The sequence below is a fragment of the Myodes glareolus genome, chromosome 6 (genome assembly GCF_982192425.1).
Source record: "Myodes glareolus chromosome 6, mMyoGla1.1, whole genome shotgun sequence".
Classification (NCBI taxonomy): Eukaryota; Metazoa; Chordata; class Mammalia; order Rodentia; family Cricetidae; genus Myodes; species Myodes glareolus.
In genome coordinates this window covers 109,450,714-109,559,249 of record NC_142031.1, presented here as the reverse complement: position 1 = coordinate 109,559,249, position 108,536 = coordinate 109,450,714, and the positions used below count along the sequence as shown (strand labels likewise).

General features: G+C 45.2%; 1 protein-coding gene across 4 annotated transcripts; it reads left to right on the top strand.

The window, feature by feature from the left end:
• The first annotated feature begins 11,674 nt into the window (after positions 1-11,674).
• On the top strand, positions 11,675-76,095 carry Snx10 (sorting nexin 10). 4 transcript variants are annotated; one of them, XM_048440349.3, is made up of 7 exons: positions 11,675-11,768; positions 44,532-44,577; positions 60,685-60,771; positions 65,636-65,736; positions 66,094-66,192; positions 73,655-73,867; positions 74,318-76,095. In XM_048440349.3, exons 2-7 carry the CDS (start codon positions 44,554-44,556, stop codon positions 74,397-74,399), a joined length of 606 nt encoding a protein of 201 aa, XP_048296306.1. In that variant the 5' UTR covers positions 11,675-11,768; positions 44,532-44,553; the 3' UTR covers positions 74,400-76,095. The 4 variants fall into 4 exon arrangements, with proteins under 4 accessions (XP_048296306.1, XP_048296302.1, XP_048296305.1 ...); XM_048440345.3 differs by lacking the exon at positions 11,675-11,768 and adding an exon at positions 27,925-28,103; XM_048440348.3 differs by lacking the exon at positions 11,675-11,768 and adding an exon at positions 33,194-33,273.
• Positions 76,096-108,536: the final 32,441 nt, after the last annotated feature.

The following is a 108,536-nucleotide window of genomic DNA, read 5'->3' as shown; positions in this document are numbered from 1 at the left end:
GCAGTAGCCTAGAGTTTGTGTCCTAATCTGCAGATTGGAAGTGCGAGAGTGGAGGGTGGAGTGGGGATTGAGTGGAGGGCCAACTCCAAATGGCCTAGGTTTTGAAATTTCACAAACAATTCTACCAACTGGGGACCAGTTATTGCAACACATGAGCCTATGGGGATCATTCATATTCAAACCACTTCCTTCCACCCCCGCCTCTCTTCCTTCTCCTTATCCAAGTGTAACAGTCCAGAGAGAGAAATCTGTAGGAGGAAGGCCGCTTGTTTGTCCTGGTTGCCCAGATCCGAAATAATCACACAGAAACTGTATTAATTAAATCACTGCTTGGCCCATTAGTTCTAGCTTCTTATTGGCTAACTCTAACAAATTAACCCATTTCTGGTAATCTGTGTATTGCCACAATAATCTGTGGCTTACCAGATAAAGTTTAGGCATCTGTCTCTGGTTGGGCTACATGGCTTCTCTCTGACTCTGCCTCCTTTCTCCCATAATTCAGCTTACTTTTCCCTGTCTACCTAATTTCTGCCGTATCAACAGGCCAAGGCAGTTTCTTTATTCACCAATGGTATTCACAGCATACAGAGGGGAATCCCACATCACCTCCCCTTTTCTGTTTAAATAAAAAGGAAGGTTTTAACATAGTAAAACTACATATTACAAAATGGGTCTCAAGTAAGAATTATAGTTACAATATTTATATCTACTTTATCTTTTATCATAACTAAGGAAAACTATAACTATAATCATTTATTCTTCAACTCCATCAAAGACTCCAGAAGAATATAATATTAATACCTAAGTAAACAGAAAGTGCATTGTAAACAACTTCCAAAACTCTAGAATTGACAGAAACATCTCATTGCCTGGATAGTCACCCAAAGTTCTTCAGTTTCTTTGTGGCAGTTAATTTTCAGCCCACAGGCCCATAGCATCTAGCATACTTTTCCATGAAGCAGGAAATTTCAAAGACAGTTCCACCTATATTGGCATTTTGTCAGTCACTTTCTTCTATGTCCTGCAGAATGTCTGTCAGTCTCTTTCACGTATCAGGAACCCCGAAGGATCATCTCACCTTTAGGCAAGTTTAGCAGTCACTTCTCTGTGGGTCCTATATGTCCAGTTCGTCAAGCAGTCCAGGCAAGAGGAGTTTCTTGCCCAAATGGCCAACAAACTCCATAAGGAGCCTCTTCGAGGCCCATTATCCTTGCAAAGTAGTTGGTGCTGCCAGGAGCAGATGTGTCTCATTGTCATGAAAAGTCCTAAATTCTTAGACATTTTAAATGCCATATTCTATAGTCTTTGAAAGATTTGAAGAGCACCTATCTAGCTGAAATCTCTCTATATATAGCTTGAAAACCTAACTAACATGACGACAAGCTTGGCAAGTACAGATGATTATCTATTAACCTATAATCCTTAATTATACATTACACTTTTTTAAAGATTTGTTTATTATGCATACAGTATTCTGTCTGCATGTGTCCCTGCAGACCAGAAGTTGGCACCAGATTTTATTACAGGTGGTTGTGAGCCACCATGTGGTTGCTGGGAATTGAACTCAGGACCTCTGGAAGAAGAATCAGTGCTCTTAACCACTGAGCCATCTCTCCAGCCCCCTACATTACATTTTTAAATGAGCTGCACAAACACAATACTTTAATCAAGAGCAGAAATATATATATAAAACAAAATTGATCTTAAAGTTGTATCAATATACCAAGATCCATACTGATGGAAATCTCTATAGCATATCCCCTTTTAAATGTAAACAAACATTTGTAGACAATATTTGGGACTAGGGCCTAGATCTCTCTATCTAAGCTGCTTCCTGCTATTTATTGAGTGAAATAATTTTTTGAGGAGTGTTCAAGGCAACCTTTCAGAGGACTGTGGTTCATCAAATCATATTAGTCTGGAAGCAATCCACAGGTTCTCATCTTCTGTGGAAACAAAAGAAGAACCTCTTTTCCAAAGCAACATATCCTTAGACTCAAATTCTGAAGACAAGATATCTTTAAAGTATATATTTTGGTTACTTAGCTCCTTTACAGTCAAAAAATTCAGAGAAAACACAATAAAATACATAATACAGACTCTCTGTGAATTTTCCATCTTTACGTGGCTTGTTTCTACTCTATTACTTTTAAATATTTATTTTATTATCTTTGCTCCTTTAATCCATGACTGTCTGTACTCTCTCTTTAAAGACTTGACCTTCTTTTTCCTTTTTATAACTCTCTATACTCTTTTTCTTCTCTCTCCCAAGCCTACCATTCAACCATACATTTATTCAATGCTGTGACCTGTTTAGAAGTCTTTTATGTCTGAATCTGTCCTATTGTGTATCTGTAATTCTTTACTGTCTAAGGCACTTCTTAAAATGCTAAGCACGTCTTAAAAACTTAAGCTGTGGCATTACTGGGATATATACAGACCTGCCTGCCTACTCCACACAGTCCAACATGGTGGAAGTCTGCTAACTGCCTCTTCAAGCTCTGCACATTTCCCCAGTTTCAAGTATGCAGTGGGCGTATGTCCACTAAGCCATTAAGCAGTTTGTAACATGCTGCTTACAAAGTCCATTTAAGTGCTTGGCCTCAGGTGGTGGTGGTGCACACCTTTAATCCCAGCACTTGGGAGGCAGAGGCAGGCAGATCTCTGTGACTTTGAGGCCAACCTGGTCTACAAGAACTAGTTCCAGGACAGGCGTCAAAGGTACAGAGAAACCTTGTCTCGAAAAACAAAAACAAAAACAAAAACAAAAAATGCTTGGCCTCCTGAAAGAGCCAGAGGTCATGCTGGCAGCATGGCCCAGAAAGCCTGCATTTCAAAGCTGTGCAGCTTTTTTTTCTGCTACCACTGAGTCAGGGAAACCTTTCTTAAAGGAGCTGCAGCATGCCACCAGCAAACAGCAAAAAGCTGTGTTAAACTCTGTATTTTTGTTTTCTAGGATTGCTTTTTAAGCTTTTCAGATTTTGCATGGATTTAGTCTACCACGTTGGCATGCCAATTTGTTGCAGGGAGGCTGCTTGTTGGTTTCTGGTCACCCAGACCTGAAATAATCACACAGAAACTGTATTAATTAAATCATTGCTTGGCCCATTAGTTCTAGGTTCTTTTTTTTTAATATTTATTTATTTATCTATTTATTTATTATGTATACAGTGCAGGCCAGAAGAGGGTACCAAGACTCACTACAGATGGCTGTGAGCCACCATATGGTTGCTGGGAATTGAACTCAGGACCTTTGGAAGAGCAGGCAAAGCTCTTAACCACTGAGCCATCTCTCCAGCCCCTAGGTTCTTATTGGCTAACTCTTTTTTTTTTTTTTCAGTTTCTCAAGACAGGATTTCTCTGTAGCTTTGGAGCCTGTTCTGGAACTAGTTCTTGTAGACCAGGCTGGCCTCGAACTCACAGAGATCTGCCTGCCTCTGCCTCCTGAGTGCTGAGATTAAAGGCGTGCACCACCACCGCCCAGCTTTGGCTAACTCTTACATATTAATTTAACCCATTTCTAGTAATCTGTGTATCACCATGTGGCTGTGGTTTACTAGCTAAAGTTCTGGCATCCATCTCTGGTGGGGTTACACGGCTTCTCTCTTACTCCTCCTTCTTTCTCCCAGCATTCAGTTTAGTTTTCCCCACCTAGCTCTGTTATACCCTATCAGGCCAAGCCAGTTTCTTTATTCATTAATCAATAAAAGCAACACACAGACAGAAGGACCTCCCACAGCAGACATCTGGCACCTTCAAATGGCACCAGCGCAGCACTGGAACTATGTGAATGAATAAAGCATGCTCCCTTCTTCAAGATCTACCATGCTGTGTCATTCATATATTCTGCAACCGTTAATTCAGTACAGATGAGATGTGGGTGAAACACAATATTGTCTACGTACTACATAGGAAGCTCTTTCTTACTCTGTGTAAAACTGGGCTGTCATATCCATTGTCTCCCAAACAGTCTAGTTGAGTAGGTGTCATTTCTCACAAGGAACCTGTGCAGAGGGATGAAGGGCTTGGCTCTGGGTTATCTGGACATCACCAACTTAGTACCCTTGTACTCAATCAACTGAGAATTGCACTTATTTAAAAAAAAGTATTGGGCTGCTGAGAAGGCTCAGCATTTGAAGGTGCCTGCCACCAAATCTGAGGACTTGGGACAGAGTCCCAGGAGGAACTGCCTCCTGCAGTGGTCTTCTGAAGTCCCACCTACAGTGTGCTCAACACCTTCATGCACACACATGCACACAAAATACATGCATATATGCATAAATGTTATAAAAATATTTAAAAAAAAGAAGACAGGGGCTAGAGAGATGGCTCAGAGGTTAAGAGCACTGACTTCTCTTCCAAAGGTCCTGAGTTCAATTCCCAGCAACCACATGGTGGCTCACAGCCATCTATAATGAGATGGCGCCCTCTTCTGGCATGCAAGCATACATGGAAGGAATGTTGTATACATAATAAATAAATCTTTATTTTAAATAATTAAAAATAAAATAAAAAAAAGAAAAGAAAAAAAAAGAAGACAGTAAGTTGAATGGGTACGGGGTAGGGATCTGGGAAAAACTCAAAATCAAAAAAAAAAAACCCATAATAACTATGTCTGTATTGAGCACATGTAGACTTCTACGGTTATCCAACAAACAATATAAGCCTAATGTTTTTGTGGCAGTGATGCTGGTTAAAACAAATAAAGCCAAACAAAACAACAACAACAACAAAAAAAACCCAAAACCAAAGAAAAAAATCTGGAGATGATTTAGACTGTAGGCAGGGAGACGTGTGTAGGCTTTTGGCCTTGAACTGTGGAGTCTTGGAACCACTGCTTCTACTGCCTCCACATGGCCATGCACTGCAAAGCACCCCGGTCTAAAAAGCCAGGGCCAGGACTAGAGTATTTAGCCCAGTCACAGTAACTCTCGGCCTCAAAAACTAAAAGTATGAACGGGTGTGGTGATAGAGGCTCTCGTTCCCAGCCCCCTCAAAAGGATCAATAGATGAACCAGGCAGAGGTGGTGCATGGCTTTAATCCCAGCATTTGGGAGGCAGAGGCAGGTGGATCTCTGAGTTTGAGGCTGTCCTAGCCTACAGAGCCAGTTCCAGGGCAGCCAGGGCTACATGAGAAACCCTGTCTCAAGAAAACGAAACAAAACAAAACAAGAAGAATAAATAAATACAAATTTTAATTTTGATAATGCAAAGCTTTCTTTTTTTAATATTTATTTATTTATTATGTATACAATGTTCTCTCTGTGTGTGTGCCCACAGGCCAGAAGAGGACACCAGATCCCCTTACAGATGGTTGTGAGCCACCATGTGGTTGCTGGGAATTGAACTCAGGACCTTTGGAAGAGCAGGCAATGCTCTTAACCTCTGAGCCATCTCTCCAGCCCCCAATGCAAAGCTTTCTTGAAGAGGTGTTGTCTCTCCCACCAAACCCACCCTAATCTCGGAAGGGATGGGGCTTCTGTTAAGTTTGTTTTGAGATAGGGTCTCACTATGTAGCCTTGACTGGTCTAGAGCTCTCTGTGTAGACCAGGCTGGCCTCGAACTCACAGATATCTGCCTGCCTCTGCCTCCCCAGTGGTAGCATCAAAGACACACGCCAGCCAGTATCAGGTTAATTTTCATTTTTTGCTGTCTTGTGGATTTTGCAAATTTTTAGAGAGAATAAACACCCAGTGAAAGGCGGATTGGAGATGGCCTTTTGTCGTGTATCTCAGTACATTACTAGGAGATGTAAGAGATTAGAGGATAAAGTTTATACAAAAGATAAAACAATCTGAGTGTGGCGTACCACGCCTGTCTGCGCTCTCTGCGCCACCACACAGTTCGCGAGCCAGGCAAGGGGCTGGAGATTGAAACACACAAAGACTCACAGATAGAGACACAGGTCGTCCTTGAAACAGGAATGCCCCAAGAATGCCCCCTTTATTGTGTCCAGGGGCAGCTTATATAGGGATAGCCACACCCCAACCAAACACACCAGAAACCATCCCCCTGCCATCAGGAGCTCCTGAGGGTCTTGTGCTCAGAACAGCTGCAAGTATTACACGTTGTTTACTAGAGATTCAGGATCTGGGAGGTTCACAGATCTCAACACCTGAGCATTGTGACACGTTGCTGTAATTCCAGCATTTGGTAGCTGAGGCAGGGGGACCCCTTCTGGTGACATTGAAGGCCAGCCTGAAATACTTAGCTCAAGGTGAGCCTGGACTATGTGCTGAGACCTTGTCTTTAAAAAGCAGAACAATAGGGCCAGGGAAATAGCTCAGCTGATAATGTGCTTGCCTTGCAAGCGTGAGGACTGAGCTGACTCCCAGAGCCACACAGATCAAAGCTGTGCACTGTGGCTTACACTTGTAATCAATCCCAGTGCTGGGGAGACAGGTGGATGTATGAGGCCGTGACCAGACAGCCTAGCCTACTTGCGAAGTTCTAGAGGACTGAGGGACCCTGCTTCAAAAAAGTAACAAAGAAAACAGTGGATGGCTCTTGAGGAATGACACCTCTCTATGATGGCTATCTTGGAGGTCAACTTGACTACATCTGGAAACAACTAAAACCCAGCTGTGCGAACTTGTGAGGGTCTTCCTTCCTTCCTTCCTTCCTTCCTTCCTTTCTCCCTCCCTCCCTCCCTTCTTTCCTTCCTTTCTATTTTTTTTTTTCTGAGACATGGTGACACGGTTTCTCTGTGTAACAGCCCTAGCTGTTCTGGAACTAGTTCTGTAGACCAAGCTGGCCTCAAACTCACAGAGATCCATCTGCCTCTGCTTCCTGAGTACTGGGATTAAAGGTGTGCACCACCACCACCACCACCACTGGGTGAAGGATTTCCGTGATTGGAGGATTTGAGTTGATTAAAACCCACCTTAAATCTGGGCTACACCTTCTGGAGTCAGCCCACATAAAAGGACACAGAGGAATCTTTGGTTTTGCCTACTTGTCCTCTCTCTTGCTGGCAAATTCATCTATCCCACTACGGAGTCATTTTCTACCTGTATTAAAACTAACTTCTTTGAGATCCCAACATATACTGAAGGCCAGCAGCTATGGTGGTTTAAATGGGATGCTCTCCCCCGTCCCAGACTTGTGTATTTGAATATTTGCTTCCCAGCTGGCAGACTGTTTAGGAAGGGTTAGGAGGTGTGACCCTGCTGGAGGAGGTGTGTGACTGGGGCAGAGTTCTAAGGTTCCAGAAGTCCACACCAGGCAAGGTCTCTCTGCCTGCACATCAGGTGTGGGCTCTTGGCTATGCATCAACACCATGCCGGTCTTCTGCCACCTCCACGATCTCCGTCGCGGTGGTTATGAAATAGCCCTATGAAACTGTTTGCAAGCCCCCAGTTAAATGCTTTCTTTTATAAGCTGTTTTGGTCATGGTATTTCATCACAGTCATGGGATCTTAACTAACAGCAGCTCTCTGGGAATCCTCCAGGACTCCAACACCTGACAGGGACTGCCGAAACTCATACCTCTGGGGAATGAACAACTACTGGGTTCCTGGCTTTTCTGTTAGGAGGCAGCCATTGTTGGACTACTGGATGACATCCTGGAACTCCGTCTAAGAATTGCAGGGCTGTTCTGCTTCCTGGTTCCACTGCAGCAGCTTGAGGGTGTGGCATAGAACTGCCCTCTCCTGTTATGTTAATTTCACCTACGGCCCAAGGGTGTAGCTCAGAGAGAACTCTTCTATCATGGTAATTCCACCTGCAAGCAAGGTTCTCGCCGCAGGCAAGGTTCCCTGGTCAGAGAAGGAAAGCTTCCTCTTTTCTCTGTTCAGCTGCTGTCCGACCTTGGGTGCGGCCCCCTGACTTTTCTCTTTCCCTGTTCCTGATGGGGGGCTGGTGTCTTTTGCCCCACAGTATATATACCCGACTTATGCTTAATAAAGCTGCCATTTGCCACTTGCTCTTTGGCAGATGAGCCGGTCTCTTTGTGTGTGTGTGTCGTCTGTTCAAACCCCTAGGACATGTGTCCGTTCTCGTGGGCTCGGGTCAGGAAAGCGCGCGCCTGTTTCGAGGTTCAGGTGTCCACAGAAAAGTGCGGAAGCTTACAAGAATTCACATGTAAATTCTATCAATTCTATTCCTTTAGAGAACCCTGACTAGCACATCACCCGAGGTTGTCCTCTGGCCTCCACATGTTTATGTACACACATGTATCCCCCACCCCCACCCCAGCTACAGAAATCACCTAGAGAATAAAAAACACAACAGCGAGAATGTATGGATCAGTTATGCGCCCAGCACAGTTCTAAGGGCTGTACCTAGGTTCTTTCATTGAACCCCGCAACTGTGCCATGAAGTTGGCCACATCCCTTCCAAAATGAGAAAGGAACCTGGAAGGCTTAAGTTCATTTGCTGCGATCCTAAAGTCAGTAGTGGAAAGACAGGTTTGGAGTTCTCTAAGTTACTTTTATGATTTTTTTTTTAAAAATGCTGCAAGATCCCCGGTGGCAGTAGACAGCAGAAATGCTGCAGGTCCCAAATGGTGGTAGCAGACCATGTGGCGGCAGACAGCGGGCCCTGGGAACAGCCAGTCCCAGGCAGAGATGGCTGCCGGTCCCTGAGCAGTGGCTGGTCCCAGGCAGGGAGACATAGGGAGGTTGAATATTTATTCAGGGGGTTATGGAGGGGGAAGGGAGAAGGGAAGACAGAGAGAGAGAGAGAGAGAGAAGAGAAGAGAAGAGAAGAGAAGAGAAGAGAAGGAGAAAGAGACAGAGAAGGGGGGAAGCAGAGAAGTGGGGAGAGAGGCAGAAGGGGAAGCAGAGAAGTGGGGAGAGAGGCAGAAGCGAAGCTCAGGCTGGAAGCTGAAGATCAATCAGCCTGCCTCAGTGGATGGGGAGGGAGTGGGCGTGGCTTGTCTCTTAAAGAGACAGAACAACCATTACAGTTACCTTCTGGGTTGTTTGGATGGGTAAACAGCAGAGTGAAGGCTCACAGTGCTGTAGCCACACAGATACAAGAAGGAAACTAGTACAGAGTTGGGACAGTAGCTCATCACCACAGCTGAAAAGATACTATGTGACACCAGCTTGTGGCAATGCACACAGAGAAAATGTGGTAATGATGATTGTTTCTTGATGCCAGAGTACTTTTTGTGCACAGAAAACACTAATTTGTGTTATTAGATTTATTGAAGTTACAAGTTTTAAACTTTTATTTTTATATATGTATACGTTACTTGTGTGGATATCCGAAGAGACCAGAAGAAGGCGCTGGATCCCCGGAAGGTGGAGTTTTAGGCTTTTGTGGTCTTCCCACAGTGTGTGCTAGAAACCAAACTTGGGTCTTCAAGTCCCCTTAAGCCTTGAGCCATCTCTCTAACTCCATAAATTTTAGTGGTTTTTTTTTTTTTTTTTTTTGAGACAAGGTTTCTCTGTAGCTTTGGTGCCTGTCCTGTATTGTAGACCAGGCTGGCCTCAAACTCACAGAGATCTGCTTGCCTCTGCCTCCTGAGTGCTGGGATTAAAGGTGTGTGCAGCCACTGCCCAGACAAATTTTAGTTTTTAAGTCACAAGTTTAACAGCATGATTCTTTAGATTTAAATTTTATTTTACTTATCTTGGTGTATGTAACTTGACATCTGTGTTTGCAAATGAGAATGGCCTTCATAGGCTCACAAGTATTTGAATGTTTGGTTCCAGTGGGTGGAACTGTTTAGGAAAGATTAGAAGGTGTGGCCTTTTGGGAGGAGGTGTGTCAACTGGGAGTGGTTTTTGAGGTTTCAAAAGCTGACAACGTCCCAACTTAGCTCCCTCTGTCTCCTGGTTGTAGGTCAAAATGAGCTCTCAGCTCCTGCTCCAGCACCATGCCTGCCTGTGTCTGCTCCCCTTCTCCCCACCCTGATGTTCTGAACTGTAATTCCCAATAAACTTCTTCTTTAAGTTGCCTTGGTCAAGGTGTCTTATCACAGCAATAGAAAAGTCAACTAAGACAGAAGTTGGTACCTAAAACAACATTTAACCCAAATTGGTCTCAGATTCGTTGTGATCCCCTTGCCTCTGCCTCCTGAATGCTGTGATTACAAGAACGCTTCGGCACTCACCGCACCACGCTCTAAACTCAGGAATGCTCTAAATCTTCAGTTCTGTTGTCAAATAGACATAGGGATGCACACCTTTAACTACAGCCCTTCGGAGGCAGAGGCAGGTGGATCTCTGTAAGCATGAGGTCATCCTTGGTCTGCAAAGTGAGTTCTAGGACAACCAGAGCTGTAGAGTGAGACCCCTGTCTCAAAAAAATTTCTATTGTCCTCCAATATGGTTTATTAACATATTGTAACTTAAAATCAGCTATTTAGATGAAAACTTTTAGTACAAGGCAAATGACTATCCTATTAGGATGCATTATTGTGAACATTACTTGAACATAGATTTGAAATGCGCCCAAATTCCTTAAAACAGGACATTGACATCATGGGCTTGAACTGCATAAATACCACAGACTTAATTCTCAGTCTCCAGGACTAAAAGCACTCACAGTAAAGTTTTTGTGTTTTTTCCTTAACATTTTCATGGTGATTGTATCAGCAAACTTTATTTAAAGACATGTATTTGTGTGTGTGTGTGTGTGTGTGTGTGTGTGTGTGTGTGTTCAAGAAGGCCAGAGGGAAGCATCAGCTCTCTGGAGCTGGGGTCACCCATGTAGGTACTGCAAAAGGAACTTTTGCGTCCTCTGGAAGAAAAGCACGTGCCATCCGCGCCGCCTCTCCAGGCCCAGACAGGGCTTCTTTGTGCCTTTGTTTCTTTGAGTCCAGGTCTCTTTATCTAGCCCGGGCTGTCCAGGAACCCACATAGATAAGAATGACCTTGAACTCACAGAAATTTATCTGCCTCTGAGTGCTGGGATTAAATGTGTGTGCCACCACGCCCAGCCCAGCTCAGTGTTTCTAAACTACAAACTACAATAGAATACAGATTTTACCAGCTTTCAGTGACGGTATAACAAAAATGTCACAGCCTTTAAAAGGTGACTGTAACAGTTCCCTGGATTCGGATTGTAAATTATTATTCTTAACCCAGAAAAATGATACAGTTATCATAGTGCTGAATTAGACAAAAGCATACTTTGATTAATTTTAAGATTTGTTTATTTATGCCGGGCGGTGGTGGTGCAGGTCTTTAATCTTTGTGAGTTCAAGGTCAGCCCGGTCTACAAGAGCTAGTTCCAGGACAGGCCCCAAAGCTACAGAGAAATCCTGTCTTGAGAAACAAAACAACAAAAAAGGCCTCTTAAAACTGAGCCATCTTCTCTTCCAATTCCGGACGACTGAGGTAGTCCATGCACACAGGTGGGTGAAATCCAGTTCAAGATGGTATTTAGGAAATGTGCATACTTTTGGTAGATTTCATAGATTTCCCCTCATAATTCACGAAAAAATTTTTTTTTAAAAAAGAAATTACAGAGAAGTTAATATTTTTGTAGCAGTCACACGCCCTCCATCGAGATTCCGCTGTGAACACCGAGTCATGTGTGTCTGTTCCCAACCTTCCCCGTCCCTCACTGCTGGGTGGCTGGGTGGAAAGACCCACTAGCTAGATGGCTGTTCCCACGTTCCTGTGGGAGGCTGGCAGTGGCGCGGGGCGGGGGCAGCGGGCGCGCAGGGCGGGGCGGGCGCTGCGTGCGCTGGACGCGGGGCTGCGCTCCTCGTGTGCGCTCCTGGGCGCTCGCCGCCGCCGCCGCCGCCGCCGCGTCTTGAGTCAGCAAACTCCGCGGTTTTCCCGGCCCGGCGCCGCCGCCCAGGACCGCGTGTGAGTAAGCCGAGCCTCGGGGAGGGAGCCGGGTGGCGGGCACCTGCTCAGCCCGCCCGGGGACAGGGAAGATGCTGGCGCGGGCGGTTTTTTTATTCCCTGCCTGCATGCAAGGCCAGGCGCCTTTGACTTTAGAGCCTGGGAGGGGCGAGGATGTTTTTTACCCCCTCTTCTTTATGGGATTGTGGGATTGATGGGAAAGGCCGCGGATGAACCCACGTTGTTGATCGGGTTTGATGGCACGGGGAAGCAACAGCCTGTTTATCGGTTCTGGACACATCACACTTTCCTAAAATTACAAGGATTGTTAAGGGGATGGTCACGGGATGTCTGTTTCCGCAAGGCACAGGCGCGTGGAGAGAGGTGGATTAGAAATTGAGAGCAGAGGGGGGTTTGACGTGATCTCCATCAACCCTTTCAGTTTGCGACAGGTGAAACCAAGGTCCGAGAGGGGGGAGCAGAAGGCACTCGGGGGAGGGGTGTATGAAAACCCCTCTTCTTCTGGCAGCGGGCTTGTGGGAGTGGCTGGAGGGGGTTGGGGGCGTTAGGATACTTCCCCAACCATTGGCCCAGTTTTGAGGGGCTTTTCAGGAGGGGGAGGCTAAGTGTCCTGGCAACAGTATCTCACGTGAGGTTGAGGAGTCTGCATGACTTCGCGTGTTTCTTGTCCCTCAGGCACACATACAACCCGGATAGTCATTCCTGTTTCACTCAACCAACCTCTAGCTACCTTCCTTCCTTCTGGTCCTGGGGATGGAGCCCACGGTCTTGAACATATTAGCAAGCACCTTGTCACTGAGTTGCTTGCTCCTTAGTCCCTGTTTATTTATTTTTAAAGGGGTAGTAGAGTTGAGATTGACTGACAGACCGTCTTGAATACTGATATAAATGTAGATACATTTAGAAGTGACTGACCATGTGAAGATGTCAAAGACCTCATTAGCAGCCACTTCTAGTTAACTGACCATCCATCCGGGTTTCTTCTGTCAGTGCATTCTTCGTTCCAGAAACTGGGGGCCTGGCTGGCACTGCCCTCCAGGAGGCGTGCCCCTGGTGGTGGTGGGGTGGGGTTGCTGTCTTTTGGCAATCATGCTTCGATTTCCTCTGCTCTGGGCTGTGTTACCCACCTCCTTTTATTTCACTTATGGGAAGGCCTTCAGAGATCGGTGTCTTGAAAACACCGCTGCTGCTGTCTACAAAAGAGCTGCCTCTCTGCCCCGCTACAGTGATTCCCCCTCCACTTTAGAGCACTCCTGATCTGCTTTTTCAGCCCTGACATGGCAGCACGCCTTTCATTTTGAGTTAAGCCGTGGGGGGAACTGGTTTCTCTTTCCTCTTTTAGTTTAGGGCTGTGGTGTAACAACCACTTGTGAAAGGCTGAGAAGAGCCTGAGAACAGGGTCCCGCCTAGGTTGGCTTTCCTTGTGAAGAATAGCAGAGGAAGGGTTTGGCTAAGATGTTGGGAACTCCTGGAAAGCCCCCCAGATTTTAGGGCTGTAGTCACCAAAGGTCTTTTTCTTGGTTGTTTAACAGGTATGAGTTAACATGTAGGCTCTTGATCTTGTCCCAACTAGAGGCTATACAGAACTGTGGCTTGGCTACATCTTCTGGTTACAGACCCTTCTGAGCTGAAATCTCGGTCCGCGTGTTTGCTAGTTAAGTTGTTGTTGGCAGACTCAGGCATGGTGGTGCACATCTGTCACCCTAACACTTGGGGGGGTGCAAGCAAGAGGATCGGGAGTTTGAGGCTATCCTTAACCTTTGAGTCCTTGTCTCAAAAATAACAAAACAGCTGTCCTGGAACCCAGTAGGTAGGTCAGGCTGACCTTGAACTCAGAGATCGGCTTGCCTCAGCCTCCCAAGTGCTGAGATTAAAGTTGTCACTATGATTGACCCTATTTTTTAATTTTTAATTTTTTAGCCAGTGCCTCATGCAGCCCAGACTGGTGTCTGACTTGCAGCGAGGCAGAGGATGCCCTTGAGCAGGATCCGCGGTCACAGGCAGGGGCTACTATCACTGTACTCGAGGATGACCTTGAACTCTCAAGTGCTGGGGTTATGGGTGTGAGCCACTGTCACCTGTGGCTTAGGGCTGGCTTTAAACATGGCATGTAACTGAGGCTTTGAACACTTGGTCTTCCTGCACCTGCTTTCCAAGTGTTGGGGTCACAGGTGTGTGCCCGGCATCCTGCATCTTTGCTTTTCATATTTTGTATGTTTTAATTATGCATTTGTTTATTTATTTGTATATATATATTTATTTGTATATATATATATATGAATATATATATTCACGTGTGGGTTTACACGTGCCCCCGTACTTAAATGGAAATCAGAGGACAAGCTCAGGAGCTACTTCTCTTTCTATCATGAGGATTCTGGGGAATGAACTCAGGCCTCCAGGCTTGGCAGCAGACGCCTTTACCATGGGGCCATTTCAGTGGCCTCCCTAAATCCTTTTTTTTTTTTTAATTGATGTAGCTGAGACGGGCTTTGAACTCCTGATCCTCCTGTTGTTCCCCCCTCCCTAGTGCTGTGATTATAGTTGTGTGCCTCCATGCCCAATTCCTGAATCCATTAGGAAGATATGAAAGGTATTTTTTTTGTCTTGTTTAGTTGATAATTGTATGAGGTGCATTTTATTTTGATAGCATTGTTGAATACCGAGTTAACGATTCCTCAGTAACCAGAACACCTGCATGTATGAAGAATTCCGTTTCTTATCCATTTCTGCCCCCACTACCTTCAAGGGGCAGGCTCTCTCTGCTTAGGTGCTGCTTTTGGAACCAACTGGAATATTCATTCGTACTAGATTTGATTAGTATTGAGTGTCCTGTCCGTCATGTGATGTCCTTATTTCGTGCATGCTCCATGCACTTCGAGGCCTTCAGCAGGTCACATCTGCTGCTCACACCGTGTGTGCACCTGCAGCGCTGCACACTAAATACATCTCTTCAGATGGTGAAGGTCCCCAGTCCTAAGTCTTAAGTCACAAATGAAAGTGGATCCATTCACAATGGAAAGAAAGGACGTCTGGAGCCCGTTTTGATTAGGGGATGAAAAGATGAAGGAGCCAAAGGGGGGCACTAAAGGATAGAGATAGACCCCCTCAAGTTCATACTAGCAATGGGAGCCTATGTGAGGACAGCCCAGGCTGCTGAGAAACAGTATGGAGCCTGACATTCAAGCACATGGTCCCTGTCTCCCATGGGGTACAAGGCTCCTGGGTCCCCTTCTCGGTGCCCATCCTTGGGATTTCTCTATTTGCGTACGGCTCCCATGGTTGGCCTGGCCCCGACCACACTGGGGTTTTCACTCAGTGCTTGCGGTGATCTCATGCAGTCATCTTTCTGAGGCCCCTCACCCACCCTCTGCTTCTCGGGCTTCTTGTGCTCCGTTCTGGCCTGATCCCCAGCTTCCCTCAGACCCTTCCAATGCATCTTCTTGTCTACACTGTCTCCCCGGATCTGTGGTTTTCAAATGTTAAAAAAAATTAAAGAACACTTATTTATTTGTGTGTGTTGTGTGTTTATGTTACGTGTGTGTGTGTGTGTGTGTGTGTGTGTGTGTGATGGCATGCAGGTGTGGAGGTCAGAGGACAGCTTGTTGAGGTTGCTTCTTTTTCACTATGTGGGTCCCAGAGACTGATTTCAGGTCTTTGGGCTTGGTGGCAAGTGATGTTATCTGCTATACTACCTTGTTGGCCCTCTTGGACATTTTATCCATAAGAACCATGTGGGAAGAAGCAGATTTCTGGGTCTCAGGGCTTAGGAGGCCCATGGTGAGACCTGGGAGTTTCTCCTTCTTTGAATCTGGTACAGAGACTGTACAAGTGGGGTTTGTTTTTTTCTATGGCTTCACAAATCGTTGGTAAGCCAGAGACTTCCCTTCTGTGCTGGGACTGGCGCTCAGGGCCTCCCGGAGCCTGCTGGGCAAATTCTGTAGTACTTGCCGTCCTCAGCTCTGAACTCTTCTGTGAAGCAAACTTAACTCCTGCCTCACTGATGGAGACCCCTAACCCTACTATAGGGCTTATCAGTCAGTTGGCTACACTAGGTTAAAGGAGCCGCCACCTATGTAGCTCAGGTCCCCTGTGCTCCAGAGCCTTTGTTCTGTTACTGTTGACACTACCTAGTTGCTCTCTCATTTTTTAAAGCTTGCTTTATTATGTGTATGTAAAGGCATGTGGTGGTTTGAATGAGAATGGCCCCTCTCGGCATGTGTATTTGAATATTTGGTCTCCCATTGGTGGAACTGTTTGGAAAGGATTAGCAGGTATGGCTCTGTAGGAAGAGGTGGGCTTGGAGGTTTCTAAAGACTCCTATGATTCCCAGTGCTCTTTCTCGCTACCTGGTGGTTGCGGATCAAGATCTGAGCTCTCCAGTATTCTTTTGCTCTGAGATCGTGGACTGTAAACCTCTGAAGTTATAAGCCTGATTAAGTGCTTACTTTTTTTTAAAAGGATTTATTTATTTTTGTTTTCTGTGTGTATGGGTCTCTTGTCTGCATGTATATCTGTCCACTGCACTTGTGCCTGGTGTCTTTGGAGGCCATAAGAAGGGGTTGGATCTCCTGAAATTGGAGTTACAGAGAGTTAGTTGTGAGCCACCCTGTGGGTTCTGGTAGTTGAACCTGGGTCCCTTGGATGAACAAGTACTCTAAACCACTGAGCCATCTCTCCAGCCCCTAAACAGTTCTTTTATAAATTGCCTCAGTCAATAGGAATTTAACTAAGGCATGACATGTGTGCCACGCTGTGCGTGTGCTAATTTGTGTATGCATGTGTGCCATATAAGACAAGTGTTAGGGTCAGAAGGGGACAACTTATGGGAGTTCTCTCCTTCCACGCGTGCAGTTCAGAGATTGAATTCAGGCTGCAGGCACGATGTTTATCAATCAAGTTCAGTGAATACCTTTACCTGCCCCCTCGCTGTGCCCCTGGCTGAGTGTAGAGCTACCTTGCTTGCTCACAGGAATCGCCTTGCTCAATAAGCAACCCTTCCTCCTTGCTTGTCAGTTCATTTGGAGCAGTATCCTTTTGGCTGGTTTGTATTTGATTAAGTAGGTTACGTGTAATTCCTGATTGTTCTTGGTTCCACAGGCCGCTGAACCGACCCAGCACCAGTCCTGGCATCCGTGGCCAGAGTAAAAGGTGGTGATTGCCCACGTGTTGCAATCTCTCTAGTTTTTGTTTCCGTCTTGTGACTTTGAGGCAGTGAATCCGTCAGTAGCTCAGGATGTCCTGGAACTCACTGGATTTGAGGAACCCTTCCTTAGCTTTCTAAGAGCTGGCGTCACAGGTGCCAAGCCACCACACTCAACCCCACCTCTCCCTTTTCCAGGAGATGGTCTCCTACGAGGGCAGAACTTTGGGTGGAGCTTTCTCTAATCTTCATACCTGTACCGTTCCCAATCTTAGCCCCAATCAGGAATGGCCGATGTCCTACATTGAGCTAGCTTGTTCTCGGGGCTTAGCCTTCTTTCTGACCCCCTCTGCAGCTTCCTCATCCTGCCTGTGACACCGGCCTCCTTCCAGTCATTGGTCTGTGAGTCATCTGACTCCCCCTTTCCATCACGCCTTCTGTCCAGGTTCTTCCTGTTGCTAAGTGCCCTTTCTGTAAAAGTTTATTATTATTTTTAATTAATTCTTTGAGAATTCATTTGGTGTATTTGGAACCCATTTGTCCCCAACTCCTCCCCTTAACTCCTCCTAGGTGCAGCCCCACTTCCTTGCCCCCCAGTGGTCTTTATTTCTTAGGGTGGTTTCAGGCTTTCAGCAAAACTGAGCAGAAGACGTAGGGAAATCAGAGCTTGAATTTGCCACAAAGTATTACAGCATGCCTGTGTGAACTGAAGCTACGTGTTGATGTTGGACTCAGTATCCCACACCTGTGATCCTGGCACTTGATCAGGAGTTCAAGGACATCCTTGCCTGTGTAGTGAGTTTGCAGCCAACTCTAGTAGGCTTTTTTGGACCGCCAGCCTCCAAATCATGACAAAGACACTTGTTATTAATTATGAAAGCTCGGCCTGTAGTTTTTAGGCGTGATCCATTGGCTCTTATAACTTAAATTAACTCATTTATATTAATCTGTGTTTTGCCTCATGACTTCTAGCCTCTCTTACATCTTGCATCTTCTGTTTCCTCTGGCGTCTCTCCTGCTCCTATCTCCTCTTCCTCTCTGACCAGAAGTCCCACCCAACCTCTTCCCACTTAGTTATTGGCCACTCACAGTCAGAAGGCTTCTTGGCAAAGACACATCTTTGCAGTGTACAAAAAGATTATTCCACAACAGCCAACCAGGACCCAAACTCAAACCAGAAAACCAGTTGGGAGCCAGTTATAGAGGGATGTGTGTGCAAGTGTCTGCAGGTTATGTAAGGGCGTAAGCATTGAATTGGGCTATGGGAGTGTCAGTCCTGGGCCTCTGCCTTGTAACTGGATTAAACTTGGGTATCTTCCATTGCCATAGGCTGGAACAACTTTGTGGAGTCTCTTCTCTCCTTCCACCCTTATGTGGTTTCTGGATTAAACTCAGGTCACCAGGCTTGCATGACCGGTGCCTTTATTCTCTAAGCCATCTTGCCAGCTGCCTCGTGTTTTAAGAGCCTCAGGTTGGTCCTGTTTTTCCTGCTTGTCCTCTTCCAGCATCAAGACCATGTGTGTGCCACCCCTTCTAAAAACAACAAAACAAAACAAAACAAAAAACCAGTGTCTTTCTATTAACATTGTCCTGACTGTCCTTGAACGGGTGTGAAGACCAGGCTGGCCTTGAACTCACAGAGCTCCGCTGGCCTCTGTCTTCTGGGTGCCACCTGACTCCTGCCTTCTCTTGGAGTCCTCTCCCTCCACACTCCTCCTTCCTGGAGCCCTGTCACCAGCGCTCCATCTTTTGGCACAATGAGCTTTGCTTCACAAGTGACCTGTTTCAGTCTGTGCCTTAGCATCTGTAGGCCTTAGAACAGGCGATGTCATACGGGTGACAAATCTCAGTGATTACCCAGTGGGTTGACTTGTCCTCAAGTTATCCTGGGGGCCCATTCATAGCTAACGATCCTCAGCAGGTCGCATTCCGATGCTGGCTTTTCCACATTCATACGTGGACAGAACTTGGCCTACTTTGTATCCTGGAGCATGTGAATACTTAGTAATAACCCAGTGTTTGGGTTGGCTTTTTTTTTTTTTTTTTTTGAGACAGTTTCTCTGTAGCTTTGGAGCCTGTCCTGGAACTAGCTTTTGTAGATCAGGCTGGTCTCAAACTCATAGAGATCCCCTTTCCTCTTCCTTATTCCCTTTCCTCTCCTCTTTCCCCTCCCCTTATCTCGGTCTTTTATTCCTTTTCCTTTTTGGTAGAGTTGCTCTGGGTATCCTAGGCTGTCCCCCAAATGCTATGGTTCTTGGTGTGCTCAACTGTGCATTTGTTTGTGAAGATCAAGGGTAGGCACCCTGTTAGGGTTCCACTGTGCTAAGAGTGAGGGATTTTTCTGAATCCATCTGGCCATCCTGGCAGTTCCACTTAATCCAATGCCCAGTTCCTTAGTTTAAACATTAAGGTAATAATGATGTGTAACTTAGTAGCTGCTTGGGAATCCAAAAGGATAGTTTGTGTTATAGGCTTCAAACAGGGTCTGATAGTAAACAATTAGGTTTTGATTGTTTTAAAAATTGTATTATTTATTTATTTATTGTGCTGGGTGTTAAACCTAGGGCCTCACCATTCTAGGCAAGTATTCTACCACTGAGCCACACCTCTAGCCCGACCTTTTATTTTCTCCTTTTTTCCATCTACTTTTGAGACCAGGCTGGCCTTCAACTTGAACTGATCTCCTGCCTCTGCCTCCTCAGATTACAAACCTGCTCAGATTACAAGCATGGACCACCATGTCTAGCTCAGTTTTTCTTTCCCCTCTGTCCAATTCACCCTCTTTTTCTTTTTTTTTAAAGTAGAAAAGCATAATTTTTTCCTCTATATATATTTTTAAGATTTATTTATTTATTTTGTTTACAGTGTTCTGTCTGTATATATGCCTGCAGGCCAGAAGAGGGCACCAGATTTCATTACAGATGGTTGTGAGCCACCATGTGGTTGCTGGGAGTTGAACTCAGGACCTCTGGAAGAAGAATTCAGTGCTCTTAACCTCTGAGCCATCTCTCCAGCCCTAGAAAAGTATAATTTAAAAAATTATTTTATGTGATGTATATGGATGTTTTTTCCTGTCTGGGCACTACATGCACTACATGCCTGCAGTGTCTACCAAGGCCAGATCCTGTGGGACTGGAATTACAGGCCATTGTGAGTCACCATGTAGGTGCTGGGAACTGAATTGGGGTCCTCTAAAAGAGTAGCCACTGTTCTTAACTGCTGGGTCATCCCTTTACCCACCTTTTGTTTTGAAATAGAGTTTCTCCAAGTAGCCTTGACTGTCTTTGAACTTGTTATGTAGATCAGACTGGTCTCGAACTCCCAGAGATCTCCCCATCCCTGCCTCCCAAGTGCCAATATTAAGGGTGTGCATTGTGATGCTCAGCTGGCCACCAGCCTGTCTGCCTGCCTTTCTGCTTTTGATACCTGGTCCCTTGTAGCCCAGGCTGGCCGTGAACTCATTACATACATAGCTGAGGATGACCTCAACATTTCTGACCTTCCCGCTTCTGCCTCTACAGTGGGGATTATTGACACAGACTGCCCCCATTCCTATGGTTCTAGGGATCAAACTCAGGGCTTCTTACATGCTGGGAGGTTCCCTACAAACCGAGATACATCTTCAGCCACCCACTTTTGTCTTTTTAAAAAATGTCTTGTTAACTTACATGAACGATGAATGATGAAAGGGCTCAGTATATAATGTATTTAGATCATATTCTCCCCTACGACTGTCTCTTGTCCCTTCCTGGTGGTCTCCTTTCTCTTTCCAAACCAGTCCCTCTTCTGCTTGATGGGTTACATACAGGGCCCTGGGGGAGGGGCTGTTTAACAGGAATGTGAACACTTTTCAAATGGATTAGAGCGTTGAGAAAAATGTCTCTTCTTCCCCCATCGCCTTAGCTAGCATTCTATTCCTGTGAAGAGACACTATGACCTAGGAAACGCTTAGGAAAGAAAGCATTTAACTGGGGCCTGGCTTACAGTTTCAGGGGGTTGATCTGTTATCGTCATGGCAAGGAGCATGATGGAACACAGGCAGGCCTGGTGCTGGAGAAGTTCTTTATCCTGACCTGCAGATAGCAGGGAGACAGGGAGGGAAAGAGGAGGGGAGGGGAGACTGGGTCTGGTTTGGGCTTTTGAAACTTCAGAGCCCACCCCCAGTGACACACCTTCCCCCACAAAGCCATTCTTGCTCCAAGGCCACACCTCTTAATCCTTCCAAACAGTTCTTGGTTTAGGGACAAAGCCTGCAAATACAGGAGCCTGATAGGGGACCATTCTCATTCAAACCAGCACATCTCTCTACCAGTAGCTGCCTCTCAATCACCCCAGGAAAGGTAGGGGTTTGTGAGCCTTCCCTGTGGTAAAGGGGCGCAGGCTGCTTTTTGTCCTGCCCGGCTCCAAGCCGCCCAGCTAGTTTATACCTGAAATAATTACATGGAAATGGTATTCATTTAAACACTGCCTGGCCCATTATCTCCAGCCCCTGATTGGCTAACTCTCACATGTTAGTTTAACCCATCTCCATTAATGTGTATTGTTACTTGACTGTGGCTTACTGGCATGAGTTTAACCAGCGTCCGTCTTGGGCAGGAGAACCATGGCGTCTGCCACACTGCCTTCTTCCTCCCAGAATTCTGTTGTCTACTATACCCACTTCCCTTTTGAATTTTTAGTGGTGAAGGGTTACCATTAGTCTTATTCCCCAGCTCATCCTCCGCAGACCAGTGGAATCAAGGGCTCGAGGACAGTGAACGCAGTGTGTTCGAGAGCACATTAGCTATGGCCGGTGCTGGGGAAATGCTTTCTTTCCTCCGGCAATGAAGGGCTAAGCATGATGGAGCGAGGCAGGTGGGCATGAGAGGCTACTGTTCTTAGACCTACCTTTCCATCCCAAGCGATTGGGCTTATCAGAAACTTGATGATGCAGAAATGGCGAGAATTTTCTGGAACTCATTCAATCAAGTTTAATGTGCCCAATATTTATTGAGTACTGACTCTCTGCCAGGCACCGTGCTCAGTGAATGCTGGGTTTTAAAGCATAAACGATTTGGACAAGGCCCCTGGCCTTTGGGGACTTTTGAGATGACAGATGATAAACACAGAAACAAATTAATGGTTAAAACAATACCAACTGCTCTACAGATAAGGTTAAAGAAAGTGGTGCCTTGCCTCTCTGAGGAGGTGGAGGGGCCTAGCTGAAGGATCGGAAGCAGCCATTGTGGTGAATGGGGTAAGGGAGATGGGGGCGGGGATGTCAAAGGAATAGGAAGCAAAAGAGGCTATTGGTTGAGCAATGAGATGAGCAGTGGAAATGACCTGTTATGTATGCAGAGGCGTTAGGAGGTAGGCACAGTCGGGGAACTCTGAGGGGTGTGGCTTACAGGGCTCACACTGCTAAGAGCTATCTTCTGGATGTCATGCCCAGATCACAGAGTCGGCCCAAAACCAATGATTAGACCAAGTTCTGTATGTAAAACCAAAGAGCCTTTCTTCTTACATAGGTTTGCAAACTCAGTCTTGCTATGTGATGGAGTGATCAGAGAGCCCCGAGCTCAGTTAGAGTTGGATTTTTATGGTAGCAAAGGTTGAGGTAAGGGGTTTCTAAGGTTCAGGACACCTGATTGGCAGCCATTTGTCCAGGGGTGGCCTGGTGAAAAGCAATGGTTGCTTGCTGGCAGGTGATCCTATCTTCCGCTGTTGGAACGTTAGGAATTTCCTTTGGATGTTCTGTTACTGGCTGGTACTTGGGTAGTCTCAGTTTGTGGTCTTTCTTGGAGCCAGGGTAAATTACTGAGACTCAGGCCTCTGTTGAGCTTGCCATGGCTGGGTGCTATGCTGGAATGGGGTTTTCACAGGTTTCCCAGATCATAGCTAGACTTGAGAGGCATAGGTGCACAGGTGGGACTGTTGCAGTGTGGGGCACTGGGTATTTGTGATTTGATGCCTTTACCCTCCCTAGACTCTTGCTTGAGGATGCTGTGTGTTTGCCGAGAGAGGCCATGTACAGCCAGGAGTGAAGAACTGGCGCTTGGGGCTTGCCTGTACACCACACCTCTTTTACAACAGGATATGCAGCCTCGCACAGCCTGCTTGAGTAACCGCGTAGATGCTCTGTGAACAGCAGTGATTCGTCTCGATACCGTATGTCTGGGAGCACATTGGGGTGAGGCTACAGTTCATGACCATGGTGGAGCTCATTGTGTGTGGCTGGGTTCTCTCTAGGAAACTCAAAGGCAAACGGGTCTTGTAAATTTAGGCCAGAAATGGCCTTTCTGTGTATGGTGGGCACCATGAGGAATAGAATGATAAGTAAAACTTATTACTTTAAAAACAAAATCAGTTCAGCAAACCCCCAGAACTGACAAAACTCGACAAGCCAGAGCAAGCACTCTGCATTGGAGCAGCTGAGGCAGGAGGATCAAGAGTTCAAGGCTGTCCTGTCTCAAAAATATCCCAAACAAAAATGACTGAAGGATGCAAATAATTTATGCAAAAGAAATTTGTGGTTCATAAGTACATGGAAGGATCTTGGCTTTGCACATATTTTGAAGGGAAAAAAAGACCCCCCCCCCAAAGAAAACCTCACTCCAGTTAAATCTCACTTAAATAGAGCTGGCAGGCTGGCTCAGCAAGTAAAGGTGCTTGCCGCCAAGCTTGATGACCTGCGGTCAGTCTCTGGGAGTCACATGATGGAAGGAGAGAACTGACTTTTCTTAAGTTGTTCTCTGATAATGGTCTGTCCTATCCCTTTAAGAGACAAGCCACGCCCACTCCCTCCCCTGTCTGCTTAGCTAGCTGATCTTCTTTCCCACTCTCCCAAAGAGGTAGCTGCTGCTGTGGCTGCCCCCTTTCCCGCTTCTCTCTGCTCTTCTCCCTTCTCCCCTTCTACTCTTCCCTTTCATAACCCACTACATAAATAAATATCCAACCTCACTCTGCATGGAGTGCCTGTCCGGGTAGGTCTCTCAATCACCATGCGGCTCCATGCCTAGGACCCACGTCCTAGTGGCCCTCATGGCCCGCAGGCCACTTGGAAGCTCCCTGCCTGAGACCCAGCTGCCTTCATGGCCTGCCATGGTCTCGGAACCCACTGCCTGCAGCTGTTTGGGGACCTGCGGTGTGGTCTCATGGCTGGCTGCCCACTGACGCCACTTGGGGACACAGCATTCCTGCCTCTGCACCCTCAGGAGAACTGCAGCACTTTCTTTTTACCATTGCACGCTGACCTCCACAGACAAGCCTCGGTGCCTTGTGCGAACCCATGTACAAATAAATGTAATTAAATCAAGTCACTTAGGCGGACCTGCTTTACTTCCCTGGAAACATGTGGGAACTTATATTAGGAAAGATTTGGGGAAACAACTCGCTCAGCTGTGAATTCTCTGCCGACGGTACATATCTGTCATAGTTAATAGTTCACCTGACCTTATGCACTGGGAAATTCTGCTTGGAAACATTTATTTCTCAGTCGTACTCACGATAGTGTTCACTGAGCACTGTTGGTAACAGGAGGAGAGCGTGTGAGTGCGTGGCTGGTGAACTGAGCAATGGCACATCTTCATGGTGGACTGTGGACGGCTGTAAAAAAGGAGAGAGTTCTGTGGGTAGCTGGCTGCAGGCTACGAGGTTAAGTATAAAGAGTGAGGCATAGGAAGCCATGTGAGTTGGAAAATGTGTATCTACGTAGCCGTGTGGGTTGGAAAATGTGTATCTACGTAGCCGTGTGAGTTGGAAAATGTGTATCTACGAGCATATGCACAAAGTGCCTCGAGAATGCTAAAAGGCCTGGAAGGCTGGGGTGGGGGAAGTTTTCATTTTGTCCTCATTCTTAAATTAAAAATATTTTTATTATTTAAAAACGTGTGTGTGGGGGAGCTGGAGAGATGGCTCGCTGGCTGTTTTTGCAGAAGATGGTTTCAGTTCCAAATGCTCACGTGCTGGCACAGAGCTGTCCATGACTCCAGTTCCAGGGGGTCTGATGTCTTCTGGCCTCTGCAGGTCTTAGACATATGCATGTGGCGCACGGACATACATGGCCATGTATGTAGACAAAACACTCATACATTAAATAAGTAAATTTTTGCAGAATCTGTTTTGAAAAGTGCGTGTGGATATGTGCATACACATGCATCCATGTGCATGTATTGTGGGTGCCTGCAGAGAAAGGCATCGGGGCCCCTGTGAATCTGGCTTTAAAGGCAGTTGTGAGTTGCTCTACATGAATGCTGGGAATTGAACTCAGGTCCTCTGGAAGAGCAGCAGCGTGTGCATTGAATTGCTGAGCCATCTCGCCATCCCCTAAATGGGTTAGAATTAAAAAGCTGTGACCAAAGTGCTGGGCAGTGGTGGCGCACACCTTTAATTCCAGCACTCAGGAGGCAGAGGCAGATGGATCTCTGTGAGTTCGAGGCCAGCCTGGTCTACAACAGCTAGTTCCAGGACAGGCTCCACAGCTACAGAGAAACCCTGTCTCAAAAAAAAAAAGCTGTGACAAAGAAATCGAAGAGTGAAGAGTGGTTGGAATGGACAGACTGGTGCAGGACTAGCATTGCATCATCACCCAATGTGCAGCGTGTCTTCTGTGTTACAGTTCCAGCTGAGGCACCAAGATTCAGCCTGCAAAGGTTAGAAAAAAAAAAAACTGTGAATTGGCTTACTTACTTGGAAAAACGGTGGTTACAGGATGTGCCCATGTTAAGGAACCTAATTTCCCTTTCTTTTTCTTTTTTCTTTCTTTTTTTGAGGCAGGATCTCTCAGCTCTGGCTGGCCTGGAACTTGCTCAATAGACACAGGCTGCCCTAGAGAGATTCACCTGTTTCCGCTTTCCAAGTGCTGAGATTAAAGGCAGCCACTACCATGCCTGGCTGGAGAACTTGGTTTAAAACAAATAAGAACAAATACAAGTTCTTATTGTGTGAGTGTGAACATGCTTTGTGCACATGCCAGGATGGGGAAGAACCAGGGCATAAGAACAGTCATGGCAAAGTAAAACTAAAATCTGGCAGTGTGGATCCAAATCCCGGAGCTCAGTGCCTGGCACTGAGGTTTGTAATCCTTGGGCTCTAAAGGGCTTGGGCAGCCCTGCCTCTCCACCTCTGTCATCCACAGCCCCCAAAGCCTCTCGCTCAGGCCATCTCCATTCCACATCCGCAACTCTTCTAGGTCATAACATCTCCAGTATCCTGGGATCTCCACTGTAGCTAGAGGTTCACCCATAGCCCCTCAGGCCTTCTCTGCAGGACCCTGCCCCTGCCACAAGGTGCCAAGCCTCTACTACTCTCTCTGAACCCTTCATACCTTCAAAACCAGCAATCCCTGGAAGACTCTTACATTGTCAAGCTCAAGATGTAGTCCCTTGGACCACAGTTGTATCAGCTTCTGTGCACTGATCTCAGGAAGGACTTCTCTGTTGTCCCAGTGAAGCGTAGAAGACTTCAGTTCAGTGATGCTGAGCTCTTATTAACAGTCGTGGTTCTTCGGTCAATCCTAGCCCGATCAGCACCAGTTCTAGGTCACAGCTCATCATGTGGGCCACAGCAGCAAGAGCTCAAGAAACAAGTTGTGTGTGTGTGTGGGCACATGCGCGCACGTGCAGTGGTCAGAGGAAAGCTTTCCAAAGTTAATTTTTTTGGTCCTGTGGGTCCTGGGGATCAAACTCAGGTTGGCAGGACTTTACAGCAAGTGAGCCATCTTCATGGTCTTCCTGGGGGTTACCCAGAAGAGTCCTTCAAAGCTAACGAGCTTTCCTGACTATGAACAGAGGAGAAGTTACCTCTGTGCCCTGTGGGCATCTTGATTTTGGCCTGGAGAGACCCATGTCCAACCTTGACTGAGAAAAGTGGACTGAGGAATCTCTGCTCTTGGAAGTCACCAAATTGGGTGAGACTGGTTTGCAGCATTTTTGGGGTGCTTGTGTTTCTCGTTCTTAAGTCTTCCTTTGAGGGCCAATTGGAACACTGCTCAGCATATCAGCATATGGTACTTTTTTTTTTTTTAAAAAAGACGTATTTATTTTTATTTTGTGTGTGCGTTTTGCTTGCATGTATGTCTGTGTGCCACAGTGTGTACCTGGTGCTCTCAGAGGCCAGAAGAGGGTGTGAGTTCCCTGGAAATGGAGTTACAGCTGGTTGTGAGGTACCATGTGGGTGTTGAGAATTGAATCTACATCCCCTGGAAGAATAGCCAGTGCTCTATCCAGTGAACCGCATCTCCAGCCCCTTGTTTGTTCTTTGACACAGGCTCTTGTGGCCCAGGCTGGCCTTGAACTTTGAGGCGAAGTGTGTCCTTGAACTCCAGCTCTTTTTACCTCCACAGCCCAAGTTCTGGGATGGCAAGCACCCTACCCAAATCTTGACTATTCATTTTTGAAACAAGTCTTGACTATTCATTTTTGAAACATGTCTCAACTATGTAGACCAAACTGGCCTTGAGTTCACAGAGATCTGCTTGCTTCCTCTGGGGTTAAAGGTGTGTGCCCCCTGCTCAGCCCTGACTCTTTTTTTTTTTTTTTTTTTTTTTTTTTTACTGTGGAAGAACACTTAACACAAGATTATCCTTTTAAGGTTTTTGTGGATTATGGAGAAGGGTACCTGATGTCATCAGACTCTCTGACCTAGGTCTTTCCCCCAAGGCCATTGCCCACCTTTGCCTTTAACCCTTTCTGCGTCAGGTACTTGTTCCTTTCACCTTGCATGGTTGTCTAGCCAGTGGAGGAGGGCCTCTAATGAGCTGCCAGGTGTGAGAAGAGCATTCAGAGGAATAGGACGTTTGCCAACAAAGAGTTAAAGCTTTAGTCATCAGGCAAATGAAACTGGCATGCCCAGTGTTGTGTAAGAATGTTCAGAGGAACAGGACACTTGCCAACAAAGAGTTAAACCATTAGTCCGTCAGGCAAATGGAACCCGCGTGCCCAGTGTTGTTTTTGCCTAATCATTCGTGTAACAAGCCCCACCCCCTGCACGTCTCCGCCTTCTTCCTCTTAAGGCTCTGGCGGGTTCGCTTTGTAAGAACAAAATACCCGGGGATGTCCAGTCTGTCTTCAGACTGGCGAGCAAGCCCAGAGCCCTAAGAACTCCTGAGAGGGAGAACTGCAATCCCCCCCCCCCCCCCAGCGCTGTTCCTTTTTGCTTTATTAGGCAGAAGCGGCGTGTTTCCTAGGATGTGTTTTCAGAGTTCATCCTAACAGGTTGGTACCTTGGCTTGGTGATGGTTTTGGGCTGGAATTGATTGAGTGACTGTGTGGTTGATTCAGTGAGGCTTGTTTTAATCCATTGTTCTGAAAACCTTGGGCCGCTTCTTTGACATGTTCGCCTGTTGTGAGCAAGTGCTGAGATTTAATAATGATGAAAAGAAAAGGATTTATTTTACTTTTATTTGTGTTTACATGCACACAAGTGCAGGCACCCTCAGAGAGGATCCTTTGGAACTGGAATTAGAGGCAGTTGTGAGCTATTGGCGTGGGCACTGGGGACCAAACTCAGGTCTTATGGAAGAGCATCAAGTGCTCTTAACCATTGAGCCATCTTTCTTGCCCAATAGTATACATTTTTCTTTTTTTCTTTCTTCCCTCCCTCCCTCCCTCCCTTCCTCCCTCCCTCCCTCCCTTATTCCTCTCTCTCTCTCTCTCTCTCTCTCTCTCTCTCTCTCTCGTTCTCTCTCTCTCTCTTTCCTTCCTTCCTCCCTCCCCCTCTTTTTTTTTTTTTTTCTCTCCTGAGACAGGGTTTCAGGGTTTCTATGTGTAGTCCTGGCTGTTCTGAACTCTTGTAGACCAGGATGGCCTTGAACTCACAGAGATCCACCTGCCTCTGCTTTCCCAGTGCTGGAATTAAAGGCGCATGCCGCCGCCACCACCTGGCTAAAGATTTGTTTTTAATTTATTGATACGTATCTGTGTGTCTCTGTGTCAGTGTATGCCTTGTGTGTGGGCAGTGCCTGTGGAGGCCAGAAGGCAGCGTCCCCTCCCTTGAAGCTATAGTTACAGGTGGTAGTAGGCCTCTGGACACTGAATGTGAATGTCTGGATGTTGGGGAACTCACCTCAGATCCTGGAAGGGGAAGTGAGGGTTTTCCCCCCCCTGAAGTTGCCGCTAGTTGTAGCTGCTTTCACTTTCTCAGTCTACATCAGAGGCAAAGCCCATGCACTGCATTTGCCTCTGCTGGAAGCATTTTAAGAAGAAAGATACGGGGGGGGGGGGGTGGGGTGGGGAGTGGGGAGGGATATCAGACTGAACTAGCAGGGAAAATAGGCAAGCAGTAAGAAGCCATATATGATGAAAAGAGTTAGCTAGGACAGAGTAGGAGAGCCCTTCAGAGAAAAGTGTTAATTGTGTGGATGAAGAGTGAGTCATGGGTGTGTAAGAGCAGAAAGAACTGTGGTGTAGGTATGGGAGTATCTGCATTCAGGACTCTAGCCTAAAGCCAGACGTGGTGGCTCGCACGGGTAACCCCAGCACTTGGGAGTGCAGAGGTAGGAGGATCAGTACAAGTTTGAGGCCAGCCTGAGCTAGGGGTACATAGAATAACTATGTAGGTCTGTATGTGTGAGTTCCTGGGGAAGTCAGAGGCCAGACTCTGGGAGCTGGAGTTACAAGCCATTGTTGTAAGCCAGTCAGTGTGGGTGCTGTGAATGAATGGGGCCTCTGTAAATGCAGCAAGTGCTCTTAACCACTGAGCCATTTCTCCAACCCCTTTTCCTTCTTTCCTTCCTTCCTTCCTTCCTTCCTTCCTTCCTTCCTTCCTTCCTTCCTTCCTTCCTTCCTCCTTCCCTCCCTCCCTCCCTCTCTCCCTTCCTTTCTTCCTTCCTTCCTTCCCTTTCTTTCTTTTTTTGAGACAGGGTTTCTCTGCGTAGCTTTGGAACCTGTCCTGGAACTCACTCTATAGACCGGGTTGGCCTCGAACTCAAAGAGATGCACCCGCCTCTGCCTCCTGAGTGCTGGGATTAAAAGGCTTGTGCCACAACCACCTGGCTCCTTTTTTATAACTTTTTTAAGGCACAAAATACTTGATAGTATTTCAATTCCCAGTTAGCTAGCAGGGAAAACAAATCAAGTGAGTTTCTGTTTCTCTGTTAGGAAATCAACTGTAAAAGGGAAGTCTTCTGCTCTTGCATGTGTGGAACTGAAGCTTTCAAATTTGAGATTTTGATATTTATATAAATATGTTTAGCATTGTACCTTGGTAAACAAATTGAACCTGTTTTCTTGCTCAGGCAATATTTGCGGACTCTGGGCTAGGTTAAGTAAGTTGACCTAGAGTCACATGTCTTCAGAACCCAAAGTAACCCAGGGTTGTCCAGAATGGCAGGGTTACTTCTGGGAAACACCGTTCATTGGTGCAATTACGTCATCTTTAAACATATTAGTGTGTATGAAGTGGCCGGAGGAAAAGCAAACCCTGGCTCCTCGCCCTTACAGCCTGTGGTTCTGTGTTTTTAAAAGCCTAATAACAGACATTAGCAGTGGTAATTGTATGTGTGTCTTAATAGCAAGACTTTTGGTCTGAGGTGTTTGCTTATTGCTCACTAACTACAGCAGCTGGTTCTGCTGTCAGCTCTCACTTTATGTGTAAGGCTACCAGACAGGTCGAGGTGAAGCAGGTGACCCAAGGCAGTAAGTCTAGGGAACTGACCAGGCAGTGGTTGTGTAGGCCTCTGACTTTCCGATTCACAGAAGTGCTGTCCTGTCCACCACTGTGACGGTGTCTCCTCTGAGATCTGTCTTTGCAGGACCAACGTATGGGTCAACACTGAGCATCCTGTGCTTTGTTTGTGTGGTGTCCTCAGCTCTTGGGTGACGTCTGGGCATTGTTATTTCACTACCATTTGGCAGTGTAATGCGACCGGCAATCCAGGGTGTATTACAGAGACAAGAGAGCGAAATGATCAAGGATGGAGAGGAGCTGTGTTATTTGAACTTTATGCTTTCGTGGGAGGCAGATTATAATTCAGTGTTTACCAGATAAGGCTAAAAATCTTGTGGCCAGATCTTCCAAGAAAGGTTATGCAAAGGAAATGTTTCTCGGAATTTAAAGAATTACATTTTTTAGGCAGGGTATCTTTAATCCCAGCAATTGGGAGGCAGAGGCAGGTGGATCTTTGTGAGTTCAAGGATAGCCTTGTCTGTAAGGCAAGTTTCTGGACAGCCAGGGTTACACAGAGAGACCCTGTCTCAACAATAGCATTACATTTTTTCATTTGTGTGTTTGGAGGGGCGGTGTTCATACCGTGGTGTATGGTATGGAGAGGCCAGGGCACAGCTGGTGGGAGTTGGTTCTCCCTGGGAGGTTGAACCCAGGTCAACAGGGTTGGTAACAAGTCCCCTTACCTGCGGAGCCATCTTGTTGGCCCATACCTGGTACAAGGAAGTTAGGCTCAGCTCCCTGCCGCCCCCGCCCCCCCCACGTTAGCATAACCAGCATTCTAAGAATGCACAGTGGTTATCTGTGATAGAGGGGTGGACTTCTGTGGACAGATTGGTGACCTTAAGCGAGTCACCTCACCTGACTCAGCCTTCCTCTGGAGAGCAGGCAGTTGTGAGGGCTGAGAGAGACACACAGTGCCCACAGTACACACAGTACAGTGCTGGTCAGTGGCTCTACACGGCTGCTGCTTTTATTCTTGTGGGTAGTTTATGTTGCTTTTATTAGAACCTTAATTTTTTGGGGATAGTACTTATTTTTATTTTATTATTTGTTTTGTTTGTTTTTTGAGACAGGGTTTCTCTGTTGCTTTGGAGCCTGTGTAGACCAGGCTGGCCTCGAACTCACAGAGATCCGCCTGTCTCTGCTTCCTAAGTTTTGGGATTAAAGGCGTGCGCCACCACCCAGCTACTTATTTTCATCTTATGTATGTATTTTGCCTGTGTGTATGCATCAGTGCCCAGATGTCAGAATGTTTTGGACCACATTCGCGCACCATTCTGTAGCTGGAGGCCGCTTGTTCATTGCTGGCCGTCCTGACCCGAAATAATTATACAGAAACTGTATTATTACAACACTGGCCTATTAGTTTATACTTCTTATTGGATCTTATATCTTAACCCATTTCTATTAATCTGTGTATTGCCACATGGTTGTGGCCTACTGGTAAGGTTCTGTCTGGTGTCCGGTGGTGTCTATCTCCTGTAGTGGCTCCATGGCTTCTCCTCCAACTTCGCCTACTCTCTCTTCCTCTATCTGCTTGGAATTCCTGCCTTGCCCTATTACAGGGTTTCTCTGTAGCTTTGGAGCCTGTCCTGGAACTAGCTTGTTAACCCATAACCCTGCCTCAGCTGCAGTGGTCCTAGAAACCTCGGCTAGCTCTCTCTGCTCCTGTAATAAAGGCTTGGTTTTCCTCCTGCATTAGTTTGCCCAGGCATTTTGATAGTCCCTGCACATTGAATTGCTCGTGAGATCACCAGATCAGCTTCCTATGAAAAAGACTCACAGGCTGGATTTCCTCGGTCGATTCTGTGTTCCTTTCACTGTGCCCTTCCTTCCTTCCTTCCTTCCTTCCTTCCTTCCTTCCTTCCTTCCTTCCTTCCTTCCTTCCTTCCTTCCCTCCTTCCTTCCCTCTCCCCCTCCCTCCCTCCCTTCTTTCCTTCTTTTTTCTTTGAACCAGTGCTTCTCTGTGTAGCCCTGATTGTTCCGGAACTCTCTTTGCAGACCAGGCTGGCCTCGATCTATCCACTCTGCTCCTGAGTGTTGGACCTCACTATGTTTCTCCCATTGAGCTTTTCTCCCCCATTGCCATTATTATTTTGACACAGAATCACTGTGTAGCCCAGGCTGGCCTAAAACTGAAGGTAGTTTTCTGCCTCAGCCTCGAGAGTGCCAGGAGTCCAGGCAGTTTCTGAGAACACAGGTGTGAGAATTGGGGGAATCTTGTAAGAATTGGCTTACAGGTGTGAGCCACCATGTTGATTTCCTCAGAAGATTTATTAACATTTTATGTAGCCAAGAAAAACTCATCAGGGTTCACGCTTGGCAAAGGATTTGAGAATTCCTTCACCAAAATACTTCGAGGCAAGCCTGGTCTACAAAAGAACCTTAATTTTTTTCCCCTTTCCTTTGCGCAGCTGGGGGAATGGTAGAGAAGGCCTGTGCCACAGGCCTTGTGTGTTAGAGATAACTTTCAGGGTTGGTTTCTTTCCGTCCTGTGAGTCCTGGTGATCACACTCGGAGGTTAGGCTTGGCTGCAGGTGCTTTTTACTGCCTGAGCTATCTTTTTTAATTAATTAATTTATTTATTAAAATTTTCCACCTCCTCCCCTCTGCCTGAGCTATCTTGTTGGTCCCAAAGAATTCTGTGACGAGCAACATCCAGATTTGTGGGAAACGTGCATTGCTGAAATTTGAGAAAGCATGGAGGTCTTACACAAGGCAAGTGAACTTCGGCTTTTTATACAAAAGGCATAAAGACCTGCTCTCTTTTTACCAGACATACTTCTTGTGGTTTTATAAAAGAAAGAGTACCTTTGTATATTCTAGTTAGGAAAAATGAAATCTTAGAAGGAGAGTTGTGTGTGGTACTCGGTGTTGAACCTAGAGTCTCATGCCTACTAGGCCAGTGCCCCGCCTACCTCTGAGCTTTATTACCACCATTTAAAAAAAATGTTTTTGAGACAGGGTTTCTCAGTAGCTTTGGAGCCTGGCTTGACACTAGCTCTTGTTGACCAGGCTGATCTCGAACTCATAGAGATTCTCCTGCCTCTGCCCCCTGAATGCTGGGATTAAAGGTGTGTGCAACCATGACCTGGTTTATTTTTATTTTTTTTAACTTTTACTTTGTGTTTAGATGTTTTGCCTGCATGTATGTCTATGTACCACATTGTTTGTATTTTTTAAAGAAGTATTTTATTTTTCATTCGCGCTGTGTGGTGTCTGTGTGGGTTTGTATAAGTGAGTGCGGGTCTGAGGCATTGGATCTCTTTAGTTACAGGTGGTTGTGAGATGCTTGATGTTGGTGCTGGGAATTGAACTTGGATCCTCTGGAAAAGCAATACACGCTCTGAACAGCTGAGCCACCTCTCCTTCCCTGTTCCTCCTCACCTTTTTGCTAATTTTGAGACAGGATCTCACTAAATTGCCTAGGCTGACTCTGAGCTCACTCTGATATTGTGCTCTTCTGCCTGCTTCCCAGTGGCTGTGATTAAGAGCCTGGACTACCCGGCCTGGCTAAAGGAAAGTCCTTTTAATTATGAGTCCTTCAGCTTTATAACATAGTTTCATACAAAACCAAACCAAAACCCAACAAAAAACGTTTAATGTGTGCTTTCCCTTTCCCATCTTGCTGTGGTCTCTTACAAATTGAGTTGTTGGGTCAGAGAGATCCTAGTTCAAGGTCCCTGCAGCCAAGCCCATGGACCTGAGTTTGATACCGGGGATCTACGTGATGCAAGGAGAAAACCAACTCTTGCAAGTTGTGCTCTGACCTCCACACATGCTCTGTGTACATGCCCGTTCTCTCTCTCTCTCTCTCTCTCTCTCTCTCTCTCTCTCTCTCTCTCCAGCTTAAGCTATAGAGGTCCGTCTCAAAAAAGACAAGTTGGTTTCTGCCCTCCCCCTTTCATATCCTGAAAAATAGTGGAGACACTGGCCCCAGAAAATGAGTTTAATCCGGCCAGGGACAGGGAGACTTGAAGTTGAGGAACTCCTCCTCCTTGCCTCAGTAGTAAGGTACTTGCACTCCAGTGGTGGTGCTCCCAGGACTGATAAGATGACATCACAGCACATTCAGGATGCTCAGGGCCATTTAGATGACCTCACAGGCCTGTAGCCTTCCTCTTTTCCTAAAGTACTGTTAAAGGCTCACTTCTGGTTCTCTCTTTTGACTTACATTTCTTACTAAAATTTGTCAAATACAGGTTTATATCTGACTTGTCCATAGCTTGCTAATAGTGAGGCATCTAGAGGACACATTTAGGCTACATGTGAAATAGAGTCTGTGTGTGTGTGTGTGTGTGTGTGTGTGAATAAATCAGATTAAGGGCTCCTAAAGTTAGCATATTAAGGTGCTTACTGTCAAATATGACTGTCTGCATTAAATGTCTAGGTACCATGTGGTGGAAAGAAAGCTGACTTCCACATGTGCAGTGTGGTGCATCTGTGTGCATCTGGATAGCAGTTTTAGAGACAGCTTTTTTAAATATTTATTTATTATGTATACAATATTCTATCTGCAGGCCAGAAGAGGGCACCAGACCTCATTACAGGTGGTTGTGAGCCACCATGTGGTTGCTGGGAATTGAACTCAGGACCTTTGGAAGGGCAGGCAATGCTGTTAACCACTGAGCCATCTCTCCAGCCCCCTAGAGACAGCTTTATTGAGATAGGTTTCAGAAAGTTCACCAATCAAAGAATACAATTCAGCGGTCTTTAGTGTATTCACAGTTATGGGTGGCCATTGACATAGTCTAGAATAGTTTTGTTACCTAAAAAGATTAGTTCAGTATATATATATATATGCTTTGTTTGTTTGTTTTTGAGACAGGGTTTCTCTGTGTAACAGCCCTAGCTGTCCTGGAACTAGCTCTTGTAGCCTAGGCTGGCCTCCAACTCCCAGAGATCCACCTGCCTCTGCCTCCCGAGTGCTAGGATTAAATGTGTGCCCTGCTAGTGCTTTCTTTATAAATTGCCTTAGTCATGGTGCCTGCTCACAGCAGTAGAACATGACTCGGACAAAACTGTAGAGGTCTAGCTTAACTTGTGCCAGCCCATGTCAGACCCAGCACCTCACGCAGGCGGGCACACAGGAGGGCACACAGGCACAGTAATGCCTCAGCCTGTTGTGACAGGCTTTGTTCAGCTTTAATACCTTTTCTCCATATCTTTTTTTTTTAAGGCCACACAGTAAGAGCCACAGATTCTCTTTGATTTTTTAAAAAACTTTATTTAATTTTATGTATGAGTACTCTACATGTACACAGTCCTGCTGGAAAAAGGCACCAGACCCTGTTATAAATGGTTGTGAGCCACCATGTAGGTGCTGGGAATCAAACTCAGGACCTCTGAAAGAGCAGCTGGTGCTCTTAACCGCTGAGCCATCTCTCCAGCCCTTCCATGTCTGTTTACAGCTAACCTCCTGCCCTTTAGCCTTACCTCCAGCCTTACCTCTCCAGTTTTCTTTAACCACTTTCCAGCGGCAGTTCCCTAATGCGCCTGCGCATGGTGCTCCAGGGTTTCCTGGTTCAGTGGTGCTGTCGTTACCTAACCTATGGGGTGGTAACTGAAGCAAAGCAGCCTGTGGGTTGGCCTCTCTGGAATCCGACACTCGTCCTTGATGTCGCAACCCGTGCTTAGGCAGGGTCACAGAAGTGGTGTTAAGGTAGTGCAGCTCCGGACAGGCCCCACCCTCCGAGCACCACGGAGCCAGCAGGTGAGACAACTGGTCCTCAGAAAACTATGACGTATCTAGTGTCCTTGGAAGCAGGACTGTAAGTGGTCAGCTGAATTTTAAAACTAAGTTAGAAAAATAGCTGAGCATCTTATGGGGAAGTGGAGCACGGAAAAGTGAAGCTAACTTAGTTCCTCTGTGTGTGGGGAGGGGGCATACACAATTGGCCAAGCTCATTAGATATTTTTGGGGTGGTGCTTGATTCTGTAGTCCTGGATGGCCTAGAACTTTCTGTGTAAACTCTACTGGCCGTGAGAGATCCACTTCCTCTGCTTCCTGAGTCTTCCTTCCTTCCTTCCTTCCTTCCTTCCTTCCTTCCTTCCTTCCTTCCTCCCTTCCTCCCTTCCTCCCTTCCTCCCTCCCTCCCTCCCTCCCTCCCTCCCTCCCTCCCTCCCTCCCTCCCTCCCTCCCTCCCTTCCTCCCTTCTCTCTTCCTCCCTCCCTCCTTCTTCCCTCCCTTCCTCCCTCTTCCCTCCCTCCCCCTCCCCCCTCCCTTTCTTTCGAGACTGGGTTTCTCTGTGTAGCACTGGCTGTCCTGAAACTTGCTCTGTAACTCAATAGACCAGGTTGAACTCAGAGATCCACCTGCCTACCACTGCCCACCCTGAGCAGACCATTTGAAAGAAACAGATATGGAGCTGGGGATGTGCCTCAGTTGGTAGAGTGCAAGGCCCCCAAGTTGCATCCCCAGGACACTTGCAATCCGGGCACCCAGGAGACTGAGTCTATGGCTAGCATAGGTGATGGGGGAGACCTTGTCTTAACAAAACAAGAAGCCAGTCATTTCTCAACAAAAGCAGCAAATTCATTTTGATGTTCTGGGAAAAATGCAGAAAAGAAGGAAATTTAGAGTAGTCATAATTCCACTGCCCAGAAGTGACCATCACTTATTTGATCACTTAATATCCAGTTTTAAGTAAATGACTAAAGAAACAAACATATACCATGAAAAAGTCACTAATGGTGTTGCCTGGTGGGTCCAAACATTCTTTTTCTCTTCCTTTTTTTTTTTTTTGCAATAGTGCTTGAGCCTACAGCCTTTCATTCATGTTAGGCAAATGCTATACCACTGGGCTACATCTTCAGTGTGTGTGTGTGTGTGTGTGTGTGTGTGTGTGTGTGTGTGTGTGCGCGCATGCGCGCACCATAACATGCATGTGTTGGTAATGGAGATTACTTGAGGGAATTGGTTCTCTTTTACCATGTGGGTCCAGGGGATTGAATTTAGATTGTCATGCTTGACAGTGAACACCTTTACCTGTTTACTCATTTTTCTCGTTCCTGTATTTATTTTGAATTTTAAAAGATTTATCTATTTTATGTGTATGAATGTTTTGCGTGCGTGCATGTATGTGCCCTGTATGTCTTGAGCACATAGGCCAAAAGAAGGAATTGGATCCCTTGGAATAACAGTTATATAGGTAAATATATATAATAGATAGATAATATAGATAATATAATAGATAATAATTATATAATAAATCATGAACCACCAGATGGGGACTGGGAATGGAACCATCATTGAACCATTTCTCTAGTCCCAGTTTGTTTGTTTTTGAGGCAAAGTCTCCTTGTGTATCCTTTGTTGGCCTGGAACTTGCTATGTAGACCAGACTGGTCTCGAACTCAGAGACTGCCTGTCTCTGTCTTCTCAGTGCTGGCATGAAAGGTGTGTACCACCATGCCTGTGTTTGTTTTTTTGTTGAGATAGGGTCCACATTGTGTTTGCATCATCTTCCTGCTATAGTTTCTCCAGTGCTAGGATATCATTTAAGGCAAACCACTGGGAATGTCTCTTGGTCTGCACACATTGCACTGAGCTGTTTAGGTTGAATTTTCTGAGTGAAGGAATATAAACAATTTACAAATACTTTTGGAATATAAGGTTGAATTCTCTTTTTAGAATTTTCTAAGACGTGGCCTCATTCTGTAGCTCAGACTGCCTTGAACTCACGATCCTCTTGTCTCAGACTTCTGCGTGTTGGGATAATAGGTGCACATCACCATACCCAGCTTGGACCTCGTTGTTTTTCACAGTGTTGACATAGATCACATTCCTACCGATCGTGTTTGATTTCCATTTCTAAGGATCCTTGTCAGTAGTGGATATTATCATCAAATCTTTACTTTTATTCTCTTAAAATTTTTTTACATGTATGAATTTTTACCTGCATGTATGTCTGTGCACCATGTGTGTGCCTGGTGCCTGAGGAGGTCAGAAAAGGGTGTTAGATCTCACGGAACTGCTGTTACAGATGGTTGTGAGCCACCATGTGTGTGCTGGGAATCAAACCTGGGTCGTCCGGAAGAGCAGCAGTGCTCTTAATGGCTGATCTGTTTCTCCAGCCCCAAACCTTTAATTTTAAAGGAACAGCTATGGTATCTGGTGTCCCTGAGCTTCTGTTAAAGGAAGGTTAAATGTTTAAGTGTACTTTAGAGCTTTTAAAAATTGTAAGTCTTGATTGTGATGGCAAATGTAACATGAAACTCACCATCTTACCCATTTAATGCACAACTCAGTCATGTGCAGCACACATGTGTCATGTGCAGTACAGTACACACATGTCATGTGCCACACCTTCCTAGCTCTTTTGTGTCTGGCAGAACTGAAACTCTGTCTGTACATTGAACACAGAAAGTGTGCCATTTCCTCCTTGCTCCCTGGCCCCTGCCTACTTCCTGTACTGATTTGACTAGGTTAAAAGCCTCCAAGGAGAGTGTGGGCAATAGCTCAGCTGGCAGAGTCCTTGCTATGCAAACATGAGGACCCGAGTTTGGAGACCCCCCCATCCATGTAATATGCCCAATGTGGTGACATGTTTGTAACTCCACTGCAGGGTGGGGGCAGAGACAAGAGGCTCCTTGGCACTTCCTGTCTGACCAGACTAGACAAGTGGTGAGCACTGGGTTCAGGGAGGGGCGCTGCCTCTAAAAATATGATAGAGGAATTGAGAAAGACACTTGACATCAACCTCTGGCTTCCATTTGCACACATGTGCACCCACATGCACGTATGAACTTACACAAACATTACACACACATGCACACAAACCCTCATAAAAGTGGAATCATGAAGGATTTGTCTTTTGTGACCAAGTTTTTCACTAATATCTGTAAAGTCCATTTATGTCAGTGGTTCTCAACGCTGCAACCCTTTAATACATTCTTCATGTTGTGGTGCCCCACCCTAACCATAAAGATTATTTTCATTGCTACTTCATAGCTGTAATTTTGCGACTGTTATGAATCATAATATAAATGTCTGTCTTTTCTGATGGTCTTAGGTGACCCCTATGAGAGGAGAGTTCTTTGACCCCCAAAGGGGTGGTGATTCACAGGTTGAGAACCACTGATCTGATCTATGTAGTAGCATGTGCTGGTTACTTCCTTTTAAGGCTGAATGCTGTCATGTGCACACTCCACATTTTGTTTATTGTTCCATCCATCTATGAACACTTGAATTGCTTCTCCATCTTAGCCTTGAGAATAATTCTGCTATGAACATGTGTATGGATATCTCTTGAGATACTACTTGCATTTTTTTTAAATATATGCCCAGGGCCTGGAGAGATGGGTCAGTAGTTAAGAGCACTGGCTGAGCTTCTAAAGAACCCAGGTTCAATTGCCAACAACTACTTCATGGATCACAGTCATCTGTAACTCCAGTTCTTTATGATCTGACTCCTCTTTTGACCTCTGAGGGCAGCAGGCAGGCATGTGGTACACAGACATACATAAAGGCAGAATACCCATATGCATAAAATAAAATAACAAAAACTAAAATATATATCAGAAGTGGAATTGCTATGTATGAGAATTCTATTTTTAAAAATATTTTTTATTATTATTAATTTTAATTTTTTGAGACAGAATTTCTTTGTATAGACCAGGCTGTTCTCAAATTCACAGAGATCCGCCTGTCTCTGCCTCCTGAGGGCTGGGATTAAAGGTGTGCACCACCACTGCTAGGCTTTATAATGATGATGATGATGAAGAAGAACCAGGGATATTTTAAATAAAATATTATTTAAAGACTAGGTGAGCTCAGTTAATGGAACACCTGCCTAGCATGCGTAGGATCCTGGGTTCAGTTCTTTGTATTGCACACACAAATAGGACCAGATGATGGTAAACCTGACGGGCTGAGCAGAGAAGACTAGGCAGAAACTGGCAAACTCAGCTGAAGGCCTGAAGGAAGAAACACGTTACAAGAAATAGGAACAAGGAACAAGAAGTGGATCGATTGCTTTCTTGTTGGGTTAAAACAGAATGGCCTTGCTCATCCGTATATAGAGAGCCTTGCGACTCATTGGTGTAGATTTCAAGGTTTATTGATTGCTTGGCACCTGATTGGAGACTGCATTCTGGTTTGATCAGTCTGTTGAGCCTACTAGGGGACTCAGGCCAATCCAAAGGTTTTCTGTAAATTTCATTTAAATACCTTTTTGGTTTTAGTTTTATGGGTTGATTGTTGAAAACCTCTGCTCCCCTTTTTATAGAAATATTCTTTGGGAGATTCGCAAGAACATTTCATGAATTGATCTGTCCATCTTTTGTCTCGGAGGTTAGAAAGAATTTTTTATTATTTGACTTGGCTATTTTAAATTTTTGTGAATTTTCTTGTATTTATGTGTATGTGTGTGTGCCTGGTAGTCTGTGTGTGCATGAGTGTCTGCAGAAGCTGAAAGAGTGTATCCAACCCCTGGAATTGTAGTCACCGGTGGTTGTGAGCTGACTGGCACGGGTGCCGGGACCAAATCTGTATCCTCTACAAGAGCAGCAAGTGTTCCTAACTGCCGAGATGTCTTTCCAGTCGGTTTTCTCCTCCCCTGAGGCGAACCACAGATTTAAATTGACATGTGCTTTTATCAATTGCTGCTTTCCCATTTCTTTTTTTTTAAAATATTTTTAATGGTTTATTTAACTTTATTTTATGTGCATTGGTGTGAAGGTGTCAGACCCCCTGCAACTGGATCTTCAGATAGTTGTGAGCTGCCATGTGGGTACTGGGAATTGAACCCGGGTCCTCTGGAAGAGCAGTCAGTACTCTTAACCACTGAGCCATCTCTCTAGCCCCTGCTTTCCCAATTCTTGATTGATTTCTGTATTGTAGGCTGTCATACCCTGACTTTGGTACTGGGACCCGTCTGTGTGACGTAGCATTGCTTAGGGACCTCCTGGGCTAGAGGCATTTCCTAGTAAGGTGACTACATTGTCAACTCCCCAGCACGACCAGCCTTTCTCCCGCTGGGCAGAGCAATGGTGGGGTCCAGGATAGACACAACACAGCTTTCTTCCCGGAGGGGAGTATACTCCCTGGAGGAAATGCTTCTCAGGAGCTGGGTGTCGGGGTCAGGAGGTTGCATCTTGAGGGATAAGTGATAAGTTTCTGAGAACTGCAAACCAACAGAGTTCTCAGATGCCTTGGAAACGGCCACCTTTCTTCACTTTCTTAGGTTCTCCTGAGACTGACCCAGGATGGTTAGCCAACCCCTTAAATGGGTCCTGTCCCACAGGGACCTTCCTGCTTACTGCTCTTTTTTCCCTCTGGATACTAAGATTCATGTATATAACTTTAAAAAATAAAATAAAATAGCTGTGTTGGCCAGTTTTCTATCATTGCTAACAACCTTAAATGCAGGTGAGGTTTGTTTTGGCCCATGCTTTCAGAGGTGTGGGTTATCCTGTTTCTTTTAGGGCTTGTGACAACAGTTCGTAGCTGGAAGTGTAGGAAGAGAGGGGACTGGGGTCCCAGTGACTTAAGGGAAATCCTCCAGTGACTATTTCCTTGAACTAATCCCCGTCTCCTAAAGATCCGCTACTTCTAGGGAGCACGGAACTTGGAGCTGGGCCTTGAACACAGGGGCCCTCAGCAGATAGTTAAGACTATCTCCTCTTCTTTGCCTCTCTTCCCAGGGGATCTGCCTGCCCCTGCCTCGTCAGAGCTGGGAGTGTAAATGCATACCATCATATCTGGGTGCTAGACTCAAACTGAGGACTTCATGCTTGTATGGTCCTTTACTGACTGAGCCACCTCCCTTCTCTCTCTTAAATCAGCCAATGAAAGAGAGAGAAAACGTGTTTCCTTAACACAAAACCCACTAATTTCTCCCTGTGGCTTAGAAAGGCCTTTTCCACTCCAGGGTTAGGTCTGAATCCACCCATACTTAATGGGGGGAAGTCCTCACCTCTGACCCACTTGTCTATGTTACATCCCCACGGAGCCAGCTTTAGACACTGGAGTTGGGAAGCAGGTGGGTCGGAACTGAAGTCATACTTGTGCTCATTCCTTCACTTAGAGAGCTTGGGCCATCCTCGGCTACACAATGCAGTGAGCATGCTCAGTTCTCCCTCACAGGGTGGAGCCACACAAAAGCCCCACAGTTCTGCTTTGTTGGAGAAATGCAGTAGAACAGGATGGGGACACACACACAATATACATATATGAATATAAATTATGTATTATAAAATATATAATATATATAAGATTTACTATAACCATTTGCAATTATACAAATGGTTTGTTTGTTGAGATTCAGTTGCTCATAGACAACGTACAGCCAATCTCCAGAATTCTTTAACAATACCTCCCCTTGCCACCTCCCAGAAGCCACCATTTTGCTTCTGTCTGTGACAACTGTAGACATTTCCTGCATTTTTGTGTTTTTACGATGACATAATGGCCTCCAGGTTCATCTGTGGTGTATGCCCTCCCATTCCTGTCCCGGATTCCCTGCCCTGTCCTTTTCATGTTGTCCCCCTACTGTAATTATATCGTTATCTCCCAGGATGAGCCTGCTTTGCATTCTGCTTATGTCTAGGTCAGCACAGGGCATAAGGTAGGAACTCGGTCTGTTCAAATGCACGAGTCCCCTCGTTCCCAGTTGTATCTGTAGGTCGTCTTTCTGGATCACTCCGTATAGGTCTCTTTTGTACTAGCATCCTGTCCTTCAAGCCTCAGAAATGTTCTTTTGTTTGTTTGTTTGTTTTTGTTTTTGTTTTTGAGACAGGGTTTTTCTTGGAACCTGTCCTGGAACTAGCTCTTGTAGACCAGCTTGGCCTTGAACTCACAGAGATTTCACCTGGCTCTGCCTCCCAAGTGCTGGGATTAAAGACGTGCGCCACCACTGCCCGGCCAGAAATGTATTCTTACACAATTCTGGAGGCTAGGAGTTCAAAGCTGAGGTCTTAGCAGGATGTTCCTCCCTCTAGAAATTTAGGAAAGGATCCTTCCTTGTCCCCTCCCTTCAGGGCTCACTCTGTAGCTCAGGCTGACCTAGAACTCATGGCAATCCTAATGCTTCTGTTTCTTAAGTACCGGGACTACAGGCATGAGCCACACCTGGTCCTCCTCTTTCTCTTAGGAGGATGCTTGTCACTAGGTGTGGTGGACACGTTTAAACCCAGCACTTGGATAGTAGAAGCAGGAGGATCAGGATCAGCTACATAGGGAATTTGAGGCCTGCCTGGGGGTATGAGAGACCCTATCTCCCAACTCAAAAAGGAGTCTTGTCATTAGGCTTAGGATCCACTTAAGTAAGCTAGAAAGACTGTATCTGTGCATTTTAGACTGTATTTCCAAATAAAGCCACATTCACATATAGCATGAATAATAAAAATCTAGAGACAGAAATTGGGGTTCAGTCTGAAAACCAGAAAAGCAAAGCAGTTAAACTCTTACCTCAACCAAGGCTTGGGCGATCGCAAACTAAGGTTACTAAGCCTCTCTCTCCTCTCATTTTATATTTCCTCTAGTGCTGGGATTAAAGGCATGTGACTCCCTAGTACTGGGATTAAAGGTGAGGCACCACCACCTGGATCTGTTTCTGCAGTGATCTTATATAGCCCAGTGTGGCCTTGAACTCACAAGAGGTCCATCTGCCTGTGTCTCCCACATCCTGGGATTAAAGTGTGTGCCATCACTGCCTGACCTCTAGTGGATTATCTTTGCTCTTCTGATCTTTAGGAAGCTTTATTTATTAAAACACAAATAAAATATCACTATAGTCACAGATCCTGGCAGTGGTCTTTTTGGCAGTCACAATTCAATCCTACCCTCTGAGGACTCTATCTCTCTTAACCACATAGCACACATTTTAATCATCTGTTTTCATAGGTCTGGAGGGAGGGGGATGGGAAGTTGTGAATGAAAGTTTCATTTTCACAGGTTGCAGAGTCTGAGGAACATGGAGGACTCTAGAATGGAAGCTTGGTGTCACTAGTATTGATGATACCTTATTTTTCAGGTTGGTTGGGCCTGAGCTGAAGATGTTTCCCGAACAACAGAAAGAGGTAAGACACTACCTGTTCGTGTGTGGAAGTCTGGGCTGAAAACCTGCAAATAAATAACCCATGAATTTTGGCTTATCACAGATTGGTCCAAGTAGTAACTAGGAGCTGGTGATATCTTGGAAGGGGCTGAAGGAAGACAGAATCTCCCTGTCCCCACTGTAGACAGATCCACAACATTCCCTTTCTAGTCTGTGACGGAGCTATAGTGCACTCTGTCCGCCACTTGTCTGCCTAAACACTGGCTCCCAGGCCCAGAGTTCTCCCGGGTTCTGACCCCATCCTCCATCTGAGCACGTCTTTCTTGGTTTTCTGCCCTGCTATCCTTGGTACTGCCAGCTTTGAGTAGGGACCCAGGAACATGTCTGCCATTAGTTTCAGTCTGACCTGTTTGGTGTCTTCCAGAGCTCGGTGGTTGTTTTGCTTTTGTTTGTTTGTTTCCCACACAACTCAAGCAAGATTATCTTTTCTTGACTGAGTCCTGGACTTTTTTTTAAAAAATATTTATTTATTTATTATGTATACAATATTCTGTCTGCATGCATGCCTTCAGGTCAGAAGAGGGCACCAGACCTCATTACAGATGGTTGTGAGCCACCATGTGGTTGCCGGGAATTGAACTCAGGACCTTTGGAAGAGCAGGCAATGCCCTTAACTGCTGAGCCATCTCTCCAGTGCATGAGTCCTGGACTTAAGGCCTCCAAAGTCCAGTTTCCTGGGATAGTGTAATTCACTACCCAGAAGGATTGGTTCTATCTAGGAAAGTACTCACCAGTGTCTCAGGATGCTCAAACCTTTTATATAAAATGGTGCAGTATTTGCATACAACCTGCCCAATCCTTCCAAGTATTTATGTACTTTATTTATTTATCCAATCTTTTAAGGCAGGGTACCAGGCTGGCTTTGAATTCACTATACAGCCAAGACTGGGCTTGACTCTGATCCTTCTGCTTCTGCCTCCCCAGGAGTAGGGTTACAGGTGTGTGTCACCATGTCCAGTCATCTCTAGAAGACTTATAATGCCAAATGCAATGTAAATGCTGTGATAATAGTTATTTTATATCACTGAGGGGAGGATGACCGGGAAAAAAGCCTGTATATATCTAGTACAAATGTACTGTGTAGCCCAGGATAGCCCAGCCTTCTTCCAATTGTGTGTGCGCTGGTACATGTGTGTGGGTCCATGTACATGTGTGTGGAGGCCAGCCTTGGGTGTTATCCCTCAGATGACTGTCTGACTTGTGCGTTGAGACTCGTTTTTTCTCTGGGGCCTATCAATTAGGTTAAAGTGGCTGGCCATCGAGCCCCAGCAATTCTCCTCTACCTCCCCAGAACTGGGATTACAAATGTAAGCTACTGTGACCTTTTTTCAAATGCTTATTTATTTTATTATGTATACGATATTTTGTCTGTGTGTATGCCTGCAGGCCAGAAGAGGGCACCAGACCCCATTACAGATGGTTGTGAGCCCCCATGTGGATGCTGGGAATTGAACTCAGGACCTTTGGAAGAGCAGGCAATGAGCCTCTGAGCCATCTCTCCAGCCCCCACTGTGACCTGATTTTTAAGTGGATGCTAGGACTCAAACCCGGGTCTTTATGCTTGCCTGGAAAAACTTTCTAGACTGATCTATCTTCCCAGGCTCTGTTTTCAACTACTTTTGGCATGTTTTTGGTTGAATCCTTGGATGCAGAACCCATGGGTATGGGAGGCAGACACTATATGTAGTCTCCATTTCTTCTGAAAGCCAGAAGTACTACAACAGCCCATGATGGTCATGTAGTTAGATGTAGTTAGTTAGTCCAGGAGCCAAAACCATACTAAGGCAGGATACTACAGGTCTAGCGAGAACTTGCAGCTTCAGAGGGCAAAGTCTTGTCCCCTTTTTGGGCGGGGTGAATTCCTTACTACTACTGCCTTAGTCTGATATCACTGTCTGAGCAGCTGTGTCCACCAAGAGCACTGTTCCAAAGTCACAGTTAAAATTTTTCTTTCAGCCGGGCAGTGGTGGTGCACACCTTTAATCCCAGCACTCGGGAGGCAGAGGCAGGTGGATCTCTGTGAGTTTGAGGCCAGCCTGGTCTACAAGAGCTAGTTCCAGGTTTAAAAGCTACAGAGAAACCCTGTGTTGAAAAACTAAAAAAAAAAAAAAAAAGACAAAAAAACAAAAAATTCTTTCATTGTGTGTGTGTGTTCACCTATAAAAGCAACAAAAAACCTAATTTTGAACTTTATGTAGTCCAGGATGATCTTGACTTTGATATATATAGCTAATGTGTCCACCTCCTGAGTGTTGAGATTACAAGTATAGTTTATGCATTGCTAGGGATCAGACCAGGGTTTTATATATGGTTGACAAATACTCTCTCAACTGAGCTATGCCCTAGTTGTAAGAAGCTTGTGGTTGTTGGTTGATTCCGTTATTCTTATTTATCTAGCTTTCTTTTTATCTATCTATCTATCTATCTATCTATCTATCTATCTATCTATCTATCTATCTATCTATCTATCTGAGACAGGGTCTCACTATAGCTCTGGCTGTCATAGAATTCGCTATGTAAAGCAGACTGGCCTTGGACTCACAAAGATTCCGCTCTGCCTTCTAAGTACTGGGACTGAAGGTGTGTGCCACCACACTTGGCTTCATTCATTTGTTCTGTGTGTGTGTGTGTGTGTGTTTCTGAGTGTGTGTGCAGTTATGCATGTACATGTGGATGTGGAGGCCAGGAGTCAGCCTCAGGTGTTGTTTGTTCCTCATGTACTTTCTACCTAGTTTTATGGGACAAGGTCTCTCACTCGGCCTGGAACGTGCCAGTTATGATAGACTGTCTGGCTGGCGAACCGTGGAATTCTCTGTCTCTTCCTCCAGTGCTGGGATTACAGGTTTGTGCCACCATGTCCTTCTGCCACCAATCCAGGGAACAAACACATGTCTTTCCTATGTTTGCACGACGGACACATTGCCAATTGAGCTGTTACTCCTCACCCCAATTTGTTCAACTTTGTTCCTTCTATGCAGTCCAGACCCAAACTTCGGGAATGGTGACACACACATTTAGGGTGAGACCTCCTACCTCAGTTTACCTAGTCAGGATAATCCCTCATAGACCTGCCTGGAGGTCTGTCAGGGTAATTCCAGGTCCTGCCAAGCTAATAATCAATATTAGCTATTGAACCAACTGTATAAAGATAGCATATCAATGATCTTGAAGATGCCCTTTCTGATAAATGACTGTATAATAATATAATATCATTAATGAATTTAAAAATGGCAATTCCTTCAATGGAAAAGGGAAATAACATTCCGCATATAGATGGAGAGACGGTGTTCCAAAATCTAGTGTTTTGTCAGTAAGAAATAATTATAGAGAAGTGAGATCCAGGGTGTACTAGAGTATAAATCAGCTGTGTGTCCATTCTCCACAGGGCCCTGAGTGCTGAGCCGGCACCGCACAGCCAGACTCCCTGCACCTGGAGTCTAGGTACCTGCAGCCCCGAAGTCTTTCTCCAGTCCCACTTCTCCCCAGCTCCAGGGCTCGTCTTGCTCCCCTTTACCAGGTTTACTTTGGAGCCCTGACAGCTCGGCACAGTCTTGTCCCCGGGGCTATACCTAGTACCACCCTCCTGCTTTGCTGGCCTTCATACATTGTTGAAGGGGGCTGATGTTTTCTCTTCCTTCAGTCCTCAGTTGGGGGGCAGAAAGAGACTTCTGACAGCTTCATTTTCAAAAGGTGTTTTCATATCCTTGATTGCCCCAAGAGCACTCTACCCTCACAAGGCCAGCTTGAGGCTCCGAGTCTGTAGAGCGTAACTATTGGTTGTCGTTCAGTCAAGATCCCCCAATCACGTATGTAAGGGTCAGGTGTAGTATCACGGATTGTTCTAGAAGCTCGACCAGTGTTTGTATAAGCACTTTCCAGGTGGTGCCCATAGATAGCAGCCATTACTAATTAATCATGAGATTGGAATGGGGATTAGGACCTATTTGCCATCTTTGTTCAGGATGCAGATGGGCAGGAGTGGCATGCCAGCTCTACAGAACTGGTGGTGCCAGCCTCGAGGTTTGGTTATTATTATTTTTTTTTTTAAAGATTTGGGAAATGTAGTCTCTCTTGTCGAAACAGCTTTATTACCACAGTAAATCTAGCAAGAGGAGAGAAGGGAGTGGGAGTCCCCCTTGTTAGTTAAATATGTTCCATTTGCACATTGGTTTGAATTCCCAGGAGAGCAGTACCTCAGCTGATGGATTGTCCCTATAAAAAGGCCCTGGCATTGGGCCATTATAAAATTAAAATGAATTCAGACTCATTCATGCATGCAACTTTAATTTACAATTAAAATATTATGGTTACATATTTTAATAAGAATAATTAGACGGACCCAACTGAATCAACCCTTGTGTTTAATGAGACAGAACCCAGAATTTAAATGGAAAGGCAGGTGAGTGTGACAGGGGACACATTTCAGACAGCGTCTTCTGTGGAGTCAGGGGTTTTTGTCCTTTTTTATGTTCTAATGCCCAGGAAGAGCTGTTTGATTTCTCTGCTGCACTGAGGACCTTTGTCCCCTGCTTCAGGGAGCTTCTTTCCTGAAGGGGTAAAGGAGCTGCTCCCCTTTGTGGGACACTGTTTCCTGGAGACTCAGATCCTGTTCTTGACCATTGGATGCTGTTTCCCCCATGAGGGTGCTGGGCTTCTTCCTCAGCTGCTGGTGTAACTGGAACACCCCTCTTAGGGGGTAAGGCTTGTCTTCCTGCCTGTGTATTTGTCTACACCTGTGTATCTCCCTACTTCCTGAAGCATGATAACTGTAGGCTCCCTTTAGAGCCGTGGTTCTCAACCTGTGGGTCAAGACCCCATTGGGGTCAAATATCAGATATCTGGGGACTGGAGAGATGGCTCAGTGGTTAAGAGCACTGACTGTTCTTCCAGAGGTCCTGAGTTCAATTCCAGCAACCACATGGTGGCTCACAACCATCTGTAATGAGATCTGGCACCTTCTTCTGGCGTGCAGGAATACATGGAGGCAGAATGGTATATACATAATCATTCTTTTAAAAAATATCAGATATCCTGTATATCAGATATTTACATGATGATTCATAACAGTAGCAAAATTATAGCAAAATTAAGATGTAGCAATGAAATAATTTTATGGTGTGGGGTCACCATAACATGAGGAACTGTGTTAAAGGGTCACAGCATTAGGAAGGCTGAGAACCACTGATCTAGAGACTTACCTTAAAGATAAGGATTTTTCTTCTTCAAAGTGTCCATATTTCATGTTGGGGAATAGCAGCAGCTCATAGGTAATCACCCGTAACCACTTGAGTGAGTTCTATATTTTGATTATTTTGGTTTTTTGCTATGGGATCTTATTACATAGCCTTTGCTGTTCTGGAACTCACTATGTAGCCCATGTTAGCCTTGAACTATAGAGATCTGCCTGCCTCTGTCTCCTGAGTGCTGGGATTGAAGGCCTGTGCTACCAGACCTGGCTTGAGTGTTTTTGGCAGGGACCCAGAACAGGACAAGTCTAAGTGTCCCAAGGAGTTCCATGTGCCACCAGGACCCCATTGCTGGGTGTCTTAGTTAGGGTTTCTATTGCTGCTACAAAACACCATGACCAAAAAGCAAGCTGGAAAGGAAAGGTTTTATTTGGCTTACATGTTGCTCATGATCACTGAAATAAGTCAGGACAGGAACTCAAAACAGGGCAGGATTCTGGAGGAAGGAGCTGATATAGAGGCCATGGAGGAGAGCTGTCTGCTTGCCTGCTTCCCCTGACTTGCTCAACCTGCTTTCTTACAGAACCCAGGACCACCAGCCCAGGGATGGCACCCCTTACAATGGGCTAGGCCCTCCCACGTTGATCACTAATTGAGAAAATGCCTTATAACTGGATCTCGTGGAGTCATTTTCTCAACTGAGGCTCCTTCCTCTCTGATGACTCTAGCTTGTGTCAAGTTGACACCTAAAACCAGCCAGTTCAGGGAGGGAGGAAAGAGTGTTACAGAGAAGGGAAGGACCTGCAGCCATGTTGGATGAACAGTCTCAAGGAATGGATGGGTAGTGTGGATACGCTCAAGGCTTGCTTACCAACGGAGACATTTTGGACTTGCTTTAAGAAAGAGCAGCAAGTTTTTGTTTAAATTTGGAGGCAAGGTCTCACCATGTAGGCCAGACTGGCCTCATTCTCACTCTTTAGCTTAGGGAGGCCTCAAACGCACGGTGATCCTCTACATAGGCCTCCCAAGTGCTGGGAGTTAGTAGGTGCACACCACGGTACCCAGCTTGGCAGTCTTACTTTTGCTTGTGTCTTTGTAGTGCCAGGACTGGAGAACATGCAGCACTCTACCTCTGAGCTGCACCCCGCTGCCCCAAACCACGGGGGTGTAGCTTTTGATATTGGGCTACTGGCTGGAAACTGACCAAGGTTTAAATTAATGAATGCCACTAAAAAATGGAGAATAGTGCCTTGAGCTTTTTTATTTTTAATTTTAACTTTTTTTTTCTTAAACCTGCATGTATGCCTTCATGCCAGAAAAGGGCACCAGATCTCATTACTGATGGTTGTGAGCCACCATGTGGTTGCTGGGAATTGAACTCAGGACCTTTGGAAGAGCAGTCAGTGCTCTTAACCTCTGAGCCATCTCTCCAGCCCTGCCTTGAGCTCTTTATCCCTCCCTTAAACGTAAGTTCTACTCTTCTCTCTCTTCCTTTCGTATTCCCTCGCCCTTTGCTCTGATTCCCAGCCTCTGGCATTCTACCCAGTTACTTAGTTTTCCTACTGAAGAATAGGACACTTTCCAGGGCTGATGCCATGACACAGTGGGGAAGAGCACTGACTGCTCTCCCTAAGGACCTGGGTTCAATTTCCAGCATCTGTAACTGCAGTCGTAGGGATCTAATGCCTTCTTCTGGGCTCCTTCCTGCACCAGGCACACATGTGGTGCACAGACGTACATCCCACCAAAACACCCTTATGCATAAAAGTAAATAAAATTTAAAAGTGAAGTCCAGTTTCAGTATGAAAAGAAAGCAGCCTGGAATTTTAATCCTTCCCCACACGGCAGGTTCCCACGGTGTTAGCATTCTGAGCCCATTTGTGTAACAATCACTTGAGGGTCTGTTTTATTCTGTCCAAGTCCTGAAGAAAGACTTTATTTCCATTTCCCAGATTTTTAAAAGATTTGTTCCCTGTAGGACATAGGTTCTAAGGAAAAGACGGAAGCTTGGGCTATCGCTTTCCAGCCCTTTCCTGTACTTGTGGGTGTGCATTTTTAGAAAATGGAGACCATATAGAATTTGTCATTCAACCTCTCTCACTTCCAGGTCAGCATTCGAATACATTTTAAGAACTACTTTGCCAGCTACAACTAAACTAGAAGTGACTAGAAAAACAATCAACGCAAATTTATCTTCACATTTATTAACAGACAAGAAGCAGTACATCCATGATGGGAAGGCCCGTCAGTCACTGCTCAGCCACGTGATCACAGTACACAGCAGTGGGGAATCGCAGTGACTGCGGGTGCCTAGGATATGATGAGAGAGGGACCGTTAACTCTGTAATCTTCCTTCCAAACACCCAGAACTCCAGTCTAGTCCCGGGACAAGCACCAGGTACACCCCAGCTGAGGAACACCTACAAAAGACCCAACAAGTTCTCAGAAGTAGCAAGGTCATCAAAACCGTGCAAGTGCCACAGGCCAAAAGGAGTCTAAGGAGACGCAGTGACCACACATGGTGTCCTGGGTGGGAGCGACAGCCGCAAAAGAGCCAGTGTTTATCCAATAGCAGACAGCCTCACCTGAAGAGAGCACAGTGACACCCCACTGCTGCTAAAGGAACCACCAGGGTCCGGGTTGTGGACAAGAGGCAAATCTGAGTTATAAATGCAGCCCGGCCTTGCTGGCCATCTGACTTTTGGGCCAGTTGCTTAAGCTGCTCTTATCTGTAGAGCTGGGGTTAATATTACCCAGCTGTTAGGGAAGAAGAGACAAGGCGGACAGATAAGGCTGCACCTGGGGCAGGGGTCAGGGAGAAACAGGGGTCATGGAGATCAAAGAGTACCCAGTGACTGGATTTTCACGGACCTCATGGCCTGTTTTCTCATGGAGTGCAGAAGGGATCCGTTACTTTAAATTTTTAATTCTACTCCTCCTGGCGGTTCCTTTCATAGTAGATACAGTCATTAGGCCCAAGAAGTCATTAAAGTGTTTAATAAGGTCATTAAATTGACTAACAGCGGCTTTGGAAGCCGTTTCCATAGGAAATCCATGTGATTCCAGGTATGGGACATAGGGCTGTCCTTTGTGGCTGACAGCTTGCCAGCATCCGCGTGAGGGATGGTGGGCAGGTCGTGAGGGATGCCTCTAATTAAGAGATTATAGGTGAACCTCGGCTGTCTGGGCATGCTGTTCATAGCTGGAAGTGTGTTGAAACTTCACTAATTCCTACTAATTGCAGGGTGGGGGAGGGGAGGCCCATCTGAATTACGGAATATTTTAAAATAAATGCGCTTTTATGACGTTCTAGTACATATTTTAACTCCAACCAGGCTAACAAATTGCTGCCTGGCACGAGTCTTCGGGGATGAAGTTACTAAGGGCATCAGGATGATTTTCAATTATTTCTATGTAAATAGGCGTTTCTGAAGTTCTTCAGGTTGCTCGGAGACAGTTTACCCTCGTAGATCTTCGGCATTGCGCCAGTCACCTTCCGCTGTTAATTGGCAACACCCTTGGAGGATAGGATTGGTAAATTAAGATAAACCTGAGGCCATCTATGAAATTCCTTACCGAATGATAAGTGGTGTCCAAGAGGCCAGGTGGAAGAGGTTTTTATTTCAGCTGAAGTTGAATTTAGTGTTCCCCCCACCCCCCAGGCGATTCTCTCATCCCTGCAGGCACTTACGGATTGGCTGACTGTCAGTGGGTACGCTGGAGGGGCCAGACATTGATGTCTTGAGAGCCAGGCCAGGTTGCTTAAGGTTGGCTCCAGGAGAGGAGGCCCGTTTGTTAGCACAGGACAGCTCTGAGAGCCAGGGAGCACGTGGTGCTTCAAGGACAGTCCAATAAATCACACCAGGAGGTGCCGAAGAATGCAGACTCAGGTGTGTTTAAAAAAAATGATTGGATTAGGGAGCAGAAAGAGAGAAAGGAAAAGTTGGGGTGGGAAGCAGAAGAAAGAAGAAAACGGCCTGATGTTAGTGATGTAGGCAGGAAGACCAGCTTCTTCAAGGATACGAATGACGGCACACACACACAGGGCAGCCCTGGAGCTCCCTGCCTGACCTTAGGTCGCTGTGATGGAGTCTGCTCTCCTCAGCAATGATCACCACTTCTGTAGCAGCTGGAAGACTGAGCCTTGTATGTTTCTTTAGCTTTCTGTGCTAGGAGGCTCTGTCTTTGTCGGGGGGTGCGTTGTACTGGGAAGGGTATAGGTACACAAAAGAAAGTTCCTTGGGAGGTTTGTCATACAGAGTGGACCAGTGTGTGCTAGAGCAGTCAGCCAGAGAAGTCTGGGGTTGGAAACTGAGACTGGCTGGGGCTATGGTGGTATTGAGTTGAGGGACAGAATGGTGTGGGGAGCATGGGACTTCCGGTGGGTCGAGGCTGGAGACTTGGTACAGTGCAAAGATGTCTGGACTGGAATGAAGTGCTAGGAATTGCCAGCCCGTGTGTATGTGTGTGTGTGTGTGTGTGTGTGTGTGTGTGTGTGTGGCCACCCTAGACCAGAAATAAGTCTGTAAGGGAACAGCAGCCTGGTATGGCTCGCAGGGGCACAGGAACAGCAGCCTGGTATGGCTCGCAGGGGCACAGGAACAGCAGCCTGGTATGGCTCGCAGGGGCGTGGGAACAGCAGCCTGGTATGGCTCGCAGGGGCGCAGCAACAGCGGAGAGCAGAGAGAGAATGTGAGCTTACTCCCCACAAAAGGACAGTGCTGCTTAGCGCCCCAGTTGTTCTAGCTTGGGTTTCATTGCTGTGATAAAACAAACTAACAAACGAACATACCCAAACCTTAAAACCACTGACCAAAACCAGCTTAAGGAGAAAAGGTCTTATTTCGTCTCCAACTCCCAGATCCTTGTCCATCACTGCAGGAAGTTGAAGCAGGAGCTAAAGCTAAAGCCATGGAGGAACTGACTTCTCGCTACCTTGTTTTGTTCCCCTGTCCTCCTTCAGTTGCCTTTTCTCTTTTCTTTCTTTTTTTGAGACAGGGTTTCTCTGTGTCACAGCTCTGACTGTCCTGGAACTCGCTTTGCAGACCAGGCTGGCCTCAAACTCAAGAGAATCGCCTGTGTCTGCCTCCCAAGTCCTGGGATTAAAGATGTGTACAACCACACGTCTGCCTGGTTCAGCTACCTTTTCTAATCGGCCTAGGTCCCCCTGCCCAGGAGTGGCATCTCCCATAGTGGACTGAACCCTTCTATGTTAGTCAACCAATAATATGTCCCCAGACATGCCTACAGGCCAGTCATATGCGGGCAGTTCCATTATTAAAGTTCCTTCTCCCCGTTGGACTTAGTTAGTTCATGTCAAGTTGATAAAAACTAGCCAGCGAACACATCAGCCAGGCTAAAGACTGTCAGTGCTGGAAGAATAATATAGATAGATGTTTAGTGCTACGGTGCATTCTGGGTGTACATTTAAGATGCGTTTCTGATGGCCGGGGTGCTGGGGTGGTAGTGGTGCACGACTTTAGGACTTTAGTCCGAGCACTCAAAGAGACAGTCAGGCGGATCTCTGCGAGTTCAAGGCCAGTCTGGTCTACAGAGCAAGTTCCAGAACAACCAGGGCTATACAAAGAAACCCTGTCTCAAAACAAACAAACAAACAAACAAAAAACAAACAAAACAGCAACAAGAACAAATGCATTTCTGTGTCCTGGCATGGCTTTAGAATATTCTCCTGCTCGTCTCTAGGCAAAAATTAGGTTCCATCCTGCTGGGAGGAGAGTCCTTCCCATAGCTTGTCCCTGAGCTGTGTCTCCCAGTGCATACATTGTGAAGAGCCTGTTTGACAAATGCAGTTCAACCTTAAGGCCACGTTTTGCTAAAGAATTACACTATCAGGGTGTTTGTTACTAAGTTCCTAAATCAACAATTTTTACTAAAAAAATAAAATGTGGGTTGCGGGGAGCCTGAGTCAGGATTTAGAGTTCAAGCTGTCTGGGTTACATAGTGAGATCCTGATTTGGAGGGAAGAAGGGGCCCTTGATGATAATGATGGTGATGATGAGAGACAAATTTCACACTGTAGCCCTGGTTGGCTGGGTACTTACTGTGTAGACCAGGCTAGCTTTGCATTTAAGATGGTCCTGCTGCCTCTTCTCCCTGAGTGCTGGGATCATGGGTATGTATCACTAGACCGAGTTAGATTTCCTTGTCCCCCCTCCCTTTTCCAAAGTTGATTATTTTTTGGTGCAATATTTCCTGTTTATAGTTTCCCCTGCCTCACTCACAAGGCCTGCGGTAGATTTTCTTACTTCATAATGTCAGTGTGTGGAAGGCTCCATGATCTGCGCTCATCAGCCTTCTTTCTCCCTGTGTGCGATTTGCTTTATATTTGTTTGGCGTTAATGGAGCACTCCCGATGTTTTCAGTAGTGTTTTGTTATTTGATCTACCTAACAGCTAGACAGACATTCTTCCCATTTCCAGAGGCGGAAGGCGAGGCTTGGTGACTTCATAATTTTAGGAGCTGGGTGATCCAGAATTTACTTGTATTTTTTTGACGAGAACTTCTGTTCAACGTTGGTATGGCAGCAACGGGGCAAAAGCGGAGAAGCGGGGTGAGAAAAACATTCATGTATTGACTTTAGAACCACTTATATGGTCGCCATAGAGGATGAGTGATATGGTGTGTGGCTGGGCATATGTGGCATTGCCGTGACAGTGGCACTCACCGTCCAGACATACCTTGCTTTTATCCCAGATCACACATATGTGTTATGTTGACTCATGTGTCTGCCCTTCCTTCCCATTCTTTGACTGTGGGTTTGTTTTTGAGGCAGAGTCTCACCTTGTAGACTGGCTGCTTTGGAACTCAGTGTATGACCCGTGGGCTCTGGACTCACGGCAATCGTGCCTCTGCCTCCTGAGTGCTGGGATTATAGGTCTGAGCCCCCATGCCCAGCTTTCACCTGGTTTTCGCTGTGTGAAGACATGCCATTTCAGTAGCAGACCAGTGTTTTCCATCTGCTGTTAATGCGTGACGTTGAGTGGTTGGAAATGTTGGCTTCTGTTTGACTCATCTGGGCATGGCTTCCACGGGACGTGGTGACTCGGAGCCATCCCTCAAGTCCTCCATTGGGCACAGTGCCAAGGGCAATGCTACTTTTGAGGGCCAATGAAATTGTTTTAATTTCTTTTAAAATTAGAAGAGTCAAAAAAAGGCTCTGAAGTATTAGTATAGTCATTAGTATACCAGCATAGTTAAATATGATTATGTATATTGGCAACATATGCTTATATACAATGTATGTATATAATATATGCATGTACACACTGTATGCATGTAACATATGTGTAATGTGTGTATGTACACAATATATGAATGTAAGGTATAATGTATTTAATGCATGTGTGTATGTATGTATGTATGTAAGAAAGGCCCATGAAAACCAGAATGGAGCCTTGAGTATGTGCAGGGTTGGAAGCCTTGGATGATCTGCAGACTGTGGTCTTGTCTTCCCAACCTACTTATGTGATGAGATTGGATGTGTTCAGGGTGGTATGATTGAGAACCTTAACCTATCTGCCTTCCCTCCTTCCCTCCCTTCCTCCCCTTTCTTCCTGTGGCCAAGCAAACAGATTTCTTAAGGAAAAGTAGGAGTTAAAAGTGCATAAAGTTATTATTACTATTTTTTCCCTTTTTGGTTTTTCAAGACAGGATCTCTCTGTGTAGTCCTGGCTGTCTTAGAACTCACTCTGTAGACCAGGATGAACTCAGAGATCCACCTGTCTCTGCCTCCCAAATTCTGGGATTAAATGCATGCACCATTTAACAAGTGGTGCTGGCATAACTGGATAGCAACATGTAGAAAAATGAAAATAGACCTATCTATCTATCACCATGCACAAAACTCAAGTCCAAATGGGTCAAAGACCTCAACATAAAGCCAGCCACACTGAACCTTATAGAAGAGAAAGTGGGAAATAAACTTGAACGCATTGGCACAGGGAAGCACTTCCTAAATAGAACCCCAGCAGCACAGACACTGATAGAAACAATAAATGGGACCTCCTGAAACTGAAAAGCTTCTGTAAAGCAAAGGACACGGTCAACAAGACAAAATGACAGCCTACAGAATGGGAAAAGATCTTCACTAACCCCACATCAGACAGAGGTCTGATCTCCAAAATATACAAAGAACTCAAGAAATTGGACACCAAAGATCACATAATTCAATAAAAAAAAAATGAAGTACAGACCTAAACAGAGAACTCTCAACAGAGGAATCTAAAATGGCTGAAAGACACTTAAGGAAATGTTCAACATCCTTAGTCATCAGAGAAATGCAAATCAAAACAACTCTGAGATTCCATCTTACACCTGTAAGAATGGTCAAGGTCAAAAACACTGATGACAATTTATGCTGGAGAGGTTGTGGGGAAAAGGGAACACTCCTGCATTGTTGGTGGGAATGCAAGCTGGTACAACCCCTTTGGACGTCAGCGTGGCGATTTCTCAGAAAATTAGGAAATAACCTTCCTCAAGACCTCATAATGCCACTTTTGGGTATATATACAAAGGATGCTCAATCGTGCCACAAGGACATGTGCTCAACTATGTTCATAGCAGCTTTGTTTGTCATAGCCAGAACCTGGAAACAACCTAAATGCTCCTTGATTGAAGAATGGATAAGAAAAATGTGGTACATTTACACAATGGAGTACTACACAGCAGAAAAAAAAAATGACAGCTTAAATTTTGCAGGAAAATGGATGGAACTAGAAAACCTTATTTTGAGTGAGATAACCCAGACACAGAAAGAAAATTATCACATGTACTCACTCATAGGTGGCTTTTAAACATGAAGCAAAGATAATGTGCCTACAAACCACAATTACAGAGAACTTAGACAACAATGAGGACACTAAGAGAGACTTACATAAATCTAATCTACATGGGAAGTAGAAAGTAGAAAAAGACAAGATCTACTGAGTAAATTGGAAGCATGGGGACCTTGGAGGAGGGTTGAAGGGGGGAGGGGAGAAGCAGGGAGGGGAGCAGAGAAAAATGCAGAGCTCAATAAATATCATGGAAAAAAATAAAATAAATGACAGGGAAAAAAAAATAAAGGCATGCACCACCAGCGCCTGGTCGTGCATACCATTTTCGCCAGAGGACCTGCGTTCAGTTTCCAAGCAGCTCGAAACTACCTGTAGCTCCATCTTAGGGGAACTGATGCCTTCTGGCCTCCGAGGGCACTGCACAGTCCTTCACATTCCCACTCCCAACACATAATTAAAAATAAAATAAATCTAAAAAAAAACTCCTGCATATATGTGGAAAGTACCAAAGGAAAATTAAACACACAAAACACAGAATAAAAAAAAATAAGCAAATATCATGGCCAGAATGTATAGCGCTTTGTTATATTGTTAGCTAATTTTTATTCTGTCTCTGAATGATTTTTAAAATGCCTGATAGAGGCGGGAGAATCGTGAGTTCAAGGCCAGCCTGGATCATGTGACTAGACTGAGTGAGGACTACCAAAGGAGGCTAGGCATGGTGGCTCAGACCGAAATTTCAGCTCTAGAGAGGTTGAAGCAGGAAGATTTCTATGGGTTCAAGGCTAGCTTGGGTTACATAGTTCCAGGCCCAGCCTGGGTTGAAGCATGAGACTGTGTCCTAAGCCAAACCAAACATTAAAAGAGTGAGGTGGGGGGCGGATAAGTACAGCGGGAACATTTAAAGATAAGCCTGTTTGGGACGTGCCTTCATAGTCCCTAGGTGAGGACACCCGATGAGACAGGGTGTCAAATGCAGGGTCAGAGGCCGTGCTGCCTTCTAAGACAAGTTTTGCTGGGCACAATGTTACTACTTTAATGCTTTTGAAAAATATCTTATATATTAAGGAAAACCTCTTGTTTATTGTCTGTACAACAGCATGGAGGTCTGTCCAAACCCTGGCCTGCCTTCTTTTGTTTATTGTTTAAAAAAGTTAAAAATCTTTATGTTCTTTTTTTCCCCTGTATAACACTCTGGCTTTCTTAGAACTAGCTCTTGCAGACCAGCCTGGTCTCGAACTCACAGAGATATGCCTGCTTCTGCCTCCCAAGTGCTGGGATTAAAGGCATGTGCCACCACGCCTAGCTCATGGCAACTCTTACAACCGAAAACATTCAACTGAATGTCTGCACCACATGTATGTAGTACCCAGGAAGGCCAGAAGAGGACTGCAGAGCCCCAGGAACTGGAGTTCCCATATGGATTCTGGAGATTGAACCCCAGTCCTCTGGAAGAGGAACAAGTGCTCTTGACTGCAGAGCTGTCTCTCCAGCTCCTTCTTCCACTGTTACTATCTTAAAAACAGTGTGTGTATGTGTGTGTGTGTATTGCTAATTTATTTTGTTGTTTTGGACCCAGATTATAGATATTTGAGATGACATAAATACTGCATTGAAAAGCTGAGACAAACAAAAGCTTAGTTTTCACAACCGAGTATAACCGAGTATTAAGAATCGGTTTTGGCCAGGTGGTGGTGTTGGATGCCTTTAATCCCAGCACTTGGGAGGCAGAGGCAGGCGGATCTCTGTGAGTTTGAGGCCAGCCTGGTCTACAAGAGCTAGTTCCAGGACAGGCTTCAAAACTACAATGAAACCCTGTCTCAAAAAAAGAATCGGTTTTGGACTCTGTCTTGGTCATCTTCAGATACCAGCAACACTGGAAGCTCCCAGTCAGTTTCGCATTACTTAAAATTTCTGTGTGCGGATGTAGTGTTCTGTGGACTCTGGTGACACCTGATTCATGGTCTCTACTTCTTGTTTTCTGAGGGCCAGCGAGTGCCCTGGCTGCCACTTCCAGTTCTGTCCTCCCAGCTCCTCACAGCCTTTGCCAAATCCTTACCTTGTTCTTCGTTCACTATGCCCTCACAGGAGTTTGTCAGCGTCTGGGTCCGGGACCCCAGGATTCAGAAGGAGGACTTTTGGCACTCCTATATCGACTATGAGATATGCATTCACGTGAGTACACAGTCAGTAGGAAATGGGATTTTAGGTGGTGAATGTTTTATGTGATATAATGATGCTAAGAACTAAAACAAAAAGATTTAATTCAGCCGGGCAGTGGTGGTGCATGACTTTAATCCCAGCACTCGGGAGGCAGAGACAGGCAGATCTCTGTGAGTTCGAGGCCAGCCTGGTCTACAAGAGCTAGTTCTAGGATAGGCTCCAAAGCTACAGAGAAACCCTGTCTGGAAAATCTGAAATAAATAAATAAATAAATTTAATTCAAAGAACTGAATTGAGATGATTCCAGCTAAGCTTGTATTACAAATGAAGCAGTAAGATATTTCTTAATGTTGAAGAATTGCTTATTGGAAGCTCAAATTTTACTTGTTTTTTTTTCTTTAAAAAAAAACTTAAGATTTTAATGTTACCTTTACTTATGGAGATGTGAATACCTAAAAAATTAATGGTTAAAGAGTATAACTCATCACAATGACATCTCATTGTGATATTATATTTCAAGATAATATATTAAATAAATCTTAAGTTTTGAGGGGACATAGAATTTGGGGGGAAAGAGATATATATTAACCATTTTAGATTAATACAAGGTATTGGTTTTCATAATAACATTTTTTTCATATGTGCCTTTATATTTTGTTCAATTTTATATAGAGAGTCAGAAATTTTGGGAATGAATATGTACAATTAGTTTGCCTTAGTCTAGATTTGAAGTCATTAGCACAGAGAGTAAGTAGCTAGAAGTGACATTCCCCTGAGTGGAAATAATCCTGAGCCATCAGTTCCTGAAATGCCTGTCTGGTGTGGAGCCTGCTCTGCTCCTCTCAAACAAGGTCAGCACACCTGTCCTCCATGGGGCCACATGGGAGGACGTCCTGAGCCAGCCGTCCTGCAGCTGCTGCTGCGCCGTAAATGAAGAACAGCCTAGAAAGAACGCAAGTGAACCCCGGAGACTGTGTCCCTTGGAACTGCTGGAAAGACAGGAGGTGGTCAGACTGGCCCCCGACACCGCCCTTGAAGAGGCTCACTTTCTTGTCTGACCCTGGTTCAGGTCTGCCGTCTCTCCATGTGCATGTGAAGAAACATGCAGCCATCATTCAGTGTCGTTGGGAATGATGGAATCACACTAGAAGTCTCAACGCCACTCAAAGCATTTTCTTTCAAGAGTCCCCAGTTTAGTAAGCTAGGTGAAGCTGAGTGGTCTCTTTCCCGCCCCTTTCTCTCTTCTCAGTTATTTTTTAAGCCATTGCTGTATAAGTTGTTTGCTTTTGCTGTTTTTTGTTTTGTTTTGTTTTTTGTTTTTTTGGTTGTTTGTTTTGTTTTTTTTTTTTTGAGGCAGGGTTTCTCTGTAGCTTTGCAGACTGTCCTGGAACTAGCGCTTGTAGACCAGGCTGGCCTCGAACTCACAGAGCTCCGCCTGCCTCTGCCTCCCGAGTGCTGGGATTAAAGGCGTGCGCCACCACCACCACCACCACCACCGCTAGTTTGTTTGTTTGTTTGTTTGTTTTTAAAACAGGGTTTTCCTGTGTAGCCCAGGCTGTCCTGAAACTTGCCTGAAACCACTGCCAGGCGCTGTATAAATTGTTATTTTGCTTTTGTTTTTACTCAAAACAAGGATCCATTCTCTATGAAAATATAAGAGCTGGCGTTTGGGCTGGCGAGTAGGCTCAGCAGTTCCGAGCACGCACTGCTTTTGGGTGTTCAGGTCCTGGCAGCTCAGTGCAGCTCACAGCAGCTGTAGCTCCGGTTTTAGGGGATCAAACTTCTTTTCTGACATCCCCAAGCTCCTGCATGCACGTGATGCACAGACTTACCCTCAGGACACACACAGACACAGACACGAAATTAAATGCATGAGATTTTAAAAGGGAATAGGCATTTGACTCAGATGTGGCATTCCCTGCCTGTGATTCTAATTCTAGCACATTTGAGGCAGAGGTGCAGGATCAGCTCAAGGGGATCCTTGGCTATATAGTGAATACAAAGCTAGCCTTGTCCACTTGAGAACCTGTCTCAGTCCCTCACCACCTCTCCAGCCCCCGCCAAAAAAAAAATAAGCATTTTAAACAAAATGAAACTATTTAGTTGCTTTTGAAGATGTTTGTGAGCCTGATCACATACTTCAGGGCATCATGAAATTTGATTATTTTCAGGAGATAATGAAGTATAGATTATTCTGTACTGATATATTGCATGATATGAAGTCTCAGAAAACTACACTATTTTGGTGGCGTTCTGGTATGTCCTGAAGCGTTCACCAGGTGGCAATTAGTAAATCTTCTTGTTTTGGTGGAGGGCAGGGACAAGCATGTGGATTTAGAGGGACCGAGTCAGTTAGTGACCTCAGTGTAGACTTGCGCTTGTGATACGATTCCAAGCAGATGGGCGAGTGAGGCTTTGGGCTAGCCTCGGCTAACTCTGCGGGCATCCTCTGGGAACCCGTTCACTCAGATGAAGCTCCAGGTGACTCTGGAATGTCCACATTTACGTGGGGTTGTAAAGCAAGAGATGGCAGCTGCCTGCCCTGTGGAAGAAAGGCTCACAGATGGACCCTGTTCTGCTCTTGGTATCATGTGAATTTTTGTTCCTGGCACCCGTGGTGACTGTGAGCCATGCTGGCGATGTCAGAAGTTCCTGCTGTGGCCTGGAACTCTCCGAGGAGAGCACTGAGAGCATGTCTGCTTGGACCTCGTTAGGGCCCTAGTTCTGGTGTCACAAAGCCTTGGTCCCAAGGAGCGCGTTAGAGTCAGGCTGTGTTTTGAAGTTGTCCTGCAGAATGTCATGATGCTGTAGGCATCTCCTGTAGGTTTCATTTCTGTAGCAGCAGAAGTGGCTGGATGTAGTGTTCTGTGGCCTTTGCAGGTGAGTTCCTCTCCCCCTCCACACTCCCCCACACCCCTGACCCCAGACAGGGCTTCTCTGTAAAACATCTCTGGCTAAGCTGTGAACTCATTCTATAGATAAGGCTGGTCTTGAACTCACTGAGATCCACCTGCCTCTGGCTCCCAAGTGCTGGGATTAAAGGCCACCATTGCCCAGCTGTAGGTGAGTTCTTAACCTCCAATACATACAGTCATTTAGATTTCCAAGAACACAACTAGGCTTCATTGGTAGAATAGTTTTTGAAATGATACAGATCTTAGTAGTGAAAAGTTAGTTTCTCATTTAGCAATATAATGATTAGGAACTTAATTTAAAATAAATGTATAAGGCCAGGCCTGGTGGTACATGCCTTTAATCCTAGTACTTGGGAGGCAGAGGCAGGTAGATTTTTTTTTTTTAGTAGGTCAGCCTGTTCTACATAGGGAGTTTCAGGACAACCAGGGCTGTACAAGAAACCCTGTCTTGCCGGGTGGCGGTGGCACACGTCTTTAATCCCAGTACTTGGGAGGCAGAGGTAGGCAGATCTCTGTGAGTTTGAGGCCAGCCTGTCTACAAGAGCTAGTTCCAGGACAGACTCCAAAGCTACAGAGAAACCAGGTCCCGAAAAACAAAACAAACAAACAAACAAAAACAAAAAACAAAACCAACCAACCAAAAAAACCCAAAAAAACAAAATCAAAAAAACCCAAAAAAACCCTGTCTTGAAAAACAAACAAAGAAACCCCCCCAAAAAGCAAAAACACAAAACACATACACTATACACGGAGGTTTTATTGTATTTGTTTGTTTTGTTTTTTAGGGGTGGTGGTTGAGATTTTGTACAGGATCTTACTTGGTAGCCCAGACTGCTTGGAATTTGCTTTGCAGCCAAGCTGGCCCCAGCCAGGTGATAATCCTCCCGCAGCCTCTTGAGTCCCTGGGTTCCAAGTGTGAGTCAGCACTCTCAGCTGAGATGACCTTGTGTTTTGAAGACACAGATGTTTGTCAGCTTTGCATTTTACCCCAAGGAGACTATTTACTCCTCGTGCTTACCCAAAAGAGTGACCTCATGGTTTAGCTTAGGCTGAGGACTCTGGACCTGTTTTCCGAGTCTTGTCTCAGGGCTGCTCCAGGGAAGCAGACAGCTAGTCACTGAAAGTGTTAACTGTACTTCCCAGGTGCTTTTTGTCCATCTTCATATCCACCCTGATTTCCTACTCAGGAAACTCGAGCTGATGTCATTTTCCTGGAGTAGAACCCAGGCTGACATTTATGTCCGTCTGTCATGGAACTGTTGCTGAACTGGGGTTCTGCTGCTTTCCTGACTCATCATCCACCTCTCTCATTGTCTAGGAGGATGGGAAAATGTTGTCTGGTTGAGCTATGGCTTCAGGATCCCCAGTGACCGGTGGCATTCCTGTTGAGATGTAGAAGGCTGCAATGCCTTTTGAAGAGCTGTGGGAGGTCAATTCTTTTCTATACAGGCTTTGGGGCGCTGTTAAAAATGCAAGGAATGTCCCTGCACATGTTGCATTTTAGGGTGTGTGTGTGTGTGTGTGTGTGTGTGTGTGTGTGTGTGTGTATGTTTGTCAAGATAGTATCTCACTTTGTAGCCCAGGGTGGATTTGAACTCCTGGCCCTCCTGCCTCAGCCCCCTGAGTCTGAGATGACAGTGTGGGCTACGAAGCCCACCAGAATTTATTTCCTAATCTTTGGAAACAATGTTTGTAGTTAGGAGAGCACTGATTTCCTTCAGGATTCTGGTCAGGGTGTGGCCATGCCACCCAAAGGTAACACTGCTCACTTATGTCACTGTGGCTTCTTCAGGCCTGAGACTGGTGAGTTACGTGCAAGACTGCACGGTGCCCACATACATGGAACTAATGTGGCATGGTTTGCATCCTCTTTAGAGTGAGCATCGCATTGTGAGTTACATATGAAATGAGAAAGTGCTTTTTCCTGTAGGTGAGCCTCACGTTTTTCTGTTTCTGCACAGACGAATAGCATGTGTTTTACAATGAAAACATCTTGTGTACGAAGAAGGTACAGAGAATTCGTGTGGCTGCGGCAGAGACTCCAAAGCAATGCATTGCTGGTGTAAGTGACTTACGGGTTAAAGTATGGAGATCTGTCTGTGATAGTCTAGAACTGAACATTGAGAGCGTTAAAATGCGCGAGGTAAGGACAGGTCACAGATTCGTTTCCTCCGGTTACTTCTGTGCCTACTGCGTCTGAAATTAAAATCCATCATGTGACTTTACCAGCTTTTATGGATATTAATCACCAACGGCCCCAGAATTGCTTTGAGACAGATTTTCCTTTACGTTAATATTGTACAACAATAGTTATGTGATAACCGTGTGATAATTCTTACCGTGCACGATGTGCCTTCAGTTTGAGGGATTTCTGCAGCCGAGTCATCTTGATTTGCTGATTTTTTTTTTTTCTCATCAGAGAATTACCAGAACTTCCATCTAAAAACCTATTTTTCAATATGAACAATCGCCAGCACGTTGACCAGCGTCGTCAGGGCTTGGAAGATTTCCTCAGAAAGTAAGTGAGAGTCTGTAACCAGGCTGGGGTGCAGGCAGTGAGAATGTGGGTTCTCTGCTCTGAAATGCCGCTGGCCTGTGGGCCTCGTATGTTCATATCCTGTATTAGAGTGCCACCTTGTGGACCACCTTGAACGGTGCAGACGTGAATGGAGCCTTCGAGAAACAATGGGCAGGCGAATCAGAATAAACACATGGTCTCTTAAGAGTAGATACAGTGGCAGCTTACACTTCTAATGGAAGCACCCATGAGGTTGAGGCAGGAGGATTTCTGTGAATTTGAGGCCAACCCAGGCTTGCAGTGAGTTTCGGGCTAGTCCATGTCAAAGAAATACTCTCCTACCCTTAAACAACAATAACAATAACAAACCCAAAGGAAGCGGCAACAGAAATAAAGCAGCTTCAAGTTCCGCAGGAGGCTGGCTGACAAAAGTAACGTTTCCCAGGAAATAAGTGTGCCTTATTACTTAAAACAAGCACTTCCTTAAAGCCGGCCATATTTGCAGCGGTTAGCCCCGACAAGCCAGACTTGTCTGTTCCAGAGCCCTGAAGGCCCTTCCCTGACCGAATGGCCTTACTCTTCTTTGCAGAGGATGGTTTGTCCATGCATGTGTCATCCGAGTAGTCTCAGTGCGTTGATCCTGGATTTCTGGGATGAGCTGCTGAGTCCTTCCTGCTAGGATCTACCTTGTCTCATTCGCTCTCTAGAATGCCAGTACGGGAGACTTGTCCCTCAGTGGCTGGACCAGAGACTCTGAAGCTAGGCTACTTAGGTTCAAATCTTGGATCTGCCACTTTACTAGCAGGGAGTTAGGCAAGCCCTTTACTTTCTCTGTGCCTCTATTGTCCTACCTATACAATGGGGGCAATGGTAGTCCTTCCCCCATAAGGGCTGAGACAGCTGAGTAGGCGAAGGACTGTGGGGCACTGACACTGCCTGGCAACCCAATGTCCACGTGCTGACCTTTGACCTTTACTATTATTTTAGCACACTCACGGCTGAAATAGCTGTGAGCTTGAGCTTGTGTTTTGTTTTTTTTTTTTCATATTCTAGATAAGGAAGTAGGCAGAGTCAGGTGAGTACCAGTTGGAGGTAGGGGCCTTGAGTGTCCCTTCTTTTCTAGTGGTTTTGGGGTCTGAAATTATCTCCTTTTGAGTTCAATAAGTAGGACTCGGAGCTAGTCTGAAGCAATACACTGCTTTCCCCATATGACTCACTTATAAAGGGCCTGGGTATTAAGTATGCACATAAATATTAATACTTAGTTCAATTAGATTGACACATGCCCTTCCTTCCAAGAGGCCACGGGGACACACGGAAAGCTGGAAGCCTATGAACTGAGTGAGGGCAGGGGAAAAGACAGACACCAGAGCAATCCCTATGAGAAGAGTTCAGTCTTCTGAAAACATTACCGCAGTGTCCTTTGTGGGGTCATACTGTGGCAGAACAAAGGGCTGGGCAGGACTTTTCCAGTTACTTGTTAATTGTCACCTCTAAGGTGCCCAGGTGGCCAATGGCGTCTCCCTTAAGATGCATGTAGCTGGCGTTTACAGAGCAGCCTCGTTCCGGATGCTCCCCCAGGGAAGCCTGCAGCCTGGGCAGGAGTAGGCAAACAGCCGCTGCTAGCACTGGGGAGCTGTTGGGCTTTTGCAAGTTCAGGGACAGCAAGCATCTTTGTGTTGATGTCACTAGGTAAGTGCAGGGCACTGATCCTGACGCTGGTCCTTTGAAACAGGGTCTCATGTAGCTGGCCTCCAGTGCACTGTGTACTTGACTCTGGCCTTGAACTCCTGACTGCCTGCTCAGATTGCTGGGATCACAGGCGTGTGCCACTGTGCCCAGCTTCTGGGTTTTGCTCCATGCACTGTTTTAAAGCACTGTACTTTCACAGTTGGTCTCCCCACATCTGCCCCCGTGGGATTGTGACAGGGTAGAGGTGTTTTGTACTGTGTTTCATTTGGCTGTTCACTGACTTTGACACACGTCACAGTGGCGAGTATCCTGCTTCAAGAGCTCAAGAAACGTGGGTATAAGTCTCCCATCTGTCCTGGCTCTTGATATTTTCCAGGCTGTGGAACCCGGGTTGATTCTTTTGAGTCCCTGGGTTGCTTTGGTCGTGGAGTGCATTGCTGTTGATGCTGGTGGCTGTGTTGTCAGAGACCGCTTGGAAAGGACTCTGAACGACACATGCTGACCCTCCGTCCGCCAGCTGTTTGCCTGGCTGCAAGCACAGACAGAGTGCATACACGTTGTTTGTCCTGAGACGCTCCACTCCCATTGGGAGCTCTGAATTAATTCAAATTTGATCTGGGATCTGGAGGCATGGGTCAGTAGTTAAGAGCATGTGCTGATTTTCCAGAGGACCCAGGTTCAGTTCCCAGCACCGACGTGACAGCTCACAACCCTTTGAGACTCTAGTTCCATGGGATTCAAAGCACACTTCTGGACTCCTTAGGCACCAGGTGTGCACATGTGCACCTGTACGGTACACAGATACACAGATAGACCAAATACTCAAACATGTAAAGTGAAAATAAGTAAGTCTTAAATTTAAAGCAACAGATCTGAATAGCCACTGGAGGATCAAATCACAGAGCAGACAGCTTTCCTGGGATACTCTTTATTCCGTGGGAACATTTGTTTCTAATGAGTTAGTTTCACATTGAAAATGAAATGGGAGGGGGCTAGAGAGGCAGCTCAGTGGTTGAGAGCACTTGCTCTATTCCAGAGGACCCAGCATTTGTTTCCTAGCAACCACATGGTGGTTCACAACCATCCGTGACTGTAGTTCTAGGGCCTCTGTTATAGTCTTCTGATTTCCATGAGTACCAAGCACACACATGGTGCCCATACATACATGTAGGCAAAGCACACACAAAATGGAATGATTTTAATTTAAAAAAATGAAAGTGGCTAAAGGTGCTTGCAGCCAAGCCAGACAGCCTGAGTTTGATCCCCAGAACCCCGGGGGTGAAGGAGAGAACAGACGCAGCAAGTTGCCCTTGCAGGCTGTGTCCTGAACTACGTGCTGTGTGCTATGGCATGCACGCACCCCCCACCCCTGACAAGCACACGTTAATGACGGCCGGAGCCCTCCTTTCTGAGTCACATTTGTTTACAGAGCTCCTGCTGGGTCCAGTTCGGGCCCGAGTAGCAGCCATCCATGGCTTCACCCCTGGTGCCCCTCCTCCAGTCAGCCCTACACCACCTAGGGCAGCTGGGTGAGATGGGCACTTCAGGATGGTGCCTAATGGCACCTCGGTGTCCTCTGAGGCATCACTGGTCCCCATCCATCCATAGCCAACCCCTCGTTTGGTGGAAGGCCTCTAGAATCAATAGCATTAAAATGTGACATGTGCTGGTTACCGACTCTAAGCATAGATTTAAACATTTTGATATTTATATACATTTTGAAGTTGTTAAGATGGCCATGAAAGCAAAAATATTTCTGCATATGTACAGTGTATAATGTAAAACAACATTTTCACCTCTAAGTTATTTGTGTAATAATATGTACTCAGTATGAACAACATACATATTCTGTCTGACACTGAGCTCGTTTCTCTGGTGGCCGGAGAAGATCACGTGTTGGTCTTGTACATGCTGGATGCTGCAGGTGCTTTGTTTCAGAACTTACTAGCCTTGCACGGTTGGGATTGTCGCAGCTGTGCAAATTTGGTCCAGTGTGGGCATGAGTAGGAGTCATCCATCCATGCCACCCTCGGAACCCAGGCGTCCTGTGCTCTCGGAACTGCTGTGTTTATGATCGGCAGAGCAGCCACTGCAAGCTGAGCTGGTCAGTGTGACTGTGAGATTTTCAGACATTCATTTTCCCTTGTGTCTGTCATTTTCCTCCTGTATCCTCCTAATTCTTATTTGTAAGCGCTTACCATCGTAACGGAGACAGAGTTATAGAGGTACGAGGTCTGCGGGAGGCCCCGCCTGAGCCAACCCCTCCTTGCAGAAGGCGTCCCAGCAACAGCACACACAACCACAGTTTAGACTTTCTGTTGTGTTTTTTATATCATTTTAATTCATTTTTAAATTAATTAAATGATCTTGAGCTGATTATGTAAGGGAGGGTGGCTGTGGTGAGAAAGTTGTTTGTTTTGTTTTGTTTTTTAAAAACAAAAGACACATACACATAGGCATGCACACAGATACACAGAGAGAGACAAACGCATACACAGGTATACACAGTTTTTTTTTTTTATAAATCTCTATGTTCAATAGAGGGCACCACAGCATAGATTATGAATATCTTTCAATGAATATTTGTAGGTTTAAATTATTTCTCTCATGGTAACAAGTAAAGAGGCCGAGTTGGCTTTGCCTTTCCCCCAACACCTAACCTTCTGTATACTTTCCAGATGTGTGTAGAGAACATCCAACTGAGTTCAGAATATCCAGGGCATCTGTAGATTACATGGTTTTGTGTACCGTAATTGTTCTTCAGCTGAACCACTGTATAATATGTTTAGTAAAATCACATTAAGGAAATCCAGACTTTACTGTGTCTGATGAAGGGGAAAGCAGGCCTTGCTTTGTCTGGCATTGTTGGGAGGAGAGCGGGGGGGGGGGGGGGGGAGAAGTAACTTTGACTTGGATTGTAAATATGCTTTCAGAAATCCCTATGACATTCTATAGGCTGTTTTGTTAAAACTCCCACTATAAAGGCTTGAAAATAATATACATTTATTTTATTTTATTTTTTTTTGGGGGGGGGTGTCTCAATATGTAGGTAGGTCTGATTGTCCTAGAACTCAAGCTGTAGACCAGGCTGGCCTCGAACCCACAGAACTCTGCCTGCCTCTGCCCACTACTGCCCCCTAGTGCTGGAATTAAAAGTGTGCGCCACCACAACCACGTACACATTAATTTTTATGGAAGTTTCTCACTCACAGAGATTCACCTGTCTCTAACTCCCGAGTGATGGGATTACAGGTGTGCGCCACCATTGCCCAGCTAAAGGTTGCATCTTTTAAATTAAAAAAAAAATTAAAATTTATTATTATTTGAGATGGTCTCACAATGTTGTTCTGGCTAGCTTGGAACTCTTAATTCTCCTGCTTCAGCCTCCTAAGAGCTGGGTTTATAGGCGAGTACCACCACTTCAGACTCCTAAGATTTGCATTCTAAATTTTACAATGTAAGTTATCTGACCACAAAATGAAAACAAAATATATTAAAGTAGTTTTTTGTTTGTTTCAAATTTATACCTGTACAGTCCTGGTGGTCTAAATTTAGCTATCAAGACCGAAAAACTAAAAAATAAAACTAAACATAGTAGGCATACTGGTTTTGAACTCTCTCAGGGCCCTGTGGGTGTGAATATCCAGGGTGGTGTCTGTCTCCTGTCCCCCACTTTTACCCCTCTTTCTATTGAACGGGGTGACCTGTTCTCTCGCTTTTTACCCTTTGTCCTCCAGGTGGCAGTGTTCAGCAGAAAACAGGGAACCAAGGAGACTAATGCGCAGTCAAATTGGAAATTGAATTATAGCAGAAGGAAAGGGACAGTAGCCTTGAGGTCTCCATCAGCCTGCACTCTGGTCACTTTTGTTTGCGGTGCCCATGTGTTAGGTACCCAGCAAGTTAATAACAGCACGTGAGCAGTTCAAGGCTCAGTAGAATTGCTTTAGACATGAAATAAAGCTAAAATGAATTTGTGTCCAATATCGTTGCCATTAGTGCACATTACTCCTGTGCTGTAATGCCTCAAACCATCTGAAATCAATTTTAGAGATCACCCATTATTTTATAGAGAAAATAAAACACATTTCCAACAGAAACAAAGCCGTGTATACAATCCTATGAACAGCCTCTTGTCCTGTGGCGGGTGGGAAGCTTCCAGCAGGCGGCCACAGGAAACACGCGGCTCAGACCTCACAGCGAGTCCAAGTTCGTCTTGGGGGCTTGTTGCCATGAAGCTCTTTCCTAATTTGAATTATTTAGACATGGATGGGAAGCGTTTGTAAACAAGGAAGATAGATCTTAGTGCAGTCCAAGGTTCTTACTGCTTGGCAGATGAACCTTATCGTGCCGTGTGCCGTCCGGCCATCTTCCGGGAGGACCAGGCCCGAGGACACGGAGAGCTGAGCACTTAGAGTCTTTGCTGGAGATTTTCTCTTTGCAAAGCATAATTGTCTTGCTTTTGCTTTCAGTCAAGAGTCTCCCTCCCCTCGAATTACATCTGTAAGTCTGTTGAGGCAAAGGGGAGGAGTGGACTTTGTGTCTGTAGACATTTGCCTTCTTCAAGAAATAATTGTGTTATCTGGAAGAAAAGGATGTGGTATTGTGATGCCCTCGGTATTTAACAAAATTGCTATTAATGGCCAGAAAGGAATTGTTTTTTCTGATCGTTTGTTTAAACATACAAGATACGAAGCAAGGTTCATTTGGTCTGAAGTGTATGGTCTGGTTTTCATAGTCTGTGAATGAGAGAAATCCCATGTTGGGCAAAATGATGTGTGGGTTGTGGTATCTCCCCTTTTCCTATATCCTGGCCCTAGTTTCTCCTGTAATGTCACCACTGAACAATTAATAGAAACTCAATTATCATATGTCAGAGATATTAGCTCTAAAGATGAAAAGTCAGTTTTTGTTTTAGTGTGACGGGGGGGGGGCACTGCCTTGGTTTCTTATTCTGTGGCACCCCAGAAAAGCATATGCTTGGTTGAGGACATGCGTGTGACCACGCTAGATTCCTGCTGCCTGGCTGGTTTCTAACCCTCTGTCTGGTTCTGATGCTGTAGTTGAAACTTCTTTGTCATCAGCGCCAGTCTGTCCTGCTGAACCACCAGTGTGAACTCCTTGGAAAAAAGGTTTGGGATCGAAATTACTTGGTTGCTTGTTTTGACAGGAGATGCATTGCTCCCGAAGATCCTGCAGAAGTTTCTAGTTAACTTTAGGTTGTTAGAAGAGTCACCTGAAAGCAGCCCTTGTGAACACGTCCTAGGGTAAAGCATTCACTGCTGAAGTTTTAGTGTGGAATGTGCCGAGGAGTCAGCATATTGGCCTGTCCGTATAATTTTAACGGCAGTTGAAAGTTTTGATGTTTCATGACAGCTGATCCAGTAAAGACTGCGGCACCGACATGCTGCTGGCCATACATTTTTAAAAGTAGAATGAAATTCTCTAACTGTATCAGCAAAATATTTCCATAATTAATCCACATGGTCTTAACAGATGGTTAAATTGGAGAAATGTCCTTGCGGTTATTCTTTTAACAGATGTCCTCAGCCATCAGCTTCACATTCTTACTCACCTAAGATTCCAAATAATCGAGAAAAAGTTAGCATATGTTTTCATCCCGTTGGTGGGCAGAGGCCAGAGTCGGGGCAAAGTTCTCAGCGTGGAGAGATCAGTAGCACCGTTGTAAGGGTTTCCTGTCTTCTACCCGATCTCTGCCCATGCCTGCTCATCAATTATTTTCTTTCCTCTTTTTTTTTTTTTTAAATTACAGAGTCCTGCAGAACGCACTTTTGCTTTCCGATAGCAGCCTCCACCTTTTCCTGCAGAGCCATCTGAACTCCGAGGACATTGAAGCGTGTGTTTCTGGGCAGACCAAGTACTCGGTGGAAGAAGCAATTCACAAGTTCGCCTTGATGAATAGACGGTTCCCTGAAGAAGATGAAGAGGGAAAAAAAGACAATGATGTAGATTATGATTCAGAAAGGTATTCCTTTGCACTTGGGTCTAGCAGACATATTTATTTAACGCATAGTGTCCACGTGCATGCACAGAGATAGATACACGTTTTGCTTTTTGTTGATGTAATACTAAGATAATGAAAAAATTAATTGACTGAGATTTTATTGAGCTGTGACAGCTCATCATACTGGTCTTCACACACACCTCCACACTGAATTAATGAATGCAGCAGAAATTCAATTATCTGCATTCTGATTATGTGACTTTCATTTAGTCAGACTTGAATTATTCGCGTTTAAATTATCTAGCTAAAAAAATATCCAACTGCACTCCAAATGGCTAATTAAAAGTCCAAATTTCCTGTCTCTCTTTGTGACTGGAGATAATGAAAGTTCCCCTCTGTTACTCAGGCTTTGAGTGTGTTGTGAAAACCAATTTCCTCCTTTTATTATTTTCCCCCTCTCTTCTTTTCCAGTTCCTCCTCTGGGCTTGGCCACAGCAGTGATGACAGCAGCTCACATGGATGTAAAGCAAGCCCGGCGCTGCAGGAGTCCTGAGGGGGAATCCCAGGGCTGCCACCTTAGGCACAAGACCGTGCCCAGCCAGAGAGAACGCTTGCTCACAGTAGATCCTTACCTAATGCCACTGTCACCGTCCTAGGTAGTTAAATACTTCCAGTGGTGGGTTCTTAGTGCTAGGATTGTTATGTTGTCTAATTTGAGCCAGGCTTCTGTATACCGTAAGGTCTGTGAATGCCATACAACCCTTTATTGCCATATAATACTTGTAAATACGATCCTGCTTTCAAGTGAAGTGAGTTATATGCTGTATATATAAAAACACAATTCAATTGGTCTCGACTGAATTTTAAAGAGCTAGGTGTATCAGTAGCCTTTAAAACCGAGACAGAGCATCCTTGCAGTGGGAATGGGGAAGTGACGGTAAACAGTGTGTAACTGGAGCCAGGGTACAGCACACTGTTCTGTGGAGACTGACCCCTACTCTGGAAAATGCTTTGCTTTTGGGTGTTTGAGTGAAATATTTAAGAGTATTTAAACTTTCCCATATACTATTTCACATGTAAATGGAAAATATGTCTTACAAATAAAGACGTACTAAAATAATGTTTACATCTTAGGGGAAAACATAGAAGAAGTGTTCGTAATTTTGCTTAAATTTGCTGTCCGTAGATTTAGAAATACACTTTCACTGTCCAAAATCGGCTTAAACATGGCTTCTGGCAACAAGTCATTTTACCATTGGGTAGTCAGAATCATAACTTCTGATTTATTTTCTGACATTTTACAAATGTGCATTAAAAAATCATGTGGTAACTTTCGCCGGTGGGGGCTCCCCACTACACATTTTTAAGTTAGAAGAATTAATTTAGCTCTTAAGTTATAAGAGCTAAATTAATTTTACCCATAACTATTTCAGTAATTTTGGAGTGAAAATCAGGTTGCTAATGTCAGAGCTCATATCAGTGTTTTAGAAGCCCTTTCTGTTAAGGTATCTACCTGAAGATTGGCTTAATTTGAATAGACTAGTTCTCTCTCTCTCTCTTTCTCTCTGTCTCTCTCTTTCTTTTTGTGGCCTAAAGAGAAGATGTTTCAGAAAAGCAGCCTTTTCCTGGGATAATTAGCTAAGTCCTCCCTGCTAATGAAAAGAAGCTGAAAGAAGGTATTTTCACCTAAGTGGGACAGCTAACTTGTTGCTTCCAGTGAATGGCTCCCACTCCCACTAGGTGCAAAAGCTGCTACGAAAAGCAGCCATTTACATTGGGTGTTTGGTAGTTATTGTGTTAATCAAAAGTTACTGAACTGTCCTTGGAAATGCTTGTCTCAGAGAACTGGTAAAGAAGCAGAAACATTAAATTTGGCATAAGAATGATTTCTATATACTTTCTCCCTTTTAAAAATCCCATGTGAAACATTATTAAAATTCTGTAATGGTTTCGTTTTTGTTTAGTGTCTTTGATCTTGTCCTCTAATATTAATTTAACGCAGGAAGATTTAGCAGCTGTTTTTCTCGCTGCATGGAAAGTTCTAGAGCGATTCCCACTCCTCAGTAGTGTATGAATTTGCACCATTTATGGTTTACACCATTTTTGAAAAGCATATACTATGCCACCAGGTATCATACTATTTATTGATGAGCTGATGTAATCATTGAAGTTAATACTGAGTGATGCTTAATATTTGCTCTGTAAACTTCATGACGTCATTGTTTTCACATTAAACATGGAAAAAAATCGTTGTTGGATCTCTTATTTTACATAAGAGAATACATTTCTACAGACTCAGACCTAAATTCAGTGTTTTTAAAATTCCTGATAATTTTTGACTGAAGAACTTTGGTAAGATTTGACATTTGCGACAGTTGTTTCCTCTGCGTTAGCTGCTGCGACATCTAAGCACTTGCTTTTTCAAACTGGTTTTGGGGGGCCCAGATATTTGGATCCCCTTCAGTTTCCAGTGGGTCACTTGCTTTGTCTTTTCTTTTTAGGTCTGGTGGAGAACAAAGTAACTACACAGTAACTAAGTACACAGACATTTAATACACTTTTAATGTGAATTAAGCTTTCGGTGATGCTAATTCTGGATGCCTTATGATTTACATTTCAGCAAAACTCTGTTTTCCTGGATAATTATGTAAGCATAGACCTTACCTCTGGAAGGTCATAATCCTATGTATTTGTTTTAAAGCTCACTTTATAGGGAGCTAACGGTGTCAATGAAAGTCAACAACCTGTTACTTAAGACTTAAAGTCTCACTTGCTAAAAAGTGATTTTGATTCTAGTTAAAATTTTCAATTAAAAAAAAAACCCACCAGGGAAACCACAGATGTTTGTCTTTGATCTAACTTGTCATTCCCTAAGATACTAAATATATATCACCAGAACTGTTCACGTCTACTTCAAATCTTATTTAACAATTAAATACAAACAAGTTTTATGCAGCATAGAGGAGCAAAAGTATAGAATTTCTTGTATGACATTAAGGATTTTTATCAAATTTATTTAGCTTAGCGATGTTATACCTAATAGTGGTAGCTGGATGTTGTTTTGAACTCGGTTTCACTATTTTGGTGCCTTATCATCGAGTTAAATGTGTACAGTAAGGTTTTAAGTATTGAGCCTTTTGCATGAAAGGCCTCACTTGTTTTTTCAGTGCAAAAATTAGGAAGGCATATTCAGTTTCTAAATCGCCTTCCTCTTAATATTTAAATTAATTACCTTGTGCCCCAGAAATACAATGCTGCGTCTTTTCTCACAGAGGAAACATTTTATTTCAGTCCAGTTTTGTTTTGGAAGAAAACTGTTTCTTAATTTACATTGGACACACTTCCAAATATAAAATGTCTGAACTTAGTTGTGGCAATTTGACATTCATTAAAGGCAGTTTTCTTTGCAAGTCAACGCAAAAAATACAGACATTTTAATAGAATGGAGCTAAAAAAAATCGCATGTAAAGAAACAATAACTTTGGATTTTGATGTATTTACAAAGGGTTTGGGGCTTTGTTCTTACAGTCGCGTCACCGTTGTCCCTTCAAGTCAAATACAATTACCCTTCTGTCTTGTAGGAAACTTCTAGGTCCTTGTTAGGAACAGTATATTGGGCACAAATTTATTTTAGCTGCGCAAACTCTGGTAGTTCATGACTCTTTTTCTTCAAAATTCCAAAGACTTCTTTTCAAAAGATAGAGCGGAAAAGAGGGAGAGAAGAAAACTAAGCTACAAAATTTCTGCAGAATCCACTCGGTTTAAGCTAAAGAGAAGCGCAGATGCTGCCGATGTCGGCAGGCTCTGCGTGGCATAACGCGTGGATTTGCGGCGCTTACCTGGGCCTTCTTTATAGCTCAGCCCCCACCCCCGTGGGCCTGGGCTCAGCAGCCCGCACGCTCCCGCCATCCTACGCACGCTCCCGCTTCCTCGGTCCGGTAACCCATGGCAACCGCCTTGGTAACCCATAGCAACTGTTCTGCGAACCGGGTGGGGCGGGGGAGCCATTTGGAGTGGGCGGGTGGAGAGCGATTTACCACGGCCCACCTGCCTCGGGCACCGCCAGCGTCCCGCACCGGACAGAGAGGACCAAACAAAGCCTCTGCACACATGATGGCGCGGGTGGGGGAGGCACGTGGGCCTTTGTTCTTCAGACGCTGCTGCCCGCCGAGAGCGAGGGTGCACACGGTTCCATCGGCTTAGCTGGCTCCACTGTGTGCTGTGCATACCCCAGGAACCCGGAACCTCCCAGACCGGAGCCCAATACGCTAACATCCATCTCTCCTCTGGACCCGGTGCGGACAATTGTGCCGGATGGCAGAACTGGGCCACTGGGGAGGGAGCACGTGCTGCTGGGTCCTGGATGAGGCCGGTGTGTTCACGCGTGGGGACATATAGGTCCCCAAGCTGCCAATCCAGGTCACTTAGGGATGACCGGCGGTGCGAGGCCTCTGGTGGACGGACGGGGTCGCTGTCGGGCAGTGCGGCGCAGCTGGTATCCTGCGGGCTCTGCCCAGAGCATCATCTGCTCTCTGGTGCTCGCCAGAACCCAAGGCTGCTGTGAGATGGTTTAGGAAACGGTATCTCTGCATCCTGCATCCGGCCACAAAGCAATACGGTGGGGTGGCGGGGAGACGCGCTAGGGGTCCAGAGTCACGGTTTCAGATCACGGTCTACCTAGCTGTGACTCCAAGCTCATTTGGATGGTTTTTATTTATTTATTTATTTTCAAAAAGCAAAACGTTTGGCCTGAATGGCTTTGTGGCCCTCTGTGTCCTCAATTCTACCCTCTATATGTACATACCAGTTACAAATCCAAATAGCAAAGCTGTCAGGAGCATCCTTTTTTTGGCGACAAGAACTACACATGTATCTTATACACTTGCATAATGTGCCTTCCTTTTCAAGTTAACTAGGTCCACCATGGCATACACATTTAATTGCACCTTTACTGCCTGACAAGAGAAGCTGGAATCAGATCTTAATCTCTTCCCTTAAAAGAAGAGAAAGAGAGAGAGAGAGAGAGAGAGAGAGAGAGAGAGAGAGAGAGAGAGAGAGAGGGCGCATCTTCAACTGTCTGTATTTGCCACTACTGATCTTAGGGGAACTGGATATTTTTTTCACAAAATATCTTCTGGTTTTTCGAGCAAAGCATGGGTCCAGAAGAGTCTGAATTGTAGGAGACAGAGCACAGGTACTGACCGCGCTGACGCGCAGTACCATCCCAGCTCTCAGCACGGTGGGGTGTTAGGAGCCCCGTACTTTAATTTTTTTTTTTTTTAACAAAAGCAATTACAGAAAAGTGCACATTTAACGTGTGACATTTAACATTTTGCCGTGGCAGGCAGCTTCCACTTAAATAGGGCCTTTCTTCGGAACAACAGGAGCCAAAAGGCCTTGTGTCATGGAGTAATGTAAGACACAATCTGGGCTGCAAACGCACAATGAATCGGGAAGGATTTATGTAATTAATTGACCAGTCTTAACCTGTTATCGTGATGTAAGGAATTTGGAACTCATTAATTTGGGCTCTGACAGATTTCATATTAGAGCTGGCAAATATGGATTGAGCCTCTTATTCTTGTAGCGGCTGGAATTTCCATGACAGTGAGGGTTACCGAGGAAGACCTATTGCTAGAGCCAAGCTGCTTTTTTTGTAATCAGGAGCCCTGCTTTGCATTAAAAGAATAATGAAAAAAAAAATTACCTGGCATGGCAAGTAGAAGGGGCCGAGTTCACCCCGCTACAGTGTGTGGTGAGGGCAGCCTTTGCGTCTGGAAGGAAATACTAATTTCAGTCTTAAAGTTAGATGGTTTCTCAAGTATCCTGAGATAAAAGATGGAAGAGACTTGAGGTCAAGGTTCCTTTTGTTGTCAAAGTTAAGAAGGAATTAAAAGATGAGAGGCTTGGGATCCCCTCCATGTGAACAGACACTGCATGATAAAGAACTTCCCAGGGACAGTCGGGAGTTTGGGTGGTGCCTACCCACAGAGGAGCAATCCTGAAGGAGACTGGCTCTCTCAAGACCCACTTCCTATCTTCTGGGCAGAACAACTTAGCAGACCTCACAAGGCCCAGGCGTTAGTGGATAATTTTATCTGGGTTCCCTTCACCCTGGTGTTTAGTGAGTCACCCATTTGAAAACATCGAGCTTCTTTGTGATTTTACAAAAACCCAGTAAAAGCCCAACTTTCATTTTTTTACTCCGCTTGACAGTCAGAAAATTGCTAGGTTAGGGAAAGGTCCCTGAGATTAAACGGAATGTTTTTTCCCTTTCTTGCACATTAGGCCTCCCTTATTGCTATGCTGTGTGATAAGGTTAATACAACAACTGCCATAAGGATCATTAATACAGGAAGATAAGCAAAGTTGCACATTTAAAACGTTCTCTGGGATCATTTGCCTCCTTCTGCCGATAAGGAAGACTTTACTAACAAATCGAGGGCAGAGGCCCAGAATACTTAGATCAAAAGCCCGACTGACCTTTCCTAATGCATTATTATTCATAAATGCTCTTCAAAGTTGAGTATTGACTGCTCTTGATATCTGTAATTGTCACCTTAAAAACTTTCTGCCATTGTAACAACTTATGTTTTAATAGAACAAGTGTGGTTAATAAGTCTCAGGGGGGAAAATGAGCCGGTTTCCACTCATTTTGCTGCCTTGATTCCAACCAAGTGCCACAGGAAAGAATGTTAGTTAGGGCTAATAGGATTTGATCTATCAAAGTACTTGGTGAAAAAAATTTGTTTGGGATGGCCTCGTTAAGGAGTGATTTCTTCAGCTGTGGTTCCGTTGAAATGAATGTGCAGTGATAAACACTCGACATTTGCATCGATATATTAACGTTATCCTTCACACTGAGCAAGAAGAACTAGTAGTTGTGATTGGTATTATTATTTCAGCCGGATAGCAATGAAGACAAACAACCGAGAGCAAGGCGTGGGCAACCGACACAAACCCGACGGCTATTAATAGCGTAGGTGAACACATTGGCCGTGTGTGTACATGATCTCGGGTTTCATATAGGGATTTCTCTCTCTCTTTTTTTTCTTTTTTAACAAAGGGGTGTATGTGGAACTTGACAACTATACTACTGTCAGCTGTGTTTATGTAAAGCGGGGTACAGAGCAGACAGACCGAAGCCCAGCTAACTAGAGACAATGTTGATCTGGATGTCTGTTCAGTCAGATTCTGGCTCGGCTGCTGGATGGTACTCAAGGGCAGTTTCCAACTCTCTGGACCTTCATTTCCACATCAGCGCCACAAGAAATCTGGGCACAGAGTGTCCTACGGATGTTCCCTACAGCCTCGGGTCTGAGAGAACCAAATAAGCACTCCTAAAATGATAGGGATGGATTAGTGGCCGACAGTCATCCAAACCCACTGGTATAAGTAGTGAAGATTAGCATTAAACCTGTACAGGGCATCTCAGTGCCTTTGCATATTGTTATTTCCTGTGAATCTGTGTGTCAGAAACAGCAGGGCTATAGGTATCCTTAAACTGCTTTAAAGAAGAGAATTTAAATGTCTTTGAAACCATAGTGCTTTGGATTCCTTCTCAGAACAATCCAGAGGCCCTTGTTTTCCAACTTGGTGTTCTTGAGGCCATGGTACAAAGGACAAGGGGAGGGCTGGAGAGATGGCTCAGCGGTTACATTGGCTGCTATTCCAAAGGTCCTGAGTTCAATACCCAGCAACCACATGGTGGCTCCTAACCATCTGTAATGAGATCTGGTGCCCTCTTCTGGCCTGCAGGCATACTGTACACATACAGGATACTGTATACATAATAAATTAACCTTAAAGAAAAAAAAAAACAAGGGACAAGAGGAACTTTTAAAGAGACCTCTTCCAAACCTGTTACACAGCACTTGTGAACCCAGCACTCAGGAATTAGAGAGAGAAATCCAGTCATTCGTGCTACATAGTAGGTTCAAGGCCACAGCATGACATTCTATCTCAGAATAAATGAATAGTTCCCCTTCGAGACAAGGTTCTGTTGAAGAGGCAGGAAGTGTGTTGACAAGTTTAAAGTGAGCGCCTGGGCCAGTCACTTAAGTGTTATTCTGATTTTGCTTATTTGAGAATAATTCTGTGCATGAGAGCCAGCGTTCAGTGCAGGCGGGAGACCCTCTGAGGTGTATTGGTTCCTCTGCTTGCAAAGGACTCACCCAAGTTCTTCCCAAAGTCCCCAGACTTGGCCAGTTTCTAGAAGTCATTTATCACTCTGAGGAAATTGTCCCGGTGCTCTGACTACACCTGCTAAAGTCGGGTGCCCCTTCTGTGTATCTCCACAATCTCGCCTTCCCCGTCTCCAGGTGTTTTCCTGATAACACTCAGGACTCTTTTGTGCATGCTTTGCCACCTGGCCATCCCTGTCTTCAGGCAGAAGCTGCTGGAAGATGAGAACCCCATTTCACCTGAGATCCCTTCTCCCATGACACTAGCCGCAGGCGACTGAGGCAGAGCACACTGTGGAACGACTCCTATGGAAACAAGAGGCCCACAGGCCCTTCCTGAAGCCCCAGCAGATCCCAGAGCCTGGTTAGAGCCTCCTCGGACTTGGGAATCACCAGCTATCCTGAGGGCAAACAATGCCAGTTGAGTACCTACTTCCAAGTCACAGAGACTTCGTCCTGTTCTCCTCTAGAGAGGCTGTGGGGAAGTGGCAATGGCATTCCTTTCAGGAGGCTGACATTGTAGTCACAATCATGCTCTGCCTGGAGCTGTTTTTTCTTTGACTGAAGGAGAATTCTTTGGTCATTCTCTGGAATGTCTTGCTTGGTTACTTTGGTCAGTCTGTTTCTGATTAGGTGCTGTAACATGGCCACCTAGTAAGGAGGTGGTAAATTGGAATATTCAACTATGCAGACAGGTGAGCATTTTCTTAAGTGTCTGCTGTTAGGTCACAGAAGTCCACATAAGCCAGGAGCCAGGGTGACTTTGAGAAACTCACTGAAGGAGCTTAAAGCTTGACTAAGACCTAATACCATCAAGCAATGGAATCTTACTTAACTTCTTAAGCTTCTTAAAAGCCTGGCCTCTCTTTACACACACACACACACACACACACACAGGCACACACACACAGGCACACACACACAGACACTGAGACACACACACAGACACTGAGACACACACACTGAGACATACACACACACAGGCACACACACAGGTACACACACAGGCACACACAGACACTGAGACACACACACACTCACACACACACACACACACACACTCCATTCTGCTGCTGTTGCTTTTCAGGCCTTTTTCACACACTGCCAACCCCAGCTCCTTTGGCTCTGCTCCGTCCCCTTTTCTCTGCCACCCCCAGTTCTGTTTCCTCTCCCTGTCAGTCTCAGCACACACATGACCTGCAGTCTCCAACCCCCCTCAGTCCACTCCCACTAATTCCAGCCCCAACCAATCACAGCACTGGTCTGACTGGAAGAAGAAGGGAGGGTGAAGAGAGAGAGAGAGAGAGAGAGAGAGAGAGAGAGAGAGAGAGAGAGAGATTGAGAGAGAGGCCAGCACAGTGAACAGAGTTCAGCCTGAAGCCAAATCCCAAATCCCTCACTTTGTTAGGTTAATGAGCACGACTTGTGTTTGATTTCAGCTTTCTATTTGCAGATCTGTCTGTCAAATTGATTCAGGGACTTTAGAAAACTCACCTCTAAAATCATGGTGATCTCTGACAACCATGACATGGATGGGAGCTCCTCTCAGAATATATCTTCCGTCCACATAACCCATACCCCCAGTTGAAGCGCAGTCTACGGCAGATCCCTCAGGCCTCTGTGCAGGTGTGCACGGACTGTGAGGCCCCCAGGCTGGGTAGACTGCCCTCTAAGCACCCCGAAATGCACAAATCCTAAGAGCAGCATTGAGCTCTTCCCAATTTAGAATGAGGAGAACAAATGGCCCAGCTACAGGGTGGCTTCAATACAACTGTGTTTAAGGACTAAAATTTTTTTTTTCATTTTTATGTTTTTAAATTATGTTTGGGTCGGGAAGGGTTCAGGTTGGATAAGTTCAGTGCCTGCACAGGCCAGAAGAGGGCGCTGGCTCTCCTGGAACGGGAGTCACAGGTGGTTGTGGATGCCCAGTTTAGGAGCTGGGCACTGAACTTGGGTCTCTGCTAGAGCAGTATGCACCTTTTTAAATGGTTTAAATTTTTTCATATAATATATATCGATCATGCGTCCCCCCTAAACTCCTCTCAAACAATCCTCATCTCCCTACCCACCCAACTAACTTTATGTTTCCTCTCTCCTTAAGCGCGCGCACACACACACACACACACACACACACACACACACACACAATCAAGTCACCAATCAGAAAAAAAAGACAACCAAAATAAGACAAAATTAAACAAAAAGTCCAACAAAAACAAAAGCAGTCGTGGAGTTTTTTGTGTTGACCAACTACTCCTGGGCATGGGGTCCTTTAAAACAGGATTTCTTGTGTAACCCTGGCTGTCCTGAAACTCACTCTGTAGACAAGGTTGGCCTTGAACTCAGAAATATGCCTGCATATGCCTCCCAAGTACTGGGATTAAAGGTGTGCTTCATCACTGCCTGGCCAGTTCATACTCTTAATTGCTGGACTGTCTCTCAAATGAATGACTTTTTTTTTTTTTTTTTGAGACAGGGTCTCACTATGTAGCCCAAGCTGGCCTAGACTCATGTAGACCGCATACATATTGGTTTCAGATTCACAGAGATCTCCCTGTCTTTGCCTCCAAAATGCTAAGATGAAAGATATTTGCTGCCATGACCAGCTTAAATTTTTCTAAACCATTTTTAAAAATTTTAAAACTTCCTTTTTATTTATTCTTTGTGTCTTTCATACCATGCATCTCCATTCCATTCATTTTCCATCAATATCCACCTTCTGTCCTTGCAACACCCCCTCTAATAAAATAAAATAAAATTTAAGAGGAAAAAGAAAAAAAGAAAAACTCTCACCATGGAAGCTGTAGTGTGACGCAGGAGTGACGCAGCAAACCAGTTTGTTTTCTGGTTGAGATTTCCCCGACATTGCTATTTCATCCTAAGTTGTTTCTTCTTATTGGTGGTGTGTGTTTTATTTTACATGCTTGGTAAGTGTTCTACATTTCCAGCCCTCATTCTTAGTTTTAATATAATGATTTATGGTATTTTTCTGGATCAAAAGTTTGCCTACAGCTATGTTAAAGAATCAAGCTCCAAGCTCCAAAATGTGATATTTTGTATAAAGAGCTTTGGCAGCAAGTTCTATCAGGGGTGGTTTGCTTATTTATTTATTTGTTTTGTATTAAAGACAGGGTCATGCTCTGCAGCCCAGGCTTTCCTGGAACACACTGTGTAGCCCAGGCTTTCCTGGAACTCTCTGTGTAGCCCAGGCTGGCCTTGAACCCATAGTTGTTGATGTTCTTGACTTGATCTCTGTAGTGATAGTGTTACATACAGGTGAGAATCAGAACACCTAGCTAGGAACAATTTAATTCAAGGTTGCCACCTCAGCCACCTAGTAGATTCTAGGCAAGCTTGGGCTATAGAGTGAAGTCCTATCTCGAAAGACAAACACACAACAATGAGGGCCAGGGAACTGGTCACTGGGTAAAACACTAGTTGCCCAAGCCTTATGATCCAGACTTGATTCCAGGAGCCTGCACAGTGGTGGTGCACATCTGTAATCGCAGCTCCCCTACCCTGAGATGGGAACCAGAGGCAGGAGGATTGTCCTGGAGCTTGAGGACCAGGACACCCAGAGTACACAGCAGACAGCAGAAATAAGCAAAGCCCCACCTCAGCAAGGAGGAGGCAAGAACTCATTCCAGAAAGCTGCCCTCCAACCTCTACATTTTTGCAGCGTCACAAGTGTGCCTGTACTCACATACACATAGACACACACACTCATATACGCACACACACATAAAATAAAAACACAGTATGGCTGTTTTAGGAGAGTCTAGGTATGCATACAGCTCCATCTCCAGAGTAGGAGACAGGGACTGTGAACCATACATGACCACAGTGAACGTTTATGCTGTTCTAATAGGAACTGGCTTACAAAACAACCAAAAAAAAAAAAAAAAGTACAAGGTTGGTGAAAGCTGGTGAGAGTCTATGGGTTATGTTGTTGTTAGAGTGAAGGAGGCAGGTTTACCCTGAGGAGCTTGGCTAACCTGGAGCCCCCGAGAGTGTTAGGGACACATCAGGAGCAATGGCTCACACGGCTGGGAAATCAGTTTGTCTTTCAGGCAACTCTCCCAGAGCAGGAGGGCAAGCCTCGCTCCAGGAAGGCATCCCGGGACCAGGAGGAGCCTGTTGGCTGCAAAGTGTGGTTTCCACCATTAGTCCAGCCAGTGGGAAAGAAGAGCGAGCCCAACAGGGGCGAGTCCCTTTCCATGTCAGTTTCTTCCTTCCTTTGCTATTTATTTATTTTTGTTTGTTTGTTTGTTTGTGTGCCACAGCTCATGTGTGAAGGTCGGAAGACAACCACTGTGGGGGCTGGGCTTTCCCCCCATCATATGGATTCTGGGAATTGGAGTCAGGCCTTCCCACCGAGCCATCTTGCTGACCTCCTGGTTTCTGTTTTCAGTAGCAGTTTTGAATGATGGACTTCCATACCTCCCCACAGCCAGGCAGATGAACCACTGACTTTGAGAGGGTCCAACAGACACCACTTCTATTCCTCAAAGATGCCCCGTGCCCCGCCCCCTTTCTGAATTATTTAAAACCAAACCCTAGGAGTCTTTAGCGGATGATCTGGAAGCTGTACACATCACTGTCTTATGTAGAGAACTCTGCCGCATGACCACACATAGCCACAAGCAAGGCTGGGCAGATGTTTGCCCAGGAAGAAGGGAGGAATATTGTAGCCTTAGGATTACATATTTTTAGAACACGTGCATGAAGACCAGGTGTCAAGCTTGGCTGTTCTTTCTTGTCTACCTTGTTTTTATCTTCCTTTTCTGAGGTCTTATTTGTAGAGTGATGCGTGTATTGTTGTCTGTATGGACAAACGTGCCTGTCAGGTGTCCTCTTCTAACATTTGCCCAGTAGTTCCTTTGAGGTAGGGTCTCTCCCTGAACTTGAGGCATATAGTTTCTTGGCTGGCTGGAAGTTAGCAATCCTCAGTGATCCCTCTGTCTCTCCTTGCCTTCAAATTGGAATTATAGGATTTCATTGAACTATTGATTTCTTATGTAGGTGCTGGGATCTGAACTCAGGTTCTTCTGACTGGGGAGCAAGCAGAGACATCTCTTTAGCTCGTTGTAGTTTTTTTTTCTTCGAGATAGGGTTTCTCTGTAGCTTTGGAGCCTGTCCTGGAACTAGCTCTTGTAGACCAGGCTGGCCTCGAACCCACAGAGATCCACCTGCCTCTGCCTCCCGAGTGCTGGGATTAAAGGCGTACACCACCACTATCCGCCTTAGCTTGTTATATTTTGACATAGGGTCTGTCACAAGTTTCTCACCAGTAGGCAGGGCAGGCTGACCAGTGAACTCTAGAGATGTCCCTTCTCAGTGCTGGGATCATAAACATGCCACCATCTGCCCAGCTTTTTACACGGGTCCCAGAGACTTCAGGTCCTCCTGCTTGTGTGGTATTTCAGCCTCAGGCTGGGTCATATCTCAGCCCCAGGATTGCAAAATTTGAGGATGGTGGTGCTTGACAAGGACTTTAGATTGAAATTAAATTATTCAAGGCAAGGCCAAGGTCATTTCTACTCTAGTGGAATCCAAATGATGACACTGCACACGGAGGCCTCTGGAGAGGACACAGGGAGTCCTGTGCTTTGCATTTTTAGCAAATGCAACATTTGCTGATTGGAAACAACAGCAAAACCGCCTGGCTTAGGAAGGCAGAGCTGCACTCTTCTCTCGCCTGGGTGAAATCCAAGGCCCTCCATGAGCGTGTGAGAGGAGAGGCGCTCACTGGGAGTGTAAGTAACAAGAGAGCAGATCTGCTTTTGCCGTCAGGATCCTGTCACTCGGGTGTGACAGGGTGCGGGTTGGCTTGAGCCTGTGCCCTTTGGTGTGATAAAAAGATGTCCTCGAACTTGAAATGAGCGAAAGGATGTGTCCAGAGCGGCTTCATGAATCAATTCATGTGAAAGTCTGGGTACACATCAGGATTGGCCCTGGGCCTGGGGGTCGCAACGATAAGCATACACTCCTTATTCTGAGGGTTTCTGCTCTGAGGGTAGGCACATGTATGTGTCTGGGTATCCAGAATTGGGTTCTTTGTCTTGCTAGCATTGGGCTCTCAGAACCAAGGCTGCGTGAAGTCATGTATTGCGGCAAAGGTGAGCCTTGCCCAAAACATCTTGGATTCATCAAACATGTGATCTTGAACTAATGTTGGTCATTGAGTTACTGCTGGTCATTGTGCACTCAGGAATCTTTTACTATTGCCTTTTTTAAAAAATATAAAGTCTCCACATCCAGGTATTGCCACCCCATAACTGACCCACATTTTATGAAGCCATGTTTTAACTAATCCACTTCCTTGGGTTGACTAACTCACTTCCATGATAACAGCCTCAATCTGCTCATGGGGCTGGTGCTGTCATGACCTAATCTGCCTTTTAAGGTCCTATCCTTTAAAGTTATCAAAGGACAATTGAATCCCAAGATGATCTTGGAGAGACACTCATACCACATAGCAGTGTGGTGGCACTTGGCATTCAAAGTCCATTGTGAGAGTTTGAATTACAGTCCTGCTATTTATTGGTTATGCAGGTTTGAGTAAACCTCTGAGTTTTGGAGCCTTCGTTCTCTACCTGTAAGGAGACTATAACTGACCGTATCCTCCAGCATAATTTTAAGGATGAGCTGAACATGTGTGAGTTACTGCTCTCACTGATCTTCAGTGGATAGGAAAAAAATATGTAAGACCAAAGGAAGTTCTGCAAATGCCTGTAGCCATTATTATTTGAAATAATCGATCTCAAGGCAAACCAAATACATGCTGAGTCTTGCTGACTCTTGCATATTTATTTGAGATTGAACATTTGTATTTATGAGTTTGAATTTGAACATTTTCTTTATTGTGTGTGTTTCTGGTTTGTTATCTGCCTTTATTTTTTTGTGGGTTGTTTATGCACACGTTTGACCTCAGTGATGGGTTTTACTTCTCTGCCAACCAGGCTGCAAACCTCCACAAAGCATCCCCCAACCCCTCACAGGGCATGTTCTTTTCAAAAGAAGCTTCGTTATCTCCTGTCTTGAAAATCAAAACAAAAGAAAACACAAAAACCATGATTTTATTTTGGCATTAGCCTCTGATGTAGATTTTGAGTTAGATTTAGTTCCTGTGTCTGGAAGTTCAAGATCTTCTGATGTTTTCCTCCATAATCATAATCATGTTTGGCAGCAAAAGAGTGGGAGGAATGAATTCACTTCCCTGTTGCTTGGTTATACACAGGGATGTGCTGGCCGAAATTTGAAAGCATTTGCATACATACAATTGTCTGTCTGGTGTTTGCTTCTATGCTTGCTCTCCTCCGCAGGCCCTTGTTCTCTTTGTGCAGCGAATTACCAATACAAATACAGATAATGAAATTTCTGATCCGGCCTGCAAAGCAGATGTGGGTTTTGGAAGGCATCTGGGGAAAATGAATAGGTTCTCCGGCTCTTGTTGCTTTATCCAGGCAGGCCAGCGAAGAGGAGAAAGTAATCACAAGGGCTTGTCTTTGGAGGTAGCCTGAGTGGTACTGACAGGGTCTCTTTTCAGGGAATCTTGTAAAGACGCTATTTTCTGGTTAACAGCGATAGGTGTTATTGCTGGAGATGGAGCTTACGGATTAAACGTCTGTTCAGCAGATGGGACACTGTGGGCAGGAGGCAGAACGAGTTCTGTGCTCATGGCTTTCAGAATGGATTCTGTTTGGGGCATGTGAAAGATGTCCCCAGCCTGAGGCGTCACCCAGCATGAGGATATGTCTTCGAGAGGGGTAAACAGTTGCTTGTTCCTGTATATTTAGGGGAGACCAAGTCCCCAAGCAGAAGTACAGCTGGTCTGGGCCACTAGCTGGGCTGGCTCCATGGTCCTGATTAGGCAACAACAATGCCAGATCCTCTCATTTCAGAGCATGTTTCTATTAGCTGCTAGAAGGTTTCTCAGAGACCAGAGACCCGAAATAACTTTAATTGATTTTTTTTTCAAGGTAGCAAACATTTTCTTCTGCCTATATCCTCATAGTAGACCCGAAATCAATACTCTGGCAAGCATAAAATTAAAACGAAGCCCAGGCGTTCTGGCTTGTGGGGAGCGGGTTTAAGACAAGGTCTTGCTTTGTAGCCCTTGTGTTTGTCCTTCTCTGCTCTGTCTCCCCAAAGCTGGTATTAATAGGTCGGCATCAGTATGCCTAGCTTTAAACCCCTCTCTCTCTCTCTCTCTCTCTCTCTCTCTCTCTCTCTCTCTCTCGATTTATTTATTTATTTATTACGTATACAATGGTCTTCCGGAATGCATGCCTGCAGGCCTGAAGAGGGCACCAGATCTCATTTCAGGTGGTTGTGAACCACCATGTGGTTGCTGGGAATTGAACTCAGGACCTTTGGAAGAGCAGGCAATGCTCTTAACCACTAAGCCATCTCTCCAGCCCTCCCCACCCCCATTTTTTTTTTTTCGAGACAGGGTTTCTCTGTAGCTTTGGAACCTGTCCTGGAACTAGCTCTTGTAGACCAGGCTGGCCTCGAACTCACAAAGATCCGCCTGCCTCTGCCTCCCGAGTGCTGGGATTAAAGGTGTGCACCATCACCACCCCACTCCCTTTTTTTTTCTTAACAAAGAATTTAAATAAAAATTATTAATGTATGTGTGCATAATATGTTTGTATGATGCCCACATACACACACCATAGCATGTATGTTGTATGTGGAAGTCAGAGGACAACTTTGTGCCGTTGGTTCTTTCCTTCCATCTCTTCATGGATTCCAGGGACTCAACGCAGGCTGCTATGCTTGCACGGCAAAGGGTTTTTACCGGCTAAGCCCTCCCACCAGCCCGGCCCGTGCTGTCTTAAAGACGCAAGCAAAACTATTTCAGTCGTCAGTCCAGGCGACAACGTCCTGACGCGGTCACCTCGGATTCCATAAATGTGTGTTACATCTCCTTTTCTTTCAAATAAGCTTCGATGTCACCTGTCGTTGACCCTTTAGCATAGATCATGTGGTGGAAACCAATTCTGTTGATCTGAACAGGTTTCTAAACAGCCCTAGTTTCTGCTGACAGCTTGTATGGAAAGAACAAATATTTGCTTTTTATTTCACGTAAATATTGCATGCTGTCAAACAAGATGGGCTTAAAGAGGCTAAGATTTTAGCTTTCATAGCTCACTAAGGGACAGCTAATCTATAGCAGAAATAATTTTAAATGTAGCACTGCTGTGTGGAGAATACAGACCTCCCACTGGTCGAGATGACATTAGCAGGAAAAAAAAATTTTAGCTGAAAAATGTTATGAAATGTTTATTTTGTCATATGGCTTAAAATATGCTGAGGATAGAATAAAAAGAGAGAAATGGTTTAGAGATGGCTCTACCAGCGATACTCTGTTGGAAATTAGTTTAGAGACATTATAACATTTTAAGTAGACATATGAAATGATGTAACAACACTCAAGCCCGGCTGTGTAACAGAACAAACTGACAATAGTGTTCTTTTGGAATGTGTAAACGAGAGCTATAAAGATCTTTGGGCAGCCATTGGGTTCTGTTTCCTGTCTGGTCTATGTGCCCTGTTCTTTCCCAGCCCAATCATGCTGTTGGACCACACACTGTGAGGGCTTAAGCTGGTATCTGAATTTCATTTGCAGATAGAACGTCCATGGGTCTATGCAGGAAATATTCATCCCGTGCCTTACCGCTTCTGTTTGGACGCAGGCTGTCTGCCATCGCAGTGGTGGTGGCCCACCTTCCCCGGGGCTCATTTTCTCTTTCACAAAGTCTACTGTGCAAAGCTACTGGCTTGTCAGCCCCTGAGCTACCTGACGGGTGTGACTGGCGTCCCCCCCCCTTTCCATTGTGCCTTGAAGAATTAACTGTTGGGTACTGTCAACAGTCTTATGTGACATACTTTGTAACACAGAAAGAGAATTTTAATAAGGCCTCCAAGGGTTCCGCTGCCATCTTTCGAGGGACGGCTTCCTATGAGCAAGTGCATGGGGACTCCCAGGAGGCAGCTGCTGCAGCTTCCCCTGCTGAGAGGGAGCAATGCCATCCCATTTTAGCGTCGAGCTGTCTCCACAGCCCTAGCATGATTCTGACAGGCTGCTCTTCCCTCTTATAGCCACTGCTGCTTAATGTCACTTTCTTGGTTGAACATCTTTATTTCTGACTTGTTACAAACCATTAACTAGTTTTCAGGTTTCAGTGTCCTGGCTACTTTGGACTAGTCAGTCATTTGGCATAACAAGGTTTTTCCTTTATCTTCTTGCTAAAGCAAATCTCTACAAGAAATGATCAATGTTCCAATTTTTATGAGTCCTAGCAGATAGGAAGTGCCTGTCATCGGATGCAGGGCATCTTTTCTGAGAGCATATTCTACTTCCGATAATAGAACCTGACAGACACTCTGGGTACCGCTGCGGCGATGGCAGAAGGCTTCAAGCAATTTGAGCACAGAGAATTTTACAAATCCACTTGCTTGTGATAGTTTCAAATAAACAGAACAGCATTGTTATTAATTTGACTTCCCTGACGCAATGTTTCCACAGCGAGAATTCCTTGAGTCTGTTTTGAGGAGCATTAAACAGTTGTCAGTCTCTATAAACACATCTTTAAGGTGTTAGTTGTATATTACATGGCTAAAATGAAGACTGGCTGCTTGGATATTGACGTTAAGTACGATCTACACAGACTTGGAGTTTGAGGACATATTACTAAAGCATTAAATATGGAGGCTTTAGTTTGCTTTTGCCTGGAGCTCCTCACACACAAAACTAATGAAACTGAAGCTTATAACTTTTTCTTCATTATTCTGCATTACTAAGTTTTTTTAAAAATATGTTCCTTTAAACTGTGCTTAAGTATTAAAGGCACCTCTATTAATGAAATAGTGTATTATTTAAAGCTGTAGTAGGAATATTTTTATTATTGCCCAATTAATGGGTTAAACGGTTTCAAAAGGCAATTATTGACCTAGTGCTTTTCTCTGATAGGAATTTACCGGAAAGCAGGAGGTCAGCAAATTCATAAATGCACATTCAGTATATATGGCATTTTGGGGTTGGTTTTTGTTCTTTGGACAGTTTTGCTATGCAGCTCAGACTGGCCCTGAAATCCCAATCCCCCTGCCTCCACCTCCCAGGTACTGGGATTACAGTCTGGCATTGTTTTTCACTTAGAAATGCATCGGGAAGGGTATAGGTAAACACACCACTGTGCACCCAGCAAACGAAGCACTGGTTTCAAGAGGAGCAGCAGGCATCAGGCTGAGAAGCTGGGGTATTCGTGTTCCTCTGTTGAGTGGGAGGATCAAGTTGCAGCGCTTCAGGGAACCGAGGGGACCCTCGCTCCCCACCTCCTCTGTCTCTGAGTCAATAGGGAAGACAGTCTGGAGAGAGACAGCCCAGACAACCACTGGGTGTGAAGACCCGGGGCAAACAAGGAGAAAGCGCTGGCTTTCATTTCCTCTCTCATACTATTTGAATTGAGACTGTACTATAATGGATACAATGAGTTAACAATGCGGTTAAATAAATTTCAAAGGAAATCTCCGTGTTGTGGCAAGGATCAGATGGGAAGAGACACGTGCACTTGAAATCCCTTCCATTTGGCTAACCCTGACACTTGGAGTATCTGCCGCAAAGTGTGGGTGCACATATTGTCGACGGCCAGTCTGTGTCACCTGAGGCAGCAGCCATGGTCCTCCACCAGCTTCCTGGTGCTGTATTTCAAATCGGCTCATAAATTATTAATCATACATGTGTAGGTCAGAGGCACACCGACCCTGACAATCATTCCATAATATTCTCTCTTTAGCACTCAAAGAGAAGAGAAGGGAGTAATCAATATGCAACATCAGAGGTACATCTCACATAGATATGGTGCGTGCACCAAGGAGAAAAGAGGCAGGTCTTTACAAAAACTTGTCAGCCTGGCATTAATCTTGTATTATGAGTAATGTGGCTATCTATGAATCTTTAATATTCCTTAAATGATGAAATTGTATGGTGTGCTCTACCAAAGCAAATCAGATAAAGTGTGAGAATAGTTTGATCAAGGAAGATGTTGCTGTCCGTGACTAGAAGACCTCAAAGCAGCTCCAGGAAGCAGAAAAAGCAACAGCTGAGCAAACTCGGAGTCCAGCGTCATTGAGTTCTACCCTCATCCACTGCCTGGGTAGTTAGCTGTGCAGTAAAATTACTGGTTAAAACCATTGTTCCACAAGACACAGCACCTTTGGCTAAATGCTGCTAGCGGCCAGTACCCTACCAGTTTCCAGCGCATAATAAAGCTCCATCTGAAAATGAACAAACACATAGATTCATGTTTCATACGTAAGATCGGCAAATGAGATATTGGGAACCCAGTGTTTTGCTGCAATGCTGCTGTGTTCGTTTTTGCCTGTGTGACATAGTCCTGGAATAATTTGTTCCAGGTTTAATTTTTGATGAAATAAAAGTAGAACGGGAACTTTGCTTATGAAATTCGCCTAATGAAGAAATTTTAATCAGTGCTTGTTGAACTTAAGGTAAAAAATACAGTTTGTTTCTTCAGATTTGAGGAGAATTAACATGTATCTGATTGTTAATATTTGATTCTTGTTTAATTATTTATGACATCAAGGAATGAATCTGTCAAGTAAATAATGAAATGCGTACACGCGGCATATGTAATTAGGTTAGGTGCATAAATCCAAAGTGTTCGCTTTAGACTTGTCAGTGCAAAATTTATTAATAATGAGCAACGTTAAGTGAAGAAAGTTCCCAGCACATTCTATCTCATTAGTGTGGATCGCAGCAATTGCTGGTCAAAGAGGAGGAGGAGGAGGAGGGAGGAAGAAGAGAAGTAGTGGTTAGGTTCCATTTCCTTGGCTGTGCTTTAATGGTTGGAAAATCAGAGTGAACCAAAATACGTCCCAGTTCCTTCTATTTAAAGATGTATGACTTGATCAAAAGGGCTTGTGGGTTTGAACGACTGCTGCTAACAGAAGAATTCCATGCCGAAAAGATATGGGCTCCCGGGCTTCTCAATCCATTGATCGCAAGGAATTAACCAAAATCTAAAGATTAAAGATACACTATGTGGAGAGGAGATAGAGCTCAGTGGTAGAGCACTCAGCTGGATGTGCAAGGTCCTAGGTCCCACCCAGCACCACACATAAAACTCCCTGTTCTCACAGACTGAACCACTGAGCTATCAGACTCTCACGGTAACACCAGGCTTCAGGTTCGTGGTGAAGGTGAGATCAGACTAGCGATGCTCACTGCCATTCTGCTTCCCCATTCTTCATGGGCAGATCAGACTGGGAGCCAGAACTCGCCCAAGTGTGTCCCTGAGTGCTAGGTTTGAAGAGATGCAGAAATGAGTAGGCTTCAGGAGCTAGAGGAATTATCAGGGACCTGTCTGTGTGTGAGACCCAAGCGGGTAGTGGGTAGGATTCCTGGGTGTGATGGGCTGGGGGCTAGAGGATGCCCTTGGTTTCCAGATCCTTCCCTGAAGTTGTGTCGGAATGGGCAATACTACCTCGAGTTAAGGTCTAATGGTATCACCTGGTTGGAGTGAGTTCTGCCCTTCAAGTTCAACGTCATAAGCATCATGTGCCGTACAGATGAACAAGAAAAGAAGGAAGCTTGCTCACACTGTCATTAGCTAGCATAATTTCCAGAAAGTTCTTTAAACTCTTGGGTCTCAGTTTCCCCACTGTATTTTAAGGTCTCTGGTTCTCAGAGATGCCACTGTAGCACAGAAGAGTATATGCAAGTAACGTGGTGGTGGGGTCTTTGGGACAAGATGCAAGGGAGTGGAACTTTATGAACCTTGCATCTGATGACTCCTGTTATAGAGGTGGTTTTCACCTGCTTGTTTAATGGAGTGGATTTAAGGTGGACCTGGAAGAATCTGCGGTATCTAAATGGTTGGAGATGGAGTTCAAGGGCACACTAGAGAATATGGACATCCAACATGGTGCAATGTACGTCATGGGATGGGGGCACAGAAATGTGATAGTGGTAGATAAGTAAGGTTAGATTAGGCAAAGACCCTGGAGGGTCTTGAAAGTCTTGCTCAGGAATTTGGGTTTCTTTTCTTGGCAGAGGGAAGCAATCATTGAGGCCATCACCACTTGACTCTAAAATTAATAAAACCCAATACCTTTTTTTTTGCACAGCTTTGCTTTTTTAATGAAAAAAAATGCACACGATTTAAAATAAACTATAAAAATCTTTTCTCTTTTCCTTTCTTTCTTTTCCCTCCCTCCCTCCCTCCCTCCCTCCCTCCCTCCCTCCCTCCCTTCCTTCCTTCCTTCCTAGACAAGGCCTTGCTCTGTAGCACTTATTCTTATGTGGTTTATTAAAACATAAAACTTGTACAGTGAAATCCTGTCTCAAAAAACCAAAAAAACCCTAAAAAAACCCCAAACAAACAAACAAAAAAACAAACCAACTAACCAAAAAAAAAAAAAACCCACAACAAAAAACATAAAACTTGGTAAGTTTCCAAGGACCGAACTCTCTTACACAAAGGGCAACTTTGTTGCTTTAGCTCTTCCGTGGTTACCAGGGAAAAGCCACACGCCACCCAGCTGAGGAATGGGAATCTCTTTCATGAGATACTTTCGTAGGACAGGATGGCTCTGTTCCCCAGGGTCTTCTATCCGATCGATGTCTCTTCAAATGGTGTTGTTTAGGACTGATCACACATTCTTTTCCAAACTAATCCCTGGACATGGCAAGGGGTTGATCGTGGAAGACAGAACACTTGCCATGATCTCTGGTCATAGTGGGAGAGGGAGGCCTGAACAGAGTGAAGTGGGAGAGGGAGGCCTGAACAGAGTGAAGTGGCAGGTCCCAGTTCATGTAGTGAAAGAAGGCCTCAGGAAGGAAATTTTGCAGAGTGCTGGGGAGTGTGCCCCCTTCCTAGCTGCATTACCCGGAGCTCCTTTCCAGGATTGGCTAAACTGCAGTTTCCAGGAGAGCCTGTAAAGTAGGTGGCAGTGCCTTGCACTTAATATCGGTTATGCCAGTGCTACGGTCACAAGAATGTACTAATTCTGCCCTCTATGGGGGTTGTCACAAGGTGTGACTTCTTACTAAGGAGGGAACCCTAAGGAGTCTCCGGTAAATACCACTTTTTCCTATGCACAAGGCTTGCCTTAGTTTCCATCTGGAGGAACTCAAGGCTGGGATTAGGGACGCGGGGTCCTGCAGGTGCCTCGGTGTCCTCCGGGTGGCAGCAGGACCTGAAAGGCTGGGGAGCCGGAGCTGTAGTTCCTCCATCACTGCTGGGCAGATGAGATCCCTCCTTAAGGCTGAGGCCATGAGTCCCCTGGGGTGGTGACCCTGAGCGTGAGCAGGACCCGCACCATCAGGGTTCAGGGTTAGGAATGGTACCCGGATGAGAGCCAGACACGGGAGACACTGCCGCGCCTGGGCAATGTCTTGGCCGCCGTCTCGGCTCTACCCGCCGGCCGGGAAGGAGGCGCCTTGGGCCGCTCATTACCCGGGCGCAGTGGCGGCTCCGGGCCCGCAGCCGGCGGCGGAGCGGGGGCAGGCGGCCGAGACGCGCGAACCATTTGCATTCCCCGGCAGTCATTTTTATATGCGGAGGTAATGAAGTTGTCAGCGGCGCCCCGAGTGTGGCAGAGCCTGATATTCAAATCGCCTGCCGTGTCGCCTGCCACCCCCGCCCCCGCCCCGACCGTCCCTCGAGTCCCCGGGGCTGCGCCGCCCCGCTCCCGCATCTCTCTTCCCAGCGCTTTGTCTCCGTTGTCCCGGTCCTCCCTTCCCTTTGTGTCTCTGACGAGATTCCCAGTCCCAGATCAGCGACGCCCCCAGGTCTAGTGACCCTGCGACCCCGGGATGCACATCTAGCCACCTGCACGCAGAAGGCCATTCTGCCCTCTTCCCTCCCTCCGCAGCCATCCCTGATGGCGTTCAGCTTCAGTTGCAAGAAAGATGAGCTAATCCTGGCGTTAGCGATATAGGGCCTAAAAGATTGTCCTCTTTTTCTGAATACATATTTACGAGCATGTTTTTGATTGCAACCATATCGGACCTGAACACCCAGGCTGCTAAGAAAAGACTAGCAACCTTGGTGAGGGAAGCCGGGCGAAAGACAGGCACACTTGTCCAGACACGTGAGGGTAGACATGACCGCTTACATGCTTGTTATTCATTTCCCTAGGCCGTGGCAACTGGGCTGCTCATCAGCGTGTCCTGGACACCTGGGACCTGCAGTGTGCTTAGGCCAGATCCTTCCGCAAAGTGTGAAGAAAAGATCGTGAACTCTCTCAGTAGTCGTTGTAAAGTCCTGATTGGATGTTGAAAGGATCGTATTCTGGATATAGTGTGTGAAATAAAACACAGTGTTATGGTCGAATATTGCTTTCTGTGTTTTACAGATGCGTGGCTGTGAACAAGATTTGCAGTTTAGTCTGTGACTCATATTCTATTTCTGTTGGACAGGGTTGGTCTGGAGGTGGAAGACCCCAGGAACGTTCTAGCTCTGGTTGTACCAGCTCCCTTTCCTCTGCAGACGCTTTGAACCTGGGCAGGACAAAGGGAAGTCATCAAAAGCAAGTTGTCCTCGGTGGAACCTCCTGACGTCGCAGAGCAGAGCCTGTGGCTTAAAAGGTGTCTGCTCTTTCCTTTGTTTCTATGGGGTTGCCCACAGCCATACCACAGCCATTCGGTTGTGTATGAAGCTGACTTCCAAGAGTGTTTCGGGCCTTTGAGGAGTTATTTGTCCCACAGTAAACTCACTGACGTGTCGCTTAGGAAAGTGAGTACTGTGTACGTACTGTGACTATTTCCTGAGTACTTTTGCTGTGGATCGCTCCCCCTCACGCACAGGCCGCAGAGTAAGGGCTCCCGGAATATGCATTGGCACGATGCGCGGCAAATGATCCGGCCTGGGGGAGTCCCCGAGTGTGTGCTGATTCCACATGCGGCCCTGGCTCCTACTGGGCTCTGATGGTATGGCTCACCAATGATCCGTGCAGTAAAGACCCCCAGAATACACATTGACACGATAGACTGGAGTTGTTTGGGTCTTTTGCGGCAATGATCCGGGGATAATGGCCAGATCTTGAGATTGGAGTGCTTATGGTCCTAAGGCACAACCAGAAACGCCCCAGTTAAGGCCTCCCGCGGCTCCCAGTTCAGGACGTCTGGGTCTTTGACCTCCTACATTCAGACACTGTGGCATCATCAATGTCTGGCAATGTTGCGACTTTCCCCCCTAAAATTTGAAACTTAGTACTTACAGTGGGGTTCATGTGCTGGGATTTTGCCTGGTTAATCACAGGTTAAAGAACTATGAAAAGTCATATTTAAAGGGGGAAAATGGTTAGGGGGGAACACGCTTGGGGAAACAGATTTAGCTAGAGAGAAAATTAGTATAAAATAAATAATTTTAATGCTGAGAAAAATCTAGTGGCTCTCTCAAGATAGAAAAAGGTGAGTAAGAAGATGGAAGATGCAAGAAATCATGAAGGCAATATATTCAGTAGTAATAATTTAATTGTATAAAACCACGATAAAATCTCCCCTCCTCTCTTTCTTCTACACTTTCAAACGTCACAGCCACCATTAACATTTTGTATATTTCTTCCATTAATTTTGTGCACAGACAATTGTATGTCCCTGTTCTTTGGTTACACAAATGAGTTGACAAGAAACATTACTCTTTGAAGTCTTGTACTTATAATTAATAATGTTTTGAGCATTTCTCCTCATCCTTTGATTGCAAAGAGAGTTCGGCAGGACGACGAGGCAGTTTTTAAAGGCCCGCCATTTCTACCCTCACAAGGAGAACCCTTATATATGCGGACAAATATGTTCACAGGAAAAATTTCTAGCCGTGGAAATTCTGAAGCAAAGAAACGTGCAGTTCAGTGTTGACACCTGCTGCCAAGCTAACCATCTTGCATTCCAGCTAACAGCCGTGTGTCTGTTTCCACACTCCTGACCGGAGCTGTGTTTTATCCCACAGCACACTTCCGATGTGTGTGACCGTGAATTCTCCCACCAGCCCTGGGCCCGTCGATAAATACAGTTAACTGCAGAAGTCTCTCCGTGGAGCAGGAAGTCCTGCGAGTCAAGATGAAAAAATAAAGATTGCGCCACAAATCACAGGGAGATCAGTTGAATCTTGGCAACAGCTTACCACGGTGGGAGAACTAGAATGAGACCACACTGATTCATCTTCCAGAAAATTAGGTATTGAAAGTTATGAACAGCAGACGCTCTCTTCAGCAGCATTCTGTTGCCCCTGACTTCTGGGGAAATGAAAAGGTATTCTCGTTGGCCAGACTTCGTTCGACACGGATGAAATACCAGATTTGGTTCAGTGAGTACTCACCTCCCCACCCCCACAGGTCTTCAGAGTGGATCCCAAGGCCATCTCACCAGAAGTCATTTTGGAAATCCCCAATATTAAAGTATGCGGCATAGGCTAGGCTCTGCAGGTTCTCACCCGAGTCCCCCTGGCTTCCTGTTTTCTTTTGTAAAGTTCAAGTCTCTGAAGAGACACGTGGGGCCAACAGTAGAACCTTCTTCACTTATTCCAGAATCCCACCAAACTCCTTCCTATTAGTCAAGCTATACATAAGAGATGTCAATTTTACACATAGTTGGTCTTATGAATGCTCTACTTACATTTATTTTGTTTCTGCCTGGATAAACTTAGATACATGGGAAACCTCTTGAGGCTTGTGGTGGATTGAATGTTGTCCCCCATAGGCTCATGCATTTGGACATTTGGTCCCCAGTTGGTGGTGCAGTTTGGGGAGGTTTAGGAGGCGTGGCCTTATTAAAGGAAATATGTCGCAAGAGGTGGGCCTTGAGAGTTTTGAGACTCTAGCCATTTCCAGTTGCCCTCTCTGCTCCACACTTGTGGTTCAAAATGTGAGCTCTCGGCTTGCTATGTCTGGCTCCCAGGCCTGCTGTTTGCTACCTCCCGCCATGGTGCCCTAGAGGTTGTGGTGGTTTAAATAAGAACGGCGCCCGTAGACTCAGGTGTTTGAATACTTGGTCCACGTCGGTGGAACTTTTTGGAAAGGATTAGGAGGTGTGGCCTTGTTGGAGAAGGCATGTCACTGGGGCGCAGACCTAATGGTTTCAAAAAACTGACACCGGTCCAGTGTGCGCTCTCTGCCTCCTGCTAACAGATCAGGGTTTGAGTTCTCCGCTGGGAGAACCATGACTTTGCCCCACCATCATGATGACCCAAGAAACCGTAAACCCGATTCAATGTTTTCTTTCGTAATTTGCCCTGGGCACGGTGCTTTGTCACAGCAAGAGAAGCAAAACTGATGAAAGCTGAACATTGAGGGAGAGTATATGCAGTTTATCTGGGTGTCAGTATGGACTTACAAGTCTTGGATACTGGGTCAACTCATTGCCAGGACCTCTGGGACAAATCTTTGTTCATGAAAGGATAGAGATAACTGCCCGGCATTTTGGCACTGTAGAACGGTGCGTCCCTCAACCAATATAAAGTAGAGCAGTTGGCAGAGCATGGCATACAGACCAGTAGAGCCAGGAAACAAGAGCTTCTATTCCAGTGAAAACCAGAAAAATCTAAAAGTAACTACTGGGGCTGTGAGTACCATAGGAAAATAATGCTGGCTGCTCACCCCTAACTAGAAAAACAGTACCCTAATTTTCATGGCCACTTACCAAGGCTACTAGATATCTAGTAACAACAACAACAGCAGCAGCAACAACAGCAACTACTACTACTACAAAAACAACAACCAAGTTTGTTAGCTATCACTGTAGCGATTTTGTGGATTTTTGTCACCCTTTTGGAGAGAAAGAAGTAGTACGTTTTAGAATTATGTTCTAAAACAATGTTTCAGTGGGCTGGAGTGATGGTTCAGGGGTCAGGTAGCTTCTGCCCAAGCCTGACAGCTTGAAGGTGGATTTCCAGGACTCAAGCTGAACACACACACATCTGTAATCACAGTGCGCTCCTGCGGGAGTTGAGGCAGGAGAGTCATCGGAAGCTCGAGGACATTAGAGGTTGTGCTCTGACTTCCGCGTTTGCTCTATAGCAATCGCACCCGCTCACACTTACGCATGGATGTCTTGTGCCTATGTCATGCAAAGCAACTGGAACGTACCCAGGTGCTCAATAAGGAGACCCTCCACCCCCAGACAGGATCTCATGGGGCTCATGCCAAGCCAACCTTAATCTTCTGATCTTCCCGCCCCCACCTTCCACACGCTTTCTGCTAAGTAACCGATCAATAAATGCATGAAGGAGGATGGTAGGATCTAGTATTTAAGCAACATAAGGCTACAGATTCTTTTTATTTTTTTTACATGTAGATGATAAAGACCTAACTCCTTGCTACTAAAAATGAAAAAAGACAGTACACAATTAGGAAAAAAATATGTATATTCCTAAGGTCTCTAAATTAAAAAAAATTGCAAGACTTCTCAAAACAAACTCCACTTAAATCTAGACATGCCCCAACTGACTTGAAATCTGACAAGGTAGCTTTAAGTCATATCCACCTAATGAACTGCACTAGCGTCTTAACACTGAAAACCCAGAAACTTTTAATATTAAGGTAGAAACTGAGAAAGACTGCAAAGGTCATTCCAAGCTTAGTAAAAAAAAAATCAGGAAAATTCTAAGAAAAAATAATTTTCCCACCTTAGAAGGCTCGTGCTAGCTTTGTAAGTCAAACTCAACAAAAGAGTCCCTGTAAAGATACTTACCCGAGGAGGACCACTCACCAACGTCCAACCATGGAGCTGCAGGGTTCAGTGTCATGGAGACTGTTTTCCTGGCAGAAAAAGTAAGAAAGAGGTCTTACTAGGCGTGGTAACACATGCCTTTAATCTCAGGATTCAGGAGACAGAAGCAGGTAGATTGCTGTGAGATCCAGCCCAGCCAGAGTTCCATAATGAGGCCCTGCCTCAAAACAAACACTCCCAGCTCTACAACAAATAAAACAAAAGTATTTTAAAATATGAAAGTGTTCTATGTTCATTTTTAAAAGTTACATTTAAGCTAGGTGGTGGTGGTGCACGCCTTTAATCCAAGCACTCAGAGGCAGGCGGATCTCTGTGAGTTCAAGGACAGTGTAGTCTACAAGAACTAGTTCCAGGATAGATTACAAAGCTACAGAGAAACCCTGTCTTGAAAAAACCAAAAAAAAATTACATTCGTGTATTTAGTATGCATTTGTGTATGTGAGTATGTGCATGTGTGTGTGTGCATGTGTGTATGTGCTCACCAGCACATGGCAAGTTAAAAGACAATCTGTAGAGTTGGTTCTATTCTTCCCCCCGTGGGGCTGGAGGAATGAGCTTCGATCAGGCTTGGTGACAAGCACCTTCACTAGCTTGCTAGCTTTTCTCACTATTGGCAACAGCAAAGTCAAATAAGGCTCAGTGCGATAGTAGGCGCCCGTAATTCCTCGGCACTTGGAAGGTAGAGGCAGAAGGCTCACAAGTTCGAGGGCCATCCTCACCTACACGTCTGCAGGCCAGCCTGTGTTGGGAAGCTGTCTCAAAACCAAAGCCAAGAACAAGGCAAATGGTGCTGGGAAATTCAGCAGGGATGCTTTATTCACGCTCTGCAAGATCTGTGACGTTAACTCTTCCAGCGCCACATTCATTGTTAATCTTTTGCCCTTTTCACTAAACTCACAGGGTTTTACATTATTTATGGTTATCATTTGCCCTTTTCACTAAACTCACAGGGTTTTACATTATTTATGAAACAAAATTTATCGAGTTTTCCCTCTTTCTGTTTTGCCCTTTGACTCATAATCGAATAGACTGTCATTTCTCCTGGGTAATGAAGGTCTCCGCCTGTTTTTCCTCTATTTCTTTTACCGTTCCAATTTTCACACTGAAGTTGTTGATCCCTCTGGAGTTTACATGACACAAGGAAGGACTCTCGGATGAGCTCTGTGTCTTTCTTCCAAAGGGCCAGCTAGGTTTTCCAAGGCCACCCTTGAACTGTTTATCTTAGTCCACTGATAGACAATTCTCCTTGACCACGTGCTTCAAGTCCACACGTGCTTCTGGGCCCAAGATGGCCATTGACTCAGTTTCTGGGGCAGCGCCACACAGTTTAACATCTCCTTTCCCACTTTCAGAATCCTCTGGGCTATTCTTGAGTGTTTGTTCCCTTACAGGAATGTAAGGATTATTTTTCAAAGTTTCCAAAAAGATCCTGTTGGGGTTTTCCTTAGAGCTTTATAATTTATGCCATTTATATCTAATTAATCTATAGATTAACTTGGGGAGAGTTTTCATAGTTCTGAAACTTATATGAGAATCAAAGATGTTTTGTTTGAATACCTCACACTGTGTGTGTGTGTGTGTGTGTATGTGTGTGTGTGTACGGTGTGAAATGGATTTTATCTATTTCTTTTGGGACATGGGACTGAGACAAGGTCTCATGTAGCTTAGGCTGTACATAAACTTGATGTGTAGTTGAGAATGACCTGCATCCCTGATCCTCCTGCCTCCACCTGCTAAGTAAGCTCTGGGACTACGGGTGTGTGCCGCAACACCCAGCTCATTAGATTTTCTTTTGTTTCCTGAAGTTTATTTCTGGGATTTTTTTTTGAGTTTTGTTGGTTAGCTGCGAGTTCTTAGGTATGTGTACAATAAGTTGCTCCTTGCATACCGTGTAAACTTGGAACTGGAGTGCAGTGGCTTTGAGATTTTCCAAAGGCAGCATGAGAGACACCCGCATGGACCTTGGGGGAACTCGTAAGTTCTGGATTGCCCGATGCTTAGTGGGTCATCAGACATAGGAACTGCTTATGGCTAACACGCTTGTCTCTGAATCCTCCCAATGCCGAGATTCCCAGAAATCCGCACTGAGTCCTCATCTAAGCCCATCCAGTAGCTGGCTCTCTGCTCCACTGCTGAAAAGTTAGTGGCAGCCATATCACCATGGGAGGCCTGGCTCTTTCTTATCTGGTTAATTAATGATACACTGGGGGCTTGGGGGTGGGGCTTCAAAATGGTAATGGCTTAGAAAAATGCATCCGCGGCCCATAGACCATTTGGAGTACCCAGTTAAGAATGATTTGCCACATACAGGAGAGCTTCGCAAAGACTTTCGCAAACATGGGCATTCAGCTCTGCTGATGGCCCCACATCCTTAATGGCATAATCACCAACATAATCCATTCAGAATAATGGCCTTTTAATACAGAAACAATTACTTCAGATAATAAAATAACACTTTAATTTGCTTGACACCAAGTTTGACCTCTGCGGATCATCTGATGGCGAGGTGAGGGGAAGGGAAGCCGGCTGATCTCTAAATACATTAGAAGGCGATAACGCACCGTGCCTTTCCCGCCTGGGATACTTCAGAAGGCTTGGCCGAAAAATGAAACGATGATCAGAGTAAGTTATTGCTTTGGAATTTACACAATACTTGGTAATTTGAGTATTGACTTCTTCTAGTTTCCTTAGAGAGAGAAAGCCAAGTCTCTGAGTTAATGCATTTGGATTAAAATTGTTCATTTTGAAAACCTACTGTGGGAAGGGATTTAAAGCATGCAATCACTCAACAAATTGCTATCACGTGAAAACTAATACTGCATCCTAGGAGGGAAATGCAAACGGAATCCATTGCTCTGCTACATTCTCATATCTTTAGATCTATCTTCTGGCTCTTGTAAAGTATTTCTCTTCTGTCTTGAACAGAGCTGTCTTCTTAAGTGTCTTCGAATTCTTTGGGGAAGCAGGTGAGTTTAAGTCTTAAGTAATTAAAAGCTTCCCTAAGTAAACCTCCTGAGTTGGGAAGCATGTCAGCCATTTGTATACTTAGTTTCCTCGTATAGGCAAGGACTCATTCCTTTTTCACTGGGAAAGAGAAAAGCTGGGACCAGGGCTGGGGGTAGCATCAAAAGTCTCATGTGCTGGCTGATTTATTTCCAAGTGCCATTGCATAGCCAGCAACTGAAGCCTTGACCATGAGTTCCTGATGGCTAATTTTGTTTCTTATTAAGTTAAATATTTCTTAGTATATAAGAAGACATATCCATCATTTGTACTTTAGTGAGAATTAATTTATAACAACTTTCCTGCAGTAAGGAAATGAGATAATTGGTTTATTTTTTGAAAAGATGAATATAAACTGCCAGTAATCTGCCAATCTGTAATTTAGGATAGTATGGTTTGTAGTCTTAACACTAGGCTTTGATGCATTGGAGGTGAGAGCATATTTGTTATTTAATATTGAATGCTTGTTTCCTTCAATGTGTCAGGTATTTTTCCATTAAAAATTCTTTGATGCACACTACCTTCTAAAGTCATGTCTTTCTACCCGGGGATTAATATGGTACTCAGACCTCATCAGAGAAGTTCCTTAGTGCAGTGCATCATGGTTAACTCAGAAGCTTTCAACTGGTCAACTGCAGAGAAGAAATATCCACAGACCACTCAGCCACAAACGGGACATCGCTATCACACCCCGGCAAGCCAAGACTCAGGGGTCACCACAGGAGAGGGTGCAAAAAGATTGTCAGAGCCAGAGGTCTGGGAGTGAATCAGTGACTTCTGGGTGTGATTGGTGCTGCCTGACCAAGGTCAAGGCGGTCTACAACCTCCTGTGGAATGGAGAACAGTTCTTGACAGTTGATGGCTTCCGGGAAAAGGAAAATCAGTTTTGTCCAAGGATGTGGCCCCTGGCAGGTCAGTCAAGTCCCAGTGGATGTCCCCACACTTGTGAGTATACAGACAGTACACACTGGACTTGAGTTATAAAAAAAGGAACAAGAAAAAGCAAGGGGAGGACATGAAGTTGGGATCGAGTCAAGGTTGGATCTTGGTGGGGTTGGGGGATAGGACCAAAATACATTTGTATGCATGTATGAAATTCTCAAAGGATTAATAAAATATTATGTCAAAATATTTGATATTACTGCTTCTCTGGACTGAATTATATTCCCTCAAATTCATCAGGTAAAACTGTAGCCTCCTCCCAACCATGTCACTATACATGGAGGCAGAGCATTTATGGATGGGATTAAGGGTATAAAAAGTGTGCTGGTTAATTTTCCATCAGCTCCACAAAAGCTAAGATCATTTAGGAAGAGGAAATCTCCTTTGAGAGAATGCCTCCATCAGACTGAGCTATAGACAAGCCTGTGGGGGCATTTTCTTGATTAATGATTAGTGTGGGAGGTCGTCAGTCATCGTGGGTTGGTGTGGGAAGCCTTCTGTCTATGTCTTGCTTTTATTGGTTAATAAATAACTCTGTTTCGGTCAGTGGCTTAGCAGGATAGAGCAAGGTGGGAGTTCCAAGCAGACAGAGAAGAGAGTAGGCAGAGTCAGGAAGAAGCCATGTAGTCCCGCCAGAGACAGATGCGGATGCCGGATGGAACTTTATTCAGTGAGCCACAGCCACATGGCGATACACAGATTAATAGAAATGGGTTAAAAGTGAGCCAGAAATACACTTAAGCTATTGACCAAACAGTATTGCAAACAATATAGTTTCTGTGTGATTATTTTATGGTCTGGGCAGCCGGGAACAAGTAGCCTTCTCCAACAGTAGATGGTGCCACATCCAGGGCACGTGGTCCTGGGCTGAAACAGAAAGCAAGTTGAGTCAGTCATGGAGAACAAGCCAGCAAGCAGCATCTCTCAGCGGCCTCTGCTTCAGTTCCTGCCTCTGCTCCTGCCTTGAGTTCCTGCACAGACAGTGATGAGATGTATCATCAAATAAACCCTTTCTTCCCCGGGCTGATTTGGTGGTCATGGTCATTACCATGGGAATGGAAAGCAGGGTAGCACAGGGAGCTGTGAGGCTGGGGCTCTCACCAAACACAGTCCTTATGCAGAAAGCTAGGCAGAGCTCCCTGACAGCTGTCTGAGAACACTGGAAGAAGGCTTAGGTCTGCAAACCAGGAAGTGAGCTCTTATCTGAAGCCATCCTGTAGGAACTTGGTCTGGGATACCAGCGTAGACAGCCGCCCGGTCTACAGCAGTTTGTTGTGGACGTGTGAATTGAGCAGCACATCCTCTAGTGCTCTTCCTGCCTCCTCCTTTCCTTCCTGCCATCCCATCCTCCTGCTCCATCTTCCTCTTTCTCTCCAGTGTTAGGAGTTGAACCCAAGGGCTCACATGTACTAAGTCCACACTTTGTGACTGAGCCAGACTCTCAGGCCTTATTTGGACTTGGTTGTGGACATCTGGACTTTTTTCTTGGAGAAGAAATTTGTGTTTACAAACATTCATCATTGACCAATGAGTGCACTCATGGCCTCTCCAGGCTCAGGGGCTACGGTTTAAACGTCCCAAGTCAGTGCTGTGCACTGGGATCTATACCAGTGACTCTGCACAGTGTGCTGTCCGCATGGGGCAGAATCAGCAACTAAGAGGAGCTTGGAACCCTTCCCACTCATTGTTGTACTGTCTAGGAAGAGTCAGAGGAGGCTTTGGAGGATCTAGAGAAGGTTGGGCTTTGAGTACTCTGTGACGAACCTATTAGGACCCTGCACTAGTCCACGGGAAATGGACTAAACAGATA

Excerpts from the sequence above, each read along its gene's own strand:
- Snx10 (XM_048440349.3), top strand. The coding sequence starts at position 44,554 with ATGTTTCCCGAACAACAGAAAGAG. Across the intron at positions 65,737-66,093 it reads CAAAGCAATGCATTGCTGGT|AGAATTACCAGAACTTCCAT; the intron begins GTAAGTGACTTA and ends TTTTCTCATCAG. Across the intron at positions 73,868-74,317 it reads GTAGATTATGATTCAGAAAG|TTCCTCCTCTGGGCTTGGCC; the intron begins GTATTCCTTTGC and ends CTTCTTTTCCAG.